At 45.5% G+C, this 144,179-nt stretch overlaps 2 protein-coding genes across 3 annotated transcripts; one reads left to right on the top strand and one right to left on the bottom strand.

The window, feature by feature from the left end:
- The first annotated feature begins 78,249 nt into the window (after positions 1 to 78,249).
- On the top strand, positions 78,250 to 97,492 carry MRPS22 (mitochondrial ribosomal protein S22). Of its 2 annotated transcripts, XM_067737674.1 has the most exons (8): positions 78,250 to 78,452; positions 84,901 to 85,064; positions 86,131 to 86,295; positions 88,139 to 88,282; positions 88,588 to 88,671; positions 90,168 to 90,313; positions 96,301 to 96,409; positions 97,362 to 97,492. In XM_067737674.1, exons 1-8 carry the CDS (start codon positions 78,281 to 78,283, stop codon positions 97,455 to 97,457), a joined length of 1,080 nt encoding a protein of 359 aa, XP_067593775.1. In that variant the 5' UTR covers positions 78,250 to 78,280; the 3' UTR covers positions 97,458 to 97,492. The 2 variants fall into 2 exon arrangements, with proteins under 2 accessions (XP_067593775.1, XP_067593776.1); XM_067737675.1 differs by lacking the exon at positions 86,131 to 86,295.
- A 615-nt stretch (positions 97,493 to 98,107) lies between these two features.
- COPB2 (COPI coat complex subunit beta 2) lies at positions 98,108 to 129,152 on the bottom strand. Its single transcript, XM_067737673.1, has 22 exons — positions 129,012 to 129,152; positions 124,532 to 124,669; positions 120,942 to 121,028; positions 120,617 to 120,743; positions 119,593 to 119,741; positions 117,581 to 117,727; positions 116,560 to 116,659; positions 115,770 to 115,912; positions 115,321 to 115,520; positions 113,890 to 114,000; positions 110,770 to 110,858; positions 110,573 to 110,679; positions 109,360 to 109,503; positions 108,583 to 108,713; positions 108,106 to 108,313; positions 102,192 to 102,302; positions 100,939 to 101,153; positions 99,473 to 99,565; positions 99,204 to 99,384; positions 98,949 to 99,017; positions 98,728 to 98,796; positions 98,108 to 98,473 (listed from the first exon to the last, which is right to left on the bottom strand). Exons 1-22 carry the CDS (start codon positions 129,012 to 129,014, stop codon positions 98,378 to 98,380), a joined length of 2,718 nt encoding a protein of 905 aa, XP_067593774.1. The 5' UTR covers positions 129,015 to 129,152; the 3' UTR covers positions 98,108 to 98,377.
- Positions 129,153 to 144,179: the final 15,027 nt, after the last annotated feature.

Below are 144,179 nucleotides of genomic sequence, written 5' to 3'. Positions count from 1 at the left end.
AAAGGGTCGAGGGGCTGACCTGAAACGGAAGAGAGCATCTGGGGAGAGAAGCAAGAATAAATGTCTTTCTAGTCAGCTGTGGAAGCTCAAGGGGGCCCAGAAATGCCAGCAAAGGAGAATAGGAGGCCACTTGGGTTAGGCGAGAATTAACTCCATTCTACAGAGGTCAAACTGAGGCCCAGGGGAGGCAGGTGGAATAACTCTCTCAAAATGAGTGAAGATCTTGGCACTGGAATGCAGGTCTCCTTGCGAGCTAGTGCTCAAGTGTGTGCTTTCCTGGGTCTTCAACTAACACAAAGACAGAGGCAGGGGTGGGAGATGGGGGTGGCTGCGGGCACGCGGGTGGAGCTGACTGGTGAAGAGTCACCGAACTACAGGCAGAAATAAGGAGGGTGTGGAGCTCAGCCAGGCTGTTTGGAAATGAACACAGATGAGACTGGGTCTCTCCTGGGCTGCTATGGAAATTAATGGCCACAGACAAGAGCCCTCACGCATCACTAGGGACACGATTTCAAAGACCCTTAAAAATCATTGGGAAACATTTCAAAAGGAAACGCTCGCAAAGCAGCCAGAGGCTCGCCAAATGCGCTGGCGTATAGCTCACCAGGCAATGCTTGTAATCTAATTGCCTATGAGCAAGAGTTTAAAACAATATTTACGATGTGGAAAAATAGCCAGTGATTTAATTTGTACAGAAGAAGCACGCCTAATGAGTAAATTAGATTTTGATCTTGCTGGCTTGGGTACTGTGGGTGGAGCCTAGCCCACTGGAGGGGCGAGGCTCTCCTGCCCTACCTCTCCCTCCTCACACTTCACACCCGCCCCGCCCCCCCGCCCCACCCCCACCCCCCCGTCTCCACCCCCGCCCACACACACACACAGAGTCCTGGTAGGACATTGAAGGCCAGTACCATTCCCCTCTTTATCTTGGACCTGCTGGTCCTTTAAGCCCCACCTCCCCCTCCAGGAAGACTTCCTGACTGTTCCAGCCTTTCTGTTCATCTCCAGCAATTGAAGGCCTGTGACACACAGCTGGGCTTCCTTTAGATAGAGTTGGCTCTTACTTAGACTTTAACTAGCTTGGATTGTTTTTTCTCGGTGTGCTGTCTCTTGAAGATTGTTGGATGTTCCTTTGCAATCTAGACTTGTTACTTTTCTCGCCTTGTTTAACGGAGGCGCTCTGGCGAGTATTAATTGCTTCTGCCTGACCACGGTCCATTCTCGTTATGGAAAGAGCATCCTGATTCCCCTTGGGGAAACTGCCCAGCCCTAGGTTCAGCCCACGTGGGCAGGGCAGACGAGACTCCTCCCAGCTGTGGGTGTCAGAAGTGGGCACGTGACCCAGACACGGCCAATCAGAGCACTACTCCCATGGCCACAGTGATTTGTTCAGGGATGGGCATGTGACCCACGCCAGGCCAGTGAGAGGCCTCCTTGGATGGCTACTTGAGCTATTAGAAGAGATGCAAGTTCTCTGGAATTGCTAAACGGGGAGAATCGAAAGCTGAAGCTCCTGGTGGCCATCTGGTCATTTCATAGGAGAATCTCCCCTGAAAGTGAAGCCAATACATGGGAAATGGAGATGAGGAACGTAGAGAGATTCCTAGGTTCGCAGTCAAGAATCCAGCAGTGGGTGACTCATACGCACACTTTAATCCAGTACCTACCCCTTTCGTTTGTTTCAGCCAATGTGAGTTGCGTCTCAGTCTTTTACAGAGACCTGTAGTTCTGATTTACACCGTAGGCACAGGACTGGTGTCCAGGAGTGACGAGTAGGCACTTATAGAACTGAGTGAAATTTAGAGACTATTGAAACCAAAAAAAGATTTCTGGATATAGTTCTGTGACTGAAGCCAGTTTTCCAGACTTTTCCTGACTGCCTGCTCTGTATTGGCTCTTCCTCTAGGTGCTGGGGACGCACAGAAGAATCAGAGCCGACCCAGCCCCGAGGAGCCCACAATCTTGGAGAGAAGGTAAGAGAAGCAGCGGCGACCTGCAGCGGGGGGCTGAGAGGAAGAAGTGGTACCATGTGCCATGGAGAATGGCGCCAACCACAGGGCTCCGGGAGCGCAGGCGGGAGATATGAGGGTGGGCAGGGCTTCATCTGGGAGCTGAGAAAGGCCCCCAGGGGAGGGTGACGGGGTGAATGGTGAACTTAGTGGCAGTGCCAGGACTGTCGGGGTGAGGAGCATTGAGGCCCCTTGCCCCAGACCTCTGGGAAAGAGGACCCAGAGCTGCTGTTCAGCAGCTGATGGAACAGGCGGAATAGGGCAGTGGTCGTCTGGGGACACCGATGGGCATTTGGAGCTGAAGGTGACGGAGCTTTCTGACCACATGGTGAGGCAGGGACACAGGTGCCAATGCTTGTCTGTATGAGCCAGTCACGTTCACCACAGCATTTATTATTTAAGTCCTTTGTGGCGTCAACACCAATTTTATGACATTTGTCTGGTATTTCCGCGCTGGGGTCTTTACACTCAACCTTTGTGTCCTCACTTAACAGGGAATCACCCACCTTGGCTCTCATTTTTCTGATGGTGCTTAGAAAGGCTTTAAAGCCCTGAACCACCTGCAGGTCTGTCTCACCCAGGTGAGAGGGTCTGCTTGGCAACGATGGCGATGTCTTACTGTACTGTAAATTGGGCTGAACTCGCGTGGCTCAGTCACCAAGTGTCTACTGTTTACTGAGCCTGCCTCCCTCTTCACTAGGCTTCCAGAGATAGAAGAAGAAGCAGGCCATAGAGGGAAAAAAGACACGTCCACCATCATTTCATAGTGAGGGGTGCATTCGGTGATGTGTGCATGCATCCTTCCATGACAGGTACAGAAACATGTACATAGAGGAGTAGGATTGGATATATGGAATCTAAAAAAAAAAGAGGTTCTGAAGAACCTAGGGGCAGGACAGGAATAAAGATGCAGATGTAGGGAATGGACTTGAGGACATGGAGAGGGGGAAGGGTAAGCTGGGACTAAGTGAGAGAGTGGCATGGACATATATACAGTACCAAACGTAAAATAGATAGCTAGTGGGGAGCAGTTGCATAGCACAGGGAGATCAACTCAGTGCTTTGTGACCACCTAGAGAGGTGGGATAGGGAGGGTGGGAGGGAGGGAGACGCAAGAGGGAAGAGATATGGGAACATATGTATATGTATAACTGATTCACTTTGTTATAAAGCAGAAACTAACACACCATTGTAAAGCAATTATACTCCAATAAAGATGTTAAAAAACAAACAAACAAACAAAAAAGAAGAGTAGGATTGGTACTTGCCTGGTGGCCCAGTGGTTAAGACTCCTCACTCCCAATGCAGGGGGCCCGGGTTTGATCCCTGGTCAGAGAACTAGATCCCACATGCCACAACTAAGACCCAGTGCGGCCAAATAGATACATATTTAAAAAATAAATAAAAATAGTATTAATGTAAAAAATGTTTTAAAAAGAGTAGTTTTAAGAAGCAGACAGAGGTGCTGATGGCCAGTCGGGATGTGGAGGCTGGGAATAAGTGTTGTCCTTCAAACAGGAAGCTTGTTGCACAGCAAAATCTTAACAGTAGCAGAGCTGGCATTAAGATGGCTCCTGTATGCCCTCTCCTATGGGGTAGATTCCATCACCCCATTTTACAGAGAAGGCAGTTGAGGCTCCGTATGCTGAAGCAACTTGCCAAGGCACAGCAGGGCCAGGATTCAACCCCAGGCTGGGTAATGCAAAGTTCGGGCTGCTTTCTCTATGCGTCACTTCCTTTTGGATATCTTTGGCTGTTGGAACTCCTGTCTTCTGGGCTGTCACCTTCCAGTCCTAAGTAGATGCCAAGTGTCATGGCACTGGGGTTAGAGGCAAAGGTACCCTCCTGCACCCCACCCCCACTCTACAGATATAAAGGAGGCAGGCTGGGGGGAGAGCTGGGCTCCTGCCTCTTGGGCTTGGCTTTCCACACTGCCCCACTCCTCCTATCGTGGGGATGGATGTCAGACTTCAAAGGCAGTAGTGCACTGTCTCTCCAATCTCCAGCCCATGAGAAAGCGCCGAAGTCCCAGAACAAAGGCCTTTCCAGACTCACGTCACCTGCTAGGCACTTAGCACAGGGCTTAATTAAAGGAAACAGAGCTTCTCGGAGTGAGAGTGAGGAGTGAGTGAGAAAGTCGATAACGCTAAAGACACCGCCATTAATAAAGCCAGACTCGCGGCTAATATCCCACTTGAATTCAAAACAGGACAAATAATTGGAAATCTGAGCAGGGTGAGTGGTAGGGCCAGTGGTATGGATGACAGAGGTCTGGCAGCTGTGGGAGACCTTCTGTATGGGGACAAAGCTCCTGGAGGGAATAATTCAGTCTTGAGGCCCAGTGTCCTCTTGGCCGACAACCATAGGCTGACACCTGGATCATGGCAGTATCTCGCGCTTGAAATGTGCCAAACACTGTTCTCAGTTCTTTACAATATTAATTAACTTAATCCTTAAAAAAATACAGATCTCCTTTATACCTGTCTCTATCTGTCTCTCTATCTATGTATCTATGTATCTATCTATCTTCCTATCTATCTTTCTGTCTTACTAGTTAGGTACTATTATTGTCTCCATTTTACAGATGAGGAGACTAAAGCACAGGAGGTTAAGTAATTTTCCCAGGCTGAGCTGGGATCTTGAACTTGTGTGCTATGACCTAAAAGTCATAACCACTAGACGACATTACCTTGAGTGAGCTCGCCTCTCCTCCCTGGCTTGCTGGATAACGGCCATTCATTCAGTCAACAAACATTTGTCAGGTATACTGCAGTCTTGGCAATAATGGGAATAACCACTGTGTATGGCTCTTACATGCCAGGTACTAAACACTTTACATGCATTAGCTCCCTTCATCCCCCTGATAACCCATGAGGTGGGTGCTCTTACTGTCTGCATTTTATAGGGAGGGGAACTGAACCTCAGAGAGGCTGGGTGACTTCCCCCCGGTCCCATGGCTAGTTAGTAGCAGAGCCAGGATTCAAACCTACATCTTCTGGCTCAAAGCACAGTCCCTAAATGACTGCTGGTATTGAGTGCTTATTCCCAACGGGTCCTCGTCTAGAGCCTGGGCAGGTGTCCTCACAGGCAGTCATGACACTGGCTGGTGGATGCAGCACGCACCTAGATGGGAGCAGCCCCAGAGATGGGCAGGAACCAGGTATGGCCCACTGAATACCATTCACTTATGTCCTCAGGCCATGACCCCGGGGCACTGCCCTATCCCTACCCAACCCCTTCTCTTCCTTGTCTTTATCGTGCCTGCTCTCCCACCTGTTTCCTAAAGCTGCAGGTAGCTACCCTGGGAATTATTCTGGACCCTGCGGGGAGCATGGGGATGCATTCTACGTAAGAATGTGGCTCCCTGATGGCAGGAAACAGAGTGCACACCTGTTCAAAAGGCAACATAGTAGAGTGGAAAGGGCATGGACACTGGAGTCAGACAGGCCTCAGCGTGACTCCTGATTTCTGAGCCTCAGTTTTCCTGTCTGTGAAATGGGCCTGCAGGTCCAGAGGAAGGGTGGAGAAGGCTGGCTATATGGAGGCCCAGTAAAACCTGAGGTCCCCTCCCTCTGGAGAAGGATGAAGAGTAGGGAGAGAGTCAAAGCCTGTGAACTCTGGAGAGCACAGGGAGGGGAGTGCAAACTCCTTCCCTTAGCCTATCATATTGGAATGAGGGGCTCCTTAGAACTGGAGGTGATCATATTTAGGGAAAATAAGAAGTGGGCACTGGGGTGGAGACTCAGGACTTCACTGCTCTGACAGTGCTGAAGGCTGGAATTGTCACCTAATCCAGGAGATACAGGTCGTCTCAGGTATAGGCCTCCTGGGTTGTTGAGATGGGTCAGGGCATGGTTCATCTTCAGGATCATTATCATGGAGGACTCCAAGGTCAGTAGCTTAGAGAGTCTCCCTCCCCTGTGATCCTGTCTCTTTGCTTCTACTGGGCCTAGAAAAAGGTTCACATTTCTGATCTGAAATGTTCTCATCTCACCTACACAGAGATGCTGACAGGGCTGCCTTGGGGGGTTTTTGGTGGGCGAGGGACAGAGAAGATGAGAGAGTGAAGGGGCTACAGTGGAGAGGATGGTCAGTGCACAGGTGGAAGGCTCAGAGATCACTGCCCTAGAGCAACGGTCCCCAACCTCTTTGGCACCAGGGACCGGTTTCGCGGAAGACAATTTTTCCACGGACAGGGGCCGGGCGGGGAGCGGAATGGTGCAGGCGGTAATGCAGGTGATGGGGGCGATGGTTCAGGAGGTAACACGAGCCATGGGGAGCGGCAGATGAAGGTTCGCTCGCTGGCCGCTCACCTCCTGCCGTGCAGCCCCGTTCCTAACAGGCCCCGCATCTGCGGCCCCGGGGGTTGGGGACCCCCTGCCCTAGAGAGATGTCTCCGAATTTGATACTGAGTCGAATGACTTTGACCTCCGAATAATCCAGCTGTGATGACCAGTGATAGGGACTTTGTGCCAAGGACCAGAACTGGATTTATACTTTAGCCGTAAATAGAAGCGGATTCAGTGGTATGCTGGCAAACGTTTAATAGCCGCTTTCTGGGGATGTGGAGAAGCCCTAATTTGTAGCGTTCGGCAGCTCCTCTGGTGTAAGTACTCCCACCAAGGCCGATCACAGGCTACCAACACGACATCACTGAACGTCAAGTTGGGAAGCGGTGCTAATAGCTGGTTCTCACAAGCCTATACGCACTGGTTCCAGCACACTCCCGGGCAGGTTCACCACACGGCAGAGGAGGTTCAAGCTTCAGGGCTCCTCATTTGTGGGGATCCTTCCAAGGCCTGTACAGTGTGTTCGCGTGGTCATATGTGTTGTACAGTTTGCAGAAGTTGGATGTAATAACTGCATTGGTTAAGATTCTTGCCTCTTTCCACTCTGACTTGTATTGAATGGCTTGGAGTAGCCATGGACATGTGATTTCTTTTTTCATTTTAAATATATATTCATTTTTGTACCTAACGATGATTTATAATTTTATTTTCCTTTTCCAAAGAGGGCCTCAAAACTTATATATACTTCCAGCTGCAAAGCATGGATCCTCCCTGGGAGTAAATTAGGTTGCAACTCATCCTCCAGAAAATTTTGGTGACCGTTACTCTGTACCTCAGAGTCACGTTGGTGTATGTAAATTTGTCACTGGATAATTTGGTCTAGATTAACTTCCTAGAATACCACTTGCATTATGTCAAAGCTCTGCTCTAAACCCTCATTGGCTCCCCCGTGATCCCTTAAACTGGCTTCCAAGGTTCTTCATAGATCGACCCTCTCATCTCCTTTCTGAAAACATCTCCTTTACTCTTTGTGTATCCCCCAGATAAAACTTTTTCCCTTGTGACTATGTTTAGGTTGTTTCCTCTACCTGGAGACTTTTTGGCTCACCACTAAATGCTTTTTCTGTGTCTATTGAGATAATCATGTGGGATTTGTTTTGTTTTGTTTTTATTAATATGGTGTGTTACATTAATTGATTTTGAGATGTTAACCTAACTTTGCATTCCTGGGATAAATCCCACTTGATTGTCATGTATAATCCTTTTTATATGTTGCTGGATTCAGTTTGCTAGTGTTCTGTTGAGAGTTTTTGCATCTATATTCATTAGAGATATTGATCTGTAGTTTTCTTGTGATGCCTTTGTCTGGTTTTGGTATTGAGGTAATTCTGGTCTCACGTAATGAGTTGGGAAATGTTCCTGCCTCTTCTGTTTTTGGAAGAGTTTGTGAAGGATTGGTATTAATTATTCTTTAAATGTTTGATAGAATGCACCAATTAAACCATCTGAGGCTGGGCATTTCTTTGTGGGAAGTTTTAAAATTACTAATTCTTTTTTTTTGTTATACATCTACTAAGATTTTCTATTTCTTCTTGAGTCAGTTTGGATGGTTTGTCTTTCTAGGAATTCATCTATTTCAACTAAATTATCTAATTTGTTGGCATATGGTCATTTATAGTATTTCCTTATAGTCTTCTTTTTTTTTCTGTAAGGTTGGTAGTGATGTCTCCTCTCTCATTTCTGATTTTAGTTATTTGAGCCTTCTCTCTTTCTTTCTTGGCCTGTCTAGCTAAAAGTTTGCCAATTTTGTTGGTCTTTTCAAAGAATAACTTTTGGATTGTTGATTTTCTCTGTTGTTTTTCTGTTCTCTGTTTCATTCATTTCCACTGCAGTCTTTATTGTCTTCTGCTGGCTTTGGGTTTAGTTTACTCTTCTTTTTCTAGGAGAAAGTACTGGGAAATACCCTAAAAACTATGTAATACAGTATTGATGTTTTAGGAGATTGACTGAAGCCCCAAAGCTGAAAAAAATACATTATAAGGTAAGATGGCAGCCATACCCATCCAGATTACTGAAAGGTAGCAGGAATGGTCCAGTGAATACTCGCCTTCATCATCTACCTCCAGCCTATGTAAAAGAAAATGGATATTTGAAAGGAATTCAGGAGTCTTTGTGTCCTCCCTGTCCACTGCTCTATGGGGAAGAGGGAGGTGCTGTCCCCAAACAGGTTAATAGGACTTCAAGCGTACTTGCAGAAATTGGGACTGGGCGCTCAGAGCAAAGTCTAGTACTACCCACTGGCAGAATATTTGCTGAGTTTCAGAAACCCACAGGCTATTTTGCTGCATGAAGTAAGGGGAAAAGCAGTGAGCGTGACTTGGGTGTACGTCTCCTGGAGTTTGGGGATGATTGTGAACATGGAGGCTGCTGCCTGCTGTTTTTCAGGGTCTTGAAGGGCTGGCTGGAATGGCTCATGGATGCAGGGGGAGGGGTAAGGGCAATGCCGTAGAGCGGTCTCACACGAGAGTTTCCCATAGGTCAGGTGGACACCATGGGAGGTCCCAGGGCTCAAACTTTCTTGACAGGATCTGCCTACTGGGAAGAGGGAACCTGAGCAGTAAGAGACTGTGAGGAGGACTACTTAGGAGAGTGCTGAGAAAGGGGTTGAAGAGGTCAGCCAGGGGGTGCGTAGCCATCCTCAGGAAGCTGTGCTGTGCAGCGCAGAGGGCGGGTGTCTGCAAGGGCCTACAAGTGCATTCCCAGTGGGTGGATGGGACGGTTAGCATTTTGATATCTGATGTTACAGAAGGCAAAATAGCCGGCCAGTAATGTCTTAGAGAGAACTACAAACAGGAGTTTCCTCCTCCCGTCTCTAGTCACCCATGTGTACCCCGCTCCCTCTGAGCCCCTTCAGTATCCAGGTAGGTTATATGACATAATTAGCAAGTCCTCTTGTGAGTTCTGTGTGACAAAGAACATCACACAAAGGGAGTTGATTTTGCGCTGTTTGCTGTGCCCCTCATCCACTGACTGGGCGCGATAAACAGGAGATCCTTAGGGCCAGTCTCTCCATTGTACAGACAGGGCAGCTAGGGCCCAGAGAGGGGAAAGGCTTTGCCCAAGACAATACGGGCATGCTGTGTGGGAGGCTCCTGACCCCTCCAGCTCCTGGAAATTAGGAAGCTATGGCAGTTCCCTAGTTATTCCACACAGACAGCTCTAATTATAAAAGGACTCAACTTGAGGGGAAAAACAGGGAGAGGATGAAATGTAGACGCGCTGAATTTCATTTTCGTCATCAGATGTTTCTCGGGGGAAATGATAGTTCCAGCCTAGACAGGGAAGTGGAAGTGGCCTGTGCTAATGTCTGGAAGTTGTGGGAAATGCTTTATTTTAACTCTGTTCCCCCAGCAGTCACACTCGTCTCTTCGAAACTGCCAATCAACCTTCCAGCAAAGGAAAACACACACACACCTCTGCACAAATGGCTTTGATTAGGCTTAGCTGTAGGTTTAAGAAAATTTAATCATCTTAACCTGTTTAGTCTTTTTCCCTGATGAAAATCATCAGTCAGATTCCAGCATGAGCCAGTTAGAGCTGAGCTGCTGTCAGCACTGTTGTTTATGTTAATACGTTATAGGCATGAAATGGAGGAAAGCAGAGTTATGAGAAAAGGTCCTGGGTGAATTAGGAGAGTAGGAGTCTGTGGCAGGCCCCTGAGGCTAACAGGCAGGGCTCTGGAAGGATTGTTTATTTACCAGTCTCAGGATAGAACCTCCTCTACCTGTTGGAAAGGATGTTGAGAAACTCTAAAGTATATTTTTCTCCATGGTCGGAACCTGCCTTCAACAGAACTGAAGGTCCATACCCAGAGGTGCCATTTGCTAGCTGTGTGACCTCAGGCAAGTTACTTAACCTCTCTGAGTGGTTTCCTCATCTGAGAAATGGGGCAAACAGAAGTGACTAGCCTGCTGGATGGCTTTATGATTAGCCCAGCCTGGTGCTTAGTGAATGCCCAGTCCAGTGCTCCCTGGTATCAGCGTTATCCCTCCTTCCTGAGGCCAGCCAGCTCCTTCACGTTGCTCTTGCCCAGTACCCACACTCTGTGGGCATTGGCCAATGGGGAATACCCACTAGATGTGAAGTGGCCTTCTGGGGACAGATTGAAAAGGCCCTAAATCTGGAGCCTTGACCCACCTCTGTCATGAGGACCTGGGTGACTTCAGGGGAATCACTGCTTCTTCGGAGCTTGGTTTCTCAGTCTGTCAAATGAGCCCACTAGTTGTACCCAGCATCTACCCTCCTCTTCCTACTAGAAAAAAATCCCATTGCTACCCAACTAAAGAGATACCTTTCCAGGTGTGGCCACGTGACTATTTTGGGCCATTGAAATCCAAAGGAAATGTTACATGGAACTTGTAGAAAGTCTCCTAAAAGGGAAGGAGAAGAAAGAGGTGAGGGTCTATCAGCAGGTGAACAGTGGCCCATCCATACTATGGGTTATTACTCAGCAGTAAAAAGGAACAAACCACTGATACAAACAACACCATGGCTATACCTCAAAAGCATCATGCTGAATGAAAGAATCCAGACACAGAAGAGTAAATACTGAATTACTGCATTTATACGAAGTTCTAGAACAGGAGAACTAATCTATAATAATGTCAAAGGGGGGCATTGACTGCAGGAACAAGAGAGAACTTTCTAGGGAGGTGGAAATGTTCTATATCTCAACTAAGGTGGTGGTTACATGGGTGTTTTAAATTTGGCAGAACTCATAAAACTCTATGTTTAAAATGTGTGCATTTTATTTTAGGTAAATTGTACCTCAATAAAACTTTTTAAACTAAAAAATACGAAAGAGAGCTGCCTTGTTTGCAGATGTGATGGCTGGAGCTCTAGCAGCCATCTTGGACATGAAGATGATTGCAGAACAGTGAACTAGAGGGATCCTGGGTCCCTCTAGACTTCATGGAGTCATTTTACCAGACCTAGACTGCTGGACACTGAATTTCTTTTACGTGAAAGAGAAACATTTACCTTGTGAAAGTCATTGTTAGCTTTTGCTGTTGCTGTTGATCATGTGCAAATGAACCAAGTCCTGACAGAAGGAAAATGCCTGTAGGGCAATAGGAGGGCAAAAGGAGAATGATTAAAACAGTCCTGAGACTGTTATTACTACTCTGATTAGTATTTGTCCCCTCTTCTTTCTCTTCCTGGTGTGCTGCTGGGAAGTAGGCGAAGTGGAGATGTGGTGCTAGGACAGCTTTCCCTTGGGACCATCTTCCAGACTGAGCACAGGAAGGCCCAGCTTGTTCCTCACCTCTCCACCTCCTCTGCCTACTCCTTCCAGCTCCTAACCCCACTAACGGGGAAATAGACCTGAAACTAGAAAGTGGGTCTTGAAGAGTTTTGTGTACATGTCTTTGGGGTGGGGTTCCCTGACTCACATGGGAGGGAGTCTCTTCTTCACAGGGTGGGTCCCCTTCTCACAATGAATTCTGAAGCCCAAAGATGGGCAAGGGCTGGTCTAGGCTGCAGTTGGCAGTCCAGTCTGATCAGTGGTAGGGTCCCTTCCGGCACCCTTCTCTCATGTCACCCTGAGCTCGGGTCAGACACAGCTCCAACAGGGGAGGGAGGAGGTCCCAAGTATGCCCCAGCAGCCTGGAGGAGGTGGTGGACTGGTTGCCTTGAGGCTGGGCCTGGAGCATGCCTCCTCAGTGCCACACACCAATCACAGCCATGTCAACACATGCCTGCATGGGGAGCTAGTGGTGTGTGTCTACTCCCGGCCACAGTGCCAGAGGGGATGGGCCATGGGTGCCCTTGAGATGTATGGCAGCAGGGGTGAGGGTGCTCTTCCCTAGACCTCTGGATTGCAGAGTGGGGACCCTTCATCAGCTTAGGGTAGGTGCAGAGGAGGTTCTGGTGTTCCTACAAACAACATGCACACACACATGCATCCGTGCACTCACACATGCATGTACACACATAGACTCGCACATACTTCCCATGTGCACACACAGATACACGCACCCAGGCGCACACACCCCGTGCACATGCAAGCACACACCAAACTGAACATCTTTGAAGCCCAGAAGAGCTTCTCACTCTTTCTTGCTTCTGAGCCTTCACGTGGATGGTTCTCCCAACCAGCAATGCACTTCATTCCTCCCCTCCATCTGCACAAACTCCTACTGAAGGTTTCTGCTTGAATACCTCTTTTCTAGGGAGACAGTGACACATCTGCCTGCCAGAGACCCTCCCTGCTCCATCCATGCAGCTGTGCTCTGAGCCCTCACTGCACTCTTGTGATACCAGCTTTGATGTCTGACTGCTCTGACAAACTGTGACCTTCATAAGGACAGGGTCTGCCCAGCTTGGCCACCCTGTGCCTCAGCACTGGGCCTGGCACTTAATAGGTGCTCAGACAATGTAGGTTGAGTGGATAAATAAATATCCACATTCATCCATCTGTGTCTGCATCTCCCACATGACTGGGAGCTCCTTGAGAGTGGGGACGTGTCTTGAACGACCCTGTGGACATGCGCAAAAGTGCTTATTGAAGGAATGGGTAAATGATTGCCCATCCCCAACATACACACATACTCTGAAATTTTAAAACGGTCCTGATCACCCAGACTCATGTGTAGTAAATTAAAGATGGCCGCCTCTTCTTTCTTACTGTCCCAATTGAGAGTGGCACTGATTGCCTTTTCCTTGAGTCTGGGTTGGCCATTAGTGACTTAGGATATAGCAGAGATGATGTCCTGGACTTCTGAGGCTAGATCATAGGAAGCCTTGCAGTCTCTGCCTGGATATCTGGGAACATTTACTCTTAGAACCCAACCGGCATGCTATGAGGAAGCCCCAGTCAACAGATGACACCCACTTCCCAGCCGTGTAGGTTATCTTGGAAGGGCTGGTTATCTCCAGCCCTGGTTGAGTTGCCCCAGCTAATGAGCAAAGACGAGATTTCCCCACCAAGTTCTACCCAAATTGCATATTCGTAAACAAAATTAATGATTGTTGTGATAAGCCACTAAGTTTTGGGGTGGTTCATTATGCAGCAATATATAACTAGAACACCATCGATATGCGTGAGAGGAAGTGCTCCCTGAGGTCCCTCAAGGGAATGCTGGAAGTTTGCCCACATTGCATCCCTGGATCCCTCCTATAGGGGAAGGAGCAGATAGGCCAGCTGTCTAGAACCCCGAAGTTTGTCTCGTATTGGAAGCCAGGATGGAAGAGAGGGCAGCACCCCACGGGGATGGGCAGAGGGTATTTGGGGCTCTTATCGCTGTCTGGGCCAGAGGCTGTGTGAGAGCATTGTGCATGCTCCCAGGATCTCACATTCACATGTGTACTTTAAGCATTACTCAGAAGCTAGAGTTAAAAGCTTTCCGTGCTGAAAACACTAGAATCCATTTTTCTTCCTGCATCCGTCAGTGACTCTACCTCCCCAATACCCCACTCCCTTCCAGGAGCAAGAGGATGGGAAGTGCTAGTGAGAGCTGGAGGAGGAAAGGAAGCTGTGAGCGCTTGTAAAGAGTCATCTGCTGTGAGCTCAGCGTCCACCAGGTTTGGCGAGATCCAGTGTGTTAATGTTCACAGTTCCATGGCAGGTCTGCTGGGTTAGGGGTCTGGATGCCCCCGGGAACCTGTGGGTGTGGCTGCCCAGTTCACAACTGAATGTATTAATTCCTTGGCCTGCGTTATACAGCCTGGTGTCTGGAGTACAGAGGGGCTTTCTCAAGGGAGGGGTCTTTATGCAGTCCAGCCTGTGGGCAGGGGGAGGGGAGTCCCTGCCTGACAGTATCCTGGAATTTAAATCAGAGTCACTCCTTCGCTCAAATGCTGTCCTCTCCAGGATCCTTCAAAACGTAAATCTTTAAGGAAGAGGAAAATTTAAGAAGCTTCCTAATATGTAACATAATAAGTACGATATGTGATATACCAGGGGATGGGGGTCAACTGTTTTTAGTCATTAATATATTAGCATTAATCAGTTTATTCATTTATTTCTATCAAGGGGAGGGGGAGAACAACAATGAGAATTAAGGATGGGGGAGAGTTACTGAAAAGAAGAAAGAAAATGGAAAATGGTGTTTTAGAAAAATATTTGCCGGCAGCCCAACTTTGCTTAAATCTAGCTTTGAGACAGGAAATGTTTTATATTTTACCCAAAATGTCTGTGGAGGACTCATTTCTGAAACAATGATGCCTTTTTTTTCTAATTAAAAAAAAGTTTTTTGGCCACACTGCGGCATGTGGGATCTTAGTTTCCCGACCAGGGATCAAACCCACGCCCCGTGCTGTGGAAGTGCGCAGTCCTAACCACTGGACCGCCAGGGAATTCCCAATGATGCTTTAAATACCCTGAACAACTTTTCAAATGAAAACCATGATATATCAGATAAAATGTTTTAAAAATTATAATATACTACTGAGTTGGCAAGAAAGTAGGGAATCACAGAGACTGAAACTGAATGGAGAGTGTGGACATGGGGATGGAGCACAGTGCTGGCTTTTGTTCCAGGATCTTCCAAACCTGGTGGTGACCTTAAGCCTCCCTGTTGATGCTGTGCTGGGAATGGGAGAAAATAGGTAAATCCTGGGGCCTGCCCAAGTGGGCAGTTTAAAGGAGCCCTGCATAAAGCTTGTGCCCCAGAGGCTACACCATCAGTATAAGAGTAACCAAGAAATAAATTCCACTCCATAGAAGAGAGAGCAAGGACAACTTGGCCCTGTGTGGATGGGCAAAAATACCTCCTGTGGTAATCAAAAGCTGGCTCTCACATGGATATGTGGTCCAAAGTAATGTGTAATCTGAAATCCTTAAGTAGAGAATCTAGTTTAAAATGGTCCTGAGTTAATGCTTCCCATAGGTGACCAGCAGAAACAAAGGCAGATTATCTCTGCAGGAAGCTGAATTCAGCCCAGACTCAAAGATTTCTTATAGATGTATAGTTCCAAGGAACATTTCAGTTCAAGTCCAAAAGTCACAAAATCATACCAGGAAACAAGGCACCATGAATAAGAATCAGCAGAAACAACAGGCTGCAGAAGCAGACCTACAAAAACTAAAGATATTAAAATGAGCAGACATGAAAAATAACTATGCCTAATGTCTTTTAAGAAATAGAAGAAAGGTTTGGAAATATTAAAACAGCACAGGACACTATTTTTTTTTCTGAGAAGAATGGTTATTTTATTTTATTTAATTCTTTTAGTTTTTTTTTGTCTTTAGCTGTACCGTGTGGCACGTGGGATCTTAATTCCCCGATCAGGGATTGAACCCGGGCCCTTGGCATTGAGAGCACAGAGTCTAACCACTGAACAGCCAGGGAATTCCCAGGACACTTTTTTTTTTAATGCAGATTTATAAAAGACCAGAAAGAACTTCTAGGAAAAAATAATAATTGAAATGGAAAATTCAGTGGATGCATATACAATAGACACAGAAGTAGATACACTAGGATTAGATGCAGCTGAAGAGAAAATGAATGTACTAAGAGAATTCTTAAGAAACTGTCTAGTATGAAGTCCAGACAAAGATATGAACAACAAGAGGCAAGGTTAAGAGACGTGAGGGGTAGAGTGTGAAGATCTAACGTATTTACGTGGAGTTCCAAAAGGAGGTAATTGTAGACATAATGGGGCAGTGGCAGTCTTCAAAGAAATAATGGCTTGGAAACATTTTCCAAGAATTGTTAAAAGACACCAAAACTCAGATCTAAAAAGCACAACAAATTTCAGACAAGTTAAGTAGAAATTCACAGCCACATAAATTTTGATGAAACTGCAGAACATCAAAGACAATACTTTTAAGTATATATACATTTCATTATTATTCCTTTTGTTAAATACTTATGTTAATACGCTCTTTTGTATGTATATTTCACAATAAAGAATTTCCCGTGCCTTTGAGCTTCTGAAAAGATGTGGCTAAGCTGAGGTGGCTAGAAGTATCTCTAAATTCAGTTTGAGAGCACCCAGGGCAGTGTGGTGTACTGGGAAGGACTTAAATTTGAAGTCAGAAGACCTCATTTCAAAGCTCAGTTCTATTGCTTCTCAACTGTATGATACTTAGCAAGTTACTTTGCCTCTCTTAGTATATTTCCTCATCTATAAGATTAGGATAATAATATTCACTTTTTGATGTGTTTAGGAGATGCTATAAATTCAAAGAATTCTTGGGCAGGGAGACCTTAGTGACGTGTAGCCAAAGTCCTTTCTCACAAAATGGACCAGGAGCCCTGCCTCCCCTGCCCTCTCAGGAGGCCTCCATGCCCTTGTTTCTCTTCTCAGCGAAGCCACATTATACCTGCCCTGAAGCTCTATAAAAATTATTACTGTCTACTTAGTGCCTGCTAGGAGCCAGGCCCAATGCTAAGCATTGTCTGCATATGTCCTCACTTTTCCTCATAAGAGCTTTGCAAAGGAGGACTTGAAATGGAGAAGCTGGAGGCCAGAGAGGCTAAGCCACTTCCCCCCAAATTGTGCAGCTACAGAGTGAGAATTCCAGCCCAGGTCTGTGATCATTCAGAATTTGGACTCCATCCTGCCATTTCTCAGAAGGCCTTGCCCAGAAGCTTAGGTCTGAGGCATGTTCCGGGGCCCTTGCCCCACGTCATGTGACCCAGCTTGTTCTGTGAGACTGTGGTCTGTGAGAATTCAAAGCCTACCCTCTGTGCTGTTGGGTGCCCAGGGAGCCTCACCCAGGGGGTCAGAGCTGGGTATACCCAGAGGCCTGAAGGAGTCCCTAGTCCACTTCTCACCCCCCAGGGACCCCAGCCACAGTGCCTTGGCTGGCAGAACCAAGAGTAGGAGCGGGAGCTTTGGAATCAGCCACATGAGGGTTAGAATTCGGCTCTAACTCTGCCCAGGCTGTGTGACCCCAGGCGGGCCTCTTCCCTCCTCTGTGCCCTCGTTCCTCATTGTCAACTGGGGAGAGTGATCTCCATGCCAGATCCTGGTATACAGTAAGTGCAGTCAGTGGGAGCTTTGATTGTTGAAGGTTAGGAAGCCCCCTGGAGGAGAGCAGAGACACTCATGAAAACTTCAGGGTCCTGGATGGCCTGCTGCCTCCCCTTGGGGCAAAACATCCCAACTGCCACAAGGACAAGGTCCCAGCTGGGAGGAGTCTTGGAATACAGGCTTCCCAAGGCCGCCTGTACACTGTCCTGTCTGAGCTAAGTGGGCAGGGGCATTAGTCCCCACCAGAAGAGGAGAAACTCAGCCTCAGAGAGGCTAGGTGGCTTCTCAGAGGCGTGCGGCAAATCTTTATCGCTAAGGATTGTGGGTATAATGGTGAAACAGTCAGACTCAACAGCCTTCTTGGACCCTTTCTTCATGGTCACTCCTGCCTTCTTTCTTCCCTTTCAAATCACCACTTTCACCCTCTCCTTAGCAGCTTCCATTCCCGCAGTGTTCTGTTTCTCAGCTCTGTTCCTCCTGACTGGCCTGATGAACTAATTTACACTAGAGTGTGAATGACCCTCCTTGCCTTTCTGTTTACTCCTCGGAGGGGCCTGCACTTTGTAAAAGATGGGTGCCAAAGAGCATACTACTCATGGTAGAGTAGCAGGTCCCAGGGCAGGGAGAGATTTGCGGGGAGGCAGGGGACCTTCCCAGAGTGTGCACATCACCTTAAATATTGGCTGAAACAAGAAAACCACTGGGTAGTTTTCAACTTTTGCCTGGCAAAAATGGCCATCTCATATGTTCCACTTAGTAAACGCCCACCTTCTTGCTGACACATTACTGACTGGCTTTTCTGTGGGAAAATTCTAGACCCGAAGGCCAGTGTGCCCATGGGCTCTGGCTCCAGTTCCCTCCCCCACTTGTGGTGTGACAGGCGAATCACTGAGTGTCTCTGAGCTTCCAATTTTTCATCTGATTACAGGGTTCACAAGCCCCTACCTACCCCCGAGTGGATGATATTAGATCAGGTGTGATTGGCGAGTGTGAGCTGGTGTGGAAATTCCTTTCACTTTGTGCTGCTCACTTCTGGGTTTCTCTTTCCCAAGTTTGACAGCTCCAGTTGCTTCGCGTGAGAACGTAGCTCTTTATTTCCTCCTTCTTGGGCCAGGCCCTGGCTTGGGTGATGCCAGACTCCCAGAGATGGCTCAGCTGTGCACCCACCATGGGTGGCAGCCTGGTGGGGCACACATCCCACTGCTGCCTGCCTGACACTCCCTCTTGCCACACTGGAGGCCCAAGGCCTCTGGTCTTGAGGCCCCAGGAGGCTGCTTCTGACAACCTGGTCATGTGCCCCCAGAGCAGCTCCCACGTTGGTGGCCTGGGAAGCAGGTACTTCTGGACTCATGTCTCCCTTTTAACTCCTGCAAAGACAAACCCCTGGCCTAAAGTAGCCCCTTTCATCTGGGGGACAATGGCATTTTTCACAGAGAAATGGATGGAGAGTGCCCAGGGGCCCAGCTTGGGGGAGTGTGAGAGGCCGTATTCTCCTGGGAATGAGTCCATCCAACTTGGCTCTGTCAGTGGGACAAAGACGACAACGATAGTAGTGACAGCGACTCTTGTCCTCTGCTGAGCCCTTAGCTCTGTGCAGGGTGCTGTGCTGAGGGCAGTTAACCCTCCCAACAGTCCTGGGAGGGAGGCATGGTTATTATTCCCATTTAGACTCGATACACTGAAGCTAAAGAGGGGTAAGAACCCACCCTTTGAACCAGAAGCCCCCACTTGTTTTGCAGGTGGTGGTGGTGGGTAGTTTATTTTACAATGAAAGGAGAATGACACAATGTAGTATTTTAGCAGTTTGAGGATACCTATGTCATTGTAACATCTCTGAAATCATGATGTATCCTATAATCTGTGGCTTATTACGGTTTCATTGGGGGCATTTTTTTGGTGTGTTTCTTCACGGTGAAAAAGAATGGTGCATTTAATCATCAATGATACCTCAGATTCAGTGTAATTAATATATTCTTTTTTTCCTTCCGTAAAAGTGAGATTATTGAATAACCTGTTTGATTCCCCCAGTTTTGAGATATAATTGACATGTAACATTGCATTAGTTTAAGGTATACAACATAATGATTTGATATATATATGATCAAAATGATCACCACAATAAGTTTAGTAAATATCCATCATCTCACAGAGTTACACACTTTTTTTCTTATAATGAGAACTTTTAATATTTACTCTCTTAATGGCCTTCAACTATACAATACAGCATTGTTAACCAAGGTCACCGCGCTGTACATTACATCCCTAGAACTTAATCTCGTAACTGGAAGTTTGTATCTTTTGTTCACTTTTACCCACATTTCCCCTGACCCCTGCCTCTGGCAACTAACTGCTTCTGTTTTCTTCTTCTGTGAATTCAGTTTTTTATTTTATTTTATTTTTTAGATTCCACATAAATTAGATCATATAGTATTCAGCTTTCTCTGTCTAACTTATTTCACCTAGCATAACGCCCTCAAGGTCCATCTGTTTTGTCGCAAATGGCAGGATTTCCTCCTTTTTATTGCCGAGTAATATTCCATTGTGTGTGTACCACATTTTCTTTATCCATTCATCTGTTGATGGACACTTAGGTTGTTTCAGTGTCTTGGCTATTGTAAATAATGCTGTAGTGAACATAGGTGCAGATATCTCTTTGAGATAATGATTTCGTTTTCTTTGGATATATACCTAGAAGTAGAATTGCTGGATCATATGATAGCTTTTTGTTTGTTTGCTTGTTTGTTTTTTGAGGCACCTTCACACTGTTTTCCATAGTGGCTGCACTAATTTACCTTCCTTCCAACAGTGCACAAGGGTTCCCTTTTCTCCACACCCTCTCCAGGACTTTGTTATCTCCCGTCTTTTTGATAACAACCATTCTGGCAGGTGTAAGGTGATTATCTCATTGTGGTTTTGATGTGGATTTCTCTGATGATTAGTGATATTGAGCACCTTTGCATGTACTTCTTGTCCATCTGTATGTCTTCTTTGGAAACATGTCTATTCTGTTCCTTTGCCCATTTTTTCATCAATTCATTTGTTTTTTGTTTTGCAGGATTTTTATTTTTTATTTTTTTGCTATTGAGTTGTATAAGCTTTTTATATTTTGGATATTAATTCTTTATCAGATATATGATTTGAAAATATCTTCTCCCATTCAGTAGGTTATCTTTTCATTTTGTTCGTGGTTTCCTTTGCCGTGCAGAAGCTTTTTAGTTTGATGTAGGTCCACTTGTTTAATTTTGCTTTTGTTGCCTTTTCTTTTGGTGTCAAATTTAAAAAATCATCACCAAGACCAACATTCAGGACCTTACCACCTGTTTTCTTTTATGAGTTTTGTGGTTTCAGGCCTTACATTCAAGTCTTTAAACCAGTTGGAGTTGATTTTTGTGTATGGTGTAAGATAGGGGTCTGGTTTTATTCTTTTGCATGTAGCTGTCCAGTTTTCCCAGCACCAGTTTTTGAAGGGAGTATCTTTTCCCCAATGTACATTCCTGCTGCCTTTTTTGTAAATTAACTGACCATATATGCATGGGTTTATTTCTCAGCTCTTTATTCTATTCCATTGATCTATGTGTCTGTTTTTATGCCAATCCCATCCTGTTTTGATTCCTATAGCTTTGTAATATAGTTTGAAATCAGGAAAGGCTTTATTCATCTTTCTCAAGATTATTTTGGCTATTTGGGGGTCTTTTGTGGTTCCATACAAAGTTTTGGATTGTCTGTTCTGTTTCTGTGAAAAATGCCATGGGAATTTTGATAGGGATTGCATTGCATCTGTAGATTGTTTTGGGTAGTATGGAAATTTTAACTATTAATTCTTCCATTCCATGAGCATGCAATATTTTTTCATTTATTTGTGTCTTCTTTAGTTTCTTTCATCACTGTCTTATAGTTTTTACTGTACATATCTTTTATCTCCTTGGTTAAATTTACTCCTAGGTATTTGATTCTTTTTATGAAATTTTAAATGGGATTGTTTTCTTAATTGCTCTTTCTGTTGGTTCATTGTTAATGAGTAGGAGTACAACTGATGTTTGTATATTGATTTTGTATTCTGCAATGTCACTGAATTCATTTATTAGTTCTAACATTTTTTTGGTGGTGTCTTTGGAGTTTTCTATATATAATATGTCATCTGCAAATAGAGACAGTTTTACTTCTTCCTTTCCAATTTGGATGCCTTTTATTTATTTATTTTTCTTGCCTAATTATTCTTGCTAGGACTTCCAGACTATGGCTAATAAAAGTGGTGAGAGTGGCCATCCTTGTCTCGTTCCTGATCTCAAAGGAAAGGCTCTCAGCTTGTCACCATTGAGTATGATTTTAGCTGTGGGCTTGTCATACATGGCCTTTATTAAGTTGTGGTACGTTCCCTTTATACACAGTTTGTTGAGAGTTTTTAATCATGAATGGATGTTGAATTTTGTCGGGTGCTTTTTCTGCATCTGTTGAAATGATCATGTGATTTTCAGCCTTCATTTTCTTCAGTGTGGTATATCATATTGATTGATTTGCAGATGTGGACCATCCTTGCAACCCTGGAATACATCCCATTTGATCATGAGGTATGATCCTTTTAATGTGTTATTGAATTCAGTTTGCTAATATTTTATTGAGGATTATTTCATCTATCTTCATCAGGGACGTTGGCCTGTAATTTTCTTTTCTTGTGGTGTCCTTGTCTGGTTTTGGTATCAGGGTGATGTTGGCCTCGTAAAATGAGTTTGGAAATATTCCCTCCTCTTCTATTTTTTGGAAGAGTTTGAGAAGGATTGGTATTAATTGTTCTTTAAATGTTTGGTAGAATTCATCAGTGAAACCATCTGGTCCTGGACTTTTGTTTGTTGGAAGGTTTTTGATTACTGATTTAATCTCTTGCTAGTAATTGGTCTGTTCAGATTTTCTATTTCTTCATGATTCTGTCTTGGTAGTTTGTATGTTTCTAGGAATTTATCAGTTTCTTCTGCGTTGTCCAATTTGTTGTCATATAATTGTTTATAGTAGCCTCTTATCCTCCGTTTTTCTGTGTATCAGTTGTAATCTCTCCTTTTAAATTGTTGATTTTATTTATTTGAGTCCTATCATCTTTTTTTCTTGTGAGTCAAGTTAAAGTTCTGTTTATTTTGTTTGTCTTTTCACAAAACCAGCTCATAGTTTCACTGATATTTTGTATTGCCTTTTGCATCTCTATTTCATTTATTTCTGCTCTGATCTTTGTTTTTCCTTTCTTCTCTTAACTTTGGTAAAATCCTCCACTTTTAGTCACAGTTCCGTCCTACCTTTCTGGCCAGGGGATGAGGGGATAGCTATTCATCAAAGACTAATTTATTTAATAAAAATCAGAAAGACTTTTATTAAAATTGAGTTATGTGTTGATTTATAAACCTTAGAGAATACCAGAGGGTGTGAAGAAGGTCATAGAAACAGACCCCCCCCCCCGCCCACCACAGGGGAACGCAGCCCGGCGTGGGGAGGCCCAGCTGGGGGCCCAGTCCTGGAAAGTTGGAGGAGAGGACTGTGGTCACCCTCAGGGACTTCCCAGCAGTGTGAAACATGAGAGGACACCCACAGACGCCCAGAGTCCTATGCTTGGTGGGCTGTCCAAGTGGGGCCTGCTGCTGGGCTGCTGCGGAGAAGGGATGCTGTCTGGAGTAGACTGGTAGTCAGGGCAGGCCTCCAGGAGCAAGGCTCTGAGGGGTGAGGGTTGGCAGGGTGATGAGGGGACAGGGAAGAGATGTGGGGCAAGGAACACCAAAAGACTCCAGGCGTGGTACGAGGGAGCATCTGCGAACATGCTGGGCCCCGCAGGGGTGAGGGAGTGGCTGAGAGCAGGGTGGGCATCAGAACATCCCGCATCAGAACAGGAAGGACACTGAGTGACCACGTGTACTTGGTGAGCTGAGACCAGTGGCAACAGCAGTCACAGCATGGCCAGAAGCCAGTGGACAAAAACCGGACAAGGAACGTCCAGGACCAGTACCAGCATCGGGCAGAGGCAGCCACGGGGAGAGGCAAGAGTCCCTCCCTCTAATGCCTGCAGCTTTCATCTCCCCTGGGGCCAAAGAAGGGAGAACGAGGGAAGGAGTGCTATGTCGAGGGACAGTTGATTAAGAAAGTCCTGCAGAGACTGGGTCTCCTGTGAAATGGCTGGATGGTTGCCTGCCAGCTGTGGACACAGGCGTCAAGAGCTAAGTTGGATTGTGAGATCAAGAAAGGCACAACTTTGTCCCCTGGGGTCCGGGCGTGTAAATTCACACTTTCCCCTGCAGTGTGTTTAGCTTAGTTCTACTCCGAGGCAGGTCTCCTCCCCTATTACAGGTGGGAATCTCATTGTCTGTGGCCTGCTCCCTGAGGATCCTGGGACCACATATCAGCTGCGTCCCCGGTGAACGGACCCACGAACCCAGAGAAGCACCCCTAGCCCATGCCTGAGGCCTGGTTCCCAAGCTGCTCAGCACCACGGCCTGCGGACAGAGCTGGAAATCATGGCTACAGGAAGCAAGTCTGCCTGGGCCCTTTTCTCTCCACCCAACACAACACTGAGCACTGATCGGAAGATATTTCTGGAGTCTGCTCAAGATCCAGGCCCCGTGCATAAAACACCAGAATGACTTGTCATCTGAAGGCCTGAAAACATGGTGGAGAAGTCTTGATGAGTTGATCACGGAAGATGATGCAAATCCCCTGGCCTTTGGTGAGGACATCGCCAGCCAAAAGATACCACCTCCAGATGTGGTACCCTCTAAAAATAGCAGGTGGAGTCATCTCCCCTGGCTAATTGTTCTAAGTGGGCCCTCAGCGCCATCTGGAAGTGGGTCTCGTCAGTGTACCAGGACGTCACCCCAATTATCTGCACGCCTGCTCTGCACCGCCAGCACCGCAGCAGAGGGGCGGCAGCTGTGTCCCCTCACCACCCCCAGCCCCGCGGCAGCCGCTCTGTCTGCGACGTGCATCACACACCCTTGCCCCGCGGGCCCTGCCAGACGAAGCCATCCCCCCTGGAGGAAGATCCTGGGAGCCTCCCGGAGGCAGTATCCTGGCAGAACGTGGCAGTTTCCCTCTCCGGGGCCGCAGGAAAGCAGCTAGAGCGGGTGAGGATGGGGGCTGTTTCTCTTTTCTTCACTGGGGGAACGTGGGCCAGGTCACGTCACCGGCAGATGCCGCCGCTCTGAGTGTACGGCATCCGCTCTGGATGGCTTTCCTGCCAGGAGCTCTGGCAGCCAGGACGGGAGATGGGCCTGAGGGCCCATCTCTCCCCTGGCTTGTGGGCCTTTTAAGGGAAGTGCCCAATGCAGACAGGTCTGGGACAGGCTCTCAGCTGGGGACCTGGACACAGTTGGTCTGGGACTTTGGGCGGGGCCTCTGAGCCAATTAGCTGGTCTCCCTGTTCTGTCCGCTGGTCCGTTCTGAGGAGTGAGAGATGGCAGAGTCCTCAGAGGGCGCCTGACTCATGATGAAGTGCTAGGCGTGCAAGTGCGTGCTTGGGAGGCGCACAGCCAGAAGGGGCGAGATCCAAGTCAGTGACTGAGCAGGCGTCGAAGAGGAGAGAGAAAAAGGGCCTCGGCTCCTGACTTGGGGCCCTTTAGCTTGGCGCCTGGCTGCCCAGCCCTGCCTTGGGGAGACCATGCAGGGAGGGGGCAGAATGTCTTGCAGAGAAGCAGGGGGTTCAGGCTGCTAAGCATGGTCCCTGAGATCAGAAGCGCAGAATGTTGGAACCAGAAAGGTTCTCTCAAGGCAGCAGGTGGTTGTTCCAGTTATATCTGTGACAGTCTTCAATCAGAAAGGACTTCATTGCAGTTTGGGGGAACTAGGGTTCAGAGGCGGGAAAGTGACGTACACACTGCCACCCAGAAAAGTAGAGGAAGAGCTGAACATAGAACAAGGGGCTTGAAACGTGCAGCCCTGGGCTGTTTCCACTGGTCCCCCTGGCTGTTCCCCCTCTTCTCCGAGGGCCTGCGTCTCCAGTGGAGCCGCACCGGGGGCCCCCCTGGCCTGGAGACGTGGCCTGCTCCCTTGCTGAGAGGAGCTAGCAACGCCCAGCAGCCAGGCCTCCTCGGTTCAGCTTATTGGCTCGGCACATGTTCCTGAGCGACGAGCCTGGGCCAGGACTGGGCATGTCATAGGCTGTCTGTGTCCTCAGGGGGCTGGGACCTGGCAGGGGAGGCCGTCACAGCAGAGCAGGCACCTCATGTAGTTCCGCTTTGGGTGACTTCATGTGTGTTGTTCCCATGCCTCCCTGGAGAGCTTCTACTCAGCCTACAGAACTCAGCTTCACCTTCGCCTCCTCCAGGAAGCCTTCCTCACCTCTCTCTCTGCTATGCCCTCAGAGCCCCTTCTTGGCAGGCGTGCACGCACACGCGTACGCCGGTTTCCCTGTGTCGGGTCAGGCCATCTGTCTCCCAGCTAGACTGTGAGCCCCTTGAAGGGAGTGACGTTTGACCAGCGTGATGTCTGTGACACATAGACACTCAGTAAACGTCGACCGAGTAGATATTGGGGAGCTGATGAGGGAATCACCAGCGAGTGGCTACACTGTCCTTTCCCCACTGTGATCAGGACAGTCTTGAACTGTAACAGGAGGGGTTCCTGTGATTCAAGGAAGGACTTCCTGCTGGTGAAGGAGCAGGGGTGACCCCGTGGCTGAGGTCACCTGGCCAAGAAACCACAGGGAGCCTGTTCTGTGCCAGACCCGCCTGGGCCTTGGGGGTGGGAAGCAAGTATGGCCCAGTCCCCGTCTTTGGGGAACATGCAGTCTGGTGGGGTGGAGAGCAGCTGGGCTGATGGGGTCTCCCCAGGCAGTGTGTGACGACCATCGCAGATGGCTCTAAACGTCAGAACGGCCTGAGTGGGGAGAGCTGGTGGTGGCTTTGGGGCCACTAGTAGAGTTTCAACAGGCTTGATGAGTGGGAAGGGTGTTCAAGGTGGAGGGAACAGCACGGACAAAGGCAGGGAAGCAGGAGTCTGTGGAGCACTTCAGGGTCAGAGAAGCTGTATGGGAGCCCAGCTCCCACAATCCCAGAGCAAGGAGTGGGAGAAGGATGAAGAGGTGAGGTTGGCACCTGCAGCTGCCCGGGCCTGCCTGAGGGCCCCTTGCATCCAAGCCCTCCTCTGCACACCTGCCAGGAGCCTGGCCCAGACTGGGGGGCTTTGAGCATCCCCATCCCACCTGCTGAAGCCTACCCGGGGGGCATCAGGGATCTTCACACAGGGCAGGAGTCTGGCCGCACAAGCGTGAAGGCAGGGGGCTTGGGTCTCCTGTGCAGGGCCACGTGAACTTTGGAAGGCCCCTGCGCCCCACATGTCTCTGCCACTCCCCCGTCATGGTGCCTTGGGCTCCCACGCAGGCATTGTTCCTTTGCCTTAAGGCACTGCCTCCTCTCGCGATGCCAGCGCTCCCAGAAGGGGTAGTGCATCAGGCCTCACATACTTCCACGGGGGTCAGTGGGACTGGGCTGCAGACACTCAAGCCGGCTTGAAGGTCCTGGGAGGCTGGGAAGGGGGTGAGGCGGGCCAGGCAGGAGGACACCAGGGCTAGCGTGGCCACGAGGGAAGCCTGGGCCTCAGGTCTTGCCTGAAGTGTGGGACAGCTGTCACTCCATTAGCCCACAGCTACATGGGCCATGGCCGCTGCCCAGGGCTGGTCTCTGAGAGTAAACTGACCACAGGACTCACATTAATGGATAGCCTCTGCACCCCTGAAAAGGAACGTGGTGGGAGCTTTAGGTACTGATGTAGAACCCTTTGTAAGAAATATTAAGTGAGGGGCTTCCCTGGTGGCGCAGTGGTTCAGAGTCCGCCTGCCGATGCAGGGGACACGGGTTCGTGCCCCGGTCTGGGAAGATCCCACATGCCGCGGAGCGGCTGGGCCCGTGAAACATGGCCACTGAGCCTGCACGTCCGGAGCCTGTGCTCCGCAACGGGAGAGGCCACAACAGTGAGAGGCCCGCGTACCGCAAACAAACAAAAAAAAAGAAATGTTAAGTGAAAAAAGCAAGCCATAGACCAACAACATATATATACGAATATATATATATGTGAAACATTTCTGTTAAGAAGCAACAGAACCCCAAACCTAGTGTCCAGGTGCTTGTAGATGTCTGTAAGTGCATAGAAAAGCTCTGGAAAGAGCCACGGCCTCTGATGACGGGGGTCACCTCTGGAGAGGGGAGAAGACTTGGCCAGGGGCATGTGTGTCTCATGCTCTATGCTGCACTGCACGGTTTGTAGTTTATTTAAAATAATGTTGGTTAACACCCTCAGGACAAAAAGCATACTCCCCGCCACCTCAGGACCCCTGGCTCTACTCACATCTCAGCTCATCTGAACTCAGGGCATCTGTCCATCTGAGCCGGGATCCCATTCTAGCTTCCCCACTTGCCAGTGGGGCAGACCTGGGCAGGGCGCCTCCCTGAACCCGCTTTCCCATTTGAAAGTGGGAACAATGGTGGTGATAACCTCTGGCTCACCTTGGACGTGATGGTCACATGTGGGCTTTGTGGGCAACCAAAGATCCAGTGCTTCCACGTGGCTGCCAAGGACAGGGCCAGCTCCCCGCACACTGAGGACGCAGGCCAAGCGGGTGTTCCGCAGGGGCAGGACTGGGGCCCCCTGACCACAGCAGAGGCTGGTGGGAGCACTGAGGCTTCCACTTCTGGCCACTCTCTGACCCTGCCACACGGGGCCCCATGCAGCTTCACTTTCCTCCTTGTGACGGGGACGGCAGCCCCTACCTTGACAAGGGACCCCGAGCGTTAAGGAAGATAATCTACGTGGACGTGCTTAGCACACGGTGGTGTCCCAACGTGGTTGGGCCCCCGTCCCTCCCCACGGATACTTGGGTGCCCGCCCTGTTTCTCACGGTGACCCCACCAGGCCCCGAGTCCTGGTCAGCCCCCAGCATGCCCACCGGCCATCGTCACGTAAGCTGGATTTGGAGGGTTAACCCTAGCATGTTGTTCTCCCACACTACCCGCCGTGCCCCTGCTCCAGTGTAGGATGGAGTTCACAGGGCTTCACCCCACTCACGTGCTCCTGAGGGGCACCCCTGTAACATAGATGCGCATAGATGGGGGGCCTGGGGCCTGGCCATGGCAACACAGGGCATTGTGGCCGCTGGAGAGGGGGGATTGCAGACCTCGCCTGAATCCCGGGAGGGCACGTGGAGGCGTGAGCAGCTCCATGCGGTCTAAACAGCAGCACCCTCACTGGACACCTGGGTCCCACCTGGACTCTGCTCTACTCCCACCTGGCTGTGTTCCCCCTCCTCCAGGTTGCTCATGGGTCCGGGCAAGTGTCGGTCCCAGCTCTGAGCACATGTTTCTACTGAGTGGAGATGCAAGAGATCAGGCCAGAACAAATGCAGTTCAGACTCAGGCAGGGGTTGGGTGGGAGTGGGTCGGCTGGGGCCAGACTCCCCCTCAGGTTGCCTCGCAGAAGGGTGCCCAGCGTGGCCCCAGGCTGCTGGAAGGTGGGGCTCCTGCAGGAAGGGCTGCAGGACAAGCCCAGCCCCCTTCCCCCTTCCCCCTTCCTCCGCTGGAGCTCTGGGCAGCCTCCCCCGACACACATTTTCTGGCCGAATTGTTCCTTGGTTTATCTTTGACCTCCATTGCAAACCAGGCTCCCTCTGACAAGGCTTTGAAGTCAAGTGCCTGGATCTCCCCCTCCGGGGTTGGGCCAGGCCCAGCTGGACACGGGCTGAGTGCAGGGCAGAGGTTAGGGTGCACATGGCTGGAGGCGGGAGCAGGGAGGGCGCCGGCATATGGGCTGTGGAGATTGAGGGGCCGGCCTGGGGCAAGCAGGATGGGAGCAGGTGTGGTAACCAGGAGGGACCCAGACCGCCACTGGCTGTGGAGCCCAGGTGCTATAGTGCTCAGGTCCTAACCCCAGAGTCCAGGGGTGAGCATTTCTGGGCAACGGCCGTAGAAAGCTAACAGAAAGCAGGTGTCGGACCTACTGCCTAAGTGGCGTGCACCAGCCTTCACCAGGGGTTCTCCCCCTTGAGTCATCAGAGTCACCTGGAGGGCTTCTTAAAACGCAGTGCTGGGCCCCATGCCAGAGCCTCTAATTTAGTAGGTCTGGGGTCGGGCCCAGAATCTGCATTTCTGAGTAATTCCCAGGCGATGCTGCTGCCGCGCGTCTGGGGATCGCACTTTAAAACCACTGCCTGAAGTCCCCTTCATCCCCACCCCCTGGGAAGCAGGAAGAGCCAGGCTGCTGCACTAAAGGAAGTGAAGGGGGCCTCGAAATTGAATCAGGGTTGACTGGAGGAGTAGTAACGTTTGAGCTTTTATTGGGTCCCAGTCACTTTGCCTACATTATCTTATTGAATCTGAACCCGGACCACGGCAGTGAAAGCCTGGGAATCCTAACCACTAGGCCACCAGGGAACTCCCTCTTGAATTCGTACACGGACTTTGCCACATGGAACGATCACTCCCATTTTAGAGAAGGATAGACTGAGACAGGGTGGAGGTCACACCCTGGCCAGTAGCAGAACTAGGACTTGAATGCAGGCAGTCTGGCCCCAGAGGCCGTTTGCTGGGCTGCCATATACCCGGGCCCCTCAGGACGCACAGGTAAATGGCCACCGACTGTGGGATCAGTTCAGAGCCTTCTCGTGGAAGGGACAGGGAAGGCCTGGGCATGCCCGTGGCAGGACTGCCTCTGCCCCACGATGCTGCTGACCCAGACCAGGGTCTCCCTGCGTCCAGCTGAACTGGCCTGAATCATGGGGCAGACAAGTAGCGGGAGGAAAGTGAGGAGTGAGGAGGCCCTGGTTACCATCCTAACTGCCGCTGGCTTGCTGGGCTACACTGGCAGTCTCTGCCCCTCTCTGGGCCAGCCTCTGCATTTGGGAAATGAGGGGCTGGCGAGGGCTGGAGCGGGCCCCATCATGCCCTAATACCCAGAGGGGCTGCACTAGCCGCCTTGGGCTGGGCAGGCTCATGACAGCCCTGGGCCTCTCCCTGGAGCCAATCCACTGCATGCATGGTCAGGGGCACAGGCCTTAGAAGGAAGTGGGGACTGAGGCCAGGCCTTGACTTTCACAGAACGCACTGCTGGGCCCTGTATGGTAGATGGCCGGTGTGCCCCTGAGGGAACATCTCTCCGGGGAGCGGGGCTGAGCCCGTGTTGACTCAGTTCTATCCGATAGCATCAGGAGTGCTAAGATGTTGGCTTAGCTCCTTCCATTTTTTTTTTTTTTCTTTCAAAGCTGTTTCTGAACCTCCTTAGCCTATATTTTATTTTGCAGTTGAAAGCGCTTGTCCTGCCTCCTCCAATCTACTTGGCTGTATAATTCCTGGACTGAACGTGTTCTCAATGATGTGAGCATATATATGTGTTTCTGCATGTGCACAGGGACCCGTGGGCACATGTGGGTGACTGTGGTGTCACGTGTGTACCCTGATGTACCCAGGCCCGGGTACGCATGCATGGGGGTCTGAGCATGTGCTGCCTGGCCGTGCTTCCCAGATGGGCACTGACCCCTAACTGTGAACAGATGTGCCTCGCAGGGCCAGGCGGGGCTCGCAGCTGTTTGGCTGCTAGAAGGCGCCGGTTCTGGGGGCCCAGAAAGGAGCCTGGAGCACCTTGACCCAGCAGAGGAGCACCTTACCCTTGGTGCTGCCTCTCCCAGCCGTGCTCCTGAGCAGCACGTGGGGGAGACAAGGCCGCCAAGCTGTTTATCAAGCCCTTTGAAATGGTCGGGGGCTGGCGGCCAGGCCAGTGGGGGAAGCAGCGCTTTGTGGACCTGACTCAGCGGTGACCTGGCCTCTCGTTCCTTCTGTCCCTCTGTGGCGATTCAGCATCCTAGCCCAACGAAGCAGCTGCCTGAGAAAGGAGGTCCCTTCCTCCCCATTCACTCCCCAGTCTTATGGGGGCAGGAATAGCCCCTGGAGGATGGAGAGGGGGAGGAGGACAGGCGGGGCCTCTGCATCCCGGGGCAGGCGTGGGAGAGAGGAAAGGATGGTCTTCCAAGGGCCTGCCCCCCTCTGTGGTTACAGGGCAGCCCTGACCTCCCTCTTAGCTCAGCAAAGACCCCTAAGGGAAGATGGAAACTGCAGAGGGCGGAAAGTCACCCACTAGAACGTCTCCTGTATCAGCCCACCCTTCCATGCCCAGTGCCTAGCAGAGCCCATGACACACAGCAGGCACTTAAAAAAATGTATTTTGACTATTTAATAAGTATTGTTGAATGAAGAGGGAAAGAGCTAGAAGCTTGGGGGGTAAGGGTTGGTGGAGAAAAAGAAGATAAAGCAGCAGCGGCCAGAAAAATGCCAAAGGGCGAAGAGGGGAGGCCAGCCGGCTGTGAGGTTCTACCCAGGAGGTCAGTGGAGATGGGGAGGGAGAGGGGGAAGAGAGCGAGGAGGCAGGAAGCCGGCGGAGGGTGGGGAGATTTGCCCCCAAGTGTTCCAGCTACAGACGGGCACCTTGGAAACGCGGGCCCCCATCACCGCCACCCAAGTACCAGCACCGTCGAGGTCATCCCCAGTCCGGCGGGCTTTATCTCCATGCTTCTCTGCAGTGGGCATGGTGGGAACTATGAGGCTGGTCTCTTTGTGGGGGGAGGAGGAACTTCCTCCTCTGTAGCTTCAGAGAAATACTTCAGACCTGGCAGGGCGAGGGTGGGGATGGGTGTGGAGTGGAGTGACCGTCTGGATGTGAAGGCCGGGCTTGCTTTTGGAAGGGAAGGGCTGTCCCGAGCAAGGTGCCGTACCATTATGTCACCCCATCATTGTCACCCCTGTCTGCCCTGGGGGTCCTCTCCCGCTAAAGAAACTGACTCTGAGAGAGGCTAAGAGGTTTGTGGTGGCGGAGGGGGCAGAGACGAAGAAGGAAGGGACCCAGATGTGTCTGATGCCCGAGCCCAGGGGTCAGGGTAGGGCAGGAAGGCTTCTTGGAGGAGGTGGAATTCGATCAGACATCAGGGACAGTAAATTGCATTATCTGTAAGAACTGGTTGGAGGGAAGAAACTCCGTGTGTTTTTAGTGAGCAGAGATGTCTAGTCTTGGGCTGCCACGGCTGCCACCCTACATTAGGCTGTCCTCAGGCCCCCTGCGTGGAGCAGGGGAAATTAGAGCCAATCAGTGCAATTTCAAGGCAGCCAGTGGCCATGCCTGTTAACCAGCCCGCAGCCCCACTGGCCTGATACCACAGGCAAATGGCCCCTAATGGGGACCAGACCTCCTCCCAGCCTCCCACCTGCCCGCCCTGTGTGTCTGCATGCCTGTGTGCGGGGCTCAGAGCCCTGCCCCTGGGACCCCTGTACTGCCTGCAGGCCCCAGGCCCACTGTCTCCTGCTGGGTAGGCTGGGGGGTGGGGTCCAGGGAGGGGGTGCGAGCCCTGCGGGGGGCCCGTACTCTGCAGGAGGCAGGGCAGCCCGCCTGCGGGGTGGGCATGGCAGGGCTCAGCGTGCCCTAGGCAGCTGCAGCCAGGTCGTCTGACCTCTCCAACCCCCCGCGTCTTCCTCTGCCCACCAGAGAGTCCGGGAGTTCTCTTCCTGTTCTTTGCCAAAGGGAACCCAGGGAGGCTGGGCACTGGGACTGCTGTAGAGAGTCCGCAGTGTATGTTGCCCCCCTCCAGGTCCTCCTCTAGAACCCCATTTTCCCAGCCTTCACTTGGGCCCGTATCAGCTCTCACCTAGGATTCTAGGACTCACTCCTCACAGATCTTCTTGCTTCTAATCCCTCTACCCCGGGCCCGCCTCCACCCTGCTGCTCCTGCTGGGAGATTTTCTACATCACATCCGATGGCATTCCTTCCCTGCTGTACCATCCTTTGTGGCTCCCTGCTGTCTTCAGGGTGAAAGGCAAAGTTCTGAGCTGAGAAGGCCACCCCCGGGCCCCCTGTCCTGCCCACTTCCCAAGCCTCTTCTCTTGAATGAACCAGGACTAGAGAGAGGAAAGAAAGATGCTCACCTATGGAACAAAATTTAAGGGGACGCCCCAAAGCTCAGTGATCAAGATAAATAATGTTTTAGTGCCATCTTTTTTAGAATCAAAATTAATGCAAAAAAAAAATCCATGATAAATAAAACGTTGAACGAAGACGTAGACAGGGCCAGGATTCGAGTGAGGGAAGTGAGGTGAATCGTGCAAGCGCAGGGTCAGAGCCCGTCTTTATCTGGTCTTCACTCCCTCACCCTGGTGCTGGCCATGTACCTGGATGTGCCCACCTCATCATGCATCAGCCAGCTGAGCCCAAGGAGCTGCTTACAATCCGCTGAGCACCTCAGGCCTTTGCTGGGCTCTTCCCTCTTCCTGGAATTCTGTCCTGTCTTCTGTCTCTGTTCTCACCAGGATCCTTTAAAATCGTTGTGAAACTCAGCTGTGGCAGCCCCTCCCTTAGCCCCAGGCCAGTTTAGGAGCCCTTCCGTGTTCCCCACCCCCTCCCTGCTCCACTCGCCTCTGCCAGTCACTGTTGCCAAGGGCTCCTTCAGAGCAGAACGCTGACTCTGTTCCTCTCTGCATCTTTAAAGCCCATCATGAGGCCTGACACAGATTGGCTTCGATCATCTTTGGCTGGCCGGCTGACTGACCGAATGGACAAATGAAAGAATAGCAGAGCTGTGGGTCACATCCCCTTTCAACTAGAATTTTAATGACCAAACCAGACAAACCCCTTGAGGTTCCTCAGACCCAGATGGGTCCACACGTTACCAGCACCATCGAATAGATGCTGCAACCCTGTGGTCCAACAAAGAGATTCTAGCAGTCTCTGAAACTCTTGGCAATGGAATTTGACCTATACTTTTTAAAAAAACACTCTGTGTGTGTATCTTCCACTTTCTCTAAAAGATAACATAGGAAGGGGGAGACAGTGCAGGCCAGTCCTCTCCAAATAAGGCAAAACCCAACTTTCCTTTATTTTTAGTAGTGATTTTCCCAAATGCAAGAAGGCACAATTCCGTGAACCAGCCTTGCAGAAACCCACCATCTTCCAGAAATGTCTCAACAGCTCATAAAGATTCCCATGTGCGTGAAAACCCAATGACCCCTTTTAGGGAGGGGCCCCCAGACAAAGCCCGAAACCCGAGCTGGTTGCCCCATCCCCAGGACGACTCGCCAGCCAGGCTGGATGGTACAGCCCCAGAGCGAGCTCGGCTCTGCTGCTCTAGGGTAGCCCACCTGTCCTCAACCTCCTGGAGAAATTCAGTTCTGCATTTCCCCGATGTTCGGTGCAGCGGACATCAGAGCGTCCTCAAAAAGTCACATCCCCTGGAAAATCTGACCAAACACTAAGAAAAAAAAGCGACTGTCGGCTAACTTCATGGAGACCCACTGGGAACCAAGCGCAGAGCAGAGGAGCTGGGGAAAGAGACGTTTCAGGCCCCTCCCCTTGACTGTCCCTGCTGTCGTTGTCTTCCTCTCTCCAGACTGGTCGGGTTCCCTTTAACCTCTGCAGCAGCCACCCGTAAACAGGATGGCAGGAGGCGGACGCCTGGGCCCTCCTCTGGTCAAGTCAGGAGCTCTCAGTGTCTGTCGGCTCATCTGGAAAATGGGGATAACATCTGGATGAGCTAATCAAGGTGAAAGCCAGAAAGCCTGCTGCCTGGCCATTTCTGTTTCCAATATGATTTTTATGGCCTCCAAGATGGTGTCTCCTTGTAATCTTTCTCGGCAACGGGCTCGTTTTTCTCCTCAAATTCCTCTGCGTTTGGCTCAGGACAATCTGTTTTTCCTGCATTTGTCAAGTTGCTCGAAATTCCTGATGCTCATTCATGTTCTTTCCAAGGATTAGCAGAACACCCCTTGCTCGTCTTTCATCACACTCCCTCCGCACACAGGGTAGAAATTATATTTGAGTGGAACCCTGGCTATCGATGCCCATAAAATGGAGACTTTGGCGAGACTCACTTGCATGGGTCAGAGCGGGAATGAGGCCGAAAAGCAGGCCTGAGCATCTTTAATGATGTGCAGAAAGAGAGGGGCCTCGGCCCGCGCGGGCAGATGTGCACAGCTGTTGGCGGAGAAGCCCCTAATACCGCAACCAGCGCAGAGTAACGGATACCCTCGAATGCTTCCTAGTGGAGTTGAGAATTTTTTGTTGATCGTGCCTTTGAACTAAGGTCATTTAAGTATACAACAGATGTTCCTCTGAGGGAAACAGACTTATAAAGTCAGGAACACAGAAGGGACCTAATGGTTTACCGGGGGGTGGCACATTAAGTTCATAGCAGTTTAACTCCTTTCAATGTTAAACAAAACAATGATGCAATTTTATGCACAATAAAAAAACTGTCAAAACAATCATCCTGGGCAGTGGAGGTCCTTTCAGCCATTCTTCTAAAGATAAACCGAGGGCACAAGTGACGGCAATTTCTGACTTCTCTATGTGGTTGAAGCAGTCGGTGTGGCAGCCTCAGCAGTTCAAGGCTGAATCACCGGGGATGGTGGAAGACTGAATCTTGGGGGTAGAGGGAGGGGCGGGCATAAAGTAAAAAGGCAGGGAAGGCATGGTCTGTGTGGCTTACCGTCTGTGCTAGGCTTCGACAGGTGGAATCAGCAGTCACCTGGGAGGTGAGACGGGTGGAGAGCTGGGCACATCCCACCGCCTGATCAGCCCCTCCACCATCTGCCACCACACGTCACACTCAACCATTAGACCTTTATCAGTCAGACCATAACTATTTTTGGAGTGTCAGGCACCTCTGTAGGGGGTCAGCACTGCCCTCATCAGGGTCCTCTGTGGAAAATGTGGTTCTCTGTGGGAGGAATCCTAGAACAGGGCAAAAGAGGCCTGGATTTGAAATCAGGCAGATCAGAGTCTGAATCCATGCCCTTGGCATTTCTTAGCTGTACGACCCTGGACAAGTCACTTAACCTCTCTGTGCCTTTATTTCCCCATTTGCAAAATGAAGGTGGTCATACATCATGAGATTGTTATTGAGTGAAAGAATGAGTGAAACTCTCCAGGATGGTTCCTGGCACAGAGTAAGTGTTTTGCCTCCTTTCTTAAGGGACGAACGAGGCAACATCCCTGTCTTCAGGGAACTTATAGTCTAGATGGGCAAACTCCATGTGCACAAAAGACAGTTGATTCTTCCAGGCCTTAACAAAGTGGTGGCTAACAAAAGCCACAAAGGCTTAGATGCTACAGAAGCCGAGCAGAAAGTGGGCTGCTTAGACCTTCTGATCACGGATGGGTCCCTGGCCTTGAGTTGACTTTCCAGTGGACTTTGGAAAGGCAAAGAGAGTACATTCCCGTCAGGTGGATCCTAGTGAGCAAAAGTACCTTGGACCTATTGAGGGCATGTTGGAGGCCCACAGTGAGGCCGCCAGGCCAGTGGGTAAGTGGTGGGAATCAAGGTCTCCAGGGAGGTGGGGTACAGATTGTGAAGGGTCTTCAATACCTAGCTTAGCTTTTTCTGGAGACAGCAGGGACCACTGTAGCTCTTTGAACTAATGAACACTTATATGTATTCCAAGAAGATTTGTGCAGTCCATGAATGGGTAAAACCTGGCACATTCCCCCTTTTCCTGTGCCCATAGCAGGCATTGCTAATCAATCTCAGTCAGGTGACAAGTTGGAAGCTGTTATAATATTCTGTGTATGTGGGGATGAAGATGTGTGCCGGCTGAGTTTGTTCACAGTCATCTGAGAGCATGTATTGAATATATTTCTGCTCTTTATCGTAAGACAGAAAGGGAGAAAGGGCCCACTGTGAATGTACAGGGATCTTCACCTTTGCTGCTCCTGGGATAAGACTCTGGGTCTCACCAGTTTCCTGGTTGTTCTGTGTTCACTGTCCTGAGCAGTCTCTGGTGCCCCCTGTTGGATCCTAGATCAGAGTCTGCGACTGCTGTTGCAGCTGGAGTCCAGCCGTGAGCCCTGACCCACAGGGAGAGGAGAGGGGCTGGACTGGCCCGGCCCAGGGACCCCTGGCTCTGAGGCTCAGCAGTAAGCAGTGAGTTGTGGTTTCCCATCTGCACCCTCTTTGGCAACAATGCATGTCTGAAATGCCTGACTGTTTGGGCAGGAGCTTGGCAGGCGTGGCCTCGCTCTGGAAGGGGGATGGAATTCTCCTTAAATGAAAAACCATGTAAATCTTTCAGGACTTTCTAAAGTTACCGAGGTGCCAGAAATAGAAGGCAATTCTGCTTCACATTGTTGTAATTTCCTTCTTGATTTGCATTTAGAGCCCATTTTGATCTGTGGAGATGGGAGCTCCCGGAGCTGAGTCCTCCCTCTGTAGGAAAGTATGGAGGCCGCTGGAGAGCAGAGGCCACCCTTCAGCTAGCCAGGGCCCCCTGCCTCTGTGAGGGACCGCCTCCATCCCACCGGCCATCAGAAGGGCAGGGCAGCTTTGCTCTGCCTACCCGGAGAAGCCCGAGCAGTCTGGGGAGTGGGAACGCGCCTGGTTTCATGCCTACTGGCCACGGCTGGACTAGGTGGGTCCTCAGTTCTTGCCCTCAAGGAGCTCAGGCGAGTGAAGGAGACACGTGGGAACAGTGAGCTCTGGCGCAGTGTGACAAGTGCATGCATGCTGCCTGGGTGATGTGTTGTGGGGAGAGCGCCCCCCAGAAGTCTCCTGCACCCACTGCCCTCACCCTCACCCCGGGGAGAGCCAGTCCTCCAGGCCCCGTACCAGGAGAGCTTTGTACAGACCTCGGCGGCAGGGAGTCCTGGTGACCCCCTGCCCCATGACTCCTCAAGGGCGCCTCTCCATACCCAGCTCCTCCTAACACAGCCTGAATCACAGTGAGTTCGTTTATACCGTGGAATGCTTTGGGCTGCAAGCAGCACAGGCCGACTCACACGACTTCAGTCAATAGGAAGTGTCCTGTTACCCACTACAGGAAGCCCGGAGGCAGGGGCAATAGATCCAGCAGCTCAGTGACGGTATCGGGGACCCAGGTCTCCTGTCCCTCTGCCGTCCTCAGTATTGGTGCCATGCTAAGGGCGGTTCCCTGAGATCACAAGGTGGACACCAGTGGCACCTGGGTCTGTGTGCCACTCTGTTCTCACCCCACGAGAGAGTGAGAGAATCAGTTCTGCAGCCATGCCGCATGTGTCCTTATCCTCAGTCTGATAGGGACAGTGGCCCACTAGGGACCATGGACAGGTGCCAGGGAAATGCCCTGTTCTTATTAGCTTAGGGCAGAGGTTTCCAAACTTTCTCAATTATAGCACCCTAAGTATCTCAGTAGTTTTTCATGGCATCTTAAGGCAAAAGAAATACCTAACAGTTCTCCTTATTAATTAGTTAGGTACAAACAATTTAATAAGAGTTTATGTCCTAACAACTTAGTGGCTGTTTGAAAAATAAATTGAAAAAAAATCTTTTTATGTTATTCCTAATTAACCACAACTATTTACTAATGGGAGGTGTGTGCCTGATGGGCACTGCACAACTTCTCAAACCTGAAGTTAGACTGGATGCCACACCCTTTTTTCCTATTTACTTGGATTTCTGTGTGGTATTTCCTCTTTTTTTCTAACTTTTATTTTACGTTGGCATATTAGTTGATTTACAATGTTGTGTTAATTTCAGGTGTACAGCAAAGTGATTTGGTTATACATATACATAATCTATTCTTTTTCAGATTTTTTTCCCATATAGGTTATTACAGAGTATTGAGTAGAGTCCCCTGTGCTATACAGTAGGCCCTTGTTAGTTGTCTATTTTACATACAGTAGTGTGTATATGTTAACCCCAAACTCCTAATTTATCCCTCCCCCCCGCCTTTCCCCTTTGGTCACCATAAGTTTGTTTTTGAAGTCTGTGAGTCTGTTTCTGTTTTGTGAATGAGTTCATTTGTAACATTTTGGTTTAGATTCCACACATATAAGTGATAACATATGATATTTGTCTTTCTCTGTCTGATTTACTTCACTTAGTATGATAATCTCTAGGTCCGTCCATGTTGCTGCAAATGACAATATTTCATTCTTTTTTATGGTCGAGTAATATTCCACTGTGTATATGGTTAAAGAAGAGGCGGTACTTGCTTTTTATGATGGCAACCACTGAAAACCTGGCTTTACAAAGATATGGTGTTATTGATGTGAAAACTGTGAAGTGCCTTGAGCTAGCAGTCCTCGTGATTCTGACAGACGTCACTGCGTTTCCCTCGAAATGTAAGCTATCACTTGGTGCTACAGTGAATTCACTGGCCCTCCTTGTGGTGCTTTGGTACATGATTTGGGAACCACTGGCTTAGAGTAATGATTGTGCCTCTATGGAGCCAGGCACGAGTGCCATAGAGACCTGAGCAAAATTAGGGTCCTGTTGGGAGAGAGAGAGAAAGAGAGAGAGTGGCAGCTGCATAGGTAACAGGGTCTACTGAAGTGGACATTAATGACTAAGGAACAGAGTTTGCTGCAGAAACTTAATTCCTAGTACCTAGAATCATTTCACTTAGTTTCTGTCAGTGACTGCGACACCTCGAAATGTGCTTCAGGGGTTCTTGACCTCTTCTGCAAGGCTGGCGAAGCCTATGAGCCCTTCTCAGGGAAAGGAGGCCCAGGAGACTTGCGTCCACGTGCCGCCTGGCCCCTGATTCGCTTTGTCAGGTCAGGCACCTTTCTGGCTGCTCTCAACCTCAGCGTCTGGTTGGGAGCTGCAAAATGCCGAGGGTCGCTGCCACCGAGGCTCCTCCGTGAGGACATCCTGTCCTGGAAGCAGAGGCTCATTCCTGTTGCTGCTGAGCAAACTGCTAAGGACACCCATTGCTTAGAGCTGTGACCCCTTCCTCCCGAGAGCCTGGCCAGCCCCCGGGCCAGCCCCCAGTCACCCCAGAGGCCCTGGCCGCGCCCTGTGGCTGGATGCCGGGCTGGGGCCTGGCCCCTGGCGATAAGACAGACGTGTTTCTGATCATGGCTCTTTCTCTCCATCCTCAGCCCACAGAGAGGATTCTGTCCCCATCTCTCTGCCGCCCTCTATCACCTAGGTCTACGGATCTGGCTTCCAGCTCAGTGAAGCCCGGAGGAAGTGTCTGCAGGCTGAGTCAGCCTTGGGTCCTCCCCAAGCCCCCAGGTATAATTCCTCTCATCTGCTCCACAGGCTTATGAGAGCCCAGTGTCCTCGTTCCCCAGTGGGTGAGTTCAATCTCTTTGTGGAGATTAGGTTCCCAAGCCTCCTGGCAGCCTGGGCCTTGATAACCACCTGGTGTAGCGGCCTTCGACTCCCTTCCCTGGGAAGCATCATGTTTCAGAGCCTGAGGGGTGCAGCACAGCCAGACCTAGTCAGAGCGAGGTGAGTAAGGCAGCTGCCAGGTTACCATGCCGCTGTGGGCTGGGAACACTGCCTCTTTCCCAACTGGTTATATCAACCTCAGAGGACCCCCTTCAGTTGTACTGATGTTTGCAAATGCAATAGCATCAAACCCTTCACGTAGTATTTACTTTGTGCCAGGCACTGCCTTTTTTTTTTATTCGCCAACGTATAATTTTTCAATATATAATTACATTCAATCATCATGATACCTTGATAGGTAATTTAATTTTCTTCCTTCCCATTTTAAAGATTATAGGATTGAAGCTTAAACTAGTCAAATAACTTACCCAAGGTCGTGCTGCTGGTAAGTGGTGAAAGCTGGGACATGAGCCAAGGCCCTTTGACACCCCAGTTGGGACCCCTGACTCCTATACTGCCAGCCTGTGCCCCTGGCCTGGGGCCTTGGGGACCATCCAGTTCAGGTGCCCTGCTTGGCCAATGAAGACCTAAGGCCTGAGTTCCCCAGCTCACCAGTGACGGAGAGGTCTGGAACCTGCTGTCCTTATCTCCTGGGCCCAGAACTCTTTCCAAAGATGTTTAAAGTTTTTCATTTTGTGGGGAAGGTGGCTTTTGGGGGTATGGGAGGAGGGAGACTGTTTGGGGCTTAGAAATCCCAGAATTGATAGTGGTGGCAAGATGACGGGTTCAGAGCAGCAAGGTCTGTGGCTGGGGGCCCGTTGTCACTAGCACCGAGCACAGTGTATCGAAGGCGCTGTTTATCAAGGGTAAACTGGTTCAGTCCTCCCAGAGGCGATTGGGCAACAGAGACCAAGAACCCTAAAAATGTTCTTACACCTTACCCGACAATGCCACTTCTAGGAATCTATCCCAAGGAAATATTTTGGAATTCAGGCAAAGCTTTTCATGTCATTACTTTTGCAATACCGCAAAACAAACGAACAAAGCTTACGCTCGGGGAATGTTCATACAAACCCTGACTCAGCCCAGTGGTGGAAGGCTATGCAGACTCTAAAAATGGTGTTTACAAAGAGAATTTGGTGAGGTGGGGAAAATCCTGCTGATACAAGATTAAGGCCGAGGGTGGGTAGGGGGAGCTAGGATTTCTATTGCATTTTAATAAATGAACGGGGAGAAAAAAGACTGGAAGGAAAAATCCCATAATGTTGGTTGCCTCTCTCTGCACGTTTCTGTTTGCACAAATTTCTGCAGATTTAGCTCTACTTGTGTAGTTGGGGGGAAAAAACCCAACTAACCAGCCACAACAATAAATACAAGTGAACGTTCCTGGGGTTGGTGCCTCTCTAGCCTGGGAGGACAGGGGCAGCCTCAGCCCTCTCCACTCCCATGGGGCTCAGGGACTGTCAGGGGGACCCATGTGCCCGAATTGACCTTGAAAGCCCTCTGCTGGGGTGCGGTGGGGCTCGGAGCCCGCCCTCCCTGGAGGGAAGAGTGTGCGAATGGGCGGTGATGGGGCACTACTTCTCTGATGGGTACTCTTCCACACAGCCAGCTGAGCCGACTTTGCCTGTTGCTCAGAGAGAGGGCCCAGCCCTTCCAGGCCTCCTAGTTGATGCCCAGGGAAGAAGCAGGCCCACCAGGAGGGTGACCCTGGCGGCCAAGAGTCATACTTCCCTTTGTCCCCTCTGCAGCGCCAGACAAAGTCTGTGCTGCCTGCAAAGTGCTGTGCTGAGTAGGTAGGAAAAAGCAGAGCCTCCAGGCTAGAAGCGGCCTGAGTTCAGGTTCGGGGTTGATATCCACTGGGACGGCTGGAGGGTCGGGAGAAGCCTCCTGCACGCAGGTCCAGGACACTGGGCGGGGCCTAGAGCTCCAGGCTTTGGCGGGTCCATCAAATCCAGGCCAAAGCCCCCACTAGATGCCCACCTCCTATGGGGCTGAGGGTCCAGATGCTTGTACCCCGGGAAGGCCACTGGCTCGGGGAGTGAGTGGACCGAGCTTGCAGCACACCGGAGGTTGTGGCTCGCAGCTGAGTGGGCTCCGGAGAGGCCGGGCTGTATCAGCAATAATGGTAGCACCCATCTATTGAGCACTTGTCTTGCCATGGTGGGCCCTGCCCCAAGAACTGCTCAGATGTGGATACAGATGTCAGCAGGACCCTGCCTGGGACCTGCCCTAGCCCTAGGCCTGCCGCCTGGGGGAATTGAACGTGAGCAGTGGGGCAGGGTGGGCAGGAAGGGCTGGCCTCCAGGAGAGCCACAGGTGCTGAGAAAGGCCCCTGAGGAGCCAGCGGAGCGACAGCCTCTGTGTAGCGGGTTGACGGTGAGGCTCCACTGGGTGGAAAGCTGAGCTCCGCATGGTCCTCCTCTGTTCCAGGGGTTCCGTGTTCAGCTCACTCCCAAGCTGCCTCCCCGCCCACCCACAGTGTGTGGGGCACAGTTGTCCATGGCACCGGAGCTGGACAGATGTGCACACGGGCCTCACTGGCACCCCGCTTGCCCTGGCTGCCTCGGTCTCCACTCCGGAGTCTGACTCACCCCCAGGAGTGGTCTCGGGTTTCCTTTGCTGGATCTCATCACGACTTCTCCCTCTCCATGGTGGCTGGACTGGCCTCGCTAAGCGATGCTTGGCTTGTGTGTGGTCACAGGGGACAGTTATGGAGTTACTCGGTGCTGGTTGTTTTGGTTTTGTGTTCTGTTTGTTTGTTACTGTTTCTTCATAATGCTTAGATCAGACGGAGATGTGGTTATGCAAAAAAAGTAAGGAGTGTTGGCTGTGAATGGCGTGAAGGCTCACGAGGCGATGCAAACTCTCAGTGCAATGTTTTGGTCCTTCCACCTCTTGTATAATAGTAACTACTATTTATTGAGTGCTTACTGTGTACTCTGCCCCTTCAGTGGCCCTACAAAGTAGATATTTTTCATTCATTCCTCGACTCTTGAATGAGTTATTACCATATGCCAGGCGTTCTCATCACCCCTATTCTAAGTTGCAGTCACAGAGACTCAGAGAGGTTAAGCAACTGACTGAGGGCTCAAGGCAAGGAGTGATGAGAGGGGAGGGAAGACAGGTGGAAGTGGGTCCAGATCCAGGGACGGCTGTGTGTGTATCAGGCCGGCAACTTTGGGGATTGCTACTGAGAATGGGGTCCTCGGAAACACGATTTAGAACAAGTGGGGTGTGTGTGTGTGTCTGTGTGTGTGTCTGTGTGTGTGTGATGATTTGTTGTTTGAGAGGGGGCCTGGGTCTGGAAGAGGCAGGAACCCTGGATCTATCAGATGACCCTAGTCCATTTTGCAGGTTCCCCAGACTTTCATTCAACAGAGTAAACACAAAAGGAAGAACCGAGAACATAGGAGCAGCTGAGACTGAATTTGCGATCGTGAGATTTGTCTTACTAGATTTGACTTTCTAAAAAGCGCCCTCTAAGACTCCGGTTAATCCCTGCCCCCACTGCCCAATTCAGTCCAGAGTTCTAGTGGACACTTAGCCTGAGCTAGCTGCTCCTGAGCGGGACAGGGGAGCAGGTGTGGTCCCTGCGCACAGGGACTTACAGTCTAGGCGGAGCTGAGAAGACTGGCACCCGTTTCCATAGACTGTGGGCTGGGGTGCTCACAGGTGACCCCCTGGAGGAGTGGCACCCGAGTAGGGTAGGAACTGGATTGCCCACCCTCTCCCACCTGGGGAATCATACCTGGCCTTGCTTTCTGGTGAAATGCCTGTGCTCTTCCAATTCCTATCTGTGAAGACTGAGGTGGCATCACACAGTGGTCATGTCACTAAGAGATCAGAGAGATTTGGGTTGTAGCCCTTGCTCGGCCACTCCTTAGTGCTGTGACCTCAGGCATGTCGTTTAAGGTCTGCATATGATTTTTCTCAGCTGTTGAAAAGAGAGGATGGGCGTTTCTATTTCATTCATTATCGTGTGGACCAAGCGAGATGCCGCCCTTATAAGTTCCAGCGTCCCTGTGGCTCAGACTCTGTGCACACATTCAAAGAAGCTCGTTCCAGGAGCTAAAAGTAACTTTAAAAAGTATTTCAGTCTCCACTGCATTTCTTGAAGAATGTCACCGGAGATCCAGTCCGTAGCTCACCAGAATGATTCTCAAGGTCGCTTTCCTCTTCCCCTCAGTCCTCCCGTAACCTGCTCCAAAAAATCTCCCTCAGCAAAGGGCTTTTCTGTTGTCTCCCTACTGGTTACCATCATAAGATGGCAAGTGGAGGGAGCCTCTCAATGCTCATACATGAATCACGTTTCCCTGTTACAGAAATAGTGCTTATGAAGCACGTAGAGCCTGGCCCTTTAAGAGTTCAGTGCATTCTGTTATTAATAAGAAAAGCTGTGGAAGCACATAGTAATTGTTCAAAAGTTGGAGTAAAATATAATCAGCTTGTACAAGTAGCACTTTTTCTCCTAAGAATATTAAGGAACTGAAGACAGTTATTTAAACCTTGAGAACCTTTTAAAGGAGACTTTCCTCTAATATTTTAGTTCCGTAGATCTGCTTCCCGAAGCCCTGTCTGTGAATCAGCAAGGAAACTGCCTCCCCCGTCGGCCTCTCTAGCTCCCTTCAGCATGCCCCCGTGCCCTGAAACCACAGTGAGAACCACTCAGACTCAGGGGACAACTCTGAGAACTCGGAACCTGGAAGGGATTTCATGGCCTCTTAGCTTCCAGAGTGGAAGGAGGGGCTGTGACTTGCCCTGGGGCTTGTCACAGTGGGTTAGAGTCTTAACTGAGAATTGTGTGAGGACAGAGGAGAGATGAACAGTGCAGAACAAGAGTCATTCACGCATTCATTCATTTCACTCATTCGTTCACTCATCACCCCTTCGTTTAGCACCTGGTGGCAACTGCTTGCAGCAGATTGCCTTTTCCAAGCACAGCTACGCCTCAATATTTATCCCACCCACATGCCTTTCCTACAGGGTGACTGTTACTCCTTCCACCAAGAAGTGGGCACCTATGTTTATTCCCCTTGAATCTGGATGGGTGTGTGTGGGCACCTCAATCAACAGAGTACGGCAGAAGCGATGCTATATGACTTCCAATTTTAGGTCATAAAAACGATACAGCTTCTTCCTGTCTGTCTCTGTCTCTCCCTCCTGGGATGCGCCAGCCACCCTGTTGAGAGGAAGCCCAGGCCACATGGAGACACCCAGCTGGTCCTCCGTCAATAGACAGCATCAACCACTGGTCATGGTGAATGATACTTTGACAGTTCCAGACCCTAGCTGAGGCCTCGTATGCTGTGGATAAGATGTCCCTGCTGTGCTGAATTGCTGACTTCCGGAAACCTGGGAGGTGATAAATAACTGTTGTTGTTTTGACTCACTAAGTTTTGGGAGGGTTTGTGATGTGGCCCTAGATAGCTAATACGTAGGTCCTATGGGGGAAGCTGACCCCACAGAGAGGGAGAGCTCTCAGGGTCTCTGGGGAGATCTCCAAGGAACCATACAATGAGTCTGTTGTTTGATAAGGCCGGTCAGAGGGAAGCACTGAGGAACTGTATCGAACTCCCCTGGGACAGTGAGGACGGTGGGGTGGGGCGTTCAGAAAGGCATTTTGGAAGAGATGACACTTCAGCTTGGTCTGGAAGGGCAACTGAGAGTTATCTAGGGGGAAGACGGGAAATAGGAAAGAGTGTGGGGATGGGACACTCCACGGAGAACCTGGATCAGGGGCCGAACCCCTGGGACGTGGCTGTCAGGGAGTTACCTGGCTTCGCTCACTTTGCATGTGTGTGACAGGTCTCTCTAAGAACTGGCTGTCATACAGGGCCTCACAGCTGGCAGAGCCCCCTGCATCTGCCCAGGACAAACGAAATCAAGACCGCAGGCTCTGAAACCCTGTCTGCAGCCAGGCCCTGGGCCCAGGCAGTGGCCCCACAGACAGCAGTGAGTGGTTCCAGAGAGCACCCTTCCTGCTCAGGCTGGACCAGCCTCTAAAGGGACTGGAGACCAGTGGTGGCGAGGAGGGTCGGCCGCCGTGGCCAGTGCAATTGGCCAGCCCTGGGAAGTCCCCAGATGACGCCCTGCTCAGAGGGAAAAGGTGTTTTTAATGTGAATCACAGCAGTGTCAGTGCCTCTAGGTTGAGGCTGACTTGCTGGGGCAGCAGGACCGGGGTCTGACTCTCTTCAGATGCTCCCGGCCCCTCCTTGTGGCCACCCTTCTGTGAACATAGTTTCTCCCTGGTGTCCCTGGGTCCTGGCCTGGGCTCCTCCTTACGCCAGGAATGTCCGTCCTACCATTTTCACCTAATCCCTGGCCTTAGGCATCCCCTCTTCTGGGAAGAACCTGGAGACACCCTGGGCTCCTCAGGACTCCACAGTCCCCTCCGTCACAGCCCTGACATGTGGTGATGCTCTAGCCTGTTTACCTGTGTGCCTCGCTGACTAGGGTTAAGACAGGAGGGATATCAGGGTAGGGGGTTTGGTGTGTCTCTGTGTCACACCTTGTGGTCTGGGTCTGTGTCATACAGGTTTGCGTGCTTGTGTGTGTGACTGAGTGTCCGTGGCTGTCTCTTCCTGGCTGTGTCCATATGTGTCTTTTGTGACTGCGCGCCTGTGTGTGTTGTGTGTCTGTAGGGGGTGCTCCTTCTGGGCTGAGAGCAGGGGGTAGAGACAGTCACCACCTAGTCAGGAGCCAGGCAGCTACGCCTCTTGCCTACCAGCCTCCAGGATAGCCAGCCCAGCCCAGCAAGATGCTCTGGGCTCTCCATTCCAAGTTCTTTGTCATGGCACAGACACAGACGGTGGCACTGCCCTCCCTCCAGCCACGGCCCCCTGCCCGGGTGGTGTGCGTGTGGACGTGGCCAGCATCTCGGGTCTCCTTGCTGTTCAGTAAGGAATGGATTATAATTCCTGGGCAGGCTGCATCTGCAACCAACTTGAGGGAAATAATTGTTGAGCAAGTTGAAAGAAAAAAACTGTAGCGAGCACTGCAATCCAGCCACTCATCCGTGTCATTGAATTAGGCTAATCTAAATCCTCAGAGCCTAATTTAGCAGCCTCCGAGGCCAACCGAAGCCTTACCCTACATGGCTCTCTGCAGTTGCCATTGCCGCGTCTCAGCAGGAGTGAGCTTTGGGGGAACGGTGGGCAGTGGCCTTGCAGCTGAGGCCGCTCGGAGCCTGGGATGGACACCAGCCGCTCTTCGGGGACCGGGCCACGCGGGAGGGAACTGAGCCAAGAGGCGGGCCCGGGTCTCGTGCTGCCCCTGCCTGGGCACGAGTCACCCAGCCGCCCCCTCCTCCCCCGTCATCTGGGAGCAGCTGGGTGGAGAGGAGGCCTGAACTCCTCCATTGTTGCCTTCAACATTGTGTGGCTCCTCCAAGCCGGGTCTTGTTGACAACAACCAACGGGTGAATGGAAGAAAGAACGAGAGCTGATCTGTGTTCTAAAACTCAACTTTTGTAAGGACTGTAAATTCCTGCGCCTGTTCAGATGCTTAGTGACTCATTAATTCAACCCCCCCGCCCCCGCCCCCGTCCCCTCCTTTATTTGTTCTTTTCTTAGATCCCGCATTCTCTCGCTGATTTATTCATTCATCCACTGGCCCCTCCCTTTCTCCCTCCCTCCCTCCATCCCTTTCATCCCTTGCTTTGGGGAATCGCCTGGTAGATGCTCATCCCAGTGGCTGCCCAGAAACGAGGAAGAACTTGGGACCTGCTGCCCCAGTCAGCACCCCGGCTGCCCCGAACTCGCTCTTCTTCCTCTCTCCCTGCATCTGGCCCCCCGCTGCCCCCTCACTGGAGCACTGTTTCCTCTCTGCTTCCCTCTCTGCTCCAGAAGGGGTGTGGGAGCTGATGGTGGCCTGGTGGGCAGGCCTTTGCCGGGGGCACTCAGGAGAGAAGGTGCCAGACTGACCTGATAAATGAACCAACGGGGATGTGTGGCTGGGCTCCCCTCCCTCTTTGATCAAAAGCCTCTGAACCCCTGATGACATCCCATGGCGTATTCCTCTATTAATCAGAAAAGCCTTGACAGATGTAAGCAATTTGTCTTTGGAGAGGACTGGAGAGGGGCGAGGGGAGGGAGCCCACTCCAGCCCCATCCGCATGGAGAAGATGCTGAGAGTACATCTTGAAATGGGGGCTGAATTCATGCATACTAAGGAGGCAGGAGAAAGGAGAGCCAGGCAGATCAGAAAGAGAAGTGTTTTCATTTCAAAGCATATTTCTTCCTTGATTGAATAGCTCCCCCTTCCCACTACCACCACCAAACCACGGATGCTGGAATGAGGCTGGGATCCAGGGGTTAATCCCACCCAGACCCCTTCAGGGCTCAGATGCCTGGAGCAATGGGGGTTCAGTGGGTGAGGTTCAGGTGTGGATTCTTTGACAGAACAGCACTAAGCACTCTCGTAATGCCCTGTGGCCATGTCAGTTCTTGCCCCCTGATAATAATGGTGAAGCTCAGCTTAGAAACACCACCAAACACCACCAAACACCTAACGAACCCGCCATGCAGCTGGGCTGGAGCCGCCATCAGCTCCAGAGGGGAGATAATGTCTACTCTCCAAACCCCCAGACTAGATCACCAGGCAGATAAATAACCCAGGAAAGGGTGGGCAGGAGAGGGAGTGTACCAGGTACAGTGTGGACACAGAGAGGAGTCACCAACTCAACAGGCGGGGACACTTCCCAGAGGAGACAGAACCAGGGTCTTCGAGGATGAGCAGATGTGCTTGCATGAGAAGGGTCTTCCCTTCTTCATTGGTTTGGAGAACTTGTGCTCATCCCTCAAGACCGAGCTTGGGCCTCCTCCTCTGTTAGCCTCTTTTCCTTACTAATTCTTGAGGTCAGAAACTGTGTCTGGTTCATTTCTGTGTCCCAGGGCCCAGCCCAGGGCCTGGCACAGAGTAACAACAAACGGAGTAAAAACACTCCACTCGGGTATGAGTGGAAGAGAGTCGTAGACAGTGGGAACGGCATGTGCAAAGGCATGGAGGCAGGCACGATTCAGCATGGGGGTGGAGTGTACAGAGAACTACAGCCTGTGTTTGCATCAGCAGAGCTGATGCAAACACAGGCTGTCTGAATAGGGAAACTGAAAACGGAATTGTATTTCTTGGTTTTCACTCATATATCTGGTACTATACAAAGGCAGCTTAAAGATCTGATTATAACTAAGGAGTAGATACAGTCTTATCCTCATTTTGGCTTTAAAAAAAAATGCTCCATGAGTCTGTTTCGATGCTTCAAACACAGATTTTAAAACTTGCTCTTGCAAATATCAGAGACGAGAGCCACAGCCAATGTTTTGATCGTTTGCCTCCTTCCCCCGTCCAATAAACACCTAACATACTTTGCCAAGCTTTCTGTGGTCAGGATTTACAGATCTGTGACTCACCCAAGTGAGCCAGGGAACATGAAAAGATGTCGCTGGGGAGAAATATGCAGGGAAGGATGGGAGAGGTCAGCAAATCCACCAAGCAGGACAGACTCCCACAGCTTTTCCTAATAAACAAGTTTCCAGGGCCCTTTGAATTCTTCCGGAGAGGAGAGGAACGTTATAGCATTCACGTGGAGGGGGGGCGCACCACGGACAGTGACCACGTGGCCTGGAGCCTCAGAGAGGGGGTTAAATCTCGGGCAGGAAGCAGAACTGGGAGGCCGGCTGGTACTGGAGTGGTGTTTGCTGAGCACCGTCATTGAGCACCTGCTGTTTGCCTGTCCCATAAAGGAGGTGAATCGCCTTGTCTAAGCGCACGTGGCCAGTGAGTGGGGAGCTGGGATCCAGGCTGGGTTTGTGGGTTCCAGGGTGGGTTGTCCTGGATTGCCCTGTGATGTGGGCAGTGTTGGGCCTTTCAGCGGGACCGTGACCTGAGGCCTGGGCCTGAGCTGCCTCTCGCTGCAGATCGCTGTTCCTCGTCACACACCCAGGGATGCTGACTGATACCGAGGCCTCGCGCCAGTTCCAAAGACGTTTGGGGTAAGAGGATTTTAAATAAGATTCGCTCCAGGCTCAGAGCGTCCTCTGAATGCCCTTCAACCCACTGGACAGACCCTCTGCCAACCTGGACCGCGCATGTGTAAACTGCGCTTCCTGGACGCGCATTGTTTCCACCAGCTCCCTGACCCCTCTGCAAGGCGGGTCAGCGTCCACGCCCTCCGCCCAGCCCCCTTGGGCTCCTCTGGCCCTCATTTAATTCCTGTTCTCCGAGGGCCTGATGCTGATAATAAAAAGCTGTCCTGCTTATTGATTGCTTGCCATATGCCTGCTCTGCTCAGCGTTTTGTACACATTATTTGCATTAAGTCTCCCAGCCCTGCTCAGAGGTGGGTCCTCTTGTCTTCCTTGCTCAGATGAGGCAGCGGAAACTCAGGGAGGTTAAGTCACTTGCTGGAGGCCACACGACTGGGAGATGACGGAGCTGCGATTTGAACCCCTCCTCTGTATGGTGAAGAGCCCGCGTCCCTCACCTCTGCGCTCTCTGTGTGCAGGCGACCCACACGGCCAGCTCTCGTTCTCCCGCCCTTCCTCCTAGTTAATGCCGAACCCCCAGGTGTGAGGGGACTGGCCTCTTCATCTCCAGGTGTCACTTAAACCCGTTTTTCCCTGTGTGTTTGAGGCATCTTAGTGTGGCCAGACCTCAGCACGTGGTTTCTGGAAGGTCATTCCACGCACAAGGGAGCCAGTAATCATGTGCGTCTGTGTACATGTACGAGAGCAGGTGTGCATGCGATTGTGTGCCCATGTTGGTGGGGAGAGATGGGAGATGAGAGCTGGGAGGCAAGTCAGAAGGACCTTAGGGTGCTGGGCAGAACAGATCTCTGGGCGACAAGACGGGCCGAGGGTTCCCAGAGCGCCCTGCTGCTCCCCACAAGGAACAAAGGCGGAGCAAGCCAGGGGAGGTCCAACAGGGGTGCAGAGGGTCTGGAGGCCAGGAGATGGTGAGGCCTCTGTGAGGGAGACACTCTCCTGTGTGATATATTTGTCATGGACGCTGGGCAGCCTGGCACAGGCTTGTGTGGACCCATAGGAAAAAAAGGACAAGGACCCGTCTCAATGATGAGGTATGAAAAGATACAGTAATAACTGTTGTTAGCTGAGCACTTACTATGTGCTGTGTGTGTGACACGCATGAACATTTGTAGTCCTCAGACCCTTGCAAGGGATACATCATGAGTGAGGAATGAGGCTTGAGAGAGGTGAAGAGGCTTGTCAGGGCCACACAGCAGAGAGATGAATATGAATCAGGACAAGGATGGGCGTGACTTCCAGCGACTGGAGCCGACAGCCCTCCTGAGTGGTGCAAGGGCAACCAATCTAAAGCCCAGGGGACGGGTCTTAAAGGGCCACGGGGAGGTCTTCCTTACTCAGGACTAAGGGATCAGGCCTCCACTACAAGGCATTACGGCCACTGCAGCATGGACATGAGGGGCTGCCAGGCCTAAGCTGGTTGGGGAGCCCAGTGCCTCTGATCAAGGAGGGCTCGTGTTTTCCCACGATTGGCACAGAGTTCATGTCAGCAGTGTTGACAGCATGTCAGAGACCTTTGGATCTGAGTCTTAGAGGTCAGGTAGAGGCTCATCAGGGAGACTCCAGGGCAAGGGCATGTTCTCACCAGGCTCATCCCGCCTCGCAGTCCTTGAGCAAAGCCAAGGCTTACCCACCCTTCAGGGCTGAGCTCCAAGCCCACCTCTCCCAGGAAGCCTTTCTTGTCTAGTTCAGTCGCGTTGATGGTACCCTCAGGGTGGCCTGCCCTGACCTGTGTGCAGGATAATTGTGATCCAACCCCAGCGCTCCACTGGGTGGAAACACCACCACCTGGAGGTCCTGCAGAAAACTGGGGCCCCCTGAAATGGAGAGGGAGGGGAGGGAAAGAGCCGTTGTCATCTGCTGAACAAACCCAGTGGGAGGGAGCTTTCAATGGGTTCTCATTTGGAAATAAATTCTACTCAAAGAGTTGCAACTAAGCAGTTCCTTGAAGAGTGTACAGAGGTGAGTATAACCAGGATACTGATTTTTATTTTTTAAAATATTTATTTATTTATTTTTGGCCACGTTGGGTCTTCGTTGCTGCGCGCGGGCTTTCTCTAGTTGCGGCGAGCGGAGGCTACTCTTCGTTGCGGTGCGCGGGCTTCTCATTGCGGTGGCTTCTCTGGTTGTGGAGCACAGGCTCTAGGCACACGGGCTTCAGTAGTTGTGGCGCACGGGCTTAGTTGCTCCGCGGCCTATGGGATCCTCCCAGACCAGGACTCGAACCCGTGTGCCCTGAATTGGCAGGCGATTCTTAACCATCGCACCACCAGGAAAGCCTGATACTGCTGTTAAAATGCCTTTCAACGTATATTCTAAAATGGGCAAGTTGGCTTTTTTTTCCTCTGAAATCCCACCTACCCACTGAGGCAAAGCCATGAGGTTGGTGCTCCAGGAGAGAAGAGAGCAGGTGTAGCCTAGGAGGTGGAGATCCCTGGGGCAAGGAAGGGGAAATGAGTAGAGGAATCCTGTCAGGCTTCAAAGGAGGACAAGTCTCCGCCAGTGTTGGGAGGAAGGCTGGGGAAGTGGTTGGACTATGTCATCTGGCTCCCTCCTGTGAAACCTAAGAGAGATGTGGTGTGAGAAGATACAGATAAATTTGAGGGTATTTCTGATTTCAGGGCTTGTTTATAGTTCCCATGGAGGTAGGCTGAGAGAACTTTGATCCCTCTTAGAGAAGCACTGCATCCAACATGGCGTCACTGCCCAGAAGACAGAGCCGGCAGCGGCTGGACGGGGGACTACACAAATAGCGGACGGTCTCCTTTGGCTCCTCCGGAGGAATCTGGAGTTGTTCACAAGCTCCCGCTGAGAGACGTGGGAGGCTGGGAGTGGGGCAGCCAGGGGACCACCGTGATGAGGACCAAGGTGACCCCAGATGAGAGACCAGGATGGCGAGACTGAGCTGGGCCACGTGATGCATGTGGCTAAGACACAGGGCTCACAGCATCACTGAGGATGGAACCAGGGGCTGCGCTGGGGGAGCCCAGGGGGCACTGATCATGCTGAAAGAAAGACCATGAGTTCTCAGCCTCAGTGCCATCAGAGGAGGGCAGGAGTAGGTGGAGAGAACAGTTCCGGGGCTTATCTCTCACTTTCCTGAGGACTCTCCCTCTACCAAAAGAGGACACACGCTTTCTCCTACTCTTGGAAGCTGCTTTAGGAAGAAAGAAGAAAGAGGGGGAAGGACTTTATACCTGAGAGGACTAATTCCTTTCATTGTTAAACTCAATCGCCCCTGTTTCCCTCCACTATCCTGATAGAGGAGATATATTACAGAAAATATAAAAGAAAGCCTCACTTTGGGCATAGTTCAGTGTGTAACGTGTTAAATTCTTAAACATGAAACAAGATTGATCTCAGGTTTGGCCATAAGTGTATGCTTAAGACACAGTATCTCACATGTGAAGTTGTTTTTCTTTTCTCTCTCAGAGAATTGACCATTTATTATTTTAAATCATTTTATCATTTTAAGTACCCGGAAACAGAGGGCTTTGAAGACCATTATAACCCACATCCTCCTCTCTTCAAGTGGGAAGCTTCTTGCTGTACTCCCTATTCTCCCATTCCGATTCCTGTTTACTCTCCAGTATGCTCCCCTTCTTCGGTGGGAGAGAGAGGAGGGAGGGCAGGGGTGTGTTCTCCAGCAGGCCCAGCTTAGTTGGTGTCTCATAGGGAGGGTGCGTGGCCACTGGAGTATAGACTGCTGCAAGGACCGCTAGATCAGAGCTTTGTAGATGGCCTGAAACCACGTTCGCTGTCTTAGCTTCTGGCTGCAAGTAACAACTTAACTAAGGGTGACTTAGAAAATGTAGACACTTTACAGGAGGACTGAAGAAAGGTGTATCCAGAGTCAGATCAGTAGCTCGAGGCTGTCATCTAGGAGCAAGGCTCTTTCTAGCTGTCTATTTCCCTATCCTCAGCCTGTTAGCATTTTTGTTCCCATGTGTGTTGCCTCATAATTACAGTATAGCTGCCACAACTCCAGACATCACATTCAACTTTATTCAAGTCTAGCTCATGTACCTCTCTTTTCTGGTAGGAAAACTTCTTCCAGAAGCTTGACCTGGGATGCTTCATGTGCCCATTCCTCAGACCAGGTTCTGCACCCACCTACCCTAAGATCAAGACATCTATTATGAGATAATCAGGGTTCTATTAGCAGAGATAAAGGTTGGGATGACTTTGGGCCAGGAAACCAACAGTATTTGCCAATGAGACCAGGCAAGGAGAGGGAGCCAGGACAGGAAGACATGTAGCAAAAGCTAAGAGGAGACAACAAAGAGAATTTAAAGTGGATCGATGCTGAACTGCAGTGTAGATGATGGTGATGATGATGGTGGTGGGATGACAGGCATGCTGGGGATGATGACGACGGTGGTGGTGGGGACGAAACTCCAAGTTATGGAACACTTACTGTGTGCCACGCTTGATCCCTACCAAGTGGTCCATGCTGAATCCTGAAACAGTCCCATTTACTTACAAGGGAATTGAGGCTCATTCCCATGTGCTGGCAGGTGGTGGAACTGAGGTCATTTTTGCGCCACTCTGGGTGCTGATGTCGGTTGTTGGGAGCATTTCGAAACAGCTGCTGTCTGTAGATTCCTTCTTCCCTCTTCCATCACATATTCAACAGATATTTAATGAGTCTCCTCTGTTAGACTCATCAAACATCCTCGCATTCTAGGATACAGTGGAGAACAAGATGGATGAGGTCCCTGCTCTCACGGAGCTACGTTCTAGTGGGAAGTGTGGGAGATCATTCAGAAAGCAATCACTAGGAAATATATCATGGTAAAGACTAAGTAGGCCATTCTGATGAGCTGGTGCTACTACGAGTGACTGGGGAGAGAGCCTCGTTCATACGGGTTGGTCTGGGAAGGGCCCTCTGAGGAGATGGCATTTGGGCTGAAACTGTAATGATGAGATGGCATAGCCTTGTGATGATCTGGGGAAAGGGAATTCCAGGCAATAGAACAGCAAGGGCGCAGGCCCTGAGGGTTGTAGTTTGCATTTGAAAAATGAAAGAAAACCACCCTGGCAGGAACCCAGCTGGGCAGGGACTGGAGTGTCTTGGAGAAGAGTCTGGATTTTTTCCCAAGTGCTGTGAGATACAGTAGAGCATCTTCAGCGGCGGGATGCATGACCTGATTTATGCTTTTAGATGGGTGCCCCTATGCACAGAACTCCCCTTTTCCATGGTGACATTGACCCTTCTTGTTCCGTGGACATCCATCATGTCTCCCCAGGAGGACTGCAAGTTCTTGGAGGTGAGAACTGAACTCATCTCCTCTTGCAGCCGTCTGAAGCCATCAGGACGGGACCAGCGACAGAGATGCGGAATGTCAGGAGGAAATATTGAAAGTTCTGTCTTGACCTGGAGGGACCTGAGAAGCCGTGGTCCCTGGAAGAAAGTGGAGCACGAAGGCATCTGCTTCTGAAGTGCTGGGTCCACCATTTCACACAGAAAACAAGCTCAGAGGAGAACATCTCGCCTTCCCTGGAGATGTTTCTCCCGATTGGTGGGGCTTCCTCTCCATCTGGCCTCCCACACAAGCTTGGGAGCAGCCCTGGGTCTCATTAGCAGGAGGCTGTCAGATGATCTCAGCGTCCAGAGGATCATTCCTCCAATGAGACCTGATAGGTAGCAGACGTGTGTGCTGGTGGGGGGGGGGGGGGTGCGGGGGGTGACCGGGCGAGCAGCTACCCCTCTGCCCCCACCCGCCAGCCAGGGGGCTTCCCCCGCCCTCGCAAGGTGCTCTCAGAACCCAGCTCTGAATACGCGAAACATGAGGCCATCCCCCTTAATCAGAGCTGACTTGTGGGAAAATTAAACACAGAAGGACACACCAGTTCCAGGGAGGTTCCTTCCCTGCCTTCCTGGAGGCCCAGCCTGGCTCTGAGCACCGTCGGGGGAGAGGCTGACCTTGCTGTCATCTGGCATTGCATCTAGGTGATATGTTCATATCGACTGGAACAGGGGGACTAATAACAAAAAAAAGAAGAAAAAGGTGAAATCTTTTTGCTGGCAATATTCTTTCTGCTGCCCAAGTTCTTGTGGCTGGATATCACTGATTTTTGAAAAGGACTGAGCTGAAATCTCATTACGTTTTTCCAGGTGTGTCAGTGACAAATCCTCTAACTCCTTCTGAAGCCATTAGAAGGAATGCAGGTTCTGCTTAAGGCGGCTGATGAAGGAGAGCAAAGGGAGACCTGCTTAGAGGGACTGTAGAAAAGCTGGGCATGGAAAACGTGGGAAAAGTTGCAGGAGGACGAACCCTGGGGAGGGGAGACTGAGCGAGGCCATGACTCGACTCTACTGTTGCCGTTTGGACTTGAGGACAGGCCAGGAGTCTTCTCTCTCAGGCCACCTTGATCTTGCACATGGGCCGCAGGGTGATCCAGAGCCGGGGGTCTTTTCCATGCACCCCGATTTGTCCAGAGAGCCCTTTGAAGGCTGCATGCAGTGGGCTTCCTCTCCACTTAAAAAGACCCTTTCTCTTGAGGATTTAAAGCACATGCTTGGCCAAGGCTGTCAGAATGCATCACAGAGATGGTCCCACACCAACCGCTGCACACCCCCCCGTCCTGATCAAAGTGGAGGCAGCAGACGGCCGCTGCCCATGGGTAGTGCTGGAGCGGAACGGGGGAGGAGCCAGCTGGGACTACAGGCCGACAGCCCCGCTAGTTGTGGAGGGGAGCGGGGATGGCCAGCCGCTGCTGACCAGTTAGGCACCTGGATGGACCCTGCGCCCAAGGTGTCTGTGTCGGGTCAGTGACTCCTCTTGTCTGAAGCCGACCACAGCAGCTCGGGCCGGGCTGGGGAATTAATCTGGTTCTCTGATGAGCAGGGCTGGGTGGGAAATTGGAAAGCACTTATACCTGGTGTTTATACCCCAGCGGTGGGCGGAGGGCCAAAGGAGGCCCCGGAAGCCCCAAATCTGAAGCTAGCTCCACCTACCACAGCGCCCTTGCGTGAGCACCCAGCCGTACGCCCGGCACCGCATCAGAGCTCTCGCACCTGGCCTCGGGCAGTCCTCCCACCAGGCTGCAAGGCTGGGCATCCTCGTGTCACCCGGTTTGACAAATACCGCAACGACGCACAGAGAGACCGAGTGCCGTGCCCACCGTCACGCGGCTGGCTTGCGGCAGAGTTAGGATTTGAACCCGTGGCCGCTGAGCCCAAAGTTGGGGCCCCTAACCCCTGGGTGTTCAGAGATCAGACTGGACGTGGCTTCATCACAGAGAGGAGAGGTGGTGTCAGAGGGCCTGAGAGCTTGGGGTGCAGGGCTCTGCAGTGGGAGGCTGGCTCTGAGCACCGCCACGTGTGCAGCTCTGCAGCTGCGCCGCCCGGGAAGACTGCAAGGGGAGGAGCAGGGCAAATGCGTGTGTGGTGTGTCCTGCTGGTGACCGCCCGGGCTGGCCCTGCCCAGAGATGCCTGGGGAGGGCAGCCCACACTCCCCAGCTCACAGCTCTGCCCAGCACCCTGGAGTCTGGGGAGTGGCCCCACCCGCTAGAAACTTCTGAGAAAAAGGGACTCACAGAGGTGGAGGGAGTGGTGGCTGGCTCATGGTCATTACGACAAGGAGGCTAGTCTCAGGAGAAGATTGCAAATAAAGACGGGAGATGGGGCTTCCCTGGTGGCGCAGTGGTTGAGAGTCCGCCTGCCGATGCAGGGGACACGGGTTCGTGCCCCGGTCCGGGAAGATCCCACATGCCGCGGAGCGGCTGGGCCCGTGAGCCATGGCCGCTGAGCCTGCGCGTCCGGAGCCTGTGCTCCGCAACGGGAGAGGCCACAGCAGTGAGAGGCCCGCGTATGGCAAAAAAAAAAAAAAAGACGGGAGATGTTCCAAATGGGATCCTAATGGCCTTGCCTCGGGAAGACTTCAGCTGAAGAGGGTGCCCTGTCTAGGGGAGAGGCACTGGTGTCCAGCTCTGTGCACTGTGCTCCCTGGTGGGAGGCCCTGGCTCAGGCCACCAGGACATCCTGGGCAGGGCCATCCACGACTCATGGATGCAGAGCCCAGAGCCAGGGCATGCGGTCACCCTGGCTGCCTTGCTGCCTCCTCTGGGCTGCAATGGGGGCTAGCTCAGGAGCATGTAACTCACGTACCCCAGCCCCGTAACTGAGCTCCAGCTTGGCTTCCCCGACAGCCCCGGCTCTGTGCTTCAGGACTCAGGGCCGGTCGCTGGTACCCACTGGCAGCTCTGTGGAGTGCCTGCCCAGCCCTCTGCCCCGGCCCCTGTGCCCAACACATCAGACTTTTCAGGGTCTCTTCTGATCTCCAGGGCTGGCACTTGGCCAACCTCCAGCTGGGCGTTGGCCTCAGAGCCACACGCTCCTGGATCAACATTGCATCACTTACTAGCTGTATTCCCTGGGCAAGAGACTTTATCTGTGCTACTGGTTATTGAGTTCTTATCTCTCAGCTCCAAACCCGCCCTGTGGGATGCTACAAGTCAGGTTTATGCCCTGCCAGGGACTCTCTAGGCTCCGCCAAGAGGGGACACCAGAGGGAGCCCGCCAGCCTGGAGAAGGAAGAAGGGACCTGCTCCCTGTTCCCACCAGCAGTCGCCTTGCACTCCAGCAGCAGCTGCTGGTTCCAGTTGTCCGTGTCCTCCACAGGCCTCCGTGTACCTTCAGGGTCTGGGTCCCAGCCTCAAAGGCCCCTCCTCCAAGTGTCTAGGTCTTTATAACCCCCGAGTCTCACCTTTGTTCCCCCAGCCCTGGGAGCTATTACCACTATTGAGCATCTTTTCATGTGCTTAATTGCCATTCCTATATTCTCTTTAAGGTATCTGTTGAAATCTTCTATTTTGAAAAACTGGATTGCTTTCTTGTTGTTGAGTTACAGGAGTCCTTTCCACATCCCTGCTGTTACTACTTCTGTGATATTTCTGTGTTCCCTTTTGTCTTTTTAGTTCTGCAGTTCCTGGTTAGCAATGCTTACGTGAAATTAGCTCTGTCAAAAAGACATTTTCCATCTTCTGATGGACACACCTGTTCATTCTTCAGATTCTGCATCCGTCCAATGGGGACTCCACGCACACAGGTGGTCATGAGGGCTCAGTGACGAGATGCCTGTGAAGGGCATCACGGACCGAGGTCTGGCGCCCAGGGAGGACTTGGTTTGGGTGCCTGAAGCCTCAGCAGCCGAGGGCCCCAATGCAGCGCCCTGTGTCTGTTTTAAGCTGAAGGAAGAAGGAGAGTGCTCTCTTGGGTTCCTCTCATCTGACAAAGAGGCAGTTCTTTCCAGCCAGGAGCTCTTGTGAGAACTGACGGAATAAAAGACAGACCCGGACCTGCGTGTCTCTCCACCGTGGAGTGGGGCGGGGGCCGAGGGAAACCCGCCTTCTTACCCAGACCGAAGCCACGTTTAAGAAGGGCCTCAATGAGAAATCAAAAACTTCTGACCTTCAAATGCACTGATAAGAAGCAAAAAAGCAAACTCTAGAAAGGGAACAACGAACTCACTAATAAGTACACAAACAACCTAAAAAAATGGGCAAAAGATTTGAATAGCTACCTCACAAAAGAATGTATCTGAATAGCCAGCAGGCACATGAAAAGATGCTGGGTATCAGCCATAGAGAAATTCAAATGAAACCACAGTGAGATATCACTGCAGCCCCCACTAGGATGGCTAAAGTTAAAAAGGCTGACGATACCAAGTGTTGGTAAGGATATGGAGCAACTGGAATGCTCCTCCTTTGCTGATGGGATGCAAAAAGATACAGCCACTTTAGAAAACAGTTTGACAGGTTTTTTCTTTTTTTGGTTCTTTTTTTTTGGCCATGCTGCACAGCATGTGGGATGTGGGATCTTAGTTCCCAGAACAGGAATTGAACCCCAGCAGAGGAAGCGCAGAGTCTTAACCACTGGACTGCCAGGGAAGTTCCGACAGTTTCTCATGAAGTTAAACAACACTTACAAAATGATCCAGCCATCCCACTCCAGGCATTTGCCTGAGAGAAATGAAAATATCTGTCTCTACAAAGCCTTGTATGCAAATGTTTGTAGAAGCTTTACTCACAACAGCAAAAACCTAAAAACAACCCCAATGTCCATCAACAGGTGAAGGAATAAATTGTGACATATTAGTAGAATGGAATACCAAGTCAGCAATGAAATCAACGAACAACTGAACACAGGAACACGGATAAATCTCAAAATCATGCAGAGGGAAAGAAATCAGACACAGAAGATTACACACTGTATTCTTCCATTTATATGAACCTCTAGAAAAGATTAATGGAGTCTCTAATGATAGAAAGCAGACCAGCGGTTGCTTAGAGCCAAAGTGGAAGGGAGCATTGACTGGGAAGGGGCACGGAGTACTTTAGCGTGATGAGAATGTTCTGTACGTTGATTATGGCAATGGTTACGGGTATAAATTTGTCAAGACTCATCACAATGTACACTTAACATGGGTGCATTTTATTGTGTCTCAATTATACCTTAAGAAAGTTGATTTTAATACTGATTTTTGTTTGTTTTTTGGCCGCACCGCGAGGCATGTGGGATCTAGTACCCTGACCAGGGATCTAACTTGTGTTAGATCTTCCCTGCATTGGAAGCGCAGAGTCTTAACCACTGGACTGCCAGGGAAGTCCCATAGAAAGTTGATTTGAAAGATATCACTCAGGCAGGGACCCATCACCAGAGAGAGCCCCTAAGTAGCACCCCTCACGTACTCCTCACACCCCTGTGCTGGGTATCTCTGGGTACCCTCTCCCCACTCCATCCTGCTCTGTGTCCGGCAGGCTGACGAGAATGGACTGCATGGACAGCCCCTTGCCAGTTGTCTTCGTATTAAATTCGTATTAAATTCAGAATGACAGGCACCAGCAGATCCGAAGGAAGAGGAAGGTTAGTAGGAGTATCTCTTCCTCTAGCAGATCCTGTAGGGTTGCTGCAGGCCACCGGTGCTCCTGGACTGTAGGTCACAGGCCCCTCAAGGCAGTCCTGCCTGGACCACTCTCCCTTCCAGGTTCTGGTGACCCTTCCATACTCCCACTCTTTCAGCGTCTGCACTGTCCCTGAGGAGGCCCTACACTTGTGCACAACGTTTGAACGGTCCATTGGTTAAACCCCTTCAAATCATCCTAATTCGAGTATGCCGTACCTTGCCTGCTGGGATCCTGACTCATAGAGCACATGACCTTTTTGGTAAAACAAATCAGAGGCTCTGACACTGGCAAGAGAGCCTGGGGAGCAGGTGGAGGTGGTGAAGGCAGAGCCAAGGGGCCCTAAATTTCCTGCTAATGTGTGAGTTCTCATGTCATCGCCCACTGGGGTTGACTCCCAGTCTTCTTCCAAAGCCTTGGCCCAGGCCTGGAACCAGATTCCTTCCTTCCTTCCCTAAAAGGGCTGTTAGTTTTTAAATGAGTCAATACCAAGGGACATTAGCAGGGAAACAGGACGCAAGAGGCCTGAACCACGGCGGGTGGCACAGAGCAGGTTGAGAGCCCACAGCAGCCCTCACCTTTGTGTTACTCAGTGTGGCAGCAGTGGTTCCCAGCTGCCACAGTAACAGCCGCCACTGTGCCCTTGAAGCTCGTCTGGCCGTCTTACCTACATTAGCACATCTTTTCCTCTGCGAACACTATGACCGAGGCACCTCTATTTCCATTTTTTACACATAATGAAGCTGAGGTTCAATGAAATCAAGTAGCTTGTCCAAGGTCATACCGCTTATAACTTGCACGTCCAGATTCGAACCCAGGTCTCAGTCTGAATCCCAGTACTCTTTACTGCTGCCCTTCCTTACTAATCTTGGGTTATAAACACTCAGACCTTGTCTGGATGGTGCCCCCACCTGTGGAATCCAAGGACCAAAAGGATCTACCTCCTGACCGGCCCCCCCCCCCCCCACCAAATGCCTTGATGAAGCCCAGGAGACCCAGGCCCTCCTGAGCAGAGAGGAGGGGAGGCGGCTGGCCAGGCCATCGGTCCACCTGGCCCTCCACTGACCCTGCTGTGCCACACAGTGCCGCAGAGCCCAGAGAACTCACCTCACTGGGCAGGGCACTTGTCCTTGGCATGGGGAGCCCCTCTGTGTTCTAGTTTCTTAGAGGAGTGTTGAGGACACGTGTCGGGCTGCCCAGGTCTCTGAAATGCCTTCTGAGCATTGTCCCAGCAACAGTACTGGTCCCTGGCCTCCCCTTGCCGCTGGAGGCCAAGGCTGACCTCATCTCATGCGCCTCTGTCCTCATCCCCCAGAGCCCAATTGCATGCTCTGGAATTATTTTTGGCACGTATAAAACATCACGTAGAGTTTACAGGATATATATAAAATGACCACCTTTGTACATTGCCAAGGTTTTAGAAGCCCTGTGAGAGCCAGCCTCCTTGTCCCCTAGATCAAGGTGTCTCAAGGGCAGCACTGTGAGATTTGGGCAGGATAATACTATGGGGGGTGTGTATGGGGGGAGGGGCCTTAGCAGCACCCCTGGCCAGTAGCACACTCCCCTGTCCCCCACCGTTGTGGCAATCAAATACTTCTCCAAGCACATGGGGGCAAAATCACCCCAGTACAGGACCTCTGCCATGGAGGAAGCCACTACTCTGACTGGTGACAGTCACAGCTTTGATGTGTAGAGTTGTAACACCCACGTGTGCATCCTTAAAGCAACATGGTTTTGTTTTGCTTGTGCTAAAACTCGGTCAAAATGGAATCATGCCTGTGCTGTTTTGTGTCTGTGTTTGTGAGATTCGTCCTTGCTACTGCTTGTAGTCGTTGCCGCCCGTGCATTTTCGTAGCCGTGCAGCCTTCCATCATGTGAGCCTGCCACACGTTACTCACCCACATCCTAGCACTGGTGGCCCTGGGGGCTGTTTGGGTCTCAGGCTATGGCGAGCAGTGAGACTGGGAGTGGGCTCGAGCAGCCCTCCTGGGGCACAGACCTGGGCATAGACTTTCTCCTACGGTCACAGGGAATGGGCATCTCCAGTGGTTTTTGAGTAGTTGTACTAAATCAGCTTCCCACTGGCAGGGTGTGAACATTCCTGTTGCCCCACGTCTTTGCCGACGTTTGCGATGGCCAACTTTAACATTTTTGCCAACCTATTGATGCACGTGTGCCTCCTCTGTTATCCTGCACACCCATTGGTCTGCACACCATTGGGAGCCTGCCCCCCATGCTATCCTGAGTGACCCGAGCCTCCCTCTGTCTTAGCTCTTCCTACCTGCATTGCATCTGCCTCATTTCAGGCCCTCCCTCTCTCAGGCCTGGAAGCCCCGCAATAGCAGGGATGTGTCTTCATCGCCGTGTCCCCTGGTCCCACGAGAAGTCTGTGTGTTGGGTGAATGAATGAATAATTTGGGGGGGGGGTTGTCCATGCGTTTGGAGATGCTGCAGCCCAGTGGAGATAAAGAATGGGCCAGGGGGGCTTCCCTGGTGGCGCAGTGGTTGAGAGTCCGCCTGCCGATGCAGGGGACACGGGTTCGTGCCCCGGTCTGGGAAGATCCCACATGCTGCGGAGTGGCTGGGCCCGTGAGGCATGGCCGCTGAGCCTGCATGTCCAGAGCCTGTGCTCCGCAGCGGGAGAGGCCACAACAGTGAGAGGCCCGTGTACCGCAAAAAAAAAAAAAAAAAAAGAATGGGCCAGGGCTCCGTGGAGGAAGGCAGAGGCTCCCCACCCTTTAACCCTGCCCCTCCCGGTGGGACACTTGGCCCCAGCTGCACTTGGGGCTGAGGGAACAAAAGCAGAAGCCCCCCAAACCCTCCTTCTTGTAATTGTCCTCTGCTCACCCCCATCCCCCAATATACTTTGTCCTGAAAGCCACTTGGGGTCCCAACAGGGAAGCAGCAGACAGCCCCACCTTGGGCACCTGCCCTGCTTCCCTCAAGTGGCTAGATTTCTGGGATGTCTTGGTTGGGCAGGGAAGGGAATAGGCTGGTGGTGTGATTGAGGCAGTGTGAGCTAAGTTTGTCTGCTTTTCTGCGGCACTTGGGGGACAATGACAGTGACCAGATTCCCATCATAAGAGAGGGTATCCAGTGCGGTTTGGGGAGGGGCAGACAGATGGGAGATAGAAGCTGGCAAAGCTAGTAGCTTGGAATCCTGAGAGTGTGGGAACATATAGGGGGAGGCAACGGTGCAGGAGAGCCTTCCTTTAGACAGAACACTTGGGGGACTGCCAGCAGCCCAGCCTGGTGCGGTGGAGGGCGGGGTGGACAGGTGGAACTGGAACTGGCCCACTGTGTGTCCACTGTGCGCCTGGTTCCATATTAGGTGCTTTGCCAGCATCGTCTTCTTTTCTTGTCTTAAAGATGAGCTAGGGTTAGCATCTTCCCATCGTGCAGGTGACGACTCTGACACTCAGAGACAGAAGTAGCTTGTCCAAGGTCTCTGCTTCCACAGCAGAGCACGCGCTCCAGCCAGGGCTGTTGCCCGGACCCGGGAGCCTCCCCACTGCATCACACACTCCATGAAGGCCAACGTCACATTGAACCCAAGGTGGATTAAGCCCAGTGCGCAGGACCCAGAGCAGACGATGATTTCAGCTTCCAAGAACCCAGGGAGCCTCTCCAGGACCTGGGGGTGGAGGAGGTGTGCGAGCCAGAGGGGAGCAGGGCTTAGAAGAGCAGGGGAGTCCTTTAGAGATGAAGAGATTCCACTGCAGTGGGAGTGGGTATGGATGCGGGGGGGCGGGGAGGGCCTTGGGCGTTTCAAGATAAAAGGCCTTTTTGGTTGCCAAAGTTACCGTCCACCATCTTTCCAGAATACCCCCCAGCCTGTACTTTCAAAGCATTTACAGTTTGAAGCCCTTTCACCCAGATGACCCCTGTAAAGTCTTCCGAGGGAATACAGTTGCCAAATAAAATACAGGAAAATTTGAATTTCAGGTAAACATCAAATAATGTTTTTTTTTAGTGTAAGTATGTCTCAAATACTGCATGGGCTATACTTGTACTAAAAGATCATATGTTCATTATCTGAAATTCAGATTGATCTGAATTTCAGAGGAGGTGGCGTGGGCTGGTGTCACCCCCATTTTATTCACAAAGGATAGAGGCACAGATAAGTTGTGTGGGGCACAGCTGGCACTGGCACCGCGCACCCTGATTCCAAGACCGGGTCCCTTCCACTCCACACAGCTGCCACCTCTGAGAGCTAATTGCCAAGTGGAGCTGCAACCTGACATCTGGGGCATGTGTCAAACCACAACAGAGCCTGTCTTCCCTTTTATCAAGAGCGGAGCGGGGAGCTGCCGGAGCCCTTGGAGGGAGGGAGAGGCCTCACTTCAAAGGCCTCCTCGCTGAGAATTCCAGCCACAGCCTTCCAGTTTTGCTCTTGGCTTCATTTCTTGGACTCGCTTGGCTCTGGGGACCAAGGTTTTACTTCTATGTAGTGAGAAGATATTGCTTCTTTTTCACACTGGGGGGAAAAATACCACCTTCACTAAATGGTGCCAGGCCCTTTTCCAAATTATTTTACATCCATTAATCTCCACAGTGACCCCATGAAGTGCCTTTGTGTACTGTTGTCCCCATATTACAGATGGAAAAATTGAGCGCAAAGCTCGTAGAGGGCTGTCCAGAGCACATAGAAGGCTTCTCTGCCTCTTTTCTGGATCAGAGGTCTTCCTGGCTCCCCTGGGCGGGGGCGGGGGGAAGCCATGTGCCATGGGGAGTTGCTCCGAGAGCTCAGAACAGAAATCTCACTAAGGCGGGACCCAGCAAACCAAGTCTCCCATTGTCCCACATTCCACCGCCTTCCTCTGCCTTCTCCATGAATGCATGGAGAGAAATGAGATTCGAGCTTCCCCCTAAGGACGGAGTCCTCAAATGCATCCTCAGGCCAGCCCAGCTCCTTCCCTTTCTGAAGTCCTTGTGTTGCTGGGGCTTCAGAGTTAACATTCAAGGGACATTTCACCCAGAGTCACCAGCAGTGATGGGAATGCTGGGATTTCAGAAAGATTATCAGCCACAGGCTGGGAAAGGCAAGCGACTTCAGGTGCCCCCTCTCCTCCCCAACAGAAGAGCCCACTGCCCCAGACCTCTGGCCAGCCAAGGCCTCCTGACCCACAGTTCCACGGCTCGGCGATAAGGTTGCTGTGGAGGAGATACCAAGGAAGTAGGTCCTGCAGCTCCTTCTCCTTCTCGTAGGTAGCAGAGGAGATGAAGCCCAGAGGTGTGGGCACATCTCATGGCCCTGTGGGTTTTTGGCTTTCCCTCAGAGCAGAGATAGCCCTGTCCTTCATACATTTCATCCCCCGCCCCACCGCTGTGTGTGTGTGTGTGTGTGTGCGCGCGTGTGTGCGTGCTGAGATGGTGCTGCCGTGGGTTCTGTGACCAGCCTCTCTCTCTCTTTTTATTTTTTGTGGCGGTACGCGGGCCTCTCACTGCTGTGGCCTCTCCCGTTGCAGAGCACAGGCTCCGGACGCGCAGGCTCAGCGGCCATGGCTCACGGGCCCAGCCGCTCCGCGGCACGTGGGATCTTCCTGGACTGGGGCACGAACCCGCGTCCCCTGCATCGGCAGGCGGACTCTCAACCACTGCGCCACCAGGGAAGCCCCAGCCTCTCTCTTTGAGACAACCCAGATAGGCCTCAGCTGGGCTCCCTGCCTCGCTGGGAAGAAGGAGGGGAAGCCTTAGGGACACTCTCCGTGGTGTCAGTGCAGATGGGAACACGTGTGTGAACAGCCCTGTGTCATCCGTCAAGTGCTGCCTGCCTCGACCCGGCCAGTCCCGTCCTTGGGCAAACCTCGACTCTCAAGCCCATTTCAATGCTGTAGTCAGGAAAAGTTAGAGGAGGAACAGTGCTTCCAAAATCACAGTTAAGAACAGGGTGAAAGCACGCTGATTTCAGTAGCCTCCAGGCTGCCTTCCCATCCTCTCATCCCACTGCTGCCAGAGGGATCTTTGCAAGGGCTGCCCCTCTTGGGTAGAAGTTCTCTGATGGCTGGAGGACTGGTTCAGCTTCAGCAGTCAGGCACTCAGGTCCCCGTCTCAGACTGCATCTTCTCCTTCCAGCCTGTGGACCAAGCCCCACTCACCCCGCACTCTGCAATCCCCGTGCTGCTGGGAACCCAACCCCCCTCCTTCGTCCCAACCGCCTGGCTCAAGGCCCATCTCTCCCTTCCACCCTCCTCCGGCCTCCCTGGCCCTTGCTGCCCACACCAGCCATCCTGTACGTGTCCCAAGGCTGTCCAAGTTTGTTATCATTTTGTGATAAGCACCTCACACAGGTGCTCAGAGCTTCCCAGTGGACGAAGCACCTCCACAAGACACGCTCATTCCTCACTGCAGCCCTCCAATGCAGGCCTTCCTCTCCCCACTCTGCAGACAAGCCTCAGAGAAGCTGACTGATTCTAAATCACCCAGTTTGTGAGGCTGAGCTTGCTTCCGGGGCTGACGTTTCCTGACCCACACTCTCTCTGTTATCCCACATTGAAAGGGCCACAGCCAAGCCGTGTGGGCACAAGGGGGGTCCCTCAGTGCCAGATGCGAGGAGCGTTGGTCCTCTGGTTCTCCTGAACAGGCCCGTTTAGAAAAGCAAGTCTCCCCAAAGACAGGGTTGCAGAGATTTATCACCAAGCTCCCAAAATTAGAAAGAGGGGTTAGCATGCCTGGATGTGGGCTTTGGGCATTTAGGAGGTAGACTGGTCTCGGTAGCAAGGTTTCTGTCTCCCCCAAGAATGGCGCTGCTGTCTGCTCCCTACTTCCTCCTCCATCCTCGGAGACCCTGTGTCTCTCTCTGCGGGAAGGAGGGAGGGTGAGGATTCTCTCTGCCCACAGGGCCGTTGGAAAAGGAACCAAGAAGCTGCATGAAAAGGGAGGACACAACTACATCATTCCGAGCGAAGGAGAACAGGGAGAGGGGCCACCCTGGCTTTACGAAGGACCAGGTGGGAGAGGGCTCCTCCAGGGCTGAGCCAGCCGGCAGGACCCATTGCCTGGGGCCTGGGGGCTGACAGCGGTCCCACAGCACCACCTAGTGTCATCCCAGAATAACATGCGTCCCTTCACCCTGCAGAGTTGGGCGCTGGACAGGAACCCAGAACACGTCCAACCGGCCAGGTGAAAATCTGGATCTACACGAATGAAGAGCACTAGAAATGGCATATATGGGTATGTGTGTATCTGTCTATCTCTATCTATCTATATGTATATTCTTATTACTTAAATATCTTTAAAAGGTAATCGTTGGGAGAGTTTGGCTGTTTCCTACGAAACTAAATATATTCTCACCATATTATCTAGCAATCATGCTCCTAAGTATTTTCCTAAGTGAGTTGGAACTTATGTCCACACAAAAACCTGGATATGAATGTTTATATTGGAACACTTGATCGGAAGCAGTCAAGATGTCTCTCATTACGTGAATGGATAAACAAACTATGGTACATCCATACCATGGAATTGTTTTTCAGTGACAAAGAGACATGAGCTATCAAGCCACAAAACGCCATGGAGAGATGTTGAGTGCATATTACTGAGTGAAAGAAGCCCGTCTAAAAAGGCCACATACTTTATGATTCCAACTATAGGACATCCTGGAGAAAGCAGTGGTTGCCAAGGGTTTGGGGGAGCAGTAAAGGTTGACGAGCTGGAGCACAGGGCATGTTTATGGCTGTGAAACTATACTGGATGGTACTGTAATGGTGGATACCTGACCTCATGCATTTGGGAAAACCCATAGAATGTATAACACAAAGAGTGAGCCCTAGAGTAAACTATGAACATTAGCATTTTAAAAAATGTATCAAGATTGTTTATCATTGGTAACAAATGCAAAATATTAATAACTGGGGTGGAGGTCAGGAGAGAGGGTATATGGGAACTCTCTGTACTTTTTAGGTTTTGTAAACCTAAAACTGCTCTAAAAACTAAAGTATTAAAAATGTGAAGGGTAGTTGACTGTTTAAACAAAAATAGTAACTACCCACTCTGGGGTCTAGAATATATGTATGCAAAATATATGTATAGATGTCGATATATATGTGAAAGGTATGATAAAATAGCATAAATACTGGAGGGGAAAAAACAGAAGTATACTATGGTGTGTAATATCACACCAAATGTGTTATAGATATATACTATCCTAAAATAATTACTAAGATAAGAATACAATAAGCCAACAAAGGACATAAAGTGGGTCATGAAAAAAAAATGAACACCTTGGGAAAGAGCAGAAAATTAAGGAAAAGCGATCATGAACAGTCTGGACAAATAAAACCTAAACAGGTTTCTGGTTTAGCATATAAGGAGCTTAGAAGTCATCACTCTATCCTAACAATTAAATGGGTGGACAAACTGAAAATCAGCAGACCTTCTTAGGTCTGTCAGAGAAGTGAGATCACAGGGCAAACTGCTGCCCCCAAATTGGAGAGACAGATAGGTGGATACATAGAGTCACAACTTCTGCAGGAACTAGCACAGAGGTTGGAAAACTTGAACTGTAATTGACAAATTGCTGGAGGCTCAGTGTAGACTAGTATGAGGGTTAAAGACACTTAGGGATATGTCTGACAAAAGATATGATCTGTACGTTGGAAGCTACAAAACATTGCTGAGAGAAAGTAAATAAGATCTACATAAATGGAGAGATAAACCTTGTTCATAGATGGGAAGACTCAATATTTTTAAGACCTAAATTCTCTCCAAGTTGATTTATTGGAGAGAATAGGTTTAATTTGACCTGAGATCTTAGATTTGATCTGAGATATGATATAATCTCAATCAGAATTCCAGGAAGGATTTTTATAGAAATTGAATACCTGATTCTAAATTTTATATGGAAATGCAAAGGACATAAAATAGCCAAAACAACTTTGAAAGGAAAGAGAACAAAATTGGAGAACTAACACTACAAGATTTATCATAAAACCACAGTAACAATCAGCATAGTATTGACATAAAGATATAAAAGTAGATCAACACAATAGAACAGTTTCCAGAAATAGACCCACACATATACAGACAACTGACTTTTGACAAAGTTGCAAAGGCAATTCAGTGCAGAAAGGACATTCTTCCTTTTTTAATTTTGTTTGTTTATTTTTCTCTGCATTGGGTCTTCGTTGTTGCACGTGGCCTTTCTCTAGTTGCGGCGAGCGGGGGCTACTCTTCGTTGTGGTGCGCGGGCTTCTCATTGCGGTTGCTTCTCTTGTTGCAGAGCACAGGCTCTAGGCGCGTGGGCTTCAGTAGTTGTGGTGCGTGGGCTCAGTAGTTATGGCCCGTAGGCTCTAGAGCACAGGCTCAGTAGTTGTGGTGCACGAGCTTAGTTGCCCTGCGGCATGTGGTATCTTCCCGGACCAGGGTTCGAACCCGTGTCCCCTGCATTGGCAGGTGGACCCCCAACTACTGCACCACCAGGGAAGCCCCAAGGACAGTCTTTTAAACAATGATTCTGGAACAACTGGCATATATATGCAAAAATATACTTCAATCCGTACCTCATTTTATATATATATATATATATATATATATATATTTTTTTTTTTTTTTTTTTTTTTGCCGTGCCACATGGCTTGTGGGATTTTAGTTCCCCTACCAGGGATTGAACCCGGACCCCCTGCAGTGGAAGCACCGAGTCCTAACCACTGGACCTCCAGGGAATTCCCTATATTTCAAAAATTAACTCAAAATGACCATAGACCTAAATGTGATTTCACATTTATTTCACATAAACCTATGAACTTTCTAGAAGAAAACATAGGAGAAAACCTTTGTGACCTTGGATTAGGCAAAGCACAACCCATAAAAGAGCACAGTGATAAATTTAAAATTTCTCTTTAAAAGATATTGTTTTTTTTTTTGTTTGTTTTGTTTTTTGCGGTACGCGGGCCTCTCACTGTTGTGGCCCCTCGCGCCGTAGAGCACTGGCTCTGCACGCGCAGGCCCAGTGGCCAAGGCTCATGGGCCCAGCCGCTCCGCGGCACATGGGATCCTCCCAGACCGGGGCACGAACCCGTGCCCCCTGCATCGGCAGCCAGACTCCCAACCACTGCGCCACCAGGGAAGCCCAAAAAGTTAAATATACACTTGTCATATGTTTCAACCATCCCACCCCAAATATTTTCCCAAGAGAAATGAAAACATACATCCAAGCTTGTACACAAATATTCATAGGAATTTTATTTGTAATAGTCAAAGGCTGGAAACAACCCAAAAGTCCCTCAACAGGTGAATGGATAACAAATTGTGGTACATCCATATAATGGAACATTATTCAGCAATAAAAAGGATTAAACTGACATGACAACATGGATGAAGCTTAAAATAACTATGCTTAGTGAGAAAGCCCCCCAGAATTCATGCTTATGATTATAATCTGAAGATTATAGAACTCTAGAAAATGCACACCAGTCTGCAGGGAAAGAAAGCATGGTTGCCGGGGGGAAGGGTTGTGCCAGGAAGAGTGGGAGGAAGGGATGGGGTGATGGACATGCTCGTTATCTTGATTGTGGTGATGGTTATATGGTGTGTACATAGGTTAAAACTTACCAAATCATATGCTTTGTATGTGGGTAGTTTATCGTATGCCAATTATACCTGAATGAGTCTGTTTGTTTATTTATTAAAAACAACAAGACAACTGCACTGGAAATTGTTAAGGTCAGGGATATGTGTATTCTCTTCTCATATGTTCCATGGAAGCTATGCCAGGCCTGGGTGTGCAGAAAGTGGCCAACCACCATTTGATTACTTTCATCCCTACAAGAGGTACCAGCATAGAAATAAAACTCATTGAGCAGGGATGGTAGTTCATGTCATTTAGTTGGTGGGGATATTATTATTCACTGATGTAGCCAAAGTCACAGTGGGTGAGGGGAATTGGTGTGGTCACCAATTTCTCTGGACTGCTAGTTCAAGTTAGTTCATTTCCATATGAAATGTTTGCAGCCCTGGATGGGTTTTTTTGTTTTTTGTTTTTTTTGCGGTACGCGGGCCTCTCACCGTTGTGGCCTCTCCCGTTGCGGAGCACAGGCTCCAGACGTGCAGGCTCAGCGGCCATGGCTCACGGGCCCAGCCGCTCCGCGGCATGTGGGATCCTCCCAGACTGGGGCACGAACCCGTGTCCCCTGCATCAGCAGGCAGACTCTTAACCACCGCGCCACCAGGGAAGCCCCCTGGATGGGTTTTAAAGAGACAGAACGGATGCCACACAGCCAGGGAACAAAATAAGATGAGACAAGAAGGATGATAATGGCGGTGATGAGAGTCATAGTAATAATATTATCTACCACTTGCTGGGCACTGACTATGTGCCAGGGCAGTATCTACTTCATGGCTGTTAACCCTCACCCTGCTCCTATGAGAAAGGTGGTATCATCCCATCTTGGAGAGGAGGAAGCCAAGGTGGTGAGTAGCAAGGGCTCATATAGCTAATAAATTGTAGAGTTAGAATTTGAACCCATATCTGTCTGATTCCAAAGCTCTTACCATTAAACCTCCCCATTCCCAGGCCAGCATAGATGTGTGAAGACTGGGACTTCCTTAAATGTGTGAAGACTGGGACTTCCTTAAATACCAAAATACAAAATACATGCATGTCCATCTATGCATACACAGGAACACACACACGTTCAACACACATACACATGTGTACACACACACACACATTTGAATACACATGCACACTCACACCAATTGACCACCCATACATACACATATGCACAAACACATGTCCCCTGGAGACAAACAAACATGCACATAAACATTTGTGTGATGCACACAGCCAAACACGCACTGCATGTGCACCTACACACAGACACACACTTAGGGCATCCTAAGAACATACATGCTGTCCTTTCTGGCTTCCCATTAGTAGTGGCCAGTGCATCCCACTGCCAGCTTCTCCCAGCCCAGGCCCCAGGAATCTTCAGGAAACTGCAGTCCTGAGTCTAAAGTGAAATAATGCCCAGGCCTCTGATCTGGGAACTGCATGCAAGTCAGGGCAGTCAGATGCATCACATTTTCTCATGAAAGAAATTTCTGATGTGCTTATTAACCTTTGAAAATACCAGCTCTCAGTCCCAAAGACCTCCTGAGTCCAGATCAAACTGAAAAATAACCTTGTGACAGACCACCCAATTCTGAGCTGATGGGAATTACTTTCAACCCAGGCCAGCATGTCCCTCAGACAAAATGTTCCACATACCAAACCTGACAGCAGCCAGCTCTGGGGAGTAGGGGAGCCAAGTGTCAGCTATTATAGATCATGTCCACAGTGGCTGTGCCATGGGATGATTGCTCTGGGCCTGCGTCACAGTGGGGGCATCCGGGATGGCAGGAAGGAGCCGGCCCAGGTGCCTTTGACATTTATGTCGCTGTGCTATAGGGCAGAGTCTGCCTGTCATCACAGACAGATGTAGCCCCAGCCTTGGGCAGTTATTTTCTGTTTCGAGTGTTCAGTTTGGGGTAGAATTGTAGTTCAGTAGGTGTTGTCAGAAGAAAAGAGACAGAGTGTCATGTGGAAAATTAGGGATAAGCTGATAATTCCAGGGTTGGAAGAACTGACTCATTCACCGCACTATCTCGTGGTGGAGGACAGTCTCCCTGCCTGCTCTCTTTTGGGCCACATTCTGGGCTCGGAAGGCAGTCTCTATTATTTTCACAAGTCTCAGTGTTTTTCCTACCCCATGAAACACAAGTGAAACAGAGCTTTTCCATTGTAACAGCTGCCAGGGACCACAGAGTTTAGCCTCGTCTCTGCTTTGAATAAATTGGGTGGCCTTGGTCAAAACCCTTAATTCCAGAGCCTCAGCTTATATATAGAAGGTGGGACTATCAGTGCCTGCCTCGTCTACTTCACCAGTCTGCCATGAGGACACACAGGGCTAATGAGAAGACTGCTCTGAGTGATCAGGAAGGACTGCCCTGCAGTGCTACAGACGGTCCCACTACTCGGTGGGCTGCGTGGATTCAAGTTCTAGCATCACAGCCACATGCACAGCCCCCAGCAGCTACTTCAGAATTCTCACTCCTGCAGCTCCCAACACAACCCTACCTTTTCTCAGCCAATGACTTTGCTTTCCATTGCTCAGAGAAGAGAGAGGCCAAGAGGCAGGAAGGCCCTCTGATTCTCTACTCAGAACCTATCCACACTCTACCCATCTTTAACTCTCTGCCTGCTGGTTCAGAGGCCCCTTCCCATCAATGGACAGCATCCCCACTTAGAATCTTATTTCCTGATACTTCCTTGGGGACCTCCCCTCATCACGTATCCCTTCTCGCTTTACTCTTTCTCTTGCTACTGGTCCCTTGTCGGCGCACAACGGGGCTTTGACCAAGGAATTTGTGTCTGTAGGAACCTGTTGGGGGTTTGGACCGTGAACAGGAACAGGGCGGAAACACTCTGGGTGAGGACAAAAATGCAGCAGGTGTGGCCCTTGGGAAAGGCTTCAAAGATAAGGTTTTGAAGACTCTACGGAAGTTGCAAGGGTGTTGCTGAAAATTGCAAGGGTTCTTAGATTGTCCAGACTGTCACCCTTCTCCCTCAGTCCCTGTTCTTTCTGTCTCCGTCCCTCTCCCTGACATCTATCCTCATACCCTCATCTTGAAGAATTAAAATCCTAGTCCCTTTAGGGAAATAATGAAAAGTTCAGACTTTGTAAAATCACTGGCAGTTGAGTAATTGAAACATCACTTTTGTTTTACAAATAATAGGACTCATTCTTGCTGCACAGAGCTAGGCATCCCTCTCTCAGATTTGACCTGATGAATCCTACCAGTAGATGCAGCCAAGTTGTCTTGAAACTGTCAGTCGGAGGACCAGCTCTCTCCATTTCCCAGGGGTGAATAGAACCCCACCGAGGCCAATCAGCTTCTTTCACCAGAACTTGAACTTGATGGCAAGCATGTAAAGTCATCCCTCAGCATCCGTGGAGGATTGGTTCTGGGACTTACTTAAATACCAAAATACAAGGATGCTCAAATCCCTTACATAAAATGGCATAGTATTTGCTTATTGCCTACACACATTCTCACTTACACTTTAAATCATCTCTAGATTGCTTATAATACCCAATATAATGTAAATGCCGTATTAATAGTTGTAAATACAATGTAAATGCTTCGTAAATATTTGCTGGCACATGGCAAATTCAAGTTTTGCTTTTTGGAACTTTCTGGAATTTTGTTTCTGTGAATATTTTCAATCCACAGTTTGAACCCATGGATGCAGAAGTCGTGGTTGTGGGGACTTCCCCGGTGGCACAGTGGTTGAGAATCTGCCTGCCAATGCAGGGGACACGGATTCGAGCCCTGGCCCGGGAGGATCCCATGTGGTGCGGAGCTACTAAGCCCTTGCGCCACAACTACTGAGCCTGCGCTCTAAAGCCCGCGAGCCACAACTACTGAAGCCTGCGCACCTAGAGCCCGTGCTCCACAACAAGAGAAGCCACCCAATGAGAAGCCCACACACTGCAGCGAAGAGTAGCCCCCGCTCATCACAACTAGAGAAAAGCCCGCATGCAGCAACGAAGACCCAATGCAGCCAAAAAAAAAAAAACGTCGTGGATGTGTCATGTGTGGATTCAAAGGGCCAACTGTAGGTGGAACCACGTCATTCTGACAGCAGCCTCCTGGAGAGATTTCTCTTCAGTTCTTGCCTGGAGCTTGCATCCTTCAAGTCCTTCTTGAGGCTTGGCTGTTCAGCTTCCCCTTTAACTCTGTGAGATATTAAGCATCCTTCCCATCACTTCCATCTCTGTTTTATAGGAAAGATTTTAGTCGCTTGTAACCAGAGAATCTTAACTGATAAGCATATACCTCTGTAAAGCTCTCCCTCTGAAGATCTTCAGAAAGCCACCGACTTGGCTACCACATGACCTTCTTGTACCCTCTTTGGAAACACCAGGCATTAGATCCTGAAAGTACTTTATCCTCAGAGTCTGCAAGATAAGTACTATCATCATACCCATTTTTCAAGTGAGAGACTGAGGCTCTGAAAGATGTGGGCATCGGCCGAGGATTAAAGCTGGGACCAGGAAACTTGGTCATCCCATTAGTAAAATTTAGTGTAGCCCAAGAAAAGGAGGTTAACAGAAGGAAAGTGGGAGAGTCTCTGGCCAAGATAGCACCTCCCTCCATCTCTCTCTTTCTCAGACCTCCTACTCTGCCATTTCTGCTTCTGCTCCATTTTCCTGCCTTTCTCTGTAGACTGGCTTTCTTTGCTCACTCATTAGTGAGCATATTGCTGAAAAAGGCTGTTCCAAACCTAACTCTAAATAGTTACTCACTTCAAGCTTCTACCATCAACTATAGTTTCTGTGTTTCTTAGTTTGAAATATTGAGATAAAATCTGCTTGGTACCTGGACAGCTGGGGTCAGCTGAAAAATGTCCACCCTCCTGAAAAGATATTTATTTCCTAATCCCTGGAACCTGTGAATGTTATATGGAAACAGGGTCTTTGTAGAAGTGTTAAGGATTTGAAGATGGAGAAATTACCCTGGTTTATCTGGGTGGGCCCTAAATGCAATCGTATGTATAACCTTACAGAGTGAGGCAAAGAGAGATTGGGCACAGACAGAAGAGAAGGTGATATGAAGCAGAGATTGGAGTGATGCAGCTGTAAACCAAGGAATGCTTGCAGTCACAAGAATCTGGAAGAGACAGATTCTCCCCTACAGCCTCTGAAGGGAGCACAGCTCTGCTAATACTTTGACCTGAGTCCAGTACTACTGATTTTAGATTACTGGCAACCAGAACTGGGGGAGAATACATTTCTGTTGTTTAAAGTAACCAAATTTGTTATGATTTGCAACAGAAGCTACAGGGAACTAATACAGCAGCCAATGGATTCACTTCTTCTGCGTTAGGTGTCCACTCATTGTCCAATCAGTTAGTTTTATCCAGGGGGATGTTAAATGAACAACCACAGAGGCCTATCCTCTGGGAAAGTAGTTGGTATATTCTCAGAGAAAGGACATAGCTGGGAGACACTTGCATGCATCCCACTACTACTCCATGACACCTTTTATCCGATAGGTGTGAGAGGAAGTGTTGGGACACACTGGGCAGCAGTCATGCCTGAATGCATCACCAAGCCTAGGGCTCTCTCCTTCCCTGCCTGAATAGGGAATGAGTTCATAAACAGAGCTCTTACTGGGCAGTGGGTGAGGTGAGGTTAGAAGATGAGTCTATCTGTCTAGCTAATTCAAACAATCGTTTACTTAACACCCTTCTTTAGCCAGGTGTTGGGACAAGTTAGTACAGGCACCAGCCTATAGTCTGATGGAGGGCAAAACCTGCACATCCTGGACAGCTGGGAAGAACTTAACGGGATCCTTTCATTGTTCAGTTAGTCATTTATTCAACAAATGTTTGCTGTGTACATATGTACTAGGCTAGGTGATATTATAATACAGTGTATAAAGTCATTGTCTTCATGGCATGAGAAAAATAAGCAAGCAGATAAATGAGCAAAATAATTGAGCACAAATTGAGAAAAGAGCTACTACAGAAGAGACTTAAGGTTCCAAGACAGCAAACGGTGCGTGAGTTGATGGGGAATGGTGGTGGCAATCAGAGCTTGGAATCAGGTGTTATTTGGCGGGGTTGGTGGGGTGGGGCCCCGTGAGAAGTTTGAACGGAGAAGTCGAATGGGCAGTTGGATTTAAACCTGGGGCTGGGAGAAAAGGTTTGGGCAGGAAATTTGTTATTGAGAGCCATGGAAACGAAGGAAAGGTCTAGGAAAAAGAGCACATAAACACCTTCTACTTGTGAACAAGCGGTTTACAAGAAACAATCTATTGCTTCATAAGCAGAAATTTATTGTTTTATAAATAGACATTGCGTAGCTTCCTGCAGCCTCCTCCCTCCTCCCTCTTCCACACTGCATTTCCCAGAATGCCCTAAGAACCGCGCGAGACCCGGGATCGCTCTCAGACGCTTCCGGCGTAAGTGGCCCGGATAAGTATGGCGATCCTCGGAGCGTTTGTGTCGCTCTTCACCCCGCAGGCAGGTTCTCGGGTCACCTGGCGGGTCTGTTTCCGGGCCCGCACTCGGCCCCGGCCCGGTTCCCTGTTCCAGCCTCTGCCCGGGGTCTGCGGGGCGGGAACGCCATGCCGTGGGCTCGGCTCCGAGGCAGGTAAGTGACCTGCGAGGCGTCCGCTTGGGCGTTCTCCTGGGAGATCTAGAGCCTGCTTCAGGCTGGCGAGACCCACACGGGGGCCCCGGCTCTTCCTGCAGCGCGACCTTAGACCCAGTCGTCTCTCTCCTGTACCCGCGGGGTCTGTAGTCTACCGGGTTTGTTCATTAATTCCTTCACTTAAGCGTCAGTGCCTGGACTCCGCTCTTTGTAAAGCACAGAGCTACGTTTAGGGGATACGGTGGACTAGGACTGACATGGGTTTTGCCCTGAGCTAACTGGCGGCCCAGTGGGGAATGGCAGTACATTGTGACCCGGACTGTGATAGGGGTCGCAGAGAAGAGTGGCACTCAGACTAGGTTGAAAAGGCAAGGAAGGATTCCTGGAAAATATGGCCAAAGCTGAGACCTGGTTAATCGTGCCAGGGAGAAAACAAGAAGCATTCCACGCGGAGGAAACAGCATAAACAAAAGTCCAGAAATGAGACCGAACACAGGTAGTTTGGGAACCCACTTTGGAGGTGGGATTGATGAGGCTGGTTATGACTTTGAATCTGGATATCAAAGGAGAAATCAATGTTACTTCTCAAGTTTCTGGCTTGAGCAGTTGAGTGGAGAGTAGTCCCACTTACACCAAGACAGAGAAAATTAATTATAGGGCAGTTTTTTAGATGGGAATGAGAGGAGGAGAAATCGGGGAGAAAAGGCAGGGGTAGATGAGGTAAGGAGATGGGAAGGGAAGCAAAGTTAAACGTCTGTTTTGGACGCATTAAATTTGAGGTGCGTTTGAGATTCAAGTGGAGGTGTTGGGTATGCAGTTACATAGACATTGAGAAGTACTGGAGTAAAAATGTTAACCGAAGCTGGCGGAGTGGGAGGGACTGTCTGAGGGGAGAGTAGTGCTGAGCACGACTGTGTGCCAGGCACTGTAAGAGACCCTGGGTGCCAGAGACCAGTACAAAACAGGATTGTGGCCTTGGGAGAACACAGAGTCTAGTGGGGACACGGTGCAGTAAGCAGATCACCTTAACTTTTTTTCTAAATGGTGTTGAAAGCCATTGGTGAGTTTTAAGTATGGGAGTGACCTTGATTACACTGTTAAGATAAAAGTTCTTTTCCAGTTTTATTGAGATATATTTGATATACAGCAATGTATAACTTCAAGGTGTACAACATAATTTGATTTACATATATCGTGAAATCGTTACCCCAGTAAGTTAACGTCCATCTTCTCATCCATCTTCTCATAGAGATCCAAAAACAGGAAGAAAAAGGTTTTTTTTCTCATGATGAGAATTTTTAGGATTTACTCTCAACAACTTTCATGTATACCATACAGCATTCCTAGAATTTATTTATCTTATAACTGAAAGTTTATACCTTTTGACCGCCCCGCCCCCCCAGCACCTTGCACTTCACAAAGGTCATACGGTATTTGTCTTTCTCTGCCTGACTTATCTTAGTGTAATGCCCTCAGGGTTCATCCATGTTGTCACAAATGGCAGGATTTCCTCATTTTTTGTGGCTGAAAAATATTCTGTGTGTGTGTATTATTTTACATATTAAATTTTAAACTTCTCTGACAGCCATGATTTTCTACTAGGGCGTGATCTTTGGGATGCTTTTCTTCTCACTAATAATATTCTTTCTTAGTAACTGTAAAGACAGGATGCTATCAGGAGTGCCTACTCTAACAGAACCACCTTTTACATGTTTTTAAACTATCTTTCTGGAAAAATTCAGAAGTATCTGTAACAAAATTGTACGTTATTCACTATATTTTACATATATATATTTTACATACACGTGTGTATGTATATGTGTTTATGTGTATATAAAGATGTGAGGTATGTAACATCTCACTCTTGTGTGCACATAAACATATACGTATGTATGTAAATATGTATCATTTATCAGTCGGTACTTAGGTTGTTTCTGTGTCTTGGCTATTGTAAATAATACTGCTATTAACATGGGGTTGCAGGTATCTCTTCAACATAGTGTTTTCATTTCCTTCAGATATATTCCCAGAAGTGGAATTGCTGGGTCATATGGTAGTTTTTTTTTTTTTTAGGAACCTCCATACTGTTTCCATAGTGGCTGTACCAGTTTACATTCTCACCAACAGTGCAGAGGGGTTCCTTTTTTCTGCACATCCACACCAGCATTTGTTATCTCTTGTCTTTTTGATGATAGCCATTCTAACAGGTATGAGATGATATCTCATTGTGGTTTTAATTTGCATTTCTTTAATGACTAGTGATGTTGAGTACTTTACATGTACCTTTCATACATCTTCTTTGGAGAAATGTCTGTTCAGCCCCTTTGCCCATTTTTTAGCTGGACTATTTGTTTTTTTGTTATTGAGTTGTATGAATTCTTTATATATTTTGGATATTAATTCCTCATCAGATATATGGTTTGCAATTTTTTTTGCGTTTTGTAGGTTGTCTTTCCATTTGTTGGTTGTTTCTTTTGCTGTGCAGCAGCTTTTCAGTTTGATGTAGTCCCGCTTGTTTATTTTTAATCTTGTTGCTTGTGCTTTAGGTGTCATATACAAAAAATCATTGCCAAGACGAATGTCAAGGAGCTGTTTTCCTGTGTTTTCTTCTGGGAGTTTTATGGTTTCTGGTCTTACATTTAAGTCTTTAATTCACTTCGAGTTAATTTTTGTGAATGGTGTAAGCTAGGGGTCTAGTTTCATTCTTTTACATGTGAATATCCAGTTTCCCCAGCACCGTTTATTGAAGAGACTGTCTTTTCTCCTTTGAGTATTCTTGGTTTCTTTGTCAAATATTAGTTGGCTCTATATGCATGAGTTTATTTATGCACTCTCAATTCTGTTCCCTTGGTCTCTGTGTCTGTTTTTATGCCAGTACCATACTGTTTTGATTATATAGCTTGAAATCAGGAAGTGTGATGCCTCCTGCTTTGTTGTTCTTTCTTAGGATTACTTTGGCTATTCAGGGTCTTTTGTGGTTCCATACAAATTTTAGGTTTGTTTCTTCTGCCTCTGTAAAAAAATGCCATTGGACCCTCGATAGGGGTTGCATTGAATCTATAGATCATGCTGGGTAGTATGGACATTTTAACAATATTAATTCTTCTAATCCATGAACACAGGATACCTTTCCATTTATTTGTGTCGTCTTTGATTTCTTTTCAGCAGTGTTTTGTGGTTTTCAGTATAGCAATCTTTCACCTCCTTGGTTAAATTTATTACTAAATATTGTTTTTTTTTTTTTTTTTTTGCGGTACGCGGGCCTCTCACTGTTGTGGCCTCTCCCGTGGCGGAGCACAGGCTCCGGACACGCAGGCTCAGCGGCCATGGCTCACGGGCCCAGCCACTCCACGGCATGTGGGATCTTCCTGGACCAGGGCACGAACCCGCGTCCCCTGCATCGGCAGGCGGACTCTCAACCACTGCGCCACCAGGGAAGCCATAAATATTGTATAGTTTTTGATGCTTTCTTTTTCAGATAATTTGTTGTTAGTGTACAGAAATGGTATTGATTTTGGTATATTAATTTTGTGTCCTGCAACTTTACTGAATTTGTTGATTAGATCTAATGGTTTATTGATGGAGTCTTTAGGATATTTTTATAGATAAAATCATGTCATCTGCAAATAGAGACAGTTTCCTTTTCAATTCTGTTGCATTTTATTTCTTTTTCTTGCCTGAGTACTCTGGCTAGAACTTCCAGTACTGTGTTGAATAGGAGTGATGAGATTGGACAGCCCTGTCTTGTTCCTGACCTTGGAGGAGAGGCTTTCAACCTTTCACCATTGAGTAGATTGTTAGCTGTGGGTTTGTCATATATGGCCTTTATTATGTTGAGGTGTGATCCTTTTGTACTTAATTTGTTAGAAGTTTTTAATCGTGAATTTTGTCAAATGCTTTTTCTGCATCTGTCAAAGTAATCATGTTTTTTTCCTTTCATTCTATGAATATTGATTGATTGACCTGAGTATGTTGAATCGTCTTCGCAGCCCAAGAAATAAATCCCATTTGATCATGGTGAATGATCTTTTTAATGTTATGCTGAATCAATTTGCTAGTATTTTATTGAGAATGTTTGACCTGTAGTTTTTATTTATTTATTTATTTATTGTTGGGTCTTTGTTGCTGTGCGCGGGCTTTCTCTAGTTGCAGCGAGCGGGGGCTGCTTTTCGTTGTGGTGCGCGGGCTTCTCATTGTGGTGGCTTCTCTTGTTGCGGAGCCTGAGCTCTAGGCTCACGGGCTTCAGTAGTTGCAGCATGTGGGCTCGGTAGTCGCAACGCGCAGCCCCTAGAGCACAGGCTCAGTAGTCCTGGTGCACGGGCTTAGTTGCTTCGCGACTTGTGGGATCTTCCTGGACCAGGGCTCAAACCCATATCCCCTGCATTGGCAGGCGGATTCTTAACCACTGCACCACCAGGGAAGTCCTGGCCTGTAGTTTTCTGTTAGTATCCTTTATTGGCTTTGGTATCAGGTTAATGCTGGCCTCATAAAATGAGTTTGGGAGTGTTCCCTCCTCTTCGATTTTTTGGAAGAGTTTGAGAAGGATGGGCATTAATTCTTTAAATGTTTGGTAAAATTCATCTGTGAAGCCATCTGGTCCTGGGCCTTTCTTCATTGGGAGAATTTTTTATTACTGATTCAGTCTTCTTACTAGTAATTGGTCTGTTTTGATTTTCTATTTCTTCCCGATTTTGTCTCGGTAGATTGTATATTTCTAAGAATTTTTCCATTTCTTCTAGGTTGTCCAGTTTGTTGGCATATAGTTGTTCGTGCCTCTTATGATCCTTTGAAATTCTGTAGTATCAGTTGTAATGTGTTTTTCAGTTACAATTTTGTTGGTTTGGATCCTCTTTTTTCCTTGGTCTAGCTAAAGGTTTGTCAATTTTGCTTAGCTTTTCAATGAACGAACTCTTTGTTAATCTTTTCTGTTGTTTGAATTACATTTTTAAGAGATGACTGTGATTGTTCTGTGGAGAACGGTCAGAATGGAGGCAGGGGGATAGGTTAGGAGGCTAAGGCAAGAGATAGGATGGCCTTGACTAGAGTAGTGGCAGTGGGAAATGGAGGCTTAAAGACCGATTTATGAGGTGTAACAGGCAGTATGTTTTGTGTCAGTATCCTTTTTTGTAAAATGGGGATAATCGTAGTATTTGTGGGGTTGTTAGGAGGATTAAACGTGCCAAGTATGTAAAGTAGTTAGTACCGGCACATAGTAAATATCTAACAAGTGTCAGCTGCTAACATTACTCCTGCTGTTGGCTAGATGTGGAGGGTAAAGGAGAAATCAAGAATGACTGTAGGCTTCTGGCCCACGTGACCTGTTGGATGGTGCTAAGGATAATAGGAAAAGCAGGTTTGTGACAGGAGAGAAATTATGGGTTCTGCTTTGGCAGCATTGAACTGCATGTGAGATATCCATTGGGTAGTTGGATGGAAGATGATCTTGGCTGGAGATTCAGATTGTAGAGTCTCCAGCATATAGAAGTAATTATAGGAGGTTAGGAGATCATCCATCAAGACTGTGAGAAGGGAGGAAAGAAGAGTGTAGTTCAGAATCCTGAGGGACACCAGGACGCCAGCATTTATAGGACTAGCAGAGGAAGAGGTGGTTGGGAAGGAATGGCTTTTTTTTTTAATGGAAATGGAGGTTGGGCAAAGGGATAGGCAAGCTGCATAAGGCAGAGCTGAGATCTGAGTCTCCTCCTCTTCCGTCCAGCTTTCTTCCATGATGCCACATGACCTCTTCAGTGTCATGTCCAGTGACCCGGGCCTCTTTTTCCTAGCTGGATCCCCTCAGCCTAGAATTTCCTTCCCTTTTTCTCTGCTCTATTCAGGCGCCTGGGAAGCCTTCTTTGACCCTACCATGCCCTTCTCTGCTCCCAGGCTATGTTTAGTTTCTGCCTCTGTAATCACACAACCCCCTGTACCTTCCTTGTATGTAGCACTTGCTCTAAGGAATGTAATGGAAGAGTGGAATTGATCTAGGCTCTGGCATCAGATAAACTGCAGTTTAAATCCTGGCTCTATCATTTAATAGCTAGTTGTCTTTAGGAAGACTCCAATATCCGATATCCTCATCTACAAAACTGGGATATCAGTATTTTGTGGGTTGTTGTAAGCATTCCTGAAAATGTATGTAATGAGTGGCATATAGGAGACAACTCTGTAGATGGTAGTAACCATGATTGTTGTTAATGTTGCATTAGCTACTTTTTTCATGTTGCTTTCTTCACTAGACTTTCAGTGCCTTTTTGACAGAAACTGTATCTTTATCATAGTGAATGCTCAGTAATTTTAAATGAACGAATGAAGGAATCTTGGAGGTATTAGTATTATGCATACTGAGGTAGACCTTGTGTTAATAATTTTTATTGTTGACTTTTCCATTTAGAGGTCTTATTGGTTTGTCATTTTTGACATCTTATTTACTAAAAATTCATTTTAACAGAATCTGGTAGCTCAAAGATCAAGAAACCTACCTTTATGGATGAGGAAGTCCAAAGCATACTCATCAAGATGACAGGCTTAGATCTGAAGAAGATTTTTAAGCCAGCTATACAAGAAGTGAAGCCACCAACGTATAAGCTAATGACCCAGGCACAGTTGGAAGAGGTATGTGAATGTAAGAATATTGGTATAATACCTTCCTTTAAAGGATTAAACAAGATTTCCAGGATCCCTTCAGACACTGGTAGCTGCTCTTCCACAGGTGCTAGTGAGGGGGAGTTGCAGGCACAGAAGTGAGAAAAGAAATGTGAGCAGGCAGGCAGAGAGGAGCAGGGGGTATGGCCAAAATTAGGCAGACTGGGCGTGTGGTCCAGGCCTGGCTGTCCGGCAGAGCCGCCTCTGCTCCAGAACCAGCTTGATCAGCCTCCCTTTGTGCTGCCTGTTCCAGCTTCCTTCCTAGAGGAACATTTGTTGTGAGTACTTTGAGGCTGAGGCTTTGGTGAGATTATGAGATCCTTCTGGACAGCGTCCAACTCCAGGCAAGGGTCCTCCTGGAGTCGTGAGTATTGAGTGCTTTGTGGAAAATGCTTTGATGTATGAATATGTGAAGAGCAATAGCTCTTCTTTCTAATTCAAAAATAATTAAGAGTCATAGCAAAAAATTCAAATACCCAATAGCATATCACACGAAGGGCCCCTTTCACCTCTCAGAGGTAACCACCGTTAACAGTATGGCATGGAGCAGTGTGCTCAGTGGTTAAGGGCAGGGGCTCTGGAGTTAAGTTGCCTGGGTTCAAATCCTAGTGCTGCAGCTTCTTAGCAATTTACTTAACATTTGTGTGCCTCTATTTTCTGTCTCATAAAATGACATAACAGTAGCACTTAGCTCATAAGGTAGTTGTGGGCATTAAATGAGCCAAATTTAATACAAAATATTTAAACACATAGTAAGCACCCAATAAGTGAAATCCTTTGTCCTATTTCAGGCAGCTTTTGTGGCCTGGCTCTGTCTTAGAGCATCCCTTTGCTGTTTTGAGAGTGGTTAAGCCTGTAGCTAGTGCTCTCAGCCACACCACAGAGGCAAAGACCAGGGCCCAGGAGCCCACTTATTCATGGCTACAGCCTCTTCTCTTTGAAGTCTTTAGCATTTTTCATTAGTGTCTGCTTTTGTCAGGTGATCCTTTTGGTCTGTAACCTTGCGGCTTTCCCAAGAAATATTTTATTTCATTAGGCTACAAGACAGGCAGTCGAGGCGGCTAAAGTCCGATTAAAAATGCCACCAGTTCTGGAAGAGCGAGTGCCAATAAATGACGTGTTAGCTGAAGATAAGATTTTGGAAGGAACAGAAACAGCCAAATATGTGTTTACTGATATATCATATAGCATACCACACCGGGTAAGTGTATGTCTAATTGCAAAATGATTTTTATTTGAAATACTGTGTAGAGATGGGCCTGAGGGACGAGGGTCAACATCGTGTGACCCAGCTGTCTCTGAATCTTCCAAACCAGAATTTCTGCGACTGAGTGAGACCTGGCAGATACAGCATAAAGAAGAAAAATGCAAACCAGTACCACATCATCATGTCACCATTTCCTTACAGATTATGGACACAGTATTTCCAGATTGACTGCAGAAAAAGAGACAGGTGTGCTGAGACAGAACAAGACAGAAACCTACCCTCAAACCACAAATAGGAAAGTATCTTCAAGGCAATATAGGAGAAGGGAGATTCTGCTCAAGTTAGACTGATTTCCGTAGCTGAAGCTTTTTAAGATGGAAATTCTTGCTGATGCCAAAAAAACTCAGACTTCCTGAAGGATTTTCACTGTTCAGAATTTGCAGTAAAAATGGCAGGTTTCCCCAGATAATTTTCAGGCACCACTTCATCTGTTGTAGTTTTTATTGTCTAGCTCCTCTTCCTCTGATTGCCAGTTCCAAAAGAACACTCTGGCACTTACAAAATATATTAGTTGTTGTTTGAGCCTTTTCAAGTAAAGAGCAAAAGAGTAATTTACAGTTCAGCCCACAAAATGCAGTAGAATATTGCATAGTGATAGGGCTGGGAAAAGGGCCACCCTGTACTAATCTTTCTATCATATGTGATTTTGGTTGGAAGACATGATTTGAGCAATGTCCATGTCTGTACATCAATCACCTGTATATCTGACATAATGAACAGGGATCAGAATTTTCATTTTTAATTATAGAGTTTTTGCTTTTATATATGTTTGCAGTGCTGTGCAGGCTGGTTGTGGGAGCATTCTATAACCTGAGAGGGAGAAAGGAACTTGGAATTCAAATTACCAAAATCCTTTTGAGGAACAACTGTGGTACTTTGCCATCTGCTATTTTTTTTCTATTTGCAGTGCTTGATGAAAGTTTTAATTATATTATCCTCAGAACACATTCAGAGACTCTTAACATTTCTGAAGAGTTGAGTGTCAGTACCATCTGGTTAATTTAAACATTAATCAGATGGGTCTCATTTATCTGCTATGTGCAAGGCTCTGTGTAAGTCACTCTGGGTGTTGCAAAGAATTGTAATCCACAGTTCCTGACCTCTTCCAGTTCTGTAACAATATTAACAATATCTGAGAGGTGTTAAGAATCCTGCACGTGATAAATTGCCAGTTGGGTGGTACACACAGTGGGTGGAATTCAGTGGAGGAAGCAGTCCTGTGGCCTGGGATTTGGCAGGCGGACCAGCCAGTCTGACACTTTTGTCTCCAGTATGAGGCATCGCAGAGGTGTGGGATTAAGACTCCACACCTTTGGGTTTGTTCCTTCAGTCCCTGGGACTTTAAACATAAATCATAAAGTAGTAAAGTCTGTCTGTGTGAGACTTTAGGATGGGGAAATGAAATAATTCAGAAAGGTTTTATAGCACTTCTTTCTTTTGAAATGGATTTAGATGAATCTCAGGTCACCTTTTTTTAGTTGAACCGTTTTATGTATCGAACCCACTTGAAGGCTATAGATCACATTTAGTACATACTTTGATTTAGGTTTCTGCTTGTCAGAGGCACGGCAGTGATTAGTGAAGGGAGTATCAAATCTCGCCAGGTCTTTGAGGCTTACAGTTATCGTTGAAATCACACAGATGATTGCATCTTATGTTTCCCGGTTGCATTTTATATTGTTGATTGCAGGTTATTCTTATAATGGTGCTTAGTGGGACACTGGAACTAAAAATTAAGTCCTCACGGCCTCATCCTTGACTACGTTTTCTATTTCAGGAGCGTTTTATTGTCGTCAGAGAACCAAGTGGCACACTACGCAAAGCCACTTGGGAAGAAAGGGACCGGATGATTCAAGTTTATTTCCCAAAAGAAGGTCGTAGAGTTTTAACACCAGTAATTTTTAAGGAAGAAAATCTTCAGGTAAGGTGATTTTGGTTTCATAGAGGTAGCGCTGATGGTTTCTTTGTTGAACAGTTGGCTCTGGTGCTGCTAGGCCTTTTGCTTTGATAAACAGACATTTCTAATGATAAGGAGGGTTATTTATCTTGTAATTGGCTTAGGTAGGATTTGAATCCAGGTGTGACAGTTACGAAGCCTGTGTTGTTTCTGCATCCCTCTTGCTGGGCACAGATGTGGCCTGTGTGTGGATGGGCAGGTCCGGCATGGCGTCAGGACAGGTGTTGCACTCTCATGTTCTTCTCATCTAATTCTGTGTGTTGGTTTAGACCATGTACAGCCAGGACCGGCATGCTGATGTCCTCAATCTCTGCGTTGCCCAGTTTGAGCCAGATTCTGCTGAATATATCAAAGTGAGTATATTCTACAGTTTCTAAAGTATGGGCTTAAGTGTGATTACGAGTATGATTTTTTAGTCCAGCACAATGAGTTAGGTTATAACCTTTGATACAGGGGAAAAGAAGGGAAATGCCTGAACACCTATCAAGTGCCTGATGTACACCAGATAGATATTTTCATCCTCACAACCCTTGACTGAAGGATGAGAGAATTTAAGAGAGTTAAGTAACTTGTTGAAAGTTGCACAGCTAGTCAGTGGTAGAGGTAAGACCCAAACTTGACGGCAAAGACTATTCTTTTTTCAGTTAATCACACAAGAAAACAGTTGTTCACGGAAATTTGCCAGAATGCAGTGTATGTATCTTACAGTTCAGTTTAATAAATAATCATATAGTACCTTCCATGTATAAGGTATTGTTGTGGAGGTGTAGGTTATGGCATGAACTAGGATAGGGAGCCCTGTCAGAGTCCACAAATGATTGTGGGGAAGAGTGCTAGTTAAGTATACAGATAATTAGCACTGTAGGTCTAAGATGTTAGGTGCTAAGAGAAGGTTACAACGTGCTCTCAGGCGTCATAGGGTTCTTGAAGAGGGTTCTAGAAGGGCAGGGAACATTATGGCTGGTGGAGTTGGGTGAGGAGAGGTGTTTCAGGTAGAGGGGAAAGTATGAACAACAGGCAGGAAACAAAGTATACTTGAGAAATGGCCAATCATCTGGTTTGCTTGTACATGCAGTGTATATGTAGGGGAGTGGTTCAAGATTAAGCTAGAAAGGTAGATGGGGCCATATCACAGGTGACCTCAGATGCTAGGCTGATGAATCTGGACTTCAGTCAGCAGCCTTTTGAACACAAGAATGCCCTCATCAAAGTCCTCATTTAGGAAGATCACTCTAGAAGAACTGAAGGAACATTCGTTAGTAAGTTAGTGTGGGGTAGCTGATTGGATAGGGAAAAAAGGAAGTGGTGGCCCATTATTTCCAGTGGTCCATATATATATATATATATATATATATGTAATAGGAGCTTAATAAATAGTGCGTGGCTGGGCTTCCCTGGTGGCGCAGTTGTTGAGAGTCCGCCTGCAAATGTGGGGGACACGGGTTCGTGCCCTGGTCTGGGAGGATCCCGCATGCCGCGGAGCGGCTGGGCCCGTGGGCCATGGCTGCTGAGCCTGCACATCTGGAGCCTGTGCTCTGCAAGGGAAGAGGCCGCAACAGTGAGAGACCCGCGTACCACAAAAAAAAAAAAAAAAAAAGTGCGTGGCTGCTGTAGAGTAATTGATCTGGCTATAAATGTTTGGCAGACTTGTTTCAGGCCCTATATACTTTGACAGTAGAGGCTGGTCTAAATCATATCTGCTGGTTAGTGATAGTGGAGGCCGGTATAAGTAGACCTCGTTTACTGATACCTTCTTGGGCAGCTCACATGCTAGTAGATGTATACCCAGTAATGCTGCTCACTTCTATTTATTTTCATATCTCTGAAAAGTTGCATTTTGTGTGGACAGATTCATCATCAGACCTACGAAGATATAGATAAATATGGAAAGTATGACGTTTTACGTTCAACAAGACACTTTGGTGGAATGGCTTGGTATTTTGTAAATAAGAAAAAGATTGATGGTTTACTGATTGACCAGATTCAGAGAGATTTGTAAGTATGATCTTAGTAAGTAAAGAAATTCTTATTATCATTAAACTTGTATTTAATCTATGTTATTTTTCCAGTGATAACAATGTACTGTCCAGTGATAGATTTCACTTACCTCAGTTTGTTTATGGGTTTGTTTTTCCAGTATAATCCAGTTTTCTCAGTCTTTGCTTCTGTGTTGTGTAAACGGGGCTGGATTCTTTGAAAGAGTAAATGGCTTTGGATCTGTACTGTATACCCTGGATATTGACTTATCCCTGGCCTTACTGGTGCTCCTGGATACCAGTGAACTTTCCATATACTTAAAGGGGATTAAATAGGAAATGTAAAGAAGTAGACATAAGCTCTGATGGGTGCTTTTCAGTAAAAGTCATTTAATTTATGAAAATACTCTTGCTTTTGATCCTCCTTGTTTTTGCAAGATTTTTAAGGCATTAAAAAGGTTACAGGTTTTTTTCAAAGTTGTGTGAAACAAAGAGTGTCTGTTGTATTTTAGCATTCAACTGGTGTGCACCCAGCCTTCTAACTGAAGTAATACTTTACAACTTGTGATGAACTGAGGAGATTATTTTTGAGTATCTTTCCACTGGTTGAGTTAGAGAAAGGCCAAAATAACAAGGAAAAGAAACCAACACGGCTGTAGTAAGAAAGTCACCAGAGAGCTTAGTGATTATTGCCATCTTGAATGTAAGGAGTTTTGACTCAGACTATCCTCCGTGTAATCTGAATCGTTCACACAAAGGTAAGGCATTTGGAACTAGAAGGTTCCATATTGTCTAAGAATTACAGCCCATGTGGAAACAGTGTCATTTCTCATAGAAACATCATTCCTAATGGTAAGTGATTTCCAGGCTAGCCCTCTTCTCCAGCATATGTAGTGTAATCCAATTCAGAGGGCAGAAATATACCTTCATCCCACATAAGCAAGAGGCTGCTGCTGGTCATGAGGATGCTCAAAAATGACTTGCCTTTAGGTGCATTAGCAGTGACATCTCCTGTGAATGAATTTTCTTATAAAGCTTCTCAAATGTAAATATTCTGAAATTATTTTATTATAAAAAGAATTTAACTTTTTTTTATTTTTTGCGCTACGCGGGCCTCTCACTGTTGTGGCCTCTCCCGTTGCGGAGCACAGGCTCTGGAGGCGCAGGCTCAGCGGCCATGGCTCACGGGCCCAGGCGCTCCGCGGCATGTGGGATCTTCCCGGACCGGGGCACGAACCCGCGTCCTCTGCATCGGCAGGCGGACTCTTAACCACTGCGCCACCAGGGAAGCCCGAATTTAACATTTTTTATAAGAAATTAGAGCAACACAGAAATGTACTTCTGGACTTCCCTGGTGGCGCAGTGGTTAAGAATCCACCTGCCAATTCAGGGGACACGGGTTCTATCCCTGGTCCAGGAAGATCCCACATGCCGAGAAGCAACTAAGCCCGTGCATCACAAGCGTGCGCTCTAGAGCCTGCGAGCCACAACTACTGCGCCCACTTGCCTAGAGCCCGAGCTCTGCAACGAGAAGCCACCGCAGTAAGCCTGCGCACCGCTGTGAAGAGTAGCCCCTATTCACTGCAACTGGAGAAAGCACATGCACAGCAATGGAGACCCAACACAGCCAAAAAGGAATAAATTAAAAAAAAATGTATTTCTTTGAAAATTAAGGTTCTTTATTGAGGAGTACTAATAAGCGATATTATAGTAATACTCATCACACGTACGCTTTACCTGTGAAGCAGTTCATTTGCATACTGGGAGGGAATTTTGAGTTCCCTGAATTTCCTGATCTGCTTAAGTAAAACTTCCTGTGGGAATGCTGAACAGGACAGTTTGCTGCAAATCCCAGGCTAAACAGTAGAGGGTGCATGTCCTCAGTGAATGGAGCCCAGGCCAGAATTGAGATTCTGCACATTTATTTCAAACTGAAGTTCCACTGTTGGTTTTGAATTGAGATGCCTTTAAAATCTTTGCATGTAAATTTATTTATTTTTTTTAAATTTCAAATATGGGCTGGGTGTGAAGCTAAATTATTCTGTGAGACACAGGCATTGTACCGTAGCATGAACGTAAAGAAGCCCTAAGCATGACTAAGATATAGAAACCCATTTAAGCTCTTGATGGGTTCACGTGGTTATGCTCTAAAGAGAATTACTGCTATCTTTTGTTGTCATGTTTATTGGACTATTAGATTATAACAAACACAACAGATTTATACTGAACATTAAAAAAATATTTTTCCTCTGGAAAGTTTTACTTTCTCACTTCTGGCTTCTCAGTTCTACCAAGACATGGCCTTTAGGGTGGATGGGCCTTGGACTGAGCCCAGAGCATCTCTCAAAGGTCACCATGTCTTGAGAAATTCTTTACCCCACTCTAGAAGGGTTTTTATTTTTCCTTTAACATCTTTATTGGAGTATAATTGCTTTATAATGTTGTGTTAGTTTCTGCTCTATAACAAAGTGAATCAGCTATATGGATACATATATCCCTATATCCCCTCCCTCTGGCATCACCCTCCCATCCTCCTTATCCCACCCCTCTAAGGTGGTCGCAAAGCACCGAGCTGATCTCCGTGCTATGCGGCTGCTTCCCACTAGCTATTTCACATTTGGTAGTGTATATATGTCAATGCCACTCTCTCACTTTGTCCCAGCTTACCCTTCCCCCTCCCCATGTCCTCAAGACCATTCTCCACGTGTGTGTCTTTATTCCTGTCCTGCCCCTAGGTTCTACAGAACCATTTTTTTTTTTTTTTTAGATTCCATATATATGTTAGCATACAGTATTTGTTTTTCCCTTTTTGACTGACTTCACTCTGTATGACTGACTCTAGGTCCATCCACCTCACTACAAATAACTCAATTTCGTTTCTTTTTATGGCTAATATTCCATTGTATATATGTGCCACATCTTTATCCATTCGTCTGTCAGCGGACACTTAGGTTGCTTCCATGTCCTGGGTATTGTAAATAGAGCTGCAAAGAACATTTTGGTACATGTCTCTTTTTGAATGATGGTTTTCTCAGGGTATATGCCCAGTAGTGGGATTGCTGGGTTGTATGGTAGTTACACTTTTAGTTTTTTAAGGCACCTCCATACTGTTCTCCATAGTGGCTGTATCAGTTTACCTTCCGACCAACAGTGCAAGAGGGTTCCCTTTTCTCCACACCCTCTCCTGCATTTATTGTTTCTAGATTTTTTGATGATGGCCATTCTGACCGGTGTGAGGTGATAGCTCATTGTAGCTTTAATTTGCATTTCTCTAATGATTAGCGATGTTGAGCATCTTTTCATGTGCTTTTTGGCCATATTTATTTCTTCTTTGGAGAAATGACTACTTAGGTCTTCTGCCCATTTCTGGATTGGGTTGTTTGTTTTTTTGATATTGAGTTGCATGAGCTTCTTGTATATTTTGGAGGTTAATCCTTTGTCAGTTGCTTCGTTAGCAAATATTTTCTCCCATTCTGAGAGTTGTTTTTTCATTTTGTTTATCGTCTCCTTTGCTGTGCAAAAGCTTTTAAATTTAATTAGGTCCCATTCATTTATTTTTGTTTTAATTTCCATTTCTCTAGGAGGTGGGTCAAAAAAGATGTTGCTTTTATTTATGTCACAGTGTTCTGCCTATGTTTTCCTCTAAGAGTTTTATAGTGTCTGGACTTATATTTAGGTCTTTAATCCATTTCGAGTTTATTTTTGCATAGGTGTTAGGGAGTGTTCTAATTTCATTCTTTTACATGTAGCTGTCCAGTTTTCCCAGCACCACTTATTGAAGAGGCTGTCTTTTCTCCATTGTATATTCTTGCCTCCTTTATCAAAGATAAGGTGACCACATGTGCGTGGGTTTATCTCCGGGCTTTCTATCCTGTTCCATTGATTTATATTTCTGTTTTTGTGCCAGTGCCATACTGTCTTGATTACTGTAGCTTTGTAGTATAAAGTCCGGGAGCCTGACTCCTCCAGCTCCATTTTTCTTTCTCAAGATTGCTTTGGCTATTTGGGGTCTTTTGTGTTTCCATACAAATTGTGAAACTTTTTGTTCTAGTTCTGTGGAAAATGCCAGTGGTAGTTTGATAGGGATTGCATTGAATCTGTAGATGGCTTTGGGTAGTAGAGTCATTTTCACAATGTTGATTCTTCCAATCCAAGAACATGGTATATCTCTCCATCTGTTTGTATCATCTTTAATTTCTTTCATCAGTGTCTTACAGTTTTCTGCATACAGGTCTTTTGTCTCCTTAGGTAGGTTTCTATTTTATTCTTTCTGTTGCAGTGGTAAATGGGAGTGTTTCCTTAATTTCTCTTTCAGATTTTTCATCTTTAGCATATAGGAATGCAAGAGATTTCTGCATTTTGTATCCTGCTACTCTACCAAATTCCTTGATTAGCTCTAGAAGTTTTCTGGTAGCATCTTTAGAATTCTCTATGTATAGTATCATGTCATCTGCAGACAGTGACAGTTTTACTTTTCTGATTTGGATTCCTTTTCTTTCTTTTTCTTCTCTGATTGCTGTGGCTAAAACTTCCAACCTATGTTGAATAATAGTGGTGAGAGTGGGCAACCTTGTCTTCTTCCTGATATTAGCGGAAATGGTTTCAGTTTCTTACCACTGAGAACGATGTTGGCTGTGGGTTTGTCATATATGGCCTTTATTATGTTGTGGTAAGTTCCCTCTATGCCTACTTTCTTGCAGGTTTTTATCATAAATGGGTTTAAATTTTGTCAAAAGCTTTTTCTGCGTCTATTGAGATGATCATATGGTTTGTATTCTTCAACTTGTTAATATGGTGTATCACACTGATTGACTTGCCTATATTGAAGAATCCTTGCATTCCTGGGATAAACCACACTTGATCATGGTGTATGATCCTTTTAATGTGCTGTTGGATTCTGTTTGCTAGTATTTTGCTGAGGATTTTTGCCTCTATGTTCATCAGTGATATTGGCCTGTAGTTTTCTTTGTGACATCTTTGTCTGGTTTTGGTATCAGGGTGATGGTGGCCTCTTAGAATGAGTCTGTGAGTGTTCCTCCCTCTGCTGTATTTTGGAAGAGTTTGAGAAGGATAGGTGTTAGCTCTTCTCTAAATGTTTGATAGAATTTGCCTGTGAAGCCATTAGAAGGGTTATTTTTATGTACCCTCTCAGCTTTGAGGTGGCAAATGGTAGGAAGGTATTGACTATGTGAGAGCACAGAGATTATTTAGTTTGGGGAAGGCTAGGTAAGTTTTAAGGTTGAAAATTGTTTATAGGTTTCACAAAAGATAAGTACAAACTGTAAGAATTGAGCTTTTTTGTTATGGCTTCATCATAGATAGTTGTGTGACACTAGATAGGTTGCTGAGGTAGAACCTGACTTTCCTTTTGTTTGGTATGCATAATTGCACATTTGCTTCCCTAGGATGCTGATTTTTAACTGATGTGTTCCTGGGAATACAGGAGGCCTGGGAGTCTTGCCTTGGACTAATAAAATGCTTCATACAGAGGCATCTGTCTCAATGAAAATTTGTTAGCAGATGTCACTGCAATGGTGGCACTGAGCAATCCCCATGACCACCAGCCTCCCGCTTATGTAGGATGAAGGTACAGTCACACCCCCCCTGAGTTGCATTATGTTATCTGCTGATGATGTGGGCTGGCTTGGAAATCATCTACCATTAGAATGCTGTCTCTACAAGAAATGATGTTCTGCTTCCAAAAAGGATACAGCCACATTTAGAATATATTCACTGTCAGAAATTGGGCCCTGCCTGTATTGACTCCTGCCCTACCTATCTCAGAGTTGAAATGAAGCCTAAATTAGACAGTATTCCTGAAAGTGCCTTTGAAAATATGAAACTGAAGGCCATAAAAATTTTTTTCTGGCCCAAGGGAAGTTTGAAATGTAATTTAAAGTTTGGCACATTTATAGGACTGTAAAGCAAAAGAAGAAAACAGTACAAACAAAAATTAAAAAAGAAGAAAACAATAAACCTTTTTAACAGTAAACCCTTTCCCTCTAGAGTCGATGATGCCACCAGCTTGGTCCAGCTTTATCACATCCTCCATCCAGATGGCCAGTCAGCTCAAGAGGCCAAAAAGCAGGCGGCTGAGGGATTACATTTAGTTAAGGTAAAGGGACTTTTTTTTCACATTAGCTACTGTGTGGTGACTGAGTTGGAAAGAATTTTTAAGTGGGTCATATTTAATATTTCTTTAGCCTGGACAGTAGAAACAGAGCTGCTGCTGGAGTCCAAGAAGTTCACACAGTGGGGCAGTAGCCCCCTTGTTTTTTGCAGTACTGGCAACTAAGTGGTCAGGTCACCAGCAGGGCGTGGTGGAGGACTGCTGGGTAGTACACGTCCCCAGTGCAGCTTCCTGTCCTCCAGTTTGGTCACATTCCTGTTCAGGTGTCCAGAAGCTGGGAGGGTAGTGCTTGTATAATACCAAGCCTTAGTTGTGCTATCATTTTGGAACTGCATACCTCTCAAAACTATGGGCTAACATAGATGTCTCTGTAAATGTTGAGAGACGATTTTTTTCAGGAAGGGAAGGGGAGACCATTGTATAATTTTCATCTCTAGATTCTAATGCTCAGGTTAGACATGTATTTGTGGATCTGGCTTCTATCCCAATATTACTTCATGCATACTTCAAAGCAGTTACAAAGCTTACTAAGGATAAAAACAACCAGTGATGATGACATCATCGGTGGGGTAGAAAAAACCATTCTTTAAAGTGAAAAATCAGTTTGCTAACTCTTATCCTCCAGATTTCTCCTAAACCTAATGGTTTTTATTTTGATCCAGCAATGTCAGGTTTCTTAATTTTTTTCTGAAAGATGGCATCCATATTTGGATACCTCTGGTGTTTGTTTAGAATTAGTGTTGCTTTAACTGTGATACTGTTCTCTGTCCATGTAGTATGCTTATTGTTTGGTAATCTGAAAAATACTGGAAATGTGGAAGGCTTTTTAAACTGGGACTTTCCTTTGCTACTACAGAAATGTTTGTTAGTGATGTCTCAAAACTAAAAACTATCAATAGTATATGCTCTATTATTTTCAAACTTTTTTTTTAAACAGGTCTTTGCAGAAACAGAAGCACAGAAGGGAGCATATATAGAATTAACACTGCAAGCTTATCAAGATGCATTCATTAGCAATTCTGCAGCTTCCTAAAAATACTTTTTTTAAATAAATTTCATTTTACTAAATACTGGCTAGTTTTCTCTGTTAATACTGAGCGGTTTAAAAATGTCAAAATTGGGAGTTCCCTCCCTATAAAATTACTTCTTTTGTTTTTTAAGTTCCAAGTAGTGCCTCTATCAGAAATACAAAGAAAAACTTGTTACTCTGCTCACTTTCCTAGGCTACAAGGGGATAACTGAGAAGTACATCTTAGTGCCTGGTTATGAATTTTTCTAATCATGTCAGATGAGTACAGTGTAACAAGAAAGGAAAAAAAAAGTACTATGCCTCTCTGTGTTACCAAATGGGCCAGTCAGTCGGTAATTTAACTAGAGCCCAGCTTAATGAGGTCAGAGGAGCTGGAGTTTCAGACCCTGATTCCAGAAACGGGTACCTACCAGACAAAGTCAGGGCAAGGCATAAGAAAGCTACATAGAGAGGAATAATGCCATGAGGTCAAGGAAAATGGTTTAGCATGGATATTCAGTTCTAAGAAAAATGTGATTGATGGTATTTGAAAATACTTATTCAAAGAAAAGAAAATGCGGGCTGATCCCTAGGTGAGGTGTAGTTTTGGCTCAGCCTTCTAAAACTAGAATCCTATTTTCATTATGCAGAAAGGAAACTTTGAAGTATCTTCATTAATTCAAAAGATTTTATGAGATATGGTCTTAATGACAGTATGAAAAAAATCAAAGCCCACAGCAGTCTTAGTTAACAAGGAAACATTGTGATTTAGATGCTGCACATAAACTCCTCCGAAGATGAGGGCATTGTGCTCCCAGTGGGCCACAGCATCTGCATATAAAAATCTAAGGAGTTTCTCAGAGTCCAAAGCACTGTGGTCAGGGTGATGATCAATACCTGTCCATAATAATGATCTGTTTAGTTGAGTAAATGGGAAACATTATTCAGTCATCCAAAATATCTTCATCCAGGTTGATATCTGTTGTGTCAATATCTTCTAATTCCAAATTATCCAAATCTACTTCCAGTTCAAGTAAACTCTGCAAAGAAAAAGGAAGAGGGTGAGTTATATAGTACTGTGTTAAAGCAAAGTTATTAAAGAAGAGTTATCTGTGATTCATGAACCAAAGAGAACTAAAACAACAGTCAAAAGGGGACATTTTCTCATTTCAGAACCCCTGCTCTGAAACTGATTACATCACTTAAAACGCAGAGGCCTGCACATCCTGCAGACATTTGCGAGGAGGGAGGGTGAGGCTGGGGTCCAATAGGAAGTTGGGTATGATGTCCGTACCTTTTCTTCTTTGTCTGTGTGGGGGGCCACAATAACAGGAGTAGGAGAAGCAGGTTTCCCATCAAGTTCCTGAAAACCCAAGTAGAAACACACATAAAAACAAAGGAATCTGTTTAGGAATTTGAAATTTTTCCCGAAGGGAAGGCAGACGAGGATTAGGAAGTGGGAAATGGTACTTAAAATCACCAAATCTCAGCCAGACTTTCTCATGTCTGACTGACCTGCTGAGATGCAGATCTTGAGGGCTGAAAGCCTTTTGCCTCTTCCATAACATTTCTTTCTTCATTTGGCTATCAGAGAATAAAGCAATGATGAAATGAGATATTCTGAAAGCATAATTCATCTATAAACTTGGCCTAAATCCCAGATACTAGCTCCTAATCGAACCATAATGTATGTGATGCAGTTCAAAACCTTAAGTCGTGAATGCCCTTCCACCCCGTAGTCACATGGGATGAGGCACCCCAGGCACTCACCGTGACAAGTGGGTATTGTTTGGCTGGCCACAGGTCAGCATGTGTTTCCTTCACCCATTCTTCTACAATGAAGGCTTCTTTTAATCCAGGAAAAAGGTTTTCATATTCTGTTGGATCAGCAAGGGATTCTGCTGCTTTCTGATTGACTTTTGAGAGATTTTCTCTCCAGAGTTTCACCACCCTATTACAGATATCATAGAACCATTGGGAGACTGTTAGGGGCTCTGTTTTTATCTGAAACATTTCTTCCTAAAATGAAAAGTCTGTACCTTGAAACCTGACTGGGTAAGTAAGTCCGTGCCAGGAAGGCAGCTTCTGGCAGTCGTCCAGTTCTAATCAAGAGCTCCAGGCAAGCATCAAGCCTAAAGATTAAAAAGGAGAGGCACTGTTACCAAGAATAAACGCTATAATAATGGCACTTAACACATTAAAGACATGTGGGTTTAGTGCTGGCAAGTCAGCACTTCCTCTCCAACTCTCACACATACACCTCTTTTCTGTCACTGAGCCACTAACTTGTCATCACCAGTGTGTTACATAACGGACTCCAGGAGTGTGAGAGATTTTTCAATCTCCTTAACTTCCCTAAGAAGAATCTAAAGGGGCTTTTTAAAACAAGGAAGCTTAGATGAGCACACTTACGGGCTTCAGAATATGAAGGCAGAAACTCGGTTTCACAAATACAGTTTTGAGGGCAGCATCTCTAACATGGACTGTGCTGGACAATCCAGTGGTGCCCAGTAGGAAAATATCCAGGTGTCCATTTTCTTTTTTTAATTTTAACTTTTTCTTGGGTAAGTTTGATAAAGTGGATAACATGCTTTAGAACTCAGAATTTTTTGGATTTTAGAAAGTACATATACCATACGTTCGATAATACCCTCAGCATCAGAGTCACACACATCAGTATTCTGCTATAACACGAATACTAAATGCAATAAAAACAAACCAAGTGGCATAAAAGCAACTAATAATAACACTTCAGCGTTTAGGCCAAGTTTTGCCACCAAATAAAATATTCTCAATGTTTTTGGGTTTTTGAGTTATTGATAAGAAATAGTGGACCTATTCTTACAGGTATATAAATTTACACATACATATGTTATAAAAAACACATTCAAAGTTTCTCTGATTCAGTGCGAGGTTTAAAAAGTATGTAGGGCAAAGTTAATGAATACTTGTGTGTTTTATTTCATCATATGGTCAACTAATGATCTGATATGCACTAACTGCTAGACTTTCTAATACATGACATTTTTATGCTTTATAGTTGAAATCGAATCTAAAAGTAACTGGCATCCTCATCCGCCTTATTTTTGTTGTAAGCAGATCAGAATTATTCAACTTGGGTAAAATCACCTGCCGTTCAGGTACCAAATGAAGCAAGCAGCCCAACAGCCTCCTGCCTTCATTAAATAAAATACCTTCGCCAGTAAGTGGCAGGGCTGTTGAGAAAGGGGTTTACCATTTCTCCCAGTTGAGCCTCCCTGAGCAGCTCCTTTTGCTCAAACATCAGACCTAATGTTAGTGGTAAGAGCATCCTTTGCTGAAGAGCATCCTCTGAGTTCTTCCAAAGCAGCACTGTCGTCCTGCCTGCTCCCGTCAGCAGCACCACTTGGCCAGGCATCAGCGCTCTCTCCAGGGTTCCTTCTTCATGCTCCTCTCCAAAGACCACCCCTGAAGTCAGTGCTTTATTACTGTGCCCACCTCTTTTAGACCTTGGGTTAATACTTACTTGCCCTGTAAAAAGTAGCTCATGAATGCCACATTATTCTTGCCGTCTCTCTCCGCACCCTCTGCTAGCTTGTTCACCATAGTAGCATTTCCAGAGGCAGTGGCCAAAAGCAACAGACCCCCATAATCCTGTGCATGGTGCAGGCACTCCTGGGCTAGGCCAAATTGGCATTTACTAATGGCAAGTTCAGCAAGTTGTTTCCACTTCTGTTCTGACTGTAAGAAAAGAGATTCCACATTAAAATATCTTTAAATAAACATCTGAATTTCCAACATCAACATTATTCTGTTAGTCTGAACATTACTGTAATAACAATTTTATATTTTCTATAATTATAAAATACATATTTTATGTATACTGAGCTGTGCTTAAGTAGGTTCTATCAAATTAAGAACGGAATGACAAAATGTATAATGAGGAAACTGAAATTATTCACATACATAAGATTAATTCAAACACAAATTTAATGCTGCATGTGAATAATCATCAGCCCATTATATTTTTATTTTTTAATTACACAGTGAAACTAAAACTAACGAGTTTTAAGGTAATAAAGACTGTAATTATTTTAAGGAACGATGTAATACCATTTTTTGAAAGCAGAAAAAACTTTTTATGTCCTTAAATATTTAATAATAAATATTATTTCTGTCATTTGTAGCTTCTCAGAAATCAAATAAAATGCTGCTCATTTGGATGATCTTAACATAGCTAAAATTTATTTAGTACATCTGAAATGAATTTACCAGTAAATGCTAGACTTAAACCACAACTGGGAGCCCTCAGTATACAAAATATACAACGATCCATAAAAATGTCATCAAACTGTCTCAAAATGTCAAAACCCTTCTTTAAAACCAACATCTTCCTCACTAGTTTGGGATATTGGCAAATTACTGCTGTGTCTGCATCCTTTTAGAGTTCCAGACTCCTTTATCTACTATCTTCTAGCTTTCCTTCTCTTCCAAAACAGATCTCATGTAATATTAAAAAAAACCCACTTTTTCTTAAATTAGAATGCTAAGAATATATTAATAAGAATATAATAATATATATCTCCAATACAATCCATTTAATTTATGCAAAGATAAATATAATTTATTTTTTAAGAAGACCAAAGAAAGGCAACAACCTCACCAAAATGAGTCACTAATTTGCATTTCAGAAATCTTTAAAACACAACTTATAGTAAACACATGTAAGTACCTACTGACCCTTCCATCAGTTACAAAAAATCATAGATTAGTACATACCTCTGCTTCCACTGCTAATTGGTACGCAATTTTTAGTTCTCCAAGCTGAAGAGCAAGTTCGAAGCGATGCTCAGGGTCTGTGGATACTGTAAGAGCTTGCTGCTTGAAGCCCTAAACAGATAAAATACGTGTTTATGTACAGAAAAACCTGTGTGTGTAGTCTACATATACAGTGCACACACATGGCAAACAATCCATTGCTCTCTCAAACTAAATAGGCTGCTGACACTGGAAGCCCCATTACTTAAACAAAGTAACAAATAAAAAATACTCTTCAATTAGAAGACAGAAAAATTAAGGAGTTGTTAAATTAACTGGTAAAAAACAGGGCAGACAAAATTCAGTCACACAACATCTACTGTTTTCTAAGCAGTGGGAGCTGACCAATGCTTGATAAACTCAAGTAAAACAACAACCAGTAAAATTTAGAAATGTAAAAGTAAACGAATGTCAAAAAGAAAAGGATTTTGGAAAGTTGACTGAACAAGAGCCACTTCAAAAAGAGAAAGACAGACACAGTGGTGTAAACCTAGCTGTCCGTAATCTCCGAGCTGGGCCTTAGAGATCTAGTCCAGTGCCTCAGAGAAAAGGAAGTCGAATGTAAAACCTTCCAATTTTCTATCATCTGCAGGTCATTTAGCAAACATTTTGCTTTCAGGTCCTGATATTGATCTGGTGTCATTACCTATGCCTTTACTGTTGGTCTCATGTCCAGTTTACTCATGAGCAAGTATTCCAGAGCACAGAAGTCTAAAACTGCCTTCCCATGCTCCAGTCATCAGCAACAAGCTTTTAAACCAACTACTGTAATTACTACATTAGCCTCTCCCCCAAGACAAACAGGGCTGATGGGGTCTGCCCTATGGGTAAGTTCTTCAGCTCCAGGGATGTGGTATATGAGACTTCCTCAGACTGAGAGTGAATGCTCTGTTAGGGGGTGGTCAGGAGGGAGAAGCTGGACAGCTGTCTGAGTTCTGTTTGGGTAGATATTCAGCATTGCTGTATCACTGTGTTTAAAATAACTTCCCAGACTATACAAGCTGCCCCTCCCTCCATTCTCCCAGGAGTACAATGTAACAAGGCATTCTGAATAATCTGCATTACTCCCTTTCTTCCCTAGCACTGATGTAGACAATATAAAATCCAAGAGTGGAGGAAGATCTATAGAACTAGTCAGATATAGGTGAGGGCAAAGCAGATGAAATGAGGTGGGCTATATACACTTACTTTTGCTTTCCTGCAAATCCCCACTGAAATGACACTTAGGGGGTTCTTTTTTAAAAGCATAAACTCCCAAGGACACACATAAAGGCAGCAGAGACATGAGTAACAATTTTGGAAGCTTGAAAGCTGGTGGAGGAGTACAAACATTCAAGTTAAAACACGAGAGAGGACTAATCCCTAAATCAGGAGTGAAGACAGCATAGAAACAACCTGATTCACACCTCAGAATCCCAGAGGTGTCTTGTGAAGGGTAGTGCTAAAACCAGCAAATAAACAAAACTACCTGAAAGTCTATATAAGAAGCCGTTAGATACCCCAGGTCCCCACTCCGCTCCCTGCCTCGACCTCTCGACACACACAGAAGACAGGAATCTTGTTCTTTGGAGAGAGTAAACTAGAGGGTCTCCAGTCTGAGGGATCCCTGCACACCCAGAAGGAGTGCTGAGTGGCAAAAGGAAAACAGGAGATTATAAGAATAGATGTTGACACTAAATATTTGAAATACTAAATACTGAGACACCAAGTCATACTCTGCTCAGCCCGCACAAGGATGGTGATTGGGGAGCTTCTCTGTAAACTAACCAGTCAAAGGGGTAAGACTTAAAAATGCTAAAATGTCAACGAGGGCCATATGCCAGCCTGAACAGTGCCTGGTACAATACTAAGTGCTCATTAAATTCACTAAATGAATAAGTGAAGAGTCATTAAATTCATTAGATGAAGATACTGATACTGATTGAGGCTCCCCAATCAAAAGGCCCAGCCACATCACATATTTTTAGTCCAGCCAATAAATTCACCCATAAACTCAGATCTTTTGACCTGCTTCTTAGACCTCCACTCTTAAATGAGTGCCCAAAGATCATCAGATACCTGAGGAAAATCTTTAAAAGGAAAGACAGAGATCAAAATGAACCAATAACAGCAATCTGAAGAAAGCATACCACATAAGGGGAAAAGAAAACTCAACAACAAAAACTATCATTCATACCCTTACAGAGGGTATGAAGACAAACTCTGATCCATAAACAAGATTTAAAAAGTCCACGAATAACAAAATGAGAAAACCAGTGCAAGAGGTCCAACATCTGAATAACAGTTGCACAGAGAGAATATAGAAAACAAAGGAAGGAAATCAACAGAGAAATGATTCAAGAAAATCTCTCAAAAATGAAGGAATGACCTATACAGTAATGATGAAAAATCTGAACGTGAAATCAAGAAAACACTCCCATTTACCACTGCACAAAAAGAATAAAATATCTAGGAATAAACCTACCTAAGGAGACAAAAGACCTGTATGCAGAAAATTATAAGACACTGATGAAAGAAATTAAAGATGATACAAATAGATGGAGAGATATACCATGTTCTTGGATTGGAAGAATCAACATTGTGAAAATGACTCTACTACCCAAAGCAATCTACAGATTCAATGCAATCCCTATCAAACTACCACTGGCATTTTTCACAGAACTAGAACAAAAAATTTCACAATTTGTATGGAAACACAAAAGACCCCGAATAGCCAAAGCAATCTTGAGAACGAAAAACGGAGCTGGAGGAATCAGGCTCCCTGACTTCAAACTATACTACAAAGCTACAGTAATCAAGACAGTATGGTACTGGCACAAAAACAGAAATATAGCTCAATGAAACAAGATAGAAAGCCCAGAGGTAAACCCACGCACATATGGTCACCTTATCTTTGATAAAGGAGGCAGGAATGTACAGTGGAGAAAGGACAGCCTCTTCAATAAGTGGTACTGGGAAAACTGGACAGGTACATGCAAAAGTATGAGATTAGATCACTCCCTAACACCATACACAAAAATAAGCTCAAAATGGATTAAAGACCTAAATGTAAGGCCAGAAACTATCAAACTCTTAGAGGAAAACATAGGCAGGACACTCTATGACATAAATCACAGCAAGATCCTTTTTGACCCACCTCCTAGAGAAATGGAAATAAAAACAAAAATAAACAAATGGGACCTAATGAAGCTTCAAAGCTTTCGCACAGCAAAGGAAACCATAAGCAAGACCAAAAGACAACCCTCAGAATGGGAGAAAATATTTGCAAATGAAGAAACTGACAAAGGATTACTCTCCAAAATTTATAAGCAGCTCATGCAGCTTAATAACAACAACAACAAAAAAACCCAATCCAAAAATGGGCAGAAGACCTAAATAGACATTTCTCCAAAGAAGATATACAGACTGCCAACAAACACATGAAAGAATGCTCAACATCACTAATCATTAGAGAAATGCAAACCAAACTACAATGAGATATCATCTCACACCAGTCAGAATGGCCATCATCAAAAAAATCTAGAAACAATAAATGCTGGAGAGGGTGTGGAGAAAAGGGAACCCTCCTGCACTGTTGGTGGGAATGTAAATTGATACAGCCACTATGGAGAACAGTATGAGGGTTCCTTAAAAAACTACAAATAGAACTACCATATGACCCAGCAATCCCACTACTGGGCATATACCCTGAGAAAACCATAATTCAAAAAGAGTCATGTACCAAAATGTTCATTGCAGCTCTATTTACAATAGCCCGGAGATGGAAACAACCTAAGTGTCCACCATCGGATGAATGGATAAAGAAGATGTGGCACATATATACAATGGAATATTACTCAGCCATAAAAAGAAACAAAATTGAGCTATTTGTAATGAGGTGGATAGACCTAGAGTCTGTCATACAGAGTGAAGTAAGTCAGAAAAAGAGAGACAAATACCGTATGCTGACACATATATATGGAATTTAAGAAAAAAAAATGTCATGAAGAACCTAGGGGTAAGACAGGAATAAAGACACAGACCTACTAGAGAATGGACTTGAGGATATGGGGAGGGGGAAGGATAAGGTGTGACAAAGCGAGAGAGAGGCATGGACATATATACACTACCAAACGTAAGGTAGATAGCTAGTGGGAAGCAGCCGCATAGCACAGGGAGATCAGCTCGGTGCTTTGTGACCGCCTGGAGGGGTGGGATAGGGAGAGTGGGAGGGAGAGAGACGCAAGAGGAACGAGATATGGGAACATATGTATATATATAACTGATTCATTTTGTTGTAAAGCAGAAACTAACACACCATTGTAAAGCAATTATTCTCCAATAAAGATGTTAAAAAAATAAAAAATAAAAATAAAAATAGTGCCAACTTCACAGGCACTGTATCAGAAAAAAAAAAAAAAAAGAAGGAATGAGTTTCCAGTTAAGAGAGCTCATCTAATACCCAGCAGAATGAACAATAATTGACCCCTACACCAAGGCCCACCATCATGATAACATCACAGAACAATAGGGACAAGATCCGAAAAACTTCCAAAGAGAAATAAACAGATCAGGTACCAAGAATCAGGCATATAAATGGCTTTAGACCTCAACAACTAGAAGCTAGAAGGCAGAAGGCAAAATAAGAGTTTCGTCTTCAAAATTCTGAGAGAAAATCATCTCCAACCTAGAATTCTATATCCAGTTAAATAGCCAAATATGTTTTAAGGTAGAACAATGGCACTTTCAGATAATCGAGGTCACAAAAAAATTTACTTGCTATTAATAAATAACCCTTTTCTCAGGAAACTACTGAAGGACATACTCCAGCAAAATGCGGGAGTAAACCAGGAAAGATAGGGAATATAGGAAACAACGGATCCAACTCAAGAAAGCCAAAGGGAAGCCTCAACACGATGGTGAGGGGATATCCATGATGAGGGCAGAAACCAGTTTAGCCTGAAGCAGACTGAACATACTGAAAGGAGATTTCAAGGAAATCTGGAGAACCATCAGAGTAGGGAGAATAACCCTAAGCACATAGAAAAATAAGCAAAGTTTTAAAAAAAGAAACAATTATTAACTCCAGGGAAAACAAACAACTGCAAGAAGAGAAAGCTATTGCCATAATATATCACATGGCTCAGCTATGAACAGTGTTTACACAGCCACAATAATATAAACAATGAATACCAATTTAATCAAAATTATGATGTAACTATACTGGGAGGATAAGAAATAGGAATGTGGCATGTATGTGGTAGAAGCAGGTGGAGTGAAAGATAAATTCCTCATCTTGTATAGAGTGGAAAGTCCCAAGAAATGCCTAAAGCTGAGAGACAGCAATATAAGCATGTTAGACATGTGAAAATAAATGCCAACAGAGTCAGCTAAAAGAATTACAAGTGATTACCGCTAGGGAGGAGAAATGAGAGAGGGAGGGCTGTTTTATTCCTAAGCCTTGCAAAACGTTGTACTTTGTGCACATATAACTTTGAATTTATACTAAAAAGTGCTACATTAAGGAAAAGGCTTATCAGTAATGGTAAATTTTATGTATATTTTACAAAGAGAGAGAGACAGAGACAGAGAGAGAAGCCACCTAGGATAGAGAAAAATGCAGCATAGAAATGAAAATAATGATAGAACGGAAAAGCAGTCTACAAAAAGGGAAGACTAGTAATCACCTCCAACATTTAAAGAGGATGCGAAGGGCAATGAGAAAGGAGGAGGAGGAGTGTAACAAGTGACTTAAATTTACAAGAGAAATTCCATTGCCATAAGGAAATCAGTGGCAGTTAAGAAGTAAAGTTCTTCAAATTTGTATTAACATTCTTTCAAATTGCTGGTTTTCAAAAACACATACAAAACAAACAAACAACCCCCACCCCCTTACCTGCTTTTCCAAGAAGTGAGCAACTCTGGTCCTCTGCTCTTTGGGAATGGTCGGAAGGACCTTATCAGCCATGCTGAAGTCTCTCCGCATGACAGCTGTCTGGTATTCCAGCACTGAAACCAGCAGGGAGTAGCTAACGATGTTGAGTTCCTTATCCCCCAGATAAAGCCTGTTGTCTTTAGGAATATAGCCCAGGAGATACATCGTCCTGTAAGAGAAACGGAAACTAATTTAGAACTAAGCCCAAGTCAGTACATACACACACTCTCTCTCTTGCAGTCACTCACTCACTCTGCCTCTTGCTCAAAATCTTTCCATTTGATTGATGCAATTTGGTTAGCAATTGCCATCTATTAAAACGATAACACTGAAAAATCAGGCCTATCATTGTTAAAAGCCAGCAACTGGTTTTATGTTTAAAAAGTATGCTTTTAAATTTAGGATGCTGAAGACAAAAGCAAAACGATACTCAGCTACCTGTCCAAGTGGGCAATGGTGACTATTTCTCCTCCGACATAATAATTTAATCTGTTCACAGAACTTGTGTAAATGAAGCAGTCGCCTACCCACAGCCCGGTTTTCACGATTTCCTGAATCTCACCAAGAACCTGCAGGAAAAGAATAAAGTCTATTATTATCTTATTCAGCAACAGGAATCCTGTCAATGACAAAAAACTGAATATAATTAGGGGTGATACGTAAAATAAGAAATGCAAAGAAAGAATCCTATTTCAAGAAAGAAAATCTTTCCTTGGAATTTCTACTTTCTTCATTTAAGAACAGATTCCTGGATGAGTATCTGTACTGTAAAATCTCACTGTTGCGTCAAAGCTGTAATCTAAGAATGTGTTGATCTAAACTCCTAACATACATGAGACTGGCATAATAAGTATTTCAAAATGTCTTCCAAGACACCTCCACAATGGACGATTTATCTTTACATTTGAGAGCTCATTTCAAATAACTCTGGCTAAACTATCTTAAGACCAAAACACCTTCTAATTTCCTTACTGAAAGATAATCAAAGTTAGTCTAAAGGTTTCCTAAAATCAAAGCACAAATTTCTTTTGAACAAATACTTTCAGACCCTGATCTCTGAGCCAAGATTTTAATTTTCACATTTTACCGTAACTCCTTAAATGCTTATTAATTTCCCCAAACCTATTTTATAGTAAAATGTTACAATGAGTGAAGTTCTGCTATAAGAATATAAATCATTTAAAAACAAAGCTAAAGTTGTGCTGATGCAATTACTTCAAAGCCATCTTCAATGCCATCTTCAGTAACTCCCTCATGTGTTTCCTGTGCAGCCAAAACTTTTTCCGACAGATATTTAAGGATAAAAAATGACTCTTCAGTGGCAATACAGACTAGCTCTCCAGAGTCAGACCAGAAAATCTGCAACATGACAAACAAAAACACAGATAAATGATTTCGGATTTCTAAGTGAGTATGACAAACTGCATACACTTTGTTTCCTACAAGATTTATCTTCCTACATTAAGATACTAAGTATACACTTAACAATTTTGTCATGTACATACACACATATTTGGGAGGGTGGACAGGGCAGTACTGTTCCATTCATAGAAATGGAAAGACCTAAGGGAGGCAGCAAGGAGCGCGGGCAGTAAGTGCCAGGTGTGCTGAGATTCAGAGGAGCACTAGCCTGTTCCCTATTGCTCTAGAATAGTGTTTCACACTCTTTTTTTTCTTTCCCATTATGACCCCCACCCCAAACTTTTTTTAGGCATTTTTTTCCCAATCATCTTCCCCTGAAGTTTTAGTATCACAGATACTATATGTCTGTACATATATTAATACATAAACATATACATAAGGTACACAAACACATAATGTGTATAAACATATGAGCATCTATGCTTTATAGATAAAGAGAGTACTTTTTTTCATCAATTGGTTTCAGGAACCAATTTCTTCCCCCTAGGGGACGACGTCCCCCTGCTGAAAATGCATGCTCTAGAAGACAGAACCAGGACCCTGGGGAGGTGGATTTGCCTCCACAGATAATTTCCTGACAGTTAAAGTTGTCAAAGAAGCAGGCAGATGTAAAGGTTGAAAACTTTGTCACTGGAGAATGGCTACCTAAATTTTAAACAGCCATTATCAGGTAAAGTATGAAAAGGCTTTCTGAACTGAGTGGGAGACTTGTAGGCCCTTCCAGGTCAAGAACTCCCTGGCTACTTATCTTCAAAGCATTAAAACCATTTAAAATATGAACAGCACTTGGCATTTGTATAACTTTTTATACTTTTCAAAAAGCCCAACATCTACTGCCTCACTCAAATACCACGACTCTCCTTTTCTAAGCAATCCTGAGGTACATGGCACTGTGTCCAGCACAATGGAACAGGGACAGCAGGGTACAAGGATGTTTTTTGGCCTCAGGGACTCAGAGCTTGTCACAAAGATGTACACTCCAAAAACAGTAATGGAGGGAGCTCACGTGTTTGGGCTGAATTTCAATTCTGCGTATGAGTTCTGTGTTGTCCCAGTCATAGAAAGCTAAGCCATTTACAGATCTGACTCCCAGTAAGAAGCCTCCATAGATACCTAAAAAGAACAAAAAAAATTTTACATCTTTAGATGTTTTTGAGCCATTACAAAGCTTCTAAAATTGTATCATATATAAACAGCACTCACTTTCAGCTCCAAAATCTGGTTTAAATGATTTTTTTTCCTTAAAGTTCTTAAATATCTTTACAACACTGTTGCTCTCTCTTATTGCATATCTGGGGGGTGGGAAAAAAAAGGAAAGCAAACATAGCATATTATGTATATACTAAACTGCAATTCCACCAAATGTTACAAATATCTTCAAATATATGTGAGTAGTGAATTATGCAAAAATATAAAATTAATAGTTGAAAATTCAGTATTATATTTTTTCCTGAGAGATCAGTGACCTGCTTACAGTTGGACAAATAATGAATGGGTTTCACAAGGTCTATTACACAAATTACTAGGGCTTACAAACTATTTTAGAAGCTGAAAAGATCCAAATGTTCCTCAACAGGTGAATAACTAAACCAACTGTGGTCTGTTCATACAATGGAACACTACTCTGCAAAAAAGGGAACGAATTACCCATCCATGCAGCAACACGGATGAATCTCAAAAACATTAATGCTGAGCAAAACAAGCCAGACTAAGAGTGCATACCACACAACTCCACTGACATGAAACCCTAAAGAAGACAAATCTAATCTACTGGGGAGTAGGGGCTGGGGTGCTGACTGTTAAGGGGCACAAGGGGATTGTTTTTGAGATGACAGAAATGTTCTATATATCTTGATTGTGCTGGTGGTTGTGGATTATATCCATTTTTCCAAATTCACTGAAATATACATTTAAAACAGTGCATTTTATTTGGTATAAATGATACCTCAATAAAAGTAACTTAAAAAATAAAACTTTTATTATAAAGGGCTCATTAGTCAGCCATGTTTGGCAACAACTTAATAAATCATATATACTCGGGCCTCTGCCTTGAAAAGGGGCTGTGGTTGGATACTTGGGAGTATATGAGGAAGTGATCTGACAAGTGCTTTGCTCAAGACGGGAAAGATGCTGAACTCTGGGCTGGATAAAGCTGAAAAGAGGAAACTATCAAAACAGAGAGAGAGGTATGTTGAGAGAGGTAAGGCGACCATGCTTAAGGTGGTAACTAAGTACCTACAAAGTACCTTTTAGTATATGGAACTGCATGAATGAGTTTATTTAGGAAATTTATGAAAAGATCTTACCTTTCAGTGACCTTTTTGTTAAAAAATAAAAAGCATGCATCTTACTATGCAACACTGAGGCTTACGTTACCCACTGCTGGCAGAAGAGGCAACACAAAATATGGGGAAAACAAAACTAAGAAAACTGTAAAGATGTAATTCAGTGTCTGAAAAAAACGTGTAAGCCCCGAAGTTTATTACATGCACCAAACAGGAATCAAAATGGAACCGATCAGTGACTATAATAATTGAGACGTAAATTTTTCCTGTTTTTAATGAGACTATTTTATGAACATTTTGAATTCTGACAGAATTTGTTAAGAATGGGACGTGAGTAAAGAAATACTTTTATTTGAATTACGCAGCTAAATGTGGTTTTTCCCCTTTTCTCCACTTTATTTAGAGATGTATAAAATTTGAGGATGCTTAAAGTTTATGCAAGGAATGAACAGACTTAATTAGGTATAAGTTCCTAGAAGGCATTCTGTAAGCCCATTACTGTTCTGAGGAAACAGGTTCCTCTGTGTTGTTCTGTTTCATTTTCAAATTAGGATCCCAAGTCCTTGATTTAGATTCTCAAGGAGGGTGATGATATATTTAAATAAAATTAAATGGATCCTAAGATTGTAAAAAAAAAGAATGGGAGGTAACATTACAGAAAATGAGTTTTTTTTTTAACATCTTTATTGGAATATAATTGCTTTACAATGTTGTGTTAGTTTCTGCTGTATAACAAACTGAATCAGCTATATGCATACGTATATCTCCCTATCCCCTCCCTCTTGCATCTCCCTCCCACCCTCCCTATCCCACCCCTCTAGGTGGTCACAAAGCACGGAGCTGATCTCCCTGTGCTATGCAGCTGTTTCCCACTAGCTATCTATTTTACATTTGGTAGTGTATATATGTCCATGCCACTGTCTCACTTCGTCCCAGCTTACCCCTCCCCCTCCCCGTGTCAAGTCCACTCTCTACATCTATGTCTTTATTCCTGTCCTGTCCCTAGGTTCATCAGAACCTTTTTTTCTTTTTAAAGATTCCATATATATGTGTTAGCATACGGTATTTGTTTTTCTCTTTCTGACTTACTTCACTCTGTATGACAGACTCTAGGTCCATCCACTACAAATAACTTGATTTCGTTTCTTTTTATGGCTGAGTAATATTCCATTGTATATATGTGCCACATCCTCTTTATCCATTCATCTGTTGATGGACACTCAGGTTGCTTCCATGTCCTGGCTATTGTAAACAGACCTGCAATGGCAGGGCAGGAATAAAGATGCAGACGTAGAGAACTGACTTGAGGACACGGCGGGGAGGGGAAGCTGGGATGAAGTGAGCGAGTAGCACTGACATATATACACTACCAAATGTAAAATGGATGGCCAGTGGGAAGCTGCTGCATAGCACAGGGATTCAGTTTGATGCTTTGTGACCACCTAGAGGGGTGTGACAGGGAGGGTGGGAGGGAGGCTCAAGAGGGAGGGAATATGGAGATATACGTATACATATAGCTGATTCACTTTGTTGTACAGTAGAAACCAACACAACATTGTAAATCAGTTATACTCCAATAAAGATATTAAAAAAAAAGATTCATTGTGGTTTTCATCAAGATTACATCAGAATTTAGCATCTCTCCCCAGTAGCTCAGAAAAGGGCAGCTGCAGCTCAGGATGCCAGGTCCTGGGGAGGGCCTGCCATGGTCTTGTTTTGAGGGCCTACTTTGCCTTCAGCCCATAAGTACCAGGCCCTGCCACGGGCTCCACCAAGGAAATAGGTGCTGGGTCCCCGGTTTAATGTGATTATTATATCAGATTGAGTGCCCGCTCAATACTGAACACAGAAAAGGCAGAGGCAGCTCAGGCTGCATAGCTGCCCCTGACCAATCTTCCAACACAGCTCTGGTGAGAACTGTTCTTTAACATGGTGAAGAACAGCCTACACTGAGCCTTGCAAACCTCTTTAATACAGCTGCACAGAGAACACACATTGGCAATCAGGGCAAGCTGGATATGACACAGCCAAAACTTACTCTGAAGAATCGTGGGCCCACGCAAACTCCTGGGCAGACCCAAAGCTCTTGTTTCTCAGTGCCATTGCTGTGTAGATGATATATTCGCCATCACCACACACCACAACAAACCTAGAAATTATAGAACCCAGGGAGGGAAGTACAGAGGACCAATGACATGTAAAATTTAAGTAACAATGATTCATCTTTATGGTGAAATATTTCTAATAACAAACGTTATTTCTGTTGACTGTTACAAATGAACCTATTACCTTTTAAAGTTATATATTTCTCTGAATATGGAGCTAGACATAAATATTCCACCCAACAAATCAAAAGCAGATTATGAAGAGGGGGTTACTACTGAAAATGTTACTGCAGTGGCCTCTCTTATAAACAAAGGGTCAGGAAGATGAGAAAGGGTGGAGGCACACAGGGGAAGATTCCCCTAATTCAACGAGCACCTGTTGAGCACCAAGATGCTTGGCAGTTTGCTCATTACATTTACACCATAGGAAGGCACTACCTTGTTGCAAGGCTATCTTCATTTTAAAGCTGATCATTCAAATGAATAAAGATATCTTACCCCAGTTTTTAACGACTGTTAAATTTATCAAAATAAACAGGATATTTTAACATTTAAATATAAGAAAAAAAGAATGTTGCATAGTCAAAATTTTCTCAATAGACATATTGGCTGTTATTAGATTGCCAAAGGTGAAATGTAAAACTTCAGCAAGAAACATTTTATGATATTAAGGGGAAAAAATGCAATGCGTTCTTAATCTTCATAAGAAAATTTTATTACAAGTAATTATGGATACCATTTACTGAACTAGGCAGCATACTTGGTTTATATACTCTGTCTTTTTTAATACTCAGGACAGCATTATAAAATGCCAAGATCTATTGTAAAATAATTTTTAAAACTCACAGGTTTAAACTTATTGTACTAGAAACTCTCCTCTCACAAGATGTTCAGTGCTTTACAAATCTTAAGGGAGAAACAGAGCTGACGATTCAAATTACAGAGAAGAAGCAGAATTATTAGCAGTCCCCAAATGTTTTCAAACGACAAAGACCTCACAACTCTTCTTCTTAAGAGCACTGAGTCAGCAAGTATTTAGAGAGCACCTACTAAGTCTCAGGATAAGACATGATTCTATGCCTTGAAGGAGCGGAAGGACACATACCAACACATCTGAAATAAAGAGTCAACACAAAACTATTCAACTGTTCAAAACTGCATGGTGGGATAAGGCCAGGAAGGCAACTATACTTCACCTTGCATGCCAATCCGATCAGAAGCATGGCTGCCTGCTGCTGTGTTGAGGACTGTGAGGCCACAGCAAAAGCTCAATGAGGAATGCCCACCAAAGGGCAGGGGTGGGATATGCTGTGGATATGCAAACATACACAGAAGCCCAGAGAGAGATTTTGGTGGTGGCTTACCGCCCATTAGGATTGTGCTGGATAGTCTGAGGGTATATTTCACAACTGCCCATATCCTTTACTGCCAGTGGCAATCTTTCTCCATCTTTAATTTCAGCATCTCCCATTGCTTTTAGGTTGGCCTGCTGGACTTCCGAATGTTTGGCCCAAATTATCTTTCCATTGGCATCCATGGACATGGCAGGTTCCTCCCGACCAAGCTGGAGGAATGACAAATGACTCTTAGCAATGAAAAGGAAAACAAAATAAAACCACAACAAAATAAAACCACGACAAAATAAACATTTTCTATTTTCATTTAATGGAGGGCTCCTTTCTTCCACTTTAAATCTCCGGTGCTAATCTCTTGAGCTTAATGACAGAAATGCCAGTTTAACAAAACTGGTGACTTGGAAGATAACTGCTTCCCCTATGTCCATCTATTCAGAGACAGTGTAATGAGTGATTACCTTCACAATGATGCTCCCTTCATCATAGCCCAAAGCAACGTTGTTGGATCCTCGCAGGCTGGCCACACACCATACCCTCTCCATGCCATAATTCAACGTGCTCTCAAGGCGATAGGTGCTTGAATGCCAAATACGCACGGTTCCTGAAAAGAACCATGTGAATATGCCCTTTTGATTTGAACATCCAAGAATGAACTGTCAGGTGAACCAGCCACATGGAAGTCTTTATATTCAAACAGAACACACTTCCTGACAGCTTAATTTCTTGATCTATAGTCTGTGATTTTATAAAGCAACATAAATAAATAATAGAAAATTTATAAGAAACTAAAACTAAGAAATGTGATCTTAAGTGTGAAATAATGACAAGATTCCTGGGTACAGTGCCCACTATGTGCCAGATGCTTTCTATACATGATTTCTTCCCATCCTTTCACTGTAATCCTATGAGGCAGATATATCTATGCCCATTTCATAATGTACCCAAACCACACATCTATGAAGTGGCAGAGGCTGAATTTGACCCCGGGCTTTTAGACTCCAAAGCACAGGCTTTTTCAGCTTTTCTCTAGCACTTCTGGTGTCCTCTTATTTAAGTAACAGAGTCAAAACACATTAGAATGATGCTGGTAACAATGCCCCTTTACTCTTTTACAGCTTAAGCAGTCTACTCTAATAAAAATATCAAAATCCTTTAAAACTTCCAATGAAAATGCAGGGCACTAGCCCGCTTAAATATCCACTTAGTAATGATATTAAACACAGGACTAAATATCCATTTCTAACTTACCATCTTCTGAACCTGTGATGATAATTGGCAGCTCAGGATGAAAACTGGCACAAGACACATTTTGGGCGTGTCCCTCCAGTGTCTGTACACATGTTTTATTCTGTAATCAGTACACAGAAAACACTTTTATTAGTGGCAAACAATAACTCATCCTTAATTTTCCCAGTGCACAGATACATAATAAATAAGAGTGGTTATGACATCTTAACAGTATTCAATACAGAGATTTTTGGAACAGAACCATCTTACCGTGTACACATTTTCTCTGATTATTTGATAGTACAGGCAAATGTAAATGTAACTATCACATTTAAAGAAGAAAACACAACACACCCCTGAAAGATGTGGTCTTCATCTAAGTATCATTCCCTCAAATTCCTGTCTTTAATATTTTTATCCTGTATTTAAACACAAATTTGAGTATCTCAGTACAACTGGTTTCTACGCCTCATTTTATTAACTGTTTATTGAAATTTTGATGTGAGAAACAAAAAAATAAAAATTTAACATACTCTTGGAGATAAAAAGTGTAGTAACAGGGCTTCCCTCGTGGTGCAGTGGCTGAGAGTCCGCCTGCCAATGCAGGGGACACGGGTTCGTGCCCCGGTCCGGGAGGATCCCACATGCCGCGGAGCGGCTGGGCCCATGAGCCATGGCCACTGAGCCTGCGCGTCCGGAGCCTGTGCTCCGCAACGGGAGAGGCCACAACGGTGAGAGGCCCGCGTACCGCAAAAAAAAAGGCCCACGTACCGCAAAAAAAAAAAAGTATAGTAACATACCTAGGGTTTACAAGAGTCTTTGTGGCAAAATGATTGTACCATGGTGATGTCATGACATTATTCATTTGTCTGCTAGTTTTCAAATATAAATGAAAGTCTGAGACCACATTTTAGGTGCAAATTCTGATGCCTTAAGTTATTATGCTATAAACAGAGTTCAACAACCCAAGTTTTAACTGTCCTGTAAGAAACAGTAAGAAGCATATCTAATATATGGCAAGTAAGTTATGAAAAAACTGTACCTGATAGTCCCATATTTTCACAAGACGGTCATCTGCACCTGAAATGAGGTATGGTTTGTCGCCCCCACTGTAGTAATCAATGCAGTTCACACCTTTTTCATGTCCCTCCAGAGTGAAGTTTGGTGACGAGGAGCCCAGCTGCCATACCTTCAGAGAGCAACAGCATCTGCCAGTCAATATGGGGCCTTGCTTTTCAGAAGGCAGCTCCACCACACCCCCGACAGGTCATGTAAATGCCAAAGCTGGGGGGGCGGGCTGAAGAAAGCTCATTTTTTCACCCACTTGTTTTTGTTTTTTCTCACTTTCCTTGAATTTCCAGGGGGCAGAATCACTATAGCATTCTCTGAAAAATGCCAATTTCCGGGCTTTATCCCCAGAGATTATGACTCAGTGGATCTACAATGAAGCCCAGGAATCCAGATTTTTTTAACAGACAGCCCAGGTGTCTTGACTTGGAGAAACACTACTTTAAGGGCAGGAAATGACTTCATGAGAGATTTAATATAAAGCTAATGAAAGTGGACTTAGTAGGACGTATTAAAAGGGGAAAACTACTGCTTAGTCAAAAAATTAAAAGTATGGAAAAGTAGTCAAATATTACTACAGCACTGGTATTGAGCTTTACCTTTACAAATGTTTATTTTGTATGCCTACTACATGGGAGGCCCTGTGGGGAGTATAAAGATGTGTAAACAAACTTTACTAGAGCCAAAGATAAGATAATTTTTGTCTTCAAGATATACCTAATTTAGTGAAGAAAGTTTAAAACTAATTTCAAAGTTTCAACCTATGTCAAAAGCAAGGACAATCCAGTGAAAGGAAAAAAAATAAAGTAGGCCGAAGTCCTAAGATATTCAACATATAACGTTTAATAATAAATTGTCAGACAAACAGCATATAACATTTTATAAAAGTTAAAGGAAAACTAATAAAAATGTTATATAGATGTAAGCCTATACATGCAAACAAAAGTTTATGTAATGTATATTTTAAATCTATGCATACAGAAATAATTTAAATACTACAGTGGGAAAAGAAATGTATTTACACTCACTGCAACGTGTATTAAGCATCTAGTATAGGCAAGGCACTGTGCTGCTTGCTAACGTGTGTCTGGGGGAGGGGGTAACACACAGTTCCTGCCCCAAACATCAACATTTCAGGGATAAAAATTTCCGGAGACACGTTCATTATTATTCAACATGAAGGTCATAATAGAGGCAAAAAGCGATGGAAGGAACGGGATGAAAATGACTGGCTCTGTCTAGAGGTGAAATGTATGTCTGAAGAGAGCTTCTCAGAGTAAATAACTGTGCTAATAAGCCTTGAAAGATGAGTAATTAATTATCCAGAGGAAAAGAAATCAAAATGGCAGAATAAAGAATACTGCAGGCAGAAGGACCAGCTGAATTAGGTAAGGTTCTGTGAACATTCAGGGCTTCTCTAGAAAATGGTGAGTAGACCAGGGTTACTGGAGATATCTCATAACATTAGCTAAGGCTAGTCTTGGAAACGCTTGTATTCCACACCAAGGCATTTGGACTTTACCCTTAGACTGGGAACTGACAAGATGGAATCCATGTTTTAGAAAGGTAACTGGAAGCAGTATGGAGAAATGAAGTAAGAAAAAGAATGGAGGCAGATGACAGTTAAATATAAAACAGATTAATAATCAGCAGAAGTCAACAACAAATATACTAAAGGAGAGGAAACAGTGACCTAGAGAAGATACAGGCATTTTCTTATTCTGGGTGTGCAGAGGTTTAAGAAGTCTTACACCATATTGCTTCCACGTGGAAAAACACTCCTTCATTAAGAACACTGAGCTGCCACACTGTTCTTCTCAACAGAATATGCCCTTCCGGTTCAAAATGAGAAGTCCTATTTTGCTTCAAAATGAGCTTTTGAGAGAAACTTCTCAGGAATAACTTTCTGGGCAGCCAGTAGTAAAATACCTGACACAACTATATGTCACCAACAATCATAACTGACACCAAGAGTAGACATCCTACCTTGATAGTCCTGTCCAAAGAAGCGCTGGCAAACTGATTGTTATCTTTGGGGTTGATCACAATCTGCATAACATAATGGGTGTGTCCTTCAAACACTTGTGAGCAAGACCATTTCTTATCCCAGTCCCAGAGTTTAATAAGCATGTCATCTAGACCAAAAAAAAGTCTCCAGTTAGTTGCAATTTCTATTTCTTTCATTCAGAACTAAGGTGCAGAGTCTCTGTGCCTTTTAAGGCAGCAAATCTAACACAAAGCATATATTCCATGTCTTAAAGAAACAGAATCGGAATTGAACAGATTTTTCAATATGCTTATTTATTCTAAGAATAAATTTAACTCTCTAAAGAGTGGAGATAAAAGAGAGAGATTACTAATAGCAAATATACAAATTTCATGGGAAAAAATTTAAGACAGACTCAATGGGCTTTACAGAATGATGAAAGAGGAACAAGTTTGATTAAAGTCTAAGTATGAATGAATAATGATGGCAATGACTATTTCAGAAATAAGCATTTCTCTTTTAATACAAGATTGGTTAAAAAAAAAAAAAAAGTTCTGAGTTACTTCTCAATCTCTAAATTAAACTGTTTCAAAGAGCTATTACCAGTTCAGTGCAACTGGTTTTAAATGCCTTCCAAAAGCGCCACTGTTTTATACATAATACCAAGGAGCAAACTAATCTGAGTATAAAGATAAAATTGACTAGGGTATATGGCAATCTGCCAAAAACTCACTCAATCAGCATGTAAATTAGCTTTCTGTTCAGCAGACTTTTCAGCATCTAGACCTTCAGGTCTTCCCTGACGGGAATTGGAGCAACTGCTATACAAATCCTAAGTAGAACTGATATTCATTAAAATACAAAAGTAAGCAGCACTGATAGCATGTTAATGGATTTAAATAGTTTAAAGGCTGCTTGGAATTAGAACTCTGCTTGTAACAGCAGTAAAAGAATTGCATGTCTCACTGAATGAAAATGAAATACTCAAAGAGACGCACATGACCAAAAGGGGTCATCTCTTACCGCTGCTAGTTAGAATGAAAGGCTGGGTTGGATGAACAGCAATACAGCGAATGTAGTCTGAATGAGCTTCAAACATATGAACTCTCTCCAGAGTGTTGTAGTTGAACACTCTAATCTGCATGTCATCCTGGAAATGGAAAGTTTAACACCATCATTACTGTTATGAAGTAAATTGCACAAAAAAGTATATTATAGGCTCAGGGTATAAAGCCCAGGTTCCAAAACAATGCACTAATTAACAAAACAAAGCAAGAGCCAAAGCTGACTCGCCAAAGCAGCCACTGACAGGTTCACGGATGGGTTAGAAGCGCAGGGAATTACTTACCGCCCCCGTCACAGCCCAATTCTTCCTCGCAACAAACTTGGCAGCTCGAACAGGAAGATCACATACTTCAAATGTTTTCACCAGTGTCTTAAAAATTTCACAAGAATACACTTTGAGTCATGAGAAAATAACTGAAAAATCTATCCTGTTATATTTAAAACATCCGATTTTTTATATCACTACTAATCATAAAATGTTCTCAGGCTAAAATATAAAAGTGCAACAGTCAAATGAAAACAATAGACCAAAGATCTTTTCTTTAACAGATTCAAAGTGCAAATACTTATAAATGACAAAAGAAAGCAAATGTCAACAAGATGAAGTTCCCCATCCTCTGTGCTCCAGCTTCATCCTTGGCTACTCCCAGTGCCTTCTTTGCTCATGTTCCCTCCGCCTGAACACCCACCCAGAGGACCTTATACTCCACTTTCACAACATAGCACCTTCATAATTACGTGTTTAACGTCAATCTTTCCTGCTAAGCCCCTGAGGGCAGGAATCTTGTTCACCACTGTATACCTAGAGCCTAGAACAGCTGCTGAAAAACAATGAATGTGTAATAAGTATTTGTTGAATGAATTAGCCCCTAGTTTTCTCCTTTTAAAAATTAAACCCATAAACTCGTAAAATAAATTTATAAACAAGATACAACTCTTTTGTACACTTCAGCAATATGCTTCCATACAGATGCCATTTCCTTTTAGTGAAGTACGAGAACACAGTGATTCAGATGTCCCTTAAAGCTGTTCAGAATAGAATTATTTACACAGGATAAAGGTGGAAAACTAGACCCTGCTAGAAAGAGCAGGGATGAATGCATCTCTTTGTCCTCCCACTTTGATGCTTTGTTCTTTAAAATTCTGAAAATCAAACTATCACTTTTTAATCTCTCTTTCTGTACAAGAGAATAATGAAAATAGCATATTCTGATTGATTAATGATGTGCACCAAATTTAAAAATAGGGACTGGTTCACAAGAACTGTTGAGCCCACTCTGGCTTCCTGAGCAAGACTTCAAAGATTCTTCAGTCAAAGGCTGAATGAGTGGGGACATAAGCTCCAACCTGCACAACCACTAGCAGCTGACTGTGATACAGACACTGCAAACAGGTAGAACATGCAACCTATAAGATGACAGACAAATCCACAAAAGCTCGTGAGGAGCCAACAAATTCAGGGATCTGCTGAGCAATAAAAAATAAAGCAGCTACAGAACTAACAGTCATGTTTCAGGTCCACGTTAAGTGCTGTGGCTGACACAAATGACCTAAGGGATGGTCTTCCCACTCCAGAAGCTAAACAAGCTAAACAGGAGGAAACGCTACACACTCAACATGTAAACCAGCAGCGAAATGTAAGAAAATAAAGAAACACTTGTATGGGGCCTTATAGGTCTCCTACACAATTTTATCAATTTGATTTAATCCTTCTGACAATCCTGCGAAGTAAAGAAGGCAACATATCATCTTCATTTAGGTAAGTAAACCGAGCCTCAATGTGGTTAAAAGGCTTTCCCACATCATTTAATTAGCAGGGAAACTATGTAGCAGTTTCCCACTAGCTGTCTATTTTACATTTGGTGGGGTATATATGTCAATGCTACTCTCTCACTTCGTCCCAGCTTCCCCTTCCCCAGTCCTCAAGTCCATTCTCCATATCTGTGTCTTTATTCCTGCCCTGCCACTAAGTTCTTCAGTACCAATTTTTTAGCTTCCATATATATGTGTTAGTGTACAGTGTTTGTCTTTCTCTTTCTGACTTACTTCACTCTATACGACAGACTCTAGGTCCATCCACCTCACTACAAATAACTCAGTTTCGTTCCTTTTCATGACTGAGAAATATTCCATTGTATATATAACATACTGATTTTTTAACTGCTGCACCCATCACCTCAAAGAGTATAATATCTCCTTATCTGAAATTCAAGTACATTTGAATTTACTTCCAAAAACATTTTTTGGCTCTTTCAAGAATTTTGCTCTCAATACACGAGTGGCAAGTAACTTCTGTTGGTGATAAAAAGAGGAGGAAAAGCAGGTAGAACCAAAAATAGATCAACCATTCAACAAAAACTTACTGAGTATCTACTATGAGCCTGTCTGCCAGGTACCCACTTCGAATAACAATAGGAATTAACACTAGGATAATCCCTGTCCTCATAAAACCTCCATTTTTGAAGGAAAGAAGGAAATTAAACAAAAACTTACCAATGAGATGAATTATGAAAGGGGAAGTAGGTGGCCCTGCAGGAGGGCACAGAAGGGTATAGAAAGAAAAACGAAGCAAAGTAGATGACCCAGATAAAGCAGTTATGTTACAGTAAAGCCTGGAGAAAGATAAGGGAAGTACACCAGGGCTTTAGAGCACAACTATAGTGAAATGACAGAGCTGAGAAATGGTTAAATGGAGCTGACAGAGGGGACTCCAGGGAGCATCAGGAAGCAAGGTGGCGGTGGAGCAGGTACCAGTGTATCGGCTAAGCATAAAATCTGAAAGGTTTTAAACACATGGAGAGAGTAGATCCTCCCCCCGACCCCACCCACACAAAAGCAGTTAACAAGCATACTCTCCGCATCAAGGCAAAAGGAATTCACAAGATAAAGATTTGAAGTCGCTGGACAGAAATTCTGAATTAGTGATATACTGATAAAAGGAAAGTTTATTATTCACTAGGTCAACAAATAATTACTGAGCCCTTACTGTGTGTCAGGTAATGTCATAGGCACTGGGATACAACAGAGATCAAAGTGTTAATGTGAATAAAATGTCACTGGTGGGACTTGGCTGACTGTGTAGTCCTTACTGTTTCATTAGAGTGATATAAGCTATAAGGGTGTTTTTAGGTTTACTCCTGAACTTGGTTCCCTAAGGCCTATTTTTGCCATCTTAAGTTCCTCAAATGTGAATTTTATCTGGATTTTAAGAACTTAACCTTGGATGTTGGGGATAATTACTGTATAAATAGACTCAAAACTATGATATGTTCTGTACTTTGAAAGAAAAAGATTAAGGATGGCCAACAAAGACTGGAAAAGATAAGACAAACTAAGCTGAAAGACCTATTATTTACTCAGATGAAAGCATTTAAGGGAAATAATCTGTAAAAGGCACATTCTCATGTGTAATGAAAAGCTGACTACAAATCTCTCTCTGATATAATCTATAATTTGTATGGCTGACTGGAAGTTACCTGCATCATGCATTACAGTGAGCACTTGGGGACAATTTAATAAAAGTAAAAATCCCATTCTTAAGATGGTTAGAATACTCACTGAACGGAAAATTAAGTACCATTAAATACTTTCATCTAGAGCAAGTGATCTTATATTGGTGTCAGTTTCCTTAATTTCAAAGTAGAGCTAATACTACCTATCTCAGAACTTAACACTTAAATATTGGATATAATGAGCCCAGACAGTTTCTCCCACAAGCTGTACCCTCATAAATGTTAGTTTATTAAAAATACTTCGTACTAATTTTATTTAAGAAAGCAGTAGGCATACACTACTGAACTCTGTTATATTTCTTCTCTTTCACTGTAAACAGATTAAGATGGTATTTCTAATAAAGTCTTTAAAAATTCCTACCTGTGTTTCATGATTCCAAACACACACACTGCCATTGTAAAGACTCGCCAACATCCACGGCTCTGTAGGATGCAAATCTACACTCTTAACTCGATCAGATCGAGCAGTTAGCTTTCTCTTGATATCCAGTCGCAGAGGCTAAGGACAAACATAAAAAACAAACAAACATTAAATTGCTATGCCAAATAAAACATGCGTGAGATCTTAACTAAAAACAGTGCATTAACATGCCTACAAAACAATTCAGTTTTTACTTTGCTAAATTACAGACACAATTTGAAGTCTAAAGCACCTACTTATTCACTCATATATACAAAAAAAATGAGTAAGAATTTTTAATTTGTAGCAGCACTTGTCAAACTTTTTGGTCTTAGGACACCTTTACAGTCTTTTTTTTTTTTTTTTGCGGTACGCGGGCCTCTCACTGCTGTGGCCTCTCCCGTTGCGGAGCACAGGCTCCGGACGCGCAGGCCCAGCGGCCATGGCCCACGGGCCCAGCCGCTCCGCGGCACGTGGTATCCTCCCAGACCGGGGCACGAACCCGCGTCCCCCGCATCGGCAGGCGGACCCTCAACCACTGCGCCACCAGGGAAGCCCTACAGTCTTAATTTTTGAGGACACTAAAAAGCTTCTTTTTAGGTAGATTATATTTATTAATATTTACCATGCTAAAAATTAAAATTGAGACATTAAAATATTTCTGTATTAATTCATTTTCAAAAATGAACTAAACCCATTACATGTTAACCTAAGTAAGATATTGTTATGAAAACTAACTATAGTTTCAAAAGAAATTTAGTGAGAAGAGTAGCAATGTTTCACATTTTTGCAAAACTCTTTAAATTCTGACTTAATAGAGGACATTTGTTTTCCCATATCTGCTTCAGCCCTCAATATGTTGTGATATATTGTTTTGGTTGATGTATATGAAAAAAACCCAAAAAAACCAAAACACAAAAACCTGGCTCACAGATACTGAGAACAGATTGGTAACTCCCAGAGGTGGAGTGTGGAAGAGGGAGAAATGAGTGAAGGGGGTCAAAGGGTACAAACTTCCAGTTATAAAATAAGTAGGTCATGGAGATGTAATGTACAGCACAGTAGTTAATAATACAGTGTTGCATATTTGACAGTTGCTAAGAGAGTAGATCTTAAACGTTTTCATTGCAAGAAAAAACACATTTTTGTAACTATGTATGGTGACAGGTGTTTAGACTTATTGTGGTGATTGTTTCACGATATACACAAATATCAAATCATTATATTGGACACCTAAAACTAATATAATGTCATATGTCAATTATACCTCAATTATTTTTTTAAAAAATTGAGTTCTTCAGAGAAAAGTATTAGATTTATTTTGGCAATAATATCAGTAAATGCTAGGCAATGTAATGTGGGATCAATAGGGGTTATATCCATGTCCATGAAGGGCTTTGGAGCCAAATGGGAATGTTTATAATGTTTTAATGTATTTAAGTTACAAGAACCAAACGGAAATTACAATTTTAAACCGAAGCTAAAATACTCTCTCGAGTCATAAAATACTAATAGTTTAAAACAGCCTTTTTCAACCTGGATTCCTCATCTAAACCACAGAAAGAAAATGATCTGAATAACTACTTTCTCAATTCTCCCAAGGATACCTCTCTAGGAGAAAAGTTAACTCATTATATATAATGATGGCTTAGGGCAGTAGTCTTAATTCTCTCTTGGAAGCAGATCTGAGGAAGACTGATTTAAAATATATTTCTCCTTCAACAGGTTTTACACACAACCTCAAAGTTTATTTGGCAAATTGCGTTATCATCCAATTTTTATTTTTGCGATCTTCCATGATGATCATGAATTGGACAGAAATTTAACGTTACTTTTCTACACAAATGAAGACTGCTACATAATTTCCGCAGAGATAATCTCCTGAGTCAAAGCAAACACCTCACAAGGCTTTTATTCATCGTTTTGGATCTCTATCAAATCTGGGTCACTGACTGCTTCGAACCTTGCTCTGACTTCTATACAGGGCTCCCTCACTTTTGGCAACAACCTACACCTCTTACTTCCCTTTAAAAGATCCGAGTTCTCTGGCTCTTCTCTACAATAGCCACAAAAATGTTTCCACTGTCTTACCTTCTTCTCCATCTCAAACTTGCTACTTTCAAACCATCATCTTCACACACCTTGCTGAAGCAGGACCTCTTACTTCACCCATTTCTGAATTTTGTCCCATTAATTATCATCACAAATGTTAACTCTTTTTTTCTGGTCTCTTCAGAGTCAGCAAACATTATGTGTCTATTATATGCCAGGAAGCACGGTGGAGGCTTTTTCCTCTAGTAAATGAGGAAACTGTACACTTATAAACTATGTATATTTTACCATTAAAAATATTTTAAATGCTTGATTACTGAGTAAAAGTGATGCTTCAGGAAGGTGGTCCAGGGGACTGAGCAACCCCAGTATAACTCTACATACCCCCAATGCACAATCTCAGTTCAAAAAGCACAGCCAAGAGCTCCTGCTGTATTTCTCCCAAGATTTTAGTGCCTACTTTGAATGAGACATTGTACTAGGCACTGTGGAATACAAAATGAGTAAGGTACTTATACTGCAGCCTTAACTCTAAATGTCTCCTTATATCTCCCAAAAGCTGGATGCATTTAGGACTCAGCTTAAATGCTACTGTCACTACTATGATCTTTCAGATTACCCTACCAGAAGCATCCTTTCCTACGGGATCCTACAGGTTTTAATTTTAACATTTAACATTTGTGCACATGTCTGTTTTTGCTTTCTAGAACAGATGCTACTTAAGGGCAGGGTCACTGCTTATTCATGTGTTTATCTCCACAGCATCTTATATATTTGGGTATAGAGGTTTAAGTACAGACAGTATAATCGAGGTCTAAAGAATCATGATGGACTCAAACTTCAGTTCCACTACTCATTTCAAACGTACAACAGTGGGTAAACTTACTTAACTCTCAGGTTTGAAAAATGTAAAACCATTGACTATTATCTACCGCTTAGTATAATGAGAATTAAATTCAGTGTTAAACAGAACAGTGCCTGGCCTATTGTAACCACTCCATAAGCATTTATAATTCACTCTCCCAGCTGTTGTGAGAATTAGGAGGCAAATGTTTAGCAAAATCCATGGCACATAGTAAACACTCTATGGTAAATGAGTGAATAAATAAATTCACATTTTGTAGTTATATAAAAGATTTTAAATGTGTTAAAGAATGAAATATGTAATTATAAAAATACTCTTAAACATTGCAAAAGAAAACTAAATTAGGCAGATGCAAGGGCTGTTTCCAAAAATGTCCAGTGCTGAAAGCACAGCACACCCCAGAGCAGGTGGTTGGTAATACGAGGGGGCATAATTAAGTGACTTCAGTATTGTTCAGAGGCTCTTAACCTGGGAACCCAATAAAGTTCATGGATGAGGATTGTGGGGGGGCGGTATCTGTGAGTGAACCCACTAAAACACAGCGTGTTTCTCTATGCATTTTTCTGGAAGTATCCATAATGTTCACAAGTTTCCCCAGGAAATCAACTTGTTGTAGTTAAAACTCTGCAGCAATGAGCCTTAAACTAACTTGTTTTAAGTTTTTATTTATTTTTTTTCCTTTAACAGCAAGGTGAGGAACTTGGACTTATCAATCCCTACGGTCTTCAAGCTCCAAAATCCTTGAACCTGTGCTTCCTAACAAGTGAAGAAAAGCAGGAAAATGTTTAAATACAAAATATTGAATTTCTTACATCTTTTTGGAAAGAAATTCTCACACTATCATACTGTTTTTCTTACTATTATAACTCTTTTTGTGCAAAAGTATTTTAGAGCATATCTGGGGGTGATAATAAAAAATGCTGTCATGACTGTCATTCTTATCAGCCGCTATATTTGCAAATGAAGAAAAACACGCCAACCAGTTTTATAAACAACTCCCCAACTCTTCGTTTCTCCCTAGAAACTTAAGCTGGGGTCCCAAAGCATCTAAATTCCACTCTTGACTCTCTATGCATTTTATTTACTTTTTTTTGGGGGGGGGGCTTGCCTGTTTAAGTTCGTAGTTTGCGGTCAGCACATACTATACCAGAACAAACCCAACATGACTGCAAAATCAGCTGTCGTCGTTTTAAAGGCACAATGAGGCAGTTTCGCCAAAGCCTTCTACGGAGTTCAACGTTTTCAGTCTCTTCTATTTCCCTACACCAAGGATCCCGCTGCAGACCGCACGACCTCTGGCAAACGCCGTAAGCACCGGAGGAGTCAGGGACCCCTCAATTCCAGGCACTGCCTCCTCAAACCACTCCCTCCCAGAGTTCAAACTGGACCAGGACCCCGCAAGGCCTGAGGCGGCGGCCGCAACGGGAGCGCAGGCCGCTGCTGACTACGGTCCTCAGGCCAGGAGCCCCAGGAATTGGCCTTGGCCGCAGGGGCCCCACTCCCTCCTGCAGGGCCTGGACCTACCATGGCTCCGTTGGTCCGAGCCCGGGCGCCTTTACTCGCTGCGGACGAAGCAGTCCGGGAGAGACCCACCGACCAGCCGACCGACCGACTGCTTGACGTGGAACTTCCGGGAGGAGTTCTCGCGATAGAACTCGAGTCCAGGGCCCGAGCGCCTGCGCAAACGCGGCGCGGGGGGCTGACGATTCCCAAGCCCCGCCCCAATTTCCAAGGCAACAGGGCCTCCTAAATGGCCTCGAGCCCACCTGGCGCTGCTGGGGACGTGGGGGTGTGGCCTCCACTATCCGCTGCAGTGTCCTGGGGCTGCTGAGCTTGTACGAGAATCAGAAAACCGCGAGTTAAATGAGATGAGGAAAAGCGAAATGCTTCATCCGAATGCTAACGGCCGGAGAAACTCCCCTATAGTGGAGTTGTGTCGCAGGGGCTGAGAAGCGCTGTGAAGCTTCCTCTGATTCTGGCTCTGAGGAGAGGGCGGGGAAGAGAAGGGAAGGCGAAGCTAGGCTCTAAGCCTACTGTACTCTGGTGGACCTGAGAACGAGGCCCAGAGAGTCCTCTTCGGGGCCTGCTCGGGGCCCTGATTGAGGCTGGAAGGATGTGGGCCGGTTTCTGGGCTGAGCTTCAGGCATTGGTGGTCTGAGGGCTGCGAAGAGTCTTCAGCTCTGGAGCTCCCCAGGATATGGGAGTATCCGACCCTGCAGGATCTCCTTCTATTGAGCGTCGACCGCGTTGTTCATTCATTTATAACTATTTATTGATCTTCGGCTGTGTGCCAGAATACTTCCCTCTCAAATCTTCACATCGAATCTGAATTATCTCCATTTTACTGATGAGGAAGCTAAGGCTCAAAGAAGTTAAGGGTCCCCGCCAAGGCCACACTAAATGGTAGAGTCAGGACTTGATACCAGACTGATAAGTCCTCCAAGTCCTGTGCTCTATTACACCAAAGTATATCTTCATTAAGGTAGTTGAACTCTAGAATAAGGACCTGAGCCATAGCGGTTGCAAAGTAAAGTGCTAGATCATTTGCCTACCCGCACCCTCTTCTCGCCTTTTTATTTTTATTTTTTTTAATTTTGTTTATTTTTGGCTGTGTTGGTCTTCGTTGCTGCACCCTGTCTTTCTCTAGTTGCGGCGAGCGGGGGCTACTCTTCGTTGCGGTGCTTGGGCTTCTCACTGTGGCGGCTTCTCTTGCTGCGGAGCACGGGCTCTAGGCACGCAGGCTTCAGTAGTTGTGGCATGCAGGCTCAGTAGTTGTGGCTCACAGGCTCTAGAGCACAGTCTCAGTAGTTGTGGCGCATGGGCTTAGTTGCTCCGCGGCATGTGGGATCTTCCCAGACCAGGGCTCAAACCCGTGTCCCCTGCATTGTCAGGCAGATCCTACCACTGCGCCATCAGGGAAATCCCTTCCCACTTTTTAAAATAAATTTATTTATTTTAAAATTTTATTTTATTTTTTAAACACCGTGGACCAAGTAACACTTGCCCTTTTGCTACATATAAACGTGTACCTCAGGGCTGAGAGTAGCCTTGGGGGTTTTTTAGACCTCTAGATTATCAGAAAGAAAAAAAAAAAAGGTGTGTGTGTGTGTGTGTGGAAAGTAATATTCAGAGGGAGACATATGGACTCTGCATCAGGTAATTTGCCTTCAGTAATTTGCCTTTAGCAGGAGTTTGTTGCCAATGTGACCTCTTTGTGGGTCTTAGTTTTCCTCATCTTAAAAAAAAAAATCTTTGTACACCGCTAGGCACCCAAGATGCTGAGTCCCGAAGTATCACACTCACTTTGACTATATATTTTCTCATTTTTTCCATGGCAGTTAACCAACATTAAGTTCTGGAGTTGTGCATTATAAATTCATTCTTCTTTCAGATATTACATAATGAATTTGTACTGTGTCCAAAGCACTATACTAGGTGCTGCCTGAAGATTATACCTGTAAAAATTTAGTCTTGGATTTGGGTTGAAAGGAATTTCACTTTAAAGAAATAAGATTCTCAAATATGAACTAATACATAAAATAACATTAAATATATGTGTGTATATTCCTGTGTGTTCAACTGTGGGTTTAAAATAAAATCTTTTGTTTACTCTTCAGTTTAGAGAAGACTAGAAGGTAGAAAAATAAGTCTGGGAAAGAAAAGAAATATGGACAAGCTTAGCAAATTGGGAAAGGGTTTCCCAAGAGTTTGAGTGCAATTGATCAACAGATCTTAAAGTCTTACCTGGTCAGTTTCTAGGATGACTGTTTCAACCCTGCCTTTTTGCTGCTGCTGGGAGAATTCCAAGTGGAAGTTCAGCCAGCAGTGTCTCTGTCAGTACTCTACATACACCCTTCCCTCCCTATTCTATTCCCACCCTTTCATGAGAAGTTGAGGAAGTGAAAATAATTCCTTGAGGAAAAGTCTAGTTGGTATTTTTAAAATATATACATGTCTCATCACTTAGCAAAGTGGTGAGTAGGAGAATGAATAAGAACCTAGTTTCTCCCTTCAAAAGGGTTACAATTTATAAGAAGTACCAATAAAATACTCAGGATAAAATAACCAGCTGGGGAGATAATTTTCATAAAGGAGGCAGAATTTGAGGTGGACCTTTGGACCACAAAAATCCAGTTTGTTTGGAAAATGGTATTCATTTAGAGTGGCAGTGAGGGAGAAGGCTGGAAATGAAGGATGGGGCTAAAATCTAAAAATTTAATAGGGAGGAATCGGGCTTTGATTCAGTAAGCACTCGGGAACAATTAAGCCAGAAAAAAAACATGTTCATATATGCCCTCTATAAGATTTATCTTTTGTTGATGTGTATGAAGAAATGGATTGGAACAGTGAGATACTATACAAGTTTGGAGGAAGTGGGTGTGGAAATAATAATATTGAATAGATTTCACTGAGTGCCCAATTTTGTACCCAGCATTGAAATATGCACTTTGCATACTGCAATTCATATAGTAATACTGAAAGATAGCCATTATTTTCTTCAACTTATAGATGAAACACTGAGGCCCAAATGAGTTGAGTAAATATGCTCCATGCCACACTGCTCAAGAGTTGGTGACATACTTGAGATCTGAACCCAAGTTTATCTCCAAAATGAATGCTCTTTTTACTGGACTGTGAGTTCTTCCTTTCTCACTAAGAAGCTAGAATCAACAGGGTACACAAATAATTTGCATTTGTTTTGTGAGTTAGGGAATTGGGAGGCATCCTAATGCTCATGTTTTGAAAATAGTGAACCCAGAGGAATATCTTTAATTAGAGGAAGAAGTGGAGCCAGTAAATGACACAGTAAAGGAACAATTTGAATAAGGCAGCAAGGAAAACTGTATGCCACAGAAGGGAAGGGAGGTAGAATATAATAGGGTGACTAGCAGTCTAGATGGCTTTAGAGAACTTAAGGAAACTTGGTATTTGGAGAAAAAAAAAAACTATTGTCAGTGAATTAGATGATTATGAGGACACTAGTAGCCTTAAAAAAATTTTTTTTTTTCAGTTGAGTAATGCTAGGGGAAGCAGGTTTGCAAGGGATTAAGAAAGGATTGGATGATAAAGAAGTGGAAGTGGTGGGTATAAACTATTTTACTAAAAGTTTAGTCATGGAAAGACAAATGTTGATGTCCTACTGAAAGTGGATTGGTTGTTCCTATATTTGGGGTATAGTTGACGTTAATTACTTCATGATGACACTCCACATGGATGCATGCAACTGAATGGACCTTTACAGTATGAGTTAGGAACTAGCCAGACAAGTGTCAAGAGGGTATATGTAGGGCATTTTAAGAGGAGAGACTTGAGAGTTCGATTTTTCCAGAGAACTAAAAGTAGTTTGGCATTCTTGGACCAGAGAGTAAGAAGAGGGAGGAGTGAGAAATGGGACTAGAAAGATAGATGACGCTCAGATCCTTGAAAGTCCATGATTGCCCGTTTAAGAAGTCTGGACTTTACCCTGAAGGACCTAGGGAAGCACTGAAGAATGTTAAGTGGGGTAATCTTCATGCTCTATTATTGATTCATCATTCCATGTCAGTTACTTTCCCTATTAAAGGAAATGTTAAGGTTCTCAGCTGGATTTCTGCATGAAGTGAATGAAAGTGGGAGTCTTGACCACATAATCACATACTAACCAGCAGGAGACCGAATTGAATTGGAGAACCACTGAGTTGTCTTCCAAGAAGAATGACGCTTAATAAGGTTGCCTGACAGAGGCAAAGCTTTGACGGATTGAAAAGCACTGATCAACTACAATGTGCTGTACACTTTGTATGATTACGTTCTCAGAATTTAAAATCTGTTAAATTTACTCCGTGTGAGTTTGACGTGGGATTTGGGATAGAGGGAATGTTCACTTTTGTGTACTTGAAAGTGTAAATATCCAGATTGTTAGTCATGTTTTTGACACGAGTATATTTTACCTTCTTAAAAATGACATTCACTCTATGTCTTTTTAATAAACCTATTTAGAGGAGGCAGGGTTTAAAGTGAGCTTTGAATGAATGAAGGCAGTGATTTCATAGGTAGCAATTGCAAGATATTGTAAATATGGCAGCAGAGTTTTGGGACTTGGTCATTTAGTGACCTCCATAACGGTCCACACCCTGGACATTCTATATCCAACTCTTCACATGTGGAGTGCTAAGACAACCTGTGGTTAAGTCATGCCCAGCAGGTTCTGGAGACTTCTTTGACTCAGGGTTGTCTTGTGGAATGAACTCTCTGGGTCTCAGTTTCATTACCTACAAGATAATGTTGGAAAAATGAACTCTAAAGTCCCTTTCTACTCCAAGTTTCTTTAGAATTTTGAGTCTGTGATTCTATATTTTCGTCAAATGAAATGGGCAAAGGGAGTGGCTGCAGGATATATTAGACATTTTTTACTTCATTCATGTGCCAGTGAAGTAGTTCTTCCTGCATATTTTATAGTATGCATTGCTCTTTTTCTCAGGAAGCCAACTTAAATCAGCGAATGTTTGTTGAGGCTTTATTATGCTTGAAACAGTGCTGTATAAATTTGAGGGTCCTGGAATTCAGGGCAAGGAGCCTGGTGGGTGTGAGGGGACCAGCGGCAGAGGCCCAAGTGTGCATGGTATACAGAGGTCCTGGGGGGACATTCTCTGACAATCAATGCTTAACTTTCTTTCCAGAGAAAAGACTTTACAAAGTTTTATATAAGCAAATTGAGAGGTTTAGAGCAATGATGTTTCCTTAAGAATTATGTGCTTGTAAATGATAGTGCTGCATATAAATAAATGAATAATAATGACAAATAGCCTGGATATCTGGCACATAGCAGTTACCTTTAAATTAATTGAAAAAAATTTAATGTAAAAGTGAAATATCTGGAGTGACAAGGCACTGCACAGTATAATTTCGATCAAATTGCCTTAGTCCACTGTTTTCTAAAGAATTTGTCAGCCCAAGTTGATCTAAGGGCATTACTGAGTTTGAATTCAAATGTAGTTCAAGCTCCAAGTTTTAAAGTCCTTGAGCTCTGAACTCATGATATGGTTTTGTACCTGAAGATGATAATCCAACTTATACTGAGCTGTGCTGCTACAGGACTTTTCACTTGATGTCAAAGCAACTTCGTATTGATAATGCTTGATCCAGTCATTAAAATCCAAATATAGGAAGAAGAAAGTGTTTTCTTTGCTAAATATGGCCATACTTTGGTGCATCTGACAGTGACAATGAATACAGAGATAACTTTATCCTGAAAAGATTTATATATAAAGTGAATGTTAAATTGGATCATATATATATATATATATATCCATGCATACAGACATACAGACATACATATATAGGTAAAGTCAATATCTGAGGGAGGTAGAAAAAGATTACAGGTGCTTTTGGTTATATTTTCTAACTTTTCTATTATAAACATATACTGTAATAAAGAAAATAAATTACTTTATGCAAATATAAAATGTAGCAAAGGAGCTTGTCATTTAAAGGAAGCTTAGTTTGAATCTGACTATAAAGCAAAGAAATACCTCTTATTTTCTGCATAAATCTCGATTTTCATTTTATAAAGCCCATTTGAGGTGCAACAAAATGGTATGGTCATATCCAGGAGTGAACAGTTACCAAGGTAGAACATGCAATCCCTGTTTGAGGGTTTTGAGAAAGGATTTTTTTGGTAAGGTGTGTTCCTGGTAAAACTAGACAAGAAGGCAGCTTTGTTGAAAGGTTTAAAGTTGCAAGGGAGAAAGGTGAGGCAGTGATCAGGGAGCAGGGGAAGGATGAGACCCACTAAGGAGACTGGTGGAAGGGCTGGAAGGGCTCATGTTCAGCAGGTATGTATTTGTATGTCAACAAATGTATTCATGTACCAGTTATTAGATAGCTGCTACCTTGACTGACTCCACCATCCTAGCTGAAGCTGATCAGGTCTCTCCCCTGGGTTTCTCCCTATTGTGGCCACGAAAGGGATAACAATTTACACTGCAATAGGCCCCCAGGCCCCTGATCTTGTGCAACAGCCAGCATCTAGTCTGATATTAGACAACTCTTCTGATTGATGAGTGCTGGTGCCTGAGTACTGTTAAGTATTTTGAGCATCAACCCTGCCTGTGAGGTAAGGATAATGAACTGGTCCTTGATGCATCTATTTGAGGAATCGATGAAAGGATTCGATTGCTCTATGACTTTCTCAAATATCGGACTGATAAACTCATCACCTAGCCCATTACTTTAAAGTGCAATCAATCAACATGGGTTTTTCAAGCCTCTCTCAGAGTGTCCAGAATTTTACAGGGGACCACACTCTAGGAAAGGGGACCAAATTCATTTTTGAATGGTACTTTTTTTGTGGTTGTATATAGAATTCTAGGTTAGCACTAATTTTCTTTGAGCACATTGAAGCTGTATCAGTCTACCCTTTTCTGACTTGCTGTTAAAAGTCCTTTGTCAGTTCCTCCTTTGATGATAAATTTTTTCTCTGGTTGCTTTAAGATTTTCTCTCTGTCTTGGTTTTCTGAAGTTTCATTATGAGTTGTTGAGGCATGGGTTTTATTTTATTCTGCTTCGGATCCACTGAATGTCTTAAATCTGTGAATAGGTATCTTTCATCAGTTCTGAGAAATTCCCAACCCCTATCCTCTTTTCCCTCTTTTGTCTCTTCCTGGCATGCCAAAGTTAGAACTTTGTACCGCATTCTCCACATCTTCTACACACTTCTGTGTATTTTTTCCATTTTCTTCTCTCAGTCCTGCATGCTGTATAAGGTCTTCTGCCCCACCTTCCAGTTCATTATTTCTCCCTTATAGTGTCAGTATGTTGCAAATGTGATTATTGAGTTTTAAATTTCAATTACTATCTTTATTTTTAGTTTGGTTCTTTTTTTCAGATATAGTATGTAACTTTTCATAGTCTCCTTACAGTTCTTTTCAAGGTTGTCATTTCCATAAACATGGAAACCTGGGTTTTTAAACCTGGCTCTAACAGCAGAAGTCTCTGCGGGTATATTTCTTCTGTCTGTCGTTTTGCTGGTTCTTGTTCCCTTTATGCTTAGTTATCTTTGATTGGATAACTGGTCACTGTCTTTCAATTATTTTGGGGGGTACTCTGAAGCCTAGTTTGAATGTGTCCCCCTCCAGAGAGGTTTCATTTTGGTTTTTCCAGGCACCTGATAACAATTTAGATCTCTTCACAGCGAATTCATGGCTTAAACGCCTCTGGCCCACCCAGGCTAAGTGTACCCACAGTACAAACCCACAACAGGGTATTCTGTGGCTGCAAATTCTTGAAGACTTTTTGTCCCTTTTCTTTTTAATTCTTTTGCCTTGCTTATTGCCATGGCAGGCTTTCCTGCAGTCCCTTGATGTTGAGGGGTAGGGAAGGCAGATTTAGATCTGGTTTAACCTCAATCTGTGTGTGTATTAATTTGGGGAAATTATAAGACTTATGTCCTATAAGACTCTTCAGTTTCTGTGGGTTCCAGGCCTTGACTTGTGCCCATCTAGCCCCTTGTGGCCACAGCAGTAATGACAGATGATCTTAGGGGTTTTGATCATCCAATAGTCTTCCCGCCATTTCTATAGCAGGCTTTCATCCAGATACTGACCTGGAAGTTCTTTATTGTGTTTTCAAATCTTTGATTATTTTAAGGTAGTGGTGTTTATTTAAATCTATTTTAGCAGTAGTTTTTACTGTTGTTTTCAGCAAGAGTTTTGATCTGAGTAAACCAGCTTGCTATTAACAGAAACCAGAAGCCTCGAGAGAGTTTATAATTGGGTCTTAATGAAGGCATTTTGAGCATGAAAAACAAAAACAATGAGAAATTATCCCGATTTACAATGGAGGAAAGAGATCTAGGCTGAAATGGCAAGGAGCATATGCCAACTCTATGCTTTTAAAGGAGGTGAGATAGAACCCTTCACAGTACTCCTGAAAACTGACCCCACTATGGGTGATGTGGCAGGAAAACATTTTGACATATTTGACAAGAATTTTCCCCACGTTCCTTCTTGTGCCTACTTTCTGCCAGCATCTCTCAGCCTTGACTCTCCAACAACCTCTGTTCAATCATCTGTCTCAGATTCTCCCTCCATTCTTTCCACCACTGCTGCCTCTCTCACCTGGGTCAGAATATGAGGGAAAGGTTCACAGCAGTCACTAGTATTCCCAGATTACAGTGGAATATTCTCCCAAGGGGAAAAAAGGTATATATACATGTACTTTTCATACAGTTTCAAGATTTCATGGAAACCGTGTAAAAAGTCCAAGCACCAAGGCTATGAGGCAGACAATGCAATCAAATTCAATAAACATTTCCTGATGACCTGTTGTGTGCTAGGAGTCATGCAGAGTTCTAGATCTAGATAAGAGACACCAGTCCTATCCTAAAGGTGCTTGAGCTTACTGTGATAATATAATAAAAACACTGTCCTCACAAACATATCCAGGGGGAGTACTCTTTAAAGGACTTTATACAATTATTTTGCCTGCTTAAAAAAAACGCCAAAACCCAGGAAGATTGGATGCACTATAAATTCCAATTACAGCAGAAAGAGTAGGGGGCTAGCTACAGATTTTAGTGGCTTGTAGCCACATGGCTAAACAAGGAAAGAATGAAGGACACAGTGCAGTGGTCACACTGCAGGAATCAGCAGTGCTTACACAAGAGGCTCCTCCCCACTGTACCCTGAACATGGAAGGCCATGTTCCATATGAAGCTGGGACCAATGGCAGTGGTAAGAGGGCATCCATGGGACACCAACGAGAAATGCAAGGTGTACACAGCCCCTAAGAGCCCTGGATAAGGAGGAGCATCAATCTTGTATTTGATATTAGGGGAGAAGGCAGAAAGACTAGAAATTTAGCCACACCTTCCAACAGTCAAGATTACAGTGAAGAGGGCTCTTAATGAAGCTTTAGAACATTTTCTGATCAAATATGTTCCCTCTGCCTTATTCTCTACCATTTTCTTTGCAATTTGCTGAAAGGCTAATGTGTACAACAAAACCCTGAGTAGGATTCACCAGTGAGTTAAGACAGAGTGAGTTCCTTAGTCTGTGACGGCATAGTGAAATTGCATCACGCACTTAAATTTATACAAATTCAGCTATTTGATCTCAGAAATAAAAAAATAATTTAAACGATATTAGCAGTACCTCTCTCCTCTTGGAATGAACACAAGCCAGAAGTGAATCTGCCTTTCCTTCCAAACACCTCAGTTCCTTTGTACCGCCCATGATGAGAACCTGTTCCCTCACTGGATGAGAGCCTGGGGTTTAAAAACAGGTGATATTCCTATCACTTGTCCTTAAATGCAATCCATCTGTGTCCTCTAGTACTTGACAGTAATCAAAGTGGAAAATGGCTATGCTGGATTTATGGAAAGGCCATATGTCAGTCTCCAGCATGGCTCCTTTCTAAGGATGTGTTTAAGGGTTATTCTGTCATGATTTTGTATAATGTGCTAAATGTGGAATCCAAACCTTGCTGGTGTGACTCTAAGTGCGAAACATCTCCTTTTTTTGTTGAGAAAGAGCAATTTAGACAACTAACTAGCACATTTAGGTTGCTAAAAGGATAGCTTGCCATGAAGAATTAAGTTTGACTATTTCAATTCAATGGCTTTTTATAGAAGACCTACTGTGTGCAAAGCATCGTTAGGTGCTGCTGGGGATTTGGTGAAGATGCCTGGTATTCAATAGTTTTAACTGCCTGTATTGAGCTTCACCGAGAAGGTGAAAACCAAAGACAAAAGGAGGAGGGTGGGATACCATCTGCCTTGGGAGATTGAGGAAGGCTTCTGGGAGGAGGAGACACTTAAGAATAGTCCAGATTTCAGCTGATGGCTAGTAACAACAGTTGGCCATCTGCCACAGGGTTTGGCACTTCATCCAGCAATCCTGAAAGTATCTCTATTTTGTAGATGAGAAATCTGGTGGTTGCAAAGGTTAAATAACTTGCTCCAGGTCACAGTATGTGAAAGAGCTGGACCTCAAATCCAGATGAGTCTTGTAGGGTAACAGCCCTACCTATTATAAGGATAATGTTAACTTAACCAGGTCCCAGAACACTCAATAATAAACGAGCACTTGGTAAATGTTAGTTCCCTTCTCATCATTCTATATTGTGTCCCTTTACAGCATCTAGCTCAGAAGTAAATGTTTAAGAAAAGGACCAAGAAAAAATGGGCTGGAGGATGGGGTTGAGGTGTGTAGGACAGGAAACTGGTACAAATCATTGGGGCCTGGCAGGCTGGAAGAGGACCCAGTGCAAATCCCATGTAAAGGTTTCTAGCTGGTCTTCTATTGCTAAGGAGTTGAAAATAAGATCTTCACGAGGACACCTAAACCTACTATCTATAAATATTTGTTGACTGATTTCCAGAAAAAATACACACACACACACACACACACACACACACACACACACACACACTAATATATGGTATATATCTAATACACCATATCTATTTATCTATCTATCTGGATATCATGTGAGAGTAGCTATTTTTATATTTTTCTAACTCATCTACAGTGAGTAGATGTTTGTGTGCTCAGTATGTCCTTCCCATGTGGGGTATTTCCCCATCCCCTGGCAGCTTGGACTTAAGCATGGCCATGTGGCCTCTGTACAAACTGTCAGAATGTTCCTGTCCGAGCTGAATCTTGAGAGACTGGTCAGCTGGTGATAAGTCACAGTGGAATCCAACAGTATAGAGGACATGTCCAGGGTGATAAGCTGCAGGAGCACCAATGGACAGGATGCAGGACCATGATGCCTATGCAGTGCCCATGGCACTATGCTGCATACACAGATCCTTGGTGGAATCATGGGTGGGCCTTTTTCCCCAGCAAATATGCATCTGATACAAACCTAGAGTTAGTGTCTGTTGTTTTCAATAAAGAGCCCTGCGGAGTACAGTATCCAATAACCTGCCCACAAACAAAAGATGGTATGGTCCTCTCAACTGCAGTTTTGAAACCTGAAAGAAAGCCCCAGATGTCACGTTGATTTTAACAATAGCCAAAGTTTGGGGTAGCAAGTAGCCATTCCAAATTAGCCCTGGGTTTGGTTATCATTTATGGAAATTATGCTCTTTTCTCTCTTAGATATATGGGTGGTAAGAAAACAGTCTGAATCAACCATCAAACCAGGCCTGACCCTCGGCTCTGTGTGGCTCAGCTGATTTCTTGGTTGGTTTCTTATTTTATCAGAAGCCAGGTCAGACTGTCCAGGTGGAATGTTCATAAAAACCAAAGCCTTAGTGTGAACATTTCCTGCAAGGTCAGAGTAATTTACAGTCTGTCCAGAGAAGCTTTTAGAGATGTAGAACGTGATGTTGAATGTGACCGTTATCCACAATGCACTCTCGTTACCCTTCCCTCCTATTAGAAACTGATTCTGGCATGGTTCCTTCAGGTGGAAAGTGACTCTGTCAGCAATTGCTGTTTCTTTTTTCACACATTGGGGTTCCCCCAATCAAAGTATTAAAGCCTCTCTAACGTTCCTTTAGGAAAGGTTAAATACAGTTATCACCAACATTTGGAGTCTTGTATCTGCCTGTTATTTCTACTGTGATTTTCTCCTTGGACAATTAGCAATCATGTAGAGTGGAAGAGCTTTTCCTCAAATCGTGGGCTTGACTGTTCTCTATGCCAAGTGACCCTGAAGGAAAACATAGCCAAACAAGGCACTTAGCCCTGGCTGTGGTTTACAGCATGTGTCTCCTTTTCTCCCTACCCCTGTGGATCTTCCTTGCACTTTAAGAACAGGTGACACTGTCACCAAACTATTTGTGACAACTTGCAGCTTGACTCTAGACTCTAGGTCCAGAGAACACACTGGCCCCTTTCAATAGATGTGTTGAAGCTGACATAGAGGGAAGTCAATTCATCTTTGTATATGGCTATTAGAGTTCCTGTAACTTTCAGGGTAGGGTAATGTGATTGTTAATTTCATGGGTCAACTTAACAGGATCATGGGTGCCCAGCTATTTAACTAAACGTTATCTTGGGGGGAGGGGGTGTCTGCGGGGGTGTTTCCAGATGAAATTAGCATTTGAGTTGGACTGAGTAAAGCAGATGGCCCTCCCCAGTGTGGGGCAAAAAAGTGGAGGAAGGGAGAATTTGTTCTCTGCCTGTTAGAGCTGGGACATCAGTCTTCTCCTGTTTTTGGACTGAGACTTAGACCTTTGGCTTCCCTGGTTCTCAGACCTTTGGACTCAGATTGAATTACACCACTGTCTTACTGAGTCTTCAGCTTGCAGATGGCAGATCACAGGACTTCTAAGCCTCCATAACTGTATTCCTCATAATAAATTTCATTTTATGTATATATATATATATATATATATATATATATATATACACACACACTCACGTATTTCTTCTGTTTCATGAAGGACCCTAATACAGGTGGTGTCTCTTAATAGTGCCCATAGTGCTTACTTCCTGATATCATGTTTTTTAACCTGCTTAAATTCATGCGCTCTTTGGTTAAATATAAAAATTCTCCCATACCATATATTGGTCATTACATCTTTCATAGATTCCCGGATGTGAAGAAGATGTTAAGTTTAATTTTCTTTAAACCTATCACTTATTTTAAAACTTCCCAAATATGGAAGCATATTGAATATGCCTTTTAGAAATGAAGTAGATTCCCTGGAGATTTGGGTCCGCTAGCATAGGGAGAGGCCCTTGGTTAACAGTTGTGGATTATGGCAGACCTGCAGGGTGGTGGATCCAACAGCCATTCTCAACCTTCTCCTTATAGCCATCCACTTGAAACAGTGATCAGATTTTCCAGATTTCCTTGCAGTGAGCAATGGCCATGTTACATAGTTATTGTACCAGTGATATGCAAATAGAAGTCTGCCAGGTTCTGAAGGTTCTGGGAAAACCTTTGCTTTTACTAATAAAGGGGACAGACATAGCTGGCTCAGTCTCTTCACATCTTTTTCTTAACTTGGGGAAGTTTGCAACCTCTAGCAACCTCAGCCTTTTCAATGTAAACTGATAATAATACCTAACTCATGGATTGCTGCAAGAGTTATAAAGATAATATATTTGAAATGAGGATACCATTTTAAAAATATTAACTCATTTTTTTTGCACCTCATATTTCCTTTTTTTGTGTGTGCTAAAATTCCCCACCCCCATCCCCTTTTTCATATGATTACTACCACAGGGATGAGATGTACTGTATAAAAACAGAAGTCCCTTTTAGTCACTGAGTAGGTGTAGATGAGAAAAGAAAGGACACAGGACATAGACCATAGAACTCAACAATTTGGATGTTTTAAAATTTGTAAATATCAGTACTTGACTTCCACTTCCAGGAAAATTAAAGAGATGGATTTTCCCGTAGTCTTCTCCCTAAATGTAAGACACCAGCTAGGGACCCCAAGACCCAAATAACAGCACAATGGTGAGTTCCCTGGCTTCTCTCTTTGTATTTACTATACATCCCAGAATTGGAGCTGAAGAAGCCAGCAATATGGAAACACTGATGGGCACAAACAAACAAACAAAAAAGCCCAAATAAGAGCCTGTTCTTACTAATCAATGGACCAGGAAAGAGGCAGTCTAGAGAGACAGAAAGGTTTTAGATGATAAACACTCAACTCTAGCCAAACACCACAGAAAAAAATGCTGCCCCACCCCACTCATGACAGCAAAGACCAAGTAGTGAGCCTAGACTTCCACCCTGGTCAGACTATGATGAGATGTCCCAACCCTCTTGCTGCAGTGGTGTCAGAGAAGGCCAGCACAGAGCTGGATCCTTCGTCCCCACTGGATGATAAGGAGGCCCAGCTCTCCACAGTGTGGAGACAATGTGGGAAGCCTGGACTTCCCCCTCTACCTGTTAGTAAGGAGGTACCCCTCCATTCTGCTGGAGTGATATCAGTGGAGAGTTAGCAGTAAGGTGACCACCTTCCGCTCCCCACCCCCGGGATGTTAGTGAATGCCACGTGGGGAAAAACAATGAGACACTCTTACCCCTCCCAGATAGAGAGGTATCATTGGAGGCTTAGTGGGGCCTCCCTCCACCTAACAGTAACAGGAATCTCCCCCCATCCTGCTTTTAGATGTCAAAGGAGGCTACACAGTGAACCTGAACTTCTATCTGCATCTGGCAATGAGATGCTCCTCTTCTTCCCCCATCACTAGAGCAGTGTCAGAGGAAGTCAGCTAAAACAGAAGGTTCAAATAAGGTCAAGAGTCAAACATAATACCCCAAATGTCCAGATTCCAATTGAAAATCACTCATCATACCAAGAACCAGGAAGATTTCAAACTGAAGGGGAAAATACAATCAGTAGATGTCAACACCAATATCCCAGAATTGTTAGAATTATCTGAAAAGGATTTTAAAGCAGCCATCTTAAAAATGATTCACAAGCGATTATGAACATGCTTGAATAAATGAAAAGTAAAAAGAAAGTCTCAGCAAAGAAACAAAATATATAAGAAGAAGAATATTTGTGTTATCAGAGTCCTGAAAGAGAGGAAAAGGAGGATGAGGCTGAAAAAATCTTCAAAGAAATAATGACCATAAACTTCCTAAATTTGGCAAAAGACATAAACCAACAGATTCAAGAAGCTGAGAGAGCGCCAAACATGATAAACCCAAAGAAATCCATACCAAGACTATATCATAGTCAAACTTTTGAAAACTGAAGACAAAGAAAAAAATCTTGAAAGCAGCAAGAGA

Source organism: Pseudorca crassidens, chromosome 5 (assembly GCF_039906515.1).
Source record: "Pseudorca crassidens isolate mPseCra1 chromosome 5, mPseCra1.hap1, whole genome shotgun sequence".
Classification (NCBI taxonomy): domain Eukaryota; kingdom Metazoa; phylum Chordata; class Mammalia; order Artiodactyla; family Delphinidae; genus Pseudorca; species Pseudorca crassidens.
The sequence above is the reverse complement of the archived record's forward strand: the minus strand, read 5'-3'. Positions and strand labels throughout refer to the sequence as shown.

Coding starts and splice junctions, on each gene's coding strand:
- MRPS22 (XM_067737674.1), top strand. CDS start 78,281: ATGGCGATCCTCGGAGCGTTTGTGTCGCTCTTCACCCCGCAGGCAGGT. Junction 88,283..88,587: donor TTAAGGAAGAAAATCTTCAG/GTAAGGTGATTT, acceptor GTGTTGGTTTAG/ACCATGTACAGCCAGGACCG. Junction 96,410..97,361: donor AGGGATTACATTTAGTTAAG/GTAAAGGGACTT, acceptor TTTTTTAAACAG/GTCTTTGCAGAAACAGAAGC.
- COPB2 (XM_067737673.1), bottom strand. Junction 110,680..110,769: donor ACCAGATTTTGGAGCTGAAA/GTGAGTGCTGTT, acceptor TGTTCTTTTTAG/GTATCTATGGAGGCTTCTTA. Junction 99,018..99,203: donor AACAATACCCACTTGTCACG/GTGAGTGCCTGG, acceptor ATTCTCTGATAG/CCAAATGAAGAAAGAAATGT.